This window comes from Malus sylvestris, chromosome 17 (genome assembly GCF_916048215.2).
Source record: "Malus sylvestris chromosome 17, drMalSylv7.2, whole genome shotgun sequence".
Classification (NCBI taxonomy): Eukaryota; Viridiplantae; Streptophyta; class Magnoliopsida; order Rosales; family Rosaceae; genus Malus; species Malus sylvestris.
The window spans coordinates 13,578,684-13,722,862 of record NC_062276.1 but is presented as its reverse complement, the minus strand read 5'-3'; the positions used below and the strand labels follow the sequence as shown (position 1 = coordinate 13,722,862).

Here is a 144,179-nt window from a genome sequence, read left to right as displayed (position 1 = left end):
TATCCATTTTTTTTTTGAACAAACGATATTATCTACACTAAGGGGAAGTGGTGGACATAGCCTCATAATGATCTAGCAATAATGTGGTTCAAATTCATCTTTGGTGAGAATCGGATCTACAACATCTCACTTACAAGTGAAGAATAATATCACTTGACCGTAGTACTAAGTGACAACCCCTCCTAGAAATTGAACTCGGGGTAGAATGTGGAGGTGGACATTGCTGATTTGTTGGACGAGGCCCATGGAGTTGGCATGTCACCTTGAGTTCTGTTTGGAATTTCAACAATAGGTGCACTGAACTAAAAAGTTAGATAAATTTCGATTTTACTAAATTTCGACTTTGTTTCGCTAATTTTCTGTTCGGTTTCGGTATTTGGTGCAGAAAATGCCAGCTCCAATGGAGAGTGATATTTAGGATGAAAGAAAAGATCTTCAATACAAGAAAGTAAAGGAAGAAGGGATTTGGGGTAGAAAAACTATGTTTCCTCTTTTTGTAGTCAACACTATTGTGGATGTTGAATCAAAATGCTTTTGTAGTTTGTAATTTGTAATTTGATATGACTACAGTCGTATCTATTGATTTATAATCGTTGATGTATGAAAGAATCATAATATAGTAACATTCAAGTCATTAGAATATTGATCATAAAAAGTACCCAAAAGAGGACATGGCTAAGATGAGAACTAGGATATCTCAGATGGTGTCAAATGTGGTTGAACATCAACATCTTAACCTAATTGTGTGGTAAATTCTGCTTTAATATCAAATGGTAGTCCATGCTCCAAAAATATATATAGCTTGTCCATGCAAAATCAATTTGTAAGGGAAGAATATATATCAAAGAGTTCACATACCTTTCAAATATTGTATTTTCTTTCATGTGGGGTATTTGGAAACATTACAACAATTTTGTTGTAGATGTTTTCGAGACCAAAATGAAAACTTATATAATAAGTGTGAGAATGTGAAGGTAAAGTCTCACACATATGTGAGAGATCAAACTATGTAAACACTTATAAGAGGTTGGGGTACTCTCTATATTTCCAATTGATTTTATGATGGAACTGATAGGAGCATATTTATGCGACTTAGTGAGCTTGTTCTTGTGCATTTATGTTGTGTTTTCTTAGTTAAATTAGTCTTTTAAGCTAGTTTCATGTATTTTCAGGTTCTAAGGACAAAGTATGCAAAAAGGTGCATTTTGGAGCCTTTGGAGCAGTTTTGAGCATAAAATGGATATCACATGCTTGGAGCCAAATGGATGGACGAAATTGGAGATCAAAGGAGGCAAAAAATGAAGAAATGAACATGAAGAACAAAGAGTTCAGAATTGGAAGCCAAAGTTTCTAAAGTTGGAGGTTTCCATTCTTGAAAGTTTCTATTCTTGGATTGGAAGTTTCCTAATCCTTTTTCACCTTGGTTCCAACCCTTGCCACACCTTTCAAGCCTCTTCCCTCTTGGATTCTGATTTGTTAGGCCCTTTTCCTTGTGGATTTGGGTTCTACACATCATTTTCAGAAACTAAGTGGGCCAAAACCCTTTTCTTTGTTGATTTAAACCCTAAACCAAATCTTTAGGCTCTAAGCCTTAAAATCTGCTAAGTTTAAACCCTAATCTGATTTCCCTAGGGTTGTGCCGCACCTAATGTTCTAGAAGCCTAAAAATCTGCATAAAACCCTAGTTCTTTTCTCCCTTAGATGGGCCAAGCCTTTTAACTTCAAAACCCTAACCTCTTCCCATCAGATTTGTGAAAACCCTAGCTTTGCTGTGCCTATATATATGTGTTTTAAAGCCTAAATTCGTCACCACCTCCCTCCCATTCAGAAATACATCCAGCCGCATCCTCTCCACCATTCTACACCATTCTACATCCCTTTCCACCACCATACATCCTTGCCGCAACCCCCATTCAACCTAAACCTATTTCTGACTCTTTCATACGTCCATAACCATCCATAGACTCTTGTGCCGCAGCAAGGTGGGGAAGAAGAAGGCCCTTGGTGTTTCATGCTTGCAGATTGGAGCGTTTTAGGTGTACTTCGTTCTTGTTTTCAATGTTTATTTTGTTATTACTTTCTGATTTTGCTGTAATCATGAGTGGCTAAAACCCTAATTAGTTAGGGGGAAGTTTGAAGCCATGAACATGCTTGAGATATGAATTGATTTCGTCCAATTGTGATTTGTTAAGTTGTGATTGCAATTCAATTATCTATTTCATTCATAACTGATTCTTGTATGTTTATTGAGGATGCATACTTAGTTTTCATACATGAATTAGATGCTAGAATATAAATGAGTTTCACCTAATCATTACAAGTTTATATTCATTAGTAGTGAAGGTTGCTTATCACAATCGCGTTAATTGAATTCTTGGCAAACGTATCATGCATTCATAGTTACAATTGCCTTGTCAACACTTATGATTTTCATGAAACGTAATGATCTCTTATTGTATCTCTATTATGCATTCATGTAGGGAACTTTTATAGAATGATTTAGGTTGTTGCATGCATTCATCCAATCCAATGAGTAAAGGAAAATCTGAGGGTTAATTTGTGCATCACGGTTAATCTGGGGTGTTGAGCATCATAATCTATTGAAATGCAATTGGAAATCGATTCATGTTCAAGTGTGTCATGTGTGGAGAACGGACCTCTAACTAATCCATCCATCATCTTATTCATCAAATTTCGTTTTATAATCTACCTAACTTTATAACTTGTTTGTTTGTTTCAAATTCGTCCAATTCAAAAACCCCCTTTTATTTTCTTGTTTCAAAGTGCTCAATTTAGGTTTTGTTTGTGTTTTTGAGTGTTTTGGTTCAAACCAAAACACTAAATTCGTCCAAAATTGTGTTAAGGTCAGAATCTGCCCAGATTGTGTTTTTAGGCAGTTTTGAGTGTTTTTAAGCTGTTTTGAGTCTTTTGAACCTGTTTTGAGTCCCTTGAATCTATTCAAACGTTTTTAACTTTGTTTTTATGTTTTTGAGTCAGTTTAGAGGTTTTAGCAAGCCCTCCTAATCCCCGGTTTAGAACGATCCCTACTTGCATTTATACTACGATTTGACAGCAAGAGGGTTTAATTTGTGTGCTTAACTTTTATCACATTAGGAACCCCAACTTTTTTCATGGTATTTGAGCAAGTTGGCCTACGTGTGAAGCACAACGGCAACACGTGCTCCTTGTCATTATGTTTATGTTGTCTGTGGATGAAAATTTCTTCCTTCTTATTCTTGGACAAAATTGCACCTACAAAACAAATAACACCTTAGGTCAAGGTCAAGAGCCTCACGCGCCTACGATGAATTGGGGGGGGGGCTTTTGGCTGAAGAACCTCTGATGCCAAAGTTAAAATTTTGAGAGAAAAGTGTTTGGGGAATTCAGAAAGAGGATTCAACTTGAATTTTTGGAGAAAATGGGGTGATATTTATAGGGGTGTGGCCGGCCCCTTTGGGATAGATGGGAACCGGCCACTTGGGTGGTTTTTTGGGTTTGATTCACAATTTATTAGCTAATTAATAAATTAATTGAGTAATAAATCAATTAATTAGCTAATTAATATAATTTGAAAGGAATGATTTGGGGGTTACCTTGTCGAGAAGATTTGATGAGGATGGATGAAATAGGTTTTGAATAATTACCTATTTTGAGCACTTTTAACCTTGATTAAGTCATGATTGTCCACTGCTCGCGTGTAGGAGTTCAGGTATTCCTCGAGGGTAATTTTGTCCTTTTTACCCTACAATCCACGTGTCGCCACTATATTTTTCTCGATTATTTTTGGCTCCACAAATACCCCCACAATTGTTGAGCTGCTCGCAGGAAAGGGTAGTAGGTGTAGAGATTTTCATGCGTAAGGAAACATAGGATGGTTTCCTATTTTGATGTAGATTCCCTCTTTAATTGGAAATTAGATCCTTCTAGGAAAAGGAAATAAATTTTTCTCAAAGCCTATTTAAGTCCACCTTAAGTGGATTATTAAATCAACTTTGGAGAACGATTTATTTTTCCTACAAGAGAGAGAAAGCTTAGAGGATATTTGTTCCCTCTCCTCTAGCAATCTTCTACATCTTGCCCGTGCAAAGGATTATCTTTCATTGCTTGCTTCGACTTTACATTGCTTCAAGGTAAGAAAAAAAAATAATTTTCCTTGTCTTCTCAAATTTTGGGAGCCTTGAGGCTTGAAATTTGGCTCGACAGAGGTCGAGAATGTGTGAAAAGAGTTTGGAGAGGTTGCGGCACAAGGGCTGCCATGGGGTAGCTTTGTGGTTTGGCTCAGCTCCTATCTCGGCTTGGGCAAAAAGTTGACATGGATGGGGTGCTGCGGTCTGGGTTTGGCGCGGGCCAAGCTGGTGTCGGGCTAAGGAGTAAGGCGTGGGCCTTTTTTTTTTTGAAACAAAAAAAAAAAAAGACTGGGCTCGTGCCTGTGCTTGAGGGAGAAGATGAGAGCAGTGGGCTGCAAGGCTTGGCCCGCCTGGTTGGGCTGAAGGCTGCCCTTTTTTTTTCTGGGCTTGAGCCTATGTTCAAGAGGGGAGAGAGAGAAAGACCAAGAGCTTGGGCCGTAGGCCTATTTGTGTCGAGCTCACTTCCTTCCTTTATTTTATTTTATTTTATTGTGCAGCCATCTAACGAATCTTCCTTGCATCTTTGTAGAATTTATTCAAGCATGTCTTTCTCGAGCCACAAGAATGATGATGGTGTGCTGTCATTGTTTCGTCAAGGTGGGTCTTTAAGCAAGGTTGGTTACTTCAAGGCCACTCACTTTTCCTATTATTTTGTGTTAGGGTTCACTTTTCCTATGCCGCGTTTCTTCCAAGAAGTGCTTTGCTCCATGAGATGTGCCCCCGCTCAATGTTCTCTGAATGTGGTTTGTGTGATGGTAAGATTCCACAATCTAAGCCAATTCTTTGACTTAGATCTGATTGTCAATGAATTTTGGTACTTTTTTTACATAGGCCACATCGAGGAAGTCGGGCAGCTGCAATCTCGCCATAGGCTCTTTGATCATTCAAGCAAGGGAGATCATGACTAGGCCAAGAAGACTTTGGAGATAAGTGGAGAATGGGAGTCTAATTATTCCCTCGAGCTGCGTGTTCCAATGGTCTTCATATCCGATAAGTAGGCTGCTTTGTATCTTTGCTAAGCTGCTCTTTAATTTTCTAATTGTCTTCCTCTGCTTTTGTAGATTCGGAGTTTGGCTCAACTCCCAAGGCTTCTCCAGACATGAAGAAAATGCATGTCACTCTGGGTATCCCTTCCAAGTACCGTGAGTGACATTGGCTGTTCAGTCCTCTTCGTAGGGAGAAAGGTGGGCCACCCCCGACAGAAGAGGTAAAAAGAATCAAGGTAAAAGTGTTAGCTCACCTGATCATCGTTGTGGAGCCTGCTGCAAATGAAGGTAGGAAAAAGAGATCTTCCCCGCTTGCCCAAAAGATGTCGGCTGAGAAGAAGCCTATGACTTCTTCTATTGCTTGTGAATGTTCGTCGGCTGCCCCCAAGCTCTTGATTGTCTTGACTTCCTCCAAGGGCGAGAAAGATGAGGCTACTAAATTTTTGTCAGTGATGTCTGCCATTCCGAATGCGACTAGTTCTATTGTTGACAGGATTGCTCAGTGTAGAAGCTCATCCTTACGTCCAGTGTCGACATTTGTGCCAAAATGCCCATCTGGGGTTAAGTCTGGTTTACCTTTGGAGAGGTTTTCTACTATGAAGGGTGACAAGGTGCCTTTGCTTGCTAAAATGGCACCAAAACCCGTTCCATTTGCTGCCGAGACCGACTCATCTGCTGAGAAGAAGGAGATTGCTTATGTAGGCAGTTGTGAGAAATTCACCAAGTCTGTTTCCGAGGAAGCTGCTGAGATTTTCATACTTTTAAGACCAAATCTGCTCGAGGACATGGATATGTGTGCCGAATTTATCGATGGCATCAAAGGGGTTGTTCGTCTAAGTTCATTCGGGAAGCATATGATCGAGTATAGGAGGACTGCTCTGCTGGCCATGATGTAGAAAATGACGATTCTGGTAGCCGAGTTTATGTTCCTTGTTCAAAAGGATACCAAGGTTGCCAAGGATGTGGCAAGAACTGTGGCAGCCGAAGTTTACTCTTCGGCTGAGAAAGTTAAGAAGTTGGAATATGAGTTTGCTGCTTTGAAGGGGTCTAACATTTCTACCCCTTCTTCTCTACAGCTTGAGATCGCTTGCCAAGATATAGTGGATTTGAAGACTAGGTTTGACTCGATCCAAGTAAAGTATGAAGGTGCATAAAAGGAGATTGGGTGCTACATACCTCAAATTTAAGACCTTGAGTGTGCCGTCTCTGAGCTCAACTCCGCTGCTTACGCAAAGGATGAAGAATTGATCACTGCTTATAACCAAGTGATCCACTTCAAGAAAGTTGTTGATAGGCTTGAGCCTTAAGTGTTGTAACTCCAAGGTGCTTTAAAGATTAACGATAGTCTGAAGAAAGAAGCGGATGAGCTGCAGCGGGTCTGTGCTTGTCTGCTTGAGGAGAATGAGCAGTTGAAAGGTAAGAATGCAAGGTTCGAGGCTTCACTTACTCAGAGTCAAGATGATTTCTACAAGTTGGGTTATATGGACCATCTATTTGGGTGACCGTCTGACTTTGAATTTTTTGGTAAAGAGTTTAAGAAACCATCTCTATTTCTCCGGAAGACTTGCTCGCCTTTACTTTTAAGTCTTCCATTAGTGAAGTAGTTGGAGAGGTTGGTGCCTAGGCTGGGGCAGCTGAGGGTGAAGCGCCAGATGGTGCCACTGCTGAAGGGTAGCCTTCTAGGTTGTCTTTAGGATTTTTTTGTTTTCCTTGTTGCTTTTACTTAAACTCCTTCGGTTTTTGCTAGTTGTTCATCAATTTTCCTAGAAAATTTAAAAAAGTTGTTTCCTTCACTTTTCTCCATCTTTGTTTCTTTTGTTCTTGCCCTAGCCTTTAGACTTTATAGACCAGTGGCAGGTGTGTTACTTTTCTATAAGCAGATAAGCCCACGTAACCTATGCAGCCGTAGGTGTTGGTGTAGAACTTTGCAAAGCTGTTAGCCATAGGGTTGGCAGCCAGACGCCTTACTTACATAAGCAAACAAGTTCGCATAACCACTAGGCTATTAAACTTGGCTTTCTCCAATTTCGTAGGTTGCGTAGCAAGTATCACAACACTTTAGGACTTGGTGTAAGTAGTTCCGCGCTTAGCAGAGGTTAAGCTTATCGACTACGTAGCATGTCGGTAGTGGATAAAGCTTCGTATATGCACGTTAGCTTGTCTAATCTTTCACAAGAATGTGCGGTTGTATAAGTCTAGCACGACTTTACTACTTGAAGGGCAAGGCGTATGCAGTCTTCCGAAAATCGTAGGCTACCTTAGTGCACTTGGTAGCAGCTTTAGGGTTCTAGGGTAGCTGTCCATATAGCATACTACATTATGTGCCCCCTCTGTCTCTAGAGCCCGATTCCACGCAGATTAGGCAAAGAGACCCAAAATCCTTCAATTAGCTAAGCATTGAAAAAGACCATTGTGGCTACTTCTAGGAATCCTGGCACAAGCCATTGTGCATCTATTTATACTAGGGCAGTATGGCTCATCCACGTCTGGATATTTGGAGTGTTTCTACTTTGGAGAACAGCCCCATGTGGATGTCAGGCAATTAGTTTACCCTCTCGCACTGAAGAGCATGGTTGGTCCTTCGGGGGGGGGGTGCAATTCATGCGATAAGTCCCTAAGAAGGGCGCAATCTTCTTTTGAAGTGCAGGTGAGATAAGTTATTATAAGCATGTAGTCGAGCCAAGTTGTAAATTACTTCTGAATTCCTCATTGAAAAATGAGTGAAACAAATGAAACACTTAGTTGTAAAGTATAGACTCCATAACAACTGGTTAATCTTCAGCTCGTGGGGTGGTGCCCGTTTAGCTGCTTGAGTTCTTTGGACCTTGATATAGTGGGAGGTCGCACATGGTACTTCCTCAGATTGTAGGCGTTTTACTGCTTTTTTATCTCTTTTTCGTTCATGGTGACGAGGGTGTAATTACCCTTGCCGCATACTCTGTTAATCTTGTACAGACCTTCCCAGATGGGATCCAAATTTTTGGAGCCTTCTCTGCTGGATGTGATGAAGGCTTTTCTTAGGACTAGATCTCCGGGTTGGAACTGCCGGATCTTGACCTTTTTGTTGTAACTGGATATGAGCTGCTACTGGTAGGCTGCAATACAGGTGATGGTCTGCTCACACTTCTCCTCTACTAGATCTAAGCTTATGGCTATCTTCTTACTATTCTGCTCAATGCTTGGCAATATAGTGCTAATGTTTGGCACGATAATGTTGGGAGGAATGATTATTTTCAAACCAAATGCCAAAGAGAAATGAGTCTCATTGATTGCTCATCTTTTGGTGGTGAAATATCCCCATAGACATCCGGGGAGTTTGTTTAGCCATTTTCCATTCTTGTTAGAAAGGGATTTCTTAAGGCAGTCGATGATCGTCTTGTTGGATGTTTCAGCCTGCCCATTGCCTTGAGGATATCTTGGTGTGGACATGTGCTGCTTGATGTCATACTTTTGGAAGAACTTCACCAAATCTTTGCCCATGAATTGCGGGCCGTTGTTGGTGACGATGGACTAAGGGATGCCAAATCGACAAATGATGTTCCTTCATATAAAGCGCTCTATGTCCGTTTGAGTCGTAGTTGTCATGGGCTCTACTTCTACCCATTTGGTGAAGTAATCGGTTGCCACGATCATTATGCCTCTGCCCCTAGTACTACTAGATCGATTGTCCATTGTATGAATGGCCAAGAACTCATCTGCGGGTGTAGTTTGCTGGCAGACAGTGCTGGTACTGGCTTGTAATGTTGACAGCGGTCGCACTTTTATACTAACTCCTTAGCATCTTGGTGCATGGTAGACCAGTAGTAGTCTGCACCTTCTGTGTTAAGGATTGACCTCCAAAGTGAGTTCCATAAACGTCTTCATAGATTAAGCTTAGAACCTTTAAGTTGTCGGGAGGCGTTAGGCAGAGGAGATGTGGTCTGGTGTTGGATCTTCGGATGAGAATGTCGTTCCACATGTAGTAACGTGCTGCTTTTATTTGGAGCTTTCTAGACTCCAACCTTTCCGTGGGGAGTGTGTCATTGACCAGGTAGTCTATAACGTGCTGCCTTTATTCTGCTGCCGGTTTCGTCTTTATGCTTGGTTTGTCTAGATATTCCATGGAAATAGAGCATTTGAGTTGGTGGTCGAGGGCGGAGCCTAGGCCGGCTAGAGAGTATACATGGGCGTTGTCTGCCCGCAGAACTTGAGTGAAAATGTTAGTATGAAATGCCTCAAGTTGCTTGCGTACCTTCTCTGGGTATTACACCATCCTCATATGTTTTGTTGTGTACTCCCCAGTAGTCTGGTTGGTGATTAGCTGGGAATCAGAATGAATTGCTAGCTTTTTCTCCGCCAAGTCTTTTGCCATTTGGAGGCCTGCTAATAGGGCCTTGTACTCTGCTTTGTTGTTGGATGCTTTGAATCCTAAAGTGATCGCCTGCTCGAGCATTGAACCTTCTGGGGTGACAAAGACCACGCCTGCTCCTGAGCCTTTGTAATTGGATGCACCGTCGACATGCAAATGCCAGAAGTCTCTATTGGCAAAAGCAGGCGCAACTAAGGTGTGCTTGGCTGCTTTTGGGGAGTTGTTAGGCCGTTTTGTTACGTCGCCTAGGCTAGGCATGAATTGTGTTGTGAAGTCAGCCAAGGCTTGGGCCTTTATTACCTTGCGCAGTCGAAAAACTAAACCATATTGGCCAAGTTCCAACGCCCATTTCATTAATCGTTGAGAAGCATTCGGATCATGTAGGATTGATTGTAGTGGATATTGAGTCATAACGATGACTGTATGAGCTTGAAAGTATGGTCTGAGCTTCCGAGCCGTAACAACTAGTGCCAAAATTAATTTTTCGATCTTCGGGTATCTAGTTTCAGCATCCAGAAGAGTTTTAGAAGTGTAGAATACCGACTGTTGGGCCCCCAGCTTTTCTCTTATGAAGGCAGAACTCACTGCTACTTCTGAGACTGCCAAATAGATGTATAAGTCATCCACTGCTTCCGGCTTGGATAGTAAGAGAAGTGCTGTGAGATATTTGTTTAGGTCTTGGAAAGCTCTTTTGCACTTACCATTCCATTTGTCTCGTTATGCCCTCTTGATAGCCTTGAAAAGGGCTTGCATCAATCGGTAGACCACGAAATGAAGCGGTTAAGGGCAGCTGTTCGTCCGATCAAGCTTTGGATCTCCTTCAAGGTAATTGGAGATTTCATCTCTAGGATCTCTCGGATTTGCTTGGGATGTGCTTCGATTCCTCGTTGGGTTACTAGGTACCTTAAGAATCTACCTGAAGATACTTCGAATGTGCATTTGGTGGGGTTGAGCTTCATCTTGTACTTTTTGAGGATGTTGAAAGTTTCCGCCAGGTTGCCAATGTGGTCTGACTGCTGCTTGGCTTTTACCATGATGTCGTAGACATAGACCTCCATGGTTACCCCAGTTTGTTTCTTGAACATCATGTTTACTAATTTTTGGTAAGTGGCTCCCGAGTTCTTGAGGCCAAAGGACATGACTTTGTAGCAGCAGGTGCCTCGCTCGATCACAAAAACGATTTTCTTTTTGTTAGGCTTGTACATGGTTATTTAGTTGTAGCCAAAGTATGTGTCCAAGAAATTGAGTAACTGGCTCCCAGAAGTTGAATCTACTAGTAGATCAATTCAGGGAAGTGGATAAGGATGATTCGGGCATGTTTTGTTGAGGTCGGTATAGTCTACACAAACCCTTCATTTTCCCTTCTCTTTCTTCACAACTAGCACGATGTTGGCAAGCCATGATAAGTGTGCTACATCTTCTATGAAACTAGCCTCTAGTAGCTTGTCAATTTTTGTTTTGATGATCGCTACTTGCTTGGGTGCGAAATGTTTTCTCTTTTTGGATCACCGGTTTAGCAGCGAGGTCAACATGCAGTTTATTGCAAGCTATCTTGAGGTTGATGACGGGCATGTCGGAAGGTGACCATGCAAAGACATCATAATTTTCCCTAAGGAAAGTTGTGAGCTCTTCCTTCTAGGCTGGGCTTAGACGTGAGCTGATTCTAGCCGTCTTTTGCGGCTACTGGGGATAAAAATGATGTCCTCCGCGTCCTCTTCTGGTTTCCATCCTATCTCGTCTTCTTGGGCACCATTTTCTTGATCTGCTTACTGTAATTGGTATTTGGTAACTTCTTCGTTCCTTTGGACCTCAATAGCCTCTACGGGGGTAAATGTTTTCTTCTTTGATTCTTTCAATACTTGCACAATGCATTGTCAAAATGTGGCTTGGTCAGACTTGATTTCTCCGACTCCTCCTCCAGGATGTGGAATCAGATTTTTTGGTACTTAACGGAAGTGAAAGCATCTAGCTTGATCAACCAAAGTCTCCCAAGAATCCTATTGTAGAGAGATGGGTCGCTTACGATCATGAAAGTCTGCTTTGAGACAACTGGCGGTGTTTTCACGTCAAGTATGATGTGACCGATGGCAGTCGAGGTGTGCCTGTTGAATCCAGTGAGTACCTCTATGCGGTGTACGGTGTACGTTGAAGTAGGTTGACTGCACTTCCATTGTCAACCATCATTCTGCCTACTATAGCATAGGCTAGTTGGACAGATACTACTAATGGGTCGCCATATGGGAAATCAACACCTTCTACATCCTGCTCGATGAAGCCAATGATGGGTCCAAGTTGGGTGTCGACTGCTTGGACCTGTGAGACTAGTAGAGCCTGTTGGATCTTTCTCTTTTTGGAGTTATTGGTGGCCCCCAAGTGCTCGGATTCAGCGAAGATGCCATTGATCTGAATCGTCTTGGTTAGTGGCTATTCATCATCGTCTGTGTTCCTTCTAGGCTACACAGCTGGCTTGTCCAAGTATCTGTCGACCTTGCCTTTTTTCACGAGCTTCTCTAGGTAGTTCTTCTAAGTGTAACAGTCGTCTGTTGTGTGACCGGGTCCTCGGTGGAATGGGCAATACTTGGTGTGATCCATCTTGGAAGTATCTATCTTTAATTGTTTCAGCAGCTTGAACCATGGTTGATTCTTGATGTCGCGAATGATTTGGCTGATCGGGATTGAGAACTTAGAGTAGTTCCTGATTGTCGTGCTTTCTTTGGTCGTGGGTCGGTCCCTACGCTTGGCCTCCTGCCTGCTTTTGCTGAACTGTTTCTCGTCCTTCTTTTTTTGAGCCACTGCTGACTTTTTCCGAGGTTGCTTGGGTGTCTTGTTTACTCGTCGAGCCTCGTCCCAAAGTGCATGCTTTTTTGCCAGAGTAAAATAATCTGCCAGAGTTAGATATTCTTTCATGATCAATTCTTTGAATAGTGGGTGGTCCGCTGGGAGTTCTTTTTGGAAGACTGCACTTGGTATCGAGTCGTCGCATTCGACTATCTTCGCCTTTTCTGCTTTGAACCTCTTCACGTAGTCGCGGAGCGACTCTTTTGGGTTCTTCTTCACATTCAATAAATGGTCGAACTTTTTCTTGATTGAGCAGTAAGATGAATATTCTTTGGTGAAAACCAAGGAAAGATCACAAAACTCCTGATGGATCATGGCGGCAAGTGTGGAACCAATCTTGCACCTCGCCTTGCAAAGTGATGGCGAATATCTTGCACATAAAAGCATCGTTGTTCTAGTAAAGGACCATTGTGCTTTGGTAATGCTTTAAGTGCCTATCTGGATCTCCATCTCTTTTGAAAGATGTGAAATGTGGCATGCTCATGTTGGTATTGTCTCGTCGTAAAGCTTCATCGGCCACTTCGTTGCCTTGGAAATTACGCAATCGCTCGTTTAAAAGCTTCTTTACCTCTTCCTGAATTTGCCTTTGTTAGGGGTAGCGAAGCTTTCTGTTGCCCCCAGTCTTGACCTGCTGGTCTAGGCTGCTCTTCTACGTACTCGACTCATTTATGCCGCAATAGCAGTGCATGTGGTCCATTCCTTGAAGGCTGCCAATTGAACTTGAGCTGGATTGAGTGACTGTTTCTCTCCGTCCGTCGTGCTGCATGCTCCGATGTGATGTGAATGATGCTTCTTGCAGGCCTAACCGCGAATGAACGATTTGCTTGGAAGACTACTCATGTTGATTATTGGAGTGTGACCTTAACTGTGAGTGTATGCTCGTCCGCGAGCCTAGTAAAGAGTGCACACTCATTCGCGCGCTAAGGCAGAAGTATACGCTATCTCAAGGTCTCAATCGGGAGTGTACACTGCCTGAACGCTCGATTCGTGGCTAGTTGAGTGACTGCTTACCAGGACGTTGCCAGAGAGGTTCCTCGTCTGCCTTTGTCCTACTTCGGGACACCTCGTCTAGGGCTCGTTGGATCTCAGTGCGTTGCAAGAATTGATTCACCAAGGTCGTCTGCTGTGCAAGGACGCTCGTCAACTCTATGACTTGTCAAGAAAAGTGTTGTTTGCCATTTGGATTAAAAGAGCTTGGAAGGAATGCATTTCCTTGAGCAGTGGAAGTGTGGTAGATTCCAGGCGCAAGATTTGAATTGGGGAACGTCAGATCAGCGGAGAAATATGGTGAAAATGCCTCCGGTTTGATCGTAGGTCTTGAAATTTGAAGTTAGGACGGTTGAACTAATCTTGGGCCGACTTGGGTTGCTTGGGAAACCACGGAAATATGCTGGGCCACGGGAGTGGGTTGCTCAGCGTGTGGCACACGCGGGTGTGAGGCTTGGGCTCGGCTTGGCAACACATCGGGTTTGAGCGGCACGGGTCGGCTCGGCTAGGGCTTGGGCCCTTGAAGGTTGAAGTGGCACAACTTGGGCCGTGGCCTTGGTGCCGTGGGTTTTTTTCGAAGGTGGCCACCGTGGTAGTTGCCACGATGGTGCCTCGTGGGGTTGGTGCCACTCCACTCACCGTTATGTTGAGCCTTGTAGATCTCCACGATCCTAATTCTTGAACTTTGGAATTTCCATTCGTCAAGGTTTCCAAATCTCTTGTCATTGTACTTTTCTTTTACTTTTTACCAAAGAATTTTTAGAAGTAAAAATTCTAAGAATAAGAATGTACGAAAAATCTACAAATGAAAAAGAAAACGAAAAACCTTGAATGCAAGAGTCTTCTACGAGCGTTTGATCAAGACTTTCAATGAAAGATTGTGGATGCAAATTTCTTACTTCTTATTCTTGGACAAAATTGCACTTACAAAAAAAATAACACCTTAGATCAAGGCTAAGAGCCTCACGCGCCCACGATGAATTGTTGGGGCGGCGGCTTTGGCCGAAGAACTTCCGATGCCGAAGTTAGAATTTTGAGAGAAAAATGTTTGGAGAATTTAGCAAGAGGATTCAACTTGGGTTTTTGGAGAAAATGGGATGATATTTATAGGGGTGTGGCCAGCCCCTTTGGAAGAGATGGGAACTGGCCACTTGGGTGGTTTTTTGGGTGTGATTCACAATTTATTAGCTAATTAATAAATTAATTGTGTAATAAATCAATTAATCAGCTAATTAATATAATTTGAAAGGAATGATTCGGGGGTTACCTTGTGGAAAAGATTTGATGAAGATGGATGAAATAGGTTTTGAATAATTACCTATTTTGAGCACTTTTGAGCTTGATTAAGTCATGATTGTTCACTGCTCGCGTGTAGGAGTTCGGGTATTCCTCGAGGGTAATTTTGTCCTTTTAATCCTAGAATCCACGTGTCGCTTTTATATTTTTCTCGATTATTTTTTGCTTCACATTATCCACGTGTTAAACTTATAAGAGATTAAACTATTCTTCGTATTACAATGAAAGTTTAACTTTCGTCAACAAGGCTGAGAAAGCTAGGAGATAATCTTGGCTTGCTTTTTCAATAACAGAAAAAAAAAAGTGCAAGTTGATGTTAGGAGTGATAAATTATTGTACTTGGTGCAATTTTAAAAACATTATCATGTTTCCTTTGACTATTCTAACACTACCTAACTAACCCTACTGAATTATTGGAAACAGACATCTAATTGTCTTCAAGTCTTTGTGGAGGGGCCAACATCTAATTTTCTAATTCAAGGCTGTGACAAAAGTTAGAGGGATCGAAGTCACTGGGGCCATGTTTATACTGATAAATCTATGGTGGAATCACAAGACAAGAAGTCCATTTTTATCTCCCAGAAGAGAGGAAAAAGACGTTTTAATTAATTTATCTACCGGAAGAACCTAATCGGGGTGATTAAGTATTCAAATCATCGATTGACTTTAGACTAATAAAAGGAATAATTAGAGTGTTTTAAGGTCGGTTGCCCGTAAATGTGTGGGAAGTTTCTGAATACTGATAGATGTAGGAAGTGTAACAACGGTCAAAATTTATTCACATACACATCAAAGTAACGGCAGCTGTTTAAAAAGAAAACAAAAATAATAGGTCATTTATGGTGTGCGATGAATTGAGAGGTAAATTCATCAATTCAATCGAGAACTTTATCATGTAAAAATTCAGAAGGTGCTGGTTGAGGTGTTGTACAAAGACTCTAAAAAATATTGGATTATAAAGTGGAAGCCATATTTTATGCTGTAAGAGTCTGGTAACATATATAATTCAACTGAATTTCTATGATAGTGGATTTTACATTGGAGCACTGTCCTTAGAGTTGGTTGGTCGAAGATTTGGAGGCAGATACATATTATTAGTACTTTAACTGTTTGATATGTAGCTAGGGTTGTGTTACTGGCTTGTTTTTCAGTGGGTTAAGCTTCTTTTGTACTTCAAAATGTTTCAATATTCATGACAATTCATGATTAATATATGAGTCTAATCTGTCCCAGGTTCTACAAGTTAACGAGAAACATAATTCTTAAGGGATACTTTGGATGCGGTCCCTAATCCTTAACATTCTTTGACTAAAACCTTAATGATATTCAAAGTTTGATCAAAGTCCATTGACTTTGTACACCTCATTATATTACAATTAATATTTATATTTTTATAGTTTTGACATTAATTGTTTAATATTTTATGAGATTTATAATCCTATAAATTTAAAATCCCTCATAATACTATCAGAAACGATTACGATAAAAAAATTCAAACATTTTAATTGAATAAATGGATAAAAACTATGTAAAAATAAGAAATAATAAATGGCAAAAGAATGTATCCATAGTGTTAAAAAAATTGGTACATTTCACATATAACAAAGTGGTACATTAATAAAAAAGAATGGGTACATTATAAATAAATTAGGGTACAGATAAAAGATTAAAAAATTATGAGTACAAATGAATTTTTAAAAAATATAGGCGCTAAAAGAAATTAATACTTGGGTACGAAATAAAACTAAAAAGAAAATACTACAAATTTAAAAAAAAATGTTGCAAATTAAAAATGGGTACAAACTAAAAATATAAATATATGATACAAAGTTTAGGCATAAAACATAAATATACCATATGTAATTTTTCTATCATTGATTAAATATACAATATCACGTGACAGTATACACATAGGTACAAACACAAAAAAAAACTTTAAAAAATATGGGCACAAAAATAAACTAATATATGGGTATAAATTAAAAATGGAAAAAAAAATTGGTACAAACTAAAAATAAAAATATATGATAAAAAATTTAGCCATAAATATAAATATACTAATTGTAACATTTTTAACACTAAAGGAATATATTTAAAAATAAAAATATTTTATTATTCAAATAATTAATGATGTTATTAATATCCAAGGACCTTGATCAAAAATAAAAAATGAATAGGTTTTTAATCAATGGAGTAGCAAAAAGAAGGATGTGAATCTAATTTCTCCAATTCTTAATTTCTTACCCAATTAACAATAAACACAATTATTAAACAAACCTTCGATTTAATAATGTCATACTCTCTGAAAATTGAAGATCAAATTTGTATTCTTGTACTCTGCAGTGACGGAATATAATTATACTTATGCCCACAATTAATAATTTAACCTAATTACTGTCATTTGTCGAAAAAAGAAATTGTCTTCAAGCTTATCCCGTGACGTGTAAAACTATGTTTAAAAATGGTGGGACACTTGTCGACCCACTTGACCCAGTCATCCTGTTTCCTGTATTACGATTTCCAAGCTTTTTCTATGTAGCTTGCTTGGCTTCCCAGAATTTGGCTCGCTGCATATAAGTTTATCATCTTTTCTTATCTTCGTGGGTTAAACTCTTATCACAAAATAATTTATTTGTATGATGCATATAAACGGTTAAACACGATTTTTATTCAGTGTTTTACTTTTTTGCAAAGTTAATTTTTAAATAAGGTAAAAAAGAAAATAAGCAGTACCAATTATTATGTTTATATGATTAAGACATATTAATCATAAGTGAAGGAACAAATATTAAATTAAGCGCTGTAAGTCTATATTGAAGTGAATCATATTTGGCCATTGTAAGCCAAAATTATGGGCAAATATGTGTAAATACAATTAAAAAAAAAAGAAGATAAGATTTAAGTAATGAATGAGTTAAGGAAATTATCCTTACAATCAAGAAATTAAAAGAATGAGAAACAGGTGAGTGAGACTGAGAGTGAGATGAAGTGAAAATAGCATCACTTAAAATTAAAGGAAAACTAATAAAAATGGCTTGAAAACTTTGAGTTTTAAAAATAAGGACAAAATAAAGGGTAAAGTGAATAGTATCAGGATTGATTTTTTAATAAAAAAAATATGGTTTTTCGTTAAAGTGAACAGTACTGAAAACTTTTCATTAAAATTCTCTAAAATTAATGGATATCCTTACATGCATGCAAGCTCCTTAACCCCAAACAATATAGTAGTTACTCAAAATACGTTATCAAAAACGAGAAGCAAATTGGATGGCTCCAATGTAATCAAGCCATTTAGCCGTTCGCTCGTTTACTGAATTTGGCTTAGCCATCACCACCTCTCTCTCTCTCTCAAAGCCTGTGTCTTCTTATAAGAACCCTGAAACACCTTGTGTTCATAGAAAGAATCTTCCTTTATACGTATTAATTTTCTCATCTTCTCTCTTATTTGCTTTGTTTTCCCAATCTCTTTGTAACAGTCGTATAGCTTGGGTCACGAACCTACGCATAACAACTTCCATTGTTACATCGCACAGCCAGCTTCGTCGGTTGTTACAGAGAGACACTTAGTATTAGACAAAATAAAAAATAAGTCATCATGGGTTTCCTTCACAAGCTTTGGGATGAAACACTCGCTGGACCGGCACCCGAATCCGGCCTCGGCAAGCTCCGGAAGTACGACTCTATGTCTATCCCGTCCTCTCCGCCAATGGCTGCGGATGAGGTGCCGGTCACTCGCTCCATTACTATTCTCAGGACTAGTTCGTCCACTCTTGGAAACGTTTCACCTGATTCCGGCTCCCCCTCGGAGTCCCCGACCACACCAGGAACTCCGAGAACCCGTAAGTTATCTATTTTATATTCTAAACTACAATAAAACGAGTGTACATATACTATACTTCTCCTGTTACGATCAACTTGCTCGGTTATAGTTGTTATTGTTAAATGTATAATTTATTTTTTGTGAGAAATTTAAATGTTTAATTTTGTTTATGTTTATTTTCTTTTGGTTTTACTTGCAGCTGGAACACCAGGTGCATTGAACTTCAAGAAATTAACAAGGAGGAAATCGTCTACTGATGCTTTGACACGCGCCGAACCCAGAAGTCCGACTGGTTACGATTGGTTGTTAGCTATGTTTAGAATTATATATGCATATATGTCCTTGCTTCTCTAGCTAACGCCCAATAGATATCAGAGTCAACTTGAAGAAGCATGCATATATCATTTGGTTTAGATAATCTCTCACTTTTGATAAAAAAAAAATGATAATCTCTCACTAGATTAAGAACTGACCAAGTTAACCTTGAAACCAAGATTGAGAATTTGGAACCATATATCTTGGATCGATCATTAATATATTTGGTATACTAATATATTCCCTTGGACTACATATGCATAGGATATCTCATTAGATAATTAGTACAGTATATTGTTAGGCTGTCAATCGTTGATAGAATATATGTAGATTGAGTCACTAACATAACATGAATACTCTAATGGTCTCGCAAAATCCTGTATAACATATAGGAGTTCTGAGGTTATTTGGTAGATTAGTTGATCGATGTGATTATTCGAGGGAAAAATTGTTTAGCAAATACTAATTGTACTTCAACATCCCTTATTATTTCTTATTTATTGTTGTAAATGTGTATTGCAGGATGGTAATTACTGCTTTGGATCGTTGAGTGAGGAAGTGATGAAGATTTTACTAAAGTATCGGCCGACGACTCCACTCCATTGTACATAGAGAACCCTACCTTTATGGGAACTTGATGCATATACAAGTGCATAGATGTAATTATCTAAGTACGTACTATATATAATAAGACGGTTCAACTGACAAGAAACAGCAGAGGAACCAATGCTCCTTGGAGATTATGAGGGAGGAGTTAAAGTAGGGTTAGCTATTTCACCTATTTTGATGTTTCCATGTGATCTTCGAGTTTCATTTTGTATTTTGATCTTTGTAAATATGGATTTGTGTATTGAATCCTCCCCTTCAATGAAACTCCTAATTTTGGAGCTTAAGAATTAACTTAAAGATCACTTTCAAATTTTGATCTCTTATCTATTTTTTTGGTGGCGGTGGTGGCTTCAGGCGGAGAAATCACGGGCTCTAACGGTCAAAGAGGGGTGGGCGAGGCAATCACCGGCCTTGCTAGAGTGGAGCCTCATTCTTTAATCGGAGTTGGATTGATTTATATCTTCTTCTTTTTTTCCGTATAGGCGCATTCGTATTAAACAAGTAGTTTCATCATATTTCAAGCACAAAAAAAAAAAAAAAAATTAAAACTAATCAAACGGACCTTTAAAACCTAATTCGTTATGTGTATAGAAGTGTGAGAATTAGCTATTTTCAAAGTTCAATATCGTTTTCATGCAATGTATCTCTCTCTCTCTCTCTCTCTCTCTCTCTCTCTCTCTCTCTCTCTCTCTCTCTCTATATATATATATATATATATATGTGTGTGTGTGTGTGAGGATATAAAGGTAAAAGAGTTTCGCATCGGTTAAAGGAGAAACCTTACAAAGAGCTTATAAGAGGCTGAGCTATCCCTCCGTATTACCAATTGGTTTTTGGTGGAACTTCAACTTTCTTCATAGTATTAGAGTATGTTGGCCACGGATAAAGCCCAAAGGCCATATGTGCTTCACGTCAACCTGTTTCTGTTATCCACTTCTTTGGCTTAAAATTCGCCACACGGGTGTGTGATGATGTGATGGTAAAAGAGTCTCACACTGGTGAAAAGAGAAACCTTGCAAATGACTTATAAGAGGTTGAGTTACTCTCTGTATTGTTAATTGGTTCTATAATGGAATCTCAACTTTCTTCACCCGATACTCTAAAATGATGAAGCTTTCAATATACCAAGAATGTCCTTCCCTTCTTAAAACTCTTGAAAAGGACAATTAAATTAAAAAGGGAACAATAGTAAAAATGCCCTATCCTCGAGCCTTTCTTTATCTCGACGCATGGAAGTAGTTTTGTTGACCTTTTTCTTTTGAATTTTTTTAATCATATATTTTAAATTTAATGGTAAATTACATAAAACTATCTTAATTATTGGGTCATTAACAGTTTCATACCTCGTCTTTAAAAAGTTTCAATGTCATATCGTATCTTTCGAATTTGTTGCAATGTCATACCTTCTGCAGTTGTCTATCAATTCCTCTGTTAAATGATGACGTGACGTGTGACATGGCCCACTTTCTATTAAAAAACTAATAAAATATTATTATAAACTGAAAAAAAAAAATATTTTTTAAATAGTTCGTCTTCCCCCACCCCCTGCAACCCAGAAAGAAGAAGAAGAAGAAGAAGAAGAAGAAGAAGAAGAAGAAGAAGAAAACTAATAAAATATTATTATAAACTGAAAAAAAAAATATTTTTTAAATAGTTCGTCTTCCCCCACCCCCTGCAACCCAGAAAGAAAGAAGAAGAAGAAGAAGAAGAAGAAGAAGAAGAAGAAGAAGAAGGCTTACTACCTTCCCTCTTGATCCGCACCTACTACCTGCAACCCAAAAAAAAAAAAAAACCATCTTCATCTTCCCCAACCTCCCTTTCCCTGCAACTCAGATCCCGTCTTTCGTCGATTTCGCAGGTGGGGAAATTGCGCACGGAGAAAATGGGGGGAGTGGGGTGTGTAGAGAAGTGAAGAAGGTGGGTGCGAGGGTGGGTGTGGAGGAGGAGGGAAGGGGAAGATGGGAGGGGGAAGAAAGGGATGGGTTGCAAGGAGGGGGTCAGGGAAGATGAAGATGGTTTGTTTTTATTTTAATTAATTATTATTTTAATATTTGAAAATATTAAATGATTTTTTTTTAGTTTTTAATAATATTTTTTTAGTTTTTAATAGAAAGTGTGCCACGTCACACGCCACGTCAGTATTTAATAGAGGAATTGACAGACAACTGACAGAATGTATGACATTGCAACAAATTCGAAACATACGGTATGACATTGAAACTTTTTAAAGACGAGGTATGAAACTGTTAATGACCCAATAATTGAGGTAGTTATATGTAATTTACCATAAATTTAAATTTAAAAAAAAAAAATTAAAGAGCAAATTGTCTCCTGATCGAGAGTGTCACGAGAGGCTAATAATATAATAATATTGAAAATGAATATAATATACATTCAGTGTTAGAATTCTAGTGTTGAGTAAACTTGTTGTGTGGTTTACACACAATTATGCATTAGTTGATGAAACTTGACATGTTGAATATTCAAGAGTGTTGCTGTCCGAGCCCTGCATTATCATGCAGAGAGATATAACCTAAGACTAATTTTTTTATTTAAAAGGAAAAGTACAATTTTTCTTATATTTATTTGTCAATAAAAATGCATTTCATTCCAAATGGAAATTACATGTCACGACCTCATTGGAGCTTTGACATAATCTAAAGGGAAAATATGTAGGGAAAAGAAAAAGAAACAAAACTTGACTGATACAAGGAATTAATTTTCTTAATATCAACTTTGGAGGACCTTAAGTTGAAGCGGATTTCACTTTCTCAATCAGATCAGCAGCGTCTTGAACGGTTGCAATGTTCTCAGCTCCTCCTTCTCCGACGGACACGCCGAACTTCTCCTCCAAAGCCATTAGGATTTCAACCTGTTCCATATTTTTTTCATTGATCAGATATTTATGTGCAGAGAATGAACTTAATAATTAAATACAAAAAAAAAAAAAAAATATTGAACAAAGGTGAGATTAGTCAAGCATATGAACAAGGGGTGTGATATCCACACACCCCATTTTACTTCTCACACACCTTTTTAATTTTTGGCCATCGGATCAGATGAATTGAAGAAGATCAACGGACAGAAATTATCAAGGGGTGTATGAGAAGTAAAATGGGGTGTGTGGATAGCACACCCCATGAATAATTGGTCTTGTACGTCACATTAATAGGGGATTAATCTTATTCATTACCTTCATTTAGAGAGGGTTCCAACTTAAGTCAATACCTTATATTAGTTGAAGATGTCCTAATTAAATATTGATATTAAAAAATTATATTACTTGATGATGTGGTTTGTTATGACTTAATTGAGCATATAATTTTCCTGAATTATCAATTATTATAATTTTTACAGGGACCCTCTGTTTGTAGTGGTTGGATCAAAATACAACGGCCCGTGTTAGTGGGTCAGGAGGATCTCGAGAGTTTGCCTCGGAGAGGATCCAATTTCATTCAGGAAAACTATAATATTTTAATTAACTCATTTTATCAGCTCCTGTCACAGTCTCATTACGTGGCTAACCCTAATCCCCAAAGGCCCCATTTTATAGGAAAGGGATCCTCTCCGGATCCCTTTCTCCTAATCCACAAAATCAAGAGATCTGTATCGTTGAAATTTGATCAAACGGCTACAAACAGAGGCTTACTTTAAAGTTATAATAACTTCAGTTGTTGGATCAATTTTCAACGGCACGAATCCCCTGGTTTAATAGATTAGGAGGAAGGGATCCGGAGAGGATCCCTTTCCCATTTTATATACATTGGATAAACCATAGGTTACATGATAAAAGTCAAAATTAATAATTAAGGGATACAGTTTTTGAAGGTTGGAATAGCAGACGGAAAGAAAACAATTATATTTCATGCGGAAATTATATGAACACCGTAATTATTAATTAGTATAGCATTTTTATAAGTCCCAGCTAACTAATCGATTTAACATGTTGCCACTTAGTACTACGATCTAGTGGTATTCCTCTTCATTTGTAAGTGAGAGATCTTAAGTTCGATTCTCGCCAAAGGCAAGTTTGAACGACATTATTGCTAGCCTATTGTGAGGCTAAGCTCATCCTTCTCATTTAGTGTAGATAATATCATTTGTTCAAAAAATAAAAAATAAAAATCGATTTAACATGTTATTATGTATTGTGCAAAACTGCCAAAACATCACTCATCATTAATTAAAGCTGAAGAAAAAACTATAAAGTAATTAGAGAAAGCATGAAGATCGATCATCATACTGTGTCGAGAGAATCCGCCCCCAAATCGACAAACTTGGTTTCGGGAAGCACAGTGCTTTCATCAATGGAGAGTTGCTTCGCAATTGTGCTTTGCACAGTTAGCAGGGTCTCTGGTTGAGCCTGCACAAGGTAATCAAACTAGATAAGTGCTTATTCTAGTTAAGCACCGATTAGAAATATGATTAAAAGAACGTACATAGAATATGCACGGATTAAGTGTGCCGAAAAATGTTTCAAGTAACTACATACATTTCTGATGGCATTCGATAGAGCTTATAACTAGTAACTCTGATGCATGTGCTAATGGAAGTTATTGCTTGAGAAATTACAAAAAAAGGAAGAGAAAAAATAGGATGCAAGAAAAAGTAAGTGGAAAATTACTATGTCCCCGGCCGTTAATTATTTATATAAAAAAGAGGGTATATAATGGTCATTTTCCCCTCTTGATCCATAAAGAAAGTTTGCTTAAATAATAGTATAGATAGCCAAGTAAAAAAAGGATATTTGCAAAAATATATGTAAATATATTTACAATGGAGCATGAGATTGTAGTCTTAGTGCAACTAGGGAGTGCAAATGATCTTCCTGCTGCCTTAGTGATTTTGATCTTTGGTACAAGTCTTAGCCCTTTAACCACTGGCCCTCCCTGCATTGAAAACAATCAAATCATACAATTAGTGAAAAAAATCCACTCTTTTTATTATCTATTCTTACTCAGAAACTCTGGAATACGCGCGGCTTGTTGCAGTCTCTCACAATAGATGGATCATACATGTGAGTTATACACACATTATGATACACGACAGCCTATACCCAATAATCTATTATTCCAGAAAAATTCGGGGCACTTACAATGCTGGATAATCCATTGAGTTGGCAAGTTGTGCTTCTGCCCTTGGCGGTGTAAGGTAGAGTAGCCACAGAGATTGGGGAAATTGAAGCAAGAGAAGCCATGATCGAGATTGGAAGAATGAATAATTATGTAACAGAAGAAGAATAATAACAGCTTGTTCTTGTAACGCGTAGATGCATATAGGTTTTGTAATTTGTTTCATTTATAGTGCAGAGATTGCATGGAAAGGCCTAGGATTTGGTCGATGATTACAATAAATCTTATGGTAATGACCATGTAATTGGCGGATTATACCATAAACTGTGTCTCTTGTGCTTGTAAAGCTGGCTTAAAGTGGATTCAGCAGAGTCCTTCGTCAAAGACAAACATGTAAGCTTAAGCTACACATTTTTAATGATTCACACTCAATCTGCCTTTGCATCAAGTTTGACTCTAGACTAATTGGGTTTAGGTTTTGGGCTCAAACCAAGAAAAGTGGGTAGTTTTAGGCTTCAGTAATAGTCTTTCTCTTTTTTTGGAAACTGTAATAGTCTTTCTTTTCTTCAATCCAAAAGGAGAAATTCAAGGCTGGTTTGCTATGTTGGATTAAATTGGAATGGACATATAACTCCATACTTTCATAGCACATTGAAGTTTCATAGCACATTGAAGTGTAGAAGTGAATGATTCTTCATTTGAGGGGATTAGAAGAGAACTAGACGTGAAGAAAATTTTGGGTTTTTTGGCTCAAAATTAGGATGATTCAAAATTTAGGTTTGTGTTACCTATTTGCTTGGTATCCTATTTGGGTTTGGATTTGACTTCTTGGTTGGATTCCTTGGCGGTTTTTTTTTGTTAATTACCTATTTGATTAGGTTTTGGATTTTACTTGCAATTAGGATTAGAATTCTCATTGTAATCTAAGTCATATGCACTATAAATAGGACTTTAGGGTTAGTTTATTTTGTGTGGCTCATTCGTGTGGCAATTTGTGAGCTTGTGAGTTAGTGAGCAATTTGGAAGAATCTTCTCCATTAGTTTTGGGTTGTATACTCATTTGGTTTAGGGTTTGTAATTTGTGAGATTTGGGTTGTGAGAGTTTAAACACTCTTTTGTAATCTCTGTTTGTTTAGTGAAATTCCTCGCCGTGCTTCGCCCATAGACTTAGGCTATGCGCCGAACCACGTTAAATCTCTCGTGTTCTTATGAGATTGTTTGTTTTAGCTTTCGCCTACGACGTTGATATTTGGTATTTTGTTATAATTCACTTCTGTTTGCGCATAAAAGTCCAACAAGTGGTATCAGTGAAGGAAAAATTTTGTCCTAGCTAAGAACATGTGAGAACATTTGAACACATATGCAAACTAATAACACATTAAAGTAGGCATGCATTCAAAAACAATTCTAAAACCCATGACTTTCAAAGCCTAGTGAATGGTGAACCACAAGACTCTTTAACAATATTAAAGAGATGGAAGGATTTAGAGATTCATTACCCTTGAAGCTCATCCTTGTTTACACAAGGGATTCACCCCAGTGGAGGGCCTTCAAGTCACCTCCTAGCTCCTTGGATCTTCCTTGTGTTTTTCTTCCTTTTGATGCTCATTTGCTCCTTGAGGATGTGAGGAAAGGATCTCCAAGAACACCAAAGATTTGGTGTCTCTAAGTCTCCACACCAAGGATAAGGTGTGAAGATGAAATGGATGACTTAGAGAAGAAAAGATTGCTAGCTAATTCTTCCCTAAGTGGCCGGCCTCCTTTTAGAGAAAAAAGAGAGAAAATGTTTCTCTTCTTTTCTTCAAGAAAACCCTAATGAGAAAAAGCTATAAAGTTGACTTTATACTACATCACATGTGAGTGGTAAACTTGTAATTAATTCAAGTTTGCATCCAATCACCCTTATGCCCGGCCTTGTCTTTGTTATTGGGCTAATTGCCCATTTTGTTTAGTTGTCATACAATTTAAACATAATGGGCCTTGCCATTTAATCGCTTATCCATCTCATTTATATTTCTTCACTTTCATCCTTACTCGGTGTACGATCCATTAGGTTCCAATTAGCGAGGCAGTGGGCAATTGTTACTCTTAACGATCGATTGTGAATTGAAACAACATTTCAATTCTCCCTTTGTTGAAGATTAGTGTTTGCTAATCTTTAGGGCTTCCACAAACCATGAGTGACACCTAGCAGAATGTCATGGCTACCCAAGCTAAGTAGAAGTGGTTAGAGAACCTATCTAGTTACAATTACAATGCAATACAGTCATTCTCTAATACAATACTCTTAATCACATTGTTTGAGTGATAGTTTGTTTCATGTCTATTATCCAATGTGATACTTCTTTATACGATTCAATGGAATATGATTTGGAACAAACTTCCTAAGTCATATTCATATGTTTTGGCCAAAGACTCCCGAATCATATCTTAGAGTATTCTCCTTCCACCATGGAAGGTTAGAGATCCCTTGTTGTGCATTCATATGCCTACATGACTAGATATTTTGACCCCAACAATGCCGTGGACAATCTCGATGGAATGCATTTGACATGATCAAAGATCAAGGACCTAACCATTAGACATCTATGATGCCTCAGGTCAAATGACTACTTTGCATATTGCAATTAACAAGTTCTTACATGACATGTATGTTTGAACTCTCTTTTGATCGTTGTTCAGTGTACTCGATCATCCTTTCAAGCACCTACGTGTTTGTTTTAGTGTCCAACACTAAATGACTTGAGACTAGTTATACTCACGCTTGAGTTGACATAACACATACTAACCTTAGCGGATTGTCAATGCCCAATTGGCAATCCTATGGCTAGGAACGTTTTAGGAATGAACATAAGAGAAAGGTCTCGTTAATCTAACTTACTTAGATTACTTCTCTCAGATTAAATACTTTCCTTGGATTCCCTTATTACTTAAACACATGATACAATAAATAGTGATTAACAATAAGCTTTGCCCTTCATTAAACATATAATAGTTTAATACAATAAGTATTTCAAAAGCTATTACATCAAATGAGTGGCTTTGTGGGCATACTTCCAACAATCAGAGCCCAAGTTTTGACTTAGGCTTTGCTTGTCCAGTCACTATGAAGCCTTCTATATCGTCGGTGAAAGTTGATATCGAAAAGTTCAACAACAATGACTTTGGTATTTGGCAATTGAAGATGCGTGCTTTGTTAGTTTAGTAAGGGCTTTTGAAAACACTAAAGGGTGTGAAGGCTTTGCCGAATTCTTGGACTAATGAGGAAAATGAAGACGTTATGGAGCGGACACTTGGAGCAATTCTACTGAATTTATCTAATGAAGTCTTGCGTGAAGTTGGTAACGTCAAATCTGCACCAGAGTTGTGGCTCAAATTGGAGAGCTTGTATATGACCAAATCCCTTACTAAACAGTTGTATTTGAAGAAAAGTTTGCATACTCTTTGTATGGATAAAGGTACGTCAATTCATAAGCATGTTGAATTCAATAAACTTATGATGGATTTGAAAAGTGTGGACGGCCAAATTAGTGATGAGGATTATGCGATAACTTTGTTGTGTTCTTTATCTCCTTCATATGAACACTTTGTCGATACTATGTTATTTGGTAGAGAATGTCTTAGTTTGGAAGATGTTAAAGCTGCTTTGAATTCTAAAGAGCTAAAGAACACTTATAGTTATTGTTATAAGGATGGTCATTGGAAAGTAGATTGCCCTAAACTCAAGGGCAAAAAGAAGCCGTTTGATAAGACTTTTGCTAGTGTTGAGGTAAACATTGCAGAAGAAGGTTGTTCTGAACTCCTCTAAAGGTTATGTGAGGAGGTAGAGCTTGGTACTCAAGCTTTTTTGGTGGAGTTCAATTCACACTTTTGGTTCGTATGTTCAAACTTTTGCTTAGATTTTGTTTCGTATTTGTTAGTTTTCGTAATGGAAATTGTTGGAGAAGCCGTTGGAGGAAAGTTCAAGTTTTGAAGACTCTTGGATTTTTTGAGCCATGGTGGAGATCAGTTTTCAAAAGAATTTGGTGCATGTTTGCGTTTGTATTTTGGTATCCCAAATTTGAAGTTTGTATTAGATTTAGAAGTTTGCTATTTTCTTGCTGAGGTGGAGATTGTTGGATTTTTTGGCTCAAAATTAGGATGATGCAGAAATTAGGTTTGTGTGACATATTTTTCCTTGGTGTCCTTTTTGGGTTTGGATTTGACTTCTTGGTTGGATACCTTGCTTGGTGGAGAGATTTTTGTTTACCTGTTTGATTAGGTTTTGGATTTTACTTCCAATTAGGATTATAATTCTCATTGTAATCTAAGTCCTATGCACTATAAATAGGACCTTACGGTTAGTTTATTTTGTGTATTTTGTGTGGCTCATTCGTGTGGCAATTTCTTGAGAGTCAATTTGTGAGTTTGTGAGTTAGGGTTTATAATTTGTGGGATTTGGGTTGTGAGAGTTTAAACACTCTTTTGTAATCTCCATTTGTTTAGTGAAATTCCTCATCGTGCTTCACCCATGGACGTAGGCTTTGTTCCTAACCACATTAAATCTCTCGTGTTCTTATTTTGAGATTGTTTATTTTAGTTTTCGCCTATGACGTTGATATTTGGTACTTTGTTATAATTCGCTTCCATTTGCGCATAAAAGTTCAGCAGAATACTTATCCACTCGGGGATTAGAAGAGCACTAGACATGAAGAAAACTCATCTACTCTAATTGTACATTTTAAAGAGAATTAGAATAAGTAAGTTTTCTTCATAAGTAATCCATCTTGTACCCCAGTGGCCGATTCAGGAAAAATCATTCGAAGGGTCATGTGCAAAAGTTCACAAACATGTTTTTAGACAAATAATGGCCTTAAAATTAAAGTATAATACTACTATTCATAATTTCATTGGGGTTGAGTGCAATTGGAATTTTATTAGTTTTGGGGTCTCTATCATTGTATATGGGTACGTTTCTCTTGTGTATAATCAATTTTCTTTTTAAGTGACCTAGATCATGTTAAACCAAGTCAAACTTGGTTTAACAGAATAAAGGTCCAAAGTCAAGCCTTATTAGAGGAAAAAAATAAAAAATAAAAAAATAAAACTGACTTGGGGGTATTGTGAAGCAGTAGCAAAACATTAGCACACTAAAACCAGCATGCTCACAAGCATAGCCTGCCCTACCCATTTTCATTGAGGCAATTTATCAAGCATTTGGTAGGCAATTTGAAAGGGTAGCTAAAACTTTCAAAGGGCCAGAACTAGGTCTTCCATGGAGGTTTGCCAGAATTGGGAAGGTCAACTAACTACCTCTACCCCTACATGGATCCGCCCAATGTTCTAAAAATCGCCTTATGCGCTCGGCGGCAGAGCCCCGCTTCGATTCTAGCCAGGACATTTACAAAAAGTGGAGACGATTGGGCGGCCGCCTAGGCGCTTTAGCAGTCTGGGCGGCCATAGGCGGTAGTATGGGCGACCCTAGGCTGTAGTCTAGGCGGGTTCTACAACTTCCAATTCATTAGCATCTACATACGATTCACCATCTGCAACTTGCATCTGTAATTTCTGACAGCCTCAAACTTATATTTCATGCTTTACTAAGTGAAGATGGGTTATGCAGAAGGTGGTTTTGAAGGTGGGTTCTGCAAAAACCCCAGAAGAAGAGGATGAGAGTGAAGGTGGGTTCTGCAGAGACAAAATGAGAGAGAATGAGGATAAGAGTAAATTGCAGAGAGTGAGAGATGAGAGAGACCTCGCAATCTACATAGAAGATCTATTATATTAAAGCTATTAGATAAACAAGGATTAAGGAGTAGGTGGGTGAGTCCCAGTCTCCCATGCTGAATAAAAGCAAAAATATTTAAAAACTTATTAATTAACAATTTCTTTGGCACAATTATCCAGAAAATTTAATCATTTGAGAGAAAAGTGGGGTGGGTGGGTGACGACTATTAGTTTGTGGTTAGGGTTTCTTTTATTAAAAGTCTTGTGAGGCCCAATAATAATTTAAAACTTATGATCTTAGAAAATTTCTAAAATTTTACACAATACACAAATTTTATCATAAATATTTATTTATGTATTCTATTATTTTTCATTTTACTACTAAATTAAACAGTTTGTGCGACTAGGGACATTTTATCTTGCAAAGAATTGTTTGGTCGCGCATAAACTATGGCGACCAGAAAATCATCGTGCATATTTTGTTGCGCAAAACTCGTGAAAAAAGACATTGCGCAATGAACATTTTCAAATTTGTCTCGCGTCTTAACAATTACGCGACGCTTTACTAGTCGTCGCTCGAAAGTTATACGGACAAAGGCTTTCGTCGTACGATATAAATGAGTACAAGTGCGTTTGTGGGTAATTTGTCTCAAAACTTTTTGCGCGACGAATAGTAAGACATGCTTAATTTTGCGCGACGACATTTCGTCGTCGCGCACGTGTAATTTTTAATAAAACAAATAGAATAGAAGGAAAAAAAAAACAGATTTCATACTAATGAGAAAGAAAAAAAAATCAAATTTATAATATAAATAAAAATATACGTACAAATATAAAGTTTTTTTTTAAAAAATGGAACAAAACTATGAAAATAAAGAGGCAAAATCTATAGGCATGTCATTCGGAGGTGCTTGGTAATCTTGCTGCTGGTTGGAGATAGGGTCGGAGGTCGATGGGCCTGATTGCTGTGCTTGCTCGGTGTGGAAGGGCTGTGAGGACGATGGTGTAGAAAAACTGGGGAGATGTATTCCAGAGGAACTGAGGGCTTGTACAAGCATTGACATTTAAGACTTGTACGATGCTAGCTCACTCCTCAGCCCAGCGACTTCCTGCATCAAAGCCGCAACCTTGGTCTTTGACTGCGAGGATGACGAGGCTCCAGTCTCCCAACAATATATCCCTGGCCTCCAACCGAAAGTTTTGTCCAACATCTCTGTGACGATGTGAAACCCTGCATCCTAAAGGGGATCCACAGACTCGATCGGCGTGTCCGAGGGAAGGTGGGAGGCGGACTCCTGAAGCATCACCTGTCGCTTCTCCACCATAGTTGCCTGTGAAAAAAAACATGGATTATTAATAGAAAACAATTTGAAAGAATTAGTATAAATGTTTAATGCATAAGAAATTACTTACATGAAGGGACTTGGTTAGCTCATTCCCAGGCCGAACAAAAACGTCAACAAAGACGTCGATCTCCGGAAATTTTGAACCCTCCTAAAATCGGAAAAGATAAGGAAAATGTTAGTATGAAAAACAAAAATTATTAGCAACGTTTTAAAATTGGAAATGAAAGTTGTATTATATACCTTCCGTCATGCCTTCATTCTATAAGAGAAAGGCCTCGAACCCAAATGGTGGAGAAGAGTCTTCTTCTCTCAATTGATCTTGTTCGCCTTCGCCTTCTTCTGTTATACAAAAAATAAACGTATTAGTTGTAATAGTTAAAGAAAATTAAAAAATTAATAATAAACATTATTAAAAAATAAAAAAAAAGTAAAATGAAAGAAGTCGTCATTAAAAACGCACCACATGTGTCGGGTCCTTAAAATGACCGCAAAGCCAAACCCTACTATCTTGTCGGTCCTCCAACTCCTTCGGACATCCCTCCTCAAGAGCGACCTGCAGATCATCAAACTCCTGGAACCATTAGTGCAGGTCACTCTTCCACTGCTTGTAGCGTTCGGAGAAGAGTCGATTGACATACGCGAACTTGTCCTCGTCCATGTGCTCCAAATTGTAGTTTGTCTGCAATATAACAAATATTTTGAAAGCATTAGTAATAAAAGACAGTAATACATATAAATATATAAATTTTACATGAAAAGCATGACAAAGGCAATGCTACTTACGCACAATTGATTGTGCACCGTAATCTTCGTCTCATCCGGCATCGCCTTCCAAGACTTCCACAGCATAGGGCAAAAGGTCCGCACGACATGCCCAATGTCGTGGGCCAATACACTATGCTGCTCCGCCGTTGGTGCTGCTTAATGTCGCTCATCGTATCCGATTGGGATACAACCATTGGTCACTCGGGTGACCTTCCTCGTCTTCAATTGCCGACAAGGTCCCCGGGTGTTTTTCTTCGCTGCAAAGAGATGAAAAAAAATCATTAACCTATAACTAATAACAAATCCTACTAAAATTTCGGCATAACCTCCCCTATAATTAAAACATTTCCCAAAACCCTGAAAATAACATAAACAATATACATATCCAACACAATGATCACAACAGTTTAATAAAAGGTTCGGAACGATGAAAACTTTTTAATCCTTACATGACATAACAAATTGAACCTAAAATAAAAAAAAACTTAGTAAATAAGGGAATGAGGGAGTGAATTAGGATTGTATACCTGGCCGTGTACCGGAGGCATCGGTTGTGGATCCCGATGGCGACATCTGGTCCACAGTGCGGGGGCGTCGGTGAGTTCGTCTGGCGCTAGGTAACGCCATCGAAAAAGTCGACAATGCCTGGGCCTGTGGGACTGGAGGACCATCTGAGTGAACCGGATTGACCGGCTTATGGTCCATCTCTGCCAAAGCAGTGGCGGCAGTAGTAGGTATAGTCGTCGGACTAGGTGTAGCCGTCGGACTAGGTGTAGCCGTCGGACTAGGTGTAGAAGTCGTCAGCTTCTGGGTTCTAATGAGGTGAGACATCTACAAAATTGGCAATCAATTTGTTTAGTACACAAAGATTTTGATTCTGTTTTCACATGCTTACAATTTCTATGGCTACAAAAGGATTGCTAATTGTTGATTTGATTTCAAATTAACTTGTTTACTAAAATAAACATATGGGAATTCCAGTCCATTGGCTGGTCAAAAGCATTTTCTGAATGCATATGGGCAGATTCAATGATTTTGGAGATGTAGAAATATGAAAATAATTGAAACATTCCCATCATAACAAAGTTCATGTGCTCTGCGATTTGCAGCAAAAGAAGTTTGCTAATACCTCTCATGAAAATCTAATATATATATATATATATATATATATATATATATATATATATATATATATATATATAATCTAAACTATAATGGAGGAATTCAAATTATTGTGCAAAAAAGAAAGATTAATATCAAAACGTAAATGTAACTTCAAAATTGGGAGGCCGAATTCAATAACCAACACAATCGAGTCTATCATATTAATAAGGCAACAACAAAGGGTAATACCCCATTATTTATCAACAAATCGTGGCAGTCAACAATGCAAATCCTTAATTTAAGAACCCTGTACTTAAATTAGAAAACCCCTAATTCGAACCCTGTACTTGAAATTAAAAAACCCCTAATTTAATAACCCTAATCTAACCCCCAGTGAAGCACCCTAAATATAACCCCCAATTTAAGAAAACTTAATCTAACCTCACTGCCCAAAATCGTTCCCCTAAGTTAAGACCTCAATCTAACCCCAATTAATAACCCTAAAAACTCTAATTTAAGAACCTAAATGTAACCTCCAATTTACGAACCCAAAATCTAACCCCACCGCCCCCAATTTGAAAAAATAAAAACCCTAATTCTAACCCCCAGTCAATAAACAAAATTGAAACTAAAAACTGAAAAGGAAATTACCTGTTGGAGAAAAAGAGGCGATGGACTGAGAGAGGGATAGAGAGACGAGGTGAGTGAAGGAGAGATGGACGAAGATAGAGAGGAAGGAAAGAGAGGGTATCGCGTGGGGAAAAAGGAAGAAGAGGGAAGTAAGGGAGGAACGAGACACACGGGGGTTAATAATATAGAATATTACGAGACGGAGTGTTTGTCTCGCAAGGCTAAACAATCGACGCGCAAGTTTTTTAAAATTTCCACCAAAAAAAAGTGCTTTATTTGAATTTTCAGACAGTTGCGTGACGAATCAATACATTTCTTCGTGCAAATATACTTTGCGCGATGAAATATATTGATTCGTCAAGCAAGTTTTTTAAAATTTCCGCGAAAAAAAGCGCTTTAATTGAATTTTCAGACACGTGGGCGACGAATACATATATTTCGTCGCGCAAAGTATATTTGCGCGACCAAAAAAATTTTATGCGTTGCGCAATTGTGTTTTAAATTGGTTTTTTTTTATTTTTTATTTTGTTTACAATTTATTATAAAATACAAACAAAACAACTTTATTTACAAAGTAATTCACATATAAAATGGGAATCATTCATACCATTTTTTCCATCACTCTATATAATGCATTAAACATTTCATGTGTTTTTAAAAAAAATTACAAATAAATTGCCTAAATTTTAATCCGAACTATAATAACTTTCACTTTCGTCTCTATCATCATTTTCAGTGTCCCATTCCTTATCATAGATAGGTACGTCACCATCGTCATTCATGCGTACTGGACCATCGTATCGTGGAATATTACCGAGGTCAATCATGATGGACTGAATCGGTATTACGATTGAAGATACTCCATCTATCTGAAATGGTTCTTGGATAAGATTAGTATCTCGGAGTGTTTCCGCACCACTTTCCATGAAAGATTCAAGAGGTTGGTCAACAACATTGTTGATGTCGTCGTCAGTATGGTCTTGTTCTGGTATAGCATACAGGTTCCTATGATCCATCTTCTGAACAACTTTCCAACCTCTCTTGGATTTAGGGTCATCTAGATACACAATTTGTTTTCCCATGGTTGCTAATATGTAAGGGTCGTCATCGTACTAAGTTTTGGTAGTGTTCACGGATAGTAATCCAAGATCTGTTTTCACACTTCCATGCCTATTTGGGTGTGTATCAAACCATCGACACTTAAATAGGATCACTTGACACCGGTCTTTATAAAGTAATTGCACGACACTTGTTAGTTTGCCATAGAATTCAATGTATGTACTTTCGCCTCCTCCGGGGACATGAACACCGCTGTTTTGTGTACACAACTTGTCATCTCGTGCACCCGCTAAGAACTTGACGCCATTGACATGGTAGCCCGAGTACAATTCAACGCGAATTGGTCCGAACACTAAGTTATATAACTCTTCACTGTACACGGGAGAATTCGATGCTTTCAGTTGATTCACCTAATATTAGACAAACATTTAAATTTGTTAGTTCGAGCAACTTAATTGGTACAATATATATGTCCAATACAAAACACTTCAAACTTACATATTCGAGAAACCACTGCGGAAACAATTCACGGTGTTTCTTGGCATACAAATGTGAAGGATGTGCCTGCTTCATCATATTTTCATGCTCATCTAGGTGTGACAGTGTCTCGTCACAATTGTTGAGTACGAACCAATGTGCCACATCCATGTGCTTCTTGGAAAACGACTCACCATAAATCGAATCTTCGAATGGTCGAGCGACCTGGGCAAAAACCACCCCCGTCATTATTGCAAGGAGGACGATTGAAAGTTGTCTCAACATCTTTTAAATACATTCCACAAAATGTAAGTGCCTCATATGACACCCAAGCTTGTATAATGGATCATTCGGGCTTCGCTTTGTTTCGTACACTTTTCTTCAAGTCTCCGACAAGCCTGCCAAAAGAAAATGATACGATACATATATTACTAATCTTAATATATTTAATATCGATTAATAAAAAAGACGAGGAATATATACCTTTCTATTGGATACATCCATCGAAAGTTGACTAGTCCAGCAAGCAATGCCTCATCTGGTAAGTGAACCATCATGTGTATCATACTTGTGAAGAAGGCTGGAGGAAATATCATCTCAAACTTGCATAAAACTTGCACAATGTCATGGCGCAACTACTTAATGTTCGTTCTTCGTAACGTTCTTGACGTCAATTGCGAAAAAAAACTGGACAACAACATGATTGATTTCACTACATCGGGTGGCAAGAGATGTCGAATACCCACAGGAAGTAGGCGTTGCATAACCACATGGCAGTCATGACTCTTTAAGCCAGCTAATTTACCCTCGTCAATGTTCACGCAATGCGCGATATTTGAAACATACCCATCGGGAAACTTTACAAACAATAAAAACTTTCAAAATTCTTTCTTGTCATTTGGTTTCATTGAAAAAAATGCAAGATCCCTTCTGGCTTTATCATTATCCCTATTCATCCATAAACCCCATTGTATTCTCATTCGTTTCAAATCAAGATGAGCTTTGATCGTGTCCTTTGTCTTGCCTTCAATATCTAGAATTGTGCCGACCAATGTGTCAAATACATTTTTCTCAACATGCATAACATCGAGGTTGTGTCTCAATTGTAGTTTGGACCAATACGGGAGCTTAAAATTCATAGACTTATGCGTCCAGTTCATATGTGTAGCAGGTCTTATCCTAGTGACATTGGTCCCGAAATGAGCAAAATCCAAATGGTTAAGCTGTTCCAAAATTTGAGCACCGGACCATTCTCTGGTTCTGAGGCGATGCTCTTTCTCCCCGTCAAACTCTTTATCCTTTTCTCGCCACTTATGGTCCCAAGGCAACCATATTCGATGACCAAGGTAACAAACTTTTCCAGCGTGCCAACTAGATGTTACGTCTTCCTTGCATATAGGGCATGCCATATAACCCCTAGTGCTCCACCCGGAAACCATTGCATATGCAGGGAAATCGTTCACAGTCCACATCACTGCAGCCCATAAAGTGAACATCTTGCCAGTACATTTATCGTATGTGCGCACATCGTGTGTCCATAAATCTTTTAACTTATCCACCGACGGCCGTAAATATACATCAATTGACCTACCAGGATCCTCAGCTATCAATAGAGTCATCATCATGTATTCTTTTGTCATACATTTCCATGGTGGCAAATTATACGGAAATACGAAAATCGGCCAAGTACTGTGGTGTTGGTTTAAAACCCCAAACGGATTAAATCCGTCAGTGGCAAGTCCCAATCTAACGTTACGAGAATCAGCAGTAAACTCGGGGAATGTTCGATCGAACTCTTTCCATGCCTCCCCATCTACATGATGTCGCATCACATCGTCGTCTACCCGTTTTTCCTTATGCCATCTCATGTCTGTGGTAGTATGCGACGACATATACAATCGCTGCAACCTAGGTTTCAAGGGCAGATAACGCATGACTTTTTGTGGGATCTTAGTGGTTCTATTATGAGATGTCATTTTTAACCTCGACTCATTGCATACAAGGCATTTATCCAATGTTTTATACTCTTTGTAGAATAAAATACAATTGTTTTTGCAAGCATGAATTTTTTCATAACCCAACCCAGGACCTTTCAAAACCTTTTGCGCTTCTCTATGGTCTTTCGGCAAACAATTGTCCTTTGGAAGCATTCTCTTGAAAACCCCCAAAAAGTAATCGAAACACTGGTTCGGCATACGATGTTTATTTTTCCATGCATTAGTTCCACAATGGCTGTGAGAACGGAAAAGTTTTCGCACCCCAAGTATAACTCTTGGTTGGCATTTTTTAATAGTTTTTCATATTGTTCGAACTCTGCACTGTCCATTGGTGTAGGCACGTCATCTTCCCCTTCGTGATTGGTGTTTGTTGATGCAAATGGAAAAGCATCATTTATAATATCCATGACTTGTTCATTAGGATCGACAATAGGTTCAACATTATCCACTCTTGTGGCATTTGAAGAAGAAGCATTGTCTAATTGTTCCCCATGATGGTTCCAAGTATTATATGTCTCTATCATTCCATTTCTTACTAAATGAAATTGAACATTTTCTATTGTCTCCCTTAACGTCTTGTTACACCTCCTACAAGTAGGCCTGGCAATTCCTGACACGACCCGATAACCCGACACGACACGACACGAAATTAACAGGTGTTCGGGTCGACACGATAACGAAACGGGTCGTTATCGGGTAACCCGATAAGCACCTGTTAAGATAACGGGTTGGTTCGGGTATACACGTGGGTAACATGATACACGATAAGCAGAATATTAACTATAATAATTATATATACTATAATAATTATACCCCCAAAATATTAACTATAATAATTATATTTATATATATATTAAATTTTAAATTAAATTTAATACCCCTAAAAACTATAATAATTATACATACAAAATAAATAGATTTAAATCTACTTAATAAATAAATATATATACACACACACACACACACACACACCATTGAACTTCATGGGATATGAATTATACGAAACTAATTTCAACGATCCAACCGTCAAACTTGTTTGTTTATGCTTCGAGATTGCATCAGCAAAAAATTACAAAAAACAAACATTCACAGATCAAGTAACGGGACAAAAAATTTCGACGGTTATAAAAGAAAAATCACGATTTAACGGTTATTTTAACTCCGATTTTGATGATTTTTTACAGCTACACTCCTTGACCCTATATGAATACAATGAATGAATTCGATCTTCAATTTAAAATATTTACACTAGTGGATACCACAAAATCTTATGTTATACTTGATGAAAGTATGAATAAACTCTTAAATGTTAGTGAATCTATTGTTTTGATGGGATACGCATTCTACGAAATTAGTTTCAATGATCCAACCGTCAAACATGTTTGTATATACTTCGAGATCGCATACGCCAAAAATTGCAAAAAACAAACATTCAAAGATCAAGTAACGAGACAAAACGTTTCGACGGTTATAAACGAAAAATCACGATTTAACGGTTATTTTAACTCTGATTTTGATGATGTTTTACAGCTACACTCCTTGACCCTATATGAATACAATGAATGAATTCGATCTTCAATTTAAAATATTACACTAGTGAATGAATAAACTCTTAAGTGTTAGTGAATCTATTGTTTTGATGGGATACGCATTCTACGAAACTAGTTTCAACGATCTAACCGTCAAACTTGTTTGTATATGCTTCAAGATCGCATACGCCAAAAATTGCAAAAAAAAACATTTAAAGATTAAGTAACGGGACAAAATTTTTCGACGGTTATAAACAAAAAATCACAATTTAACGGTTATTTTAACTCCGATTTTGATGATTTTTTTACAACTACACTCCTTGACCCTATATGAATACAATGAATGAATTCGATCTTCAATTTAAAATACTTACACTAGTGGGTACCACAAAATCTTATGTTATACTTAATGAAAGTAGGAATAAACACACTAGTGGGTCACTTTCATTATGCTTTGAGTTCCATTGGCAAGGTTTAAACTTTTGAGAAAGGCTTCACAACCTTGAAAACAAAAACGCTTTCATTTTGCATATCCTTGGACATTTAATATTTGTAATAGATTAGTAGTGTATGGATGTATTTTTTATGAGGCTCTTATTTTCGAGTGTAGATGTAGTACTTAAACGACAAATGTGTTTTAATATTTTGAAGTAATATTTATGTGACAATGTGTGGTATGTGCAAATTTAAGAAATTTTTTTTTTTCTTAACAGGTCATAACGGGTTGGGTCATTTTACCCGTTAGGTAAAGTGACCCGACCTGTTAAGGACCCGTTAAGATAACAGGTGTGACACGACACGACCCGTTAAGATAACAGGTGTGACATGACACGACCCGTTGAGATAACTGGTGTTACACGAAAACGACACGAACACGACTGACACGACCCGTTTGCCAGGCCTACCTACAAGGACACCGGATTCTAGTTGCACCCGGGTTATGTGTATTTGCAAAGTCAATAAAATCCTCGATTCCATCCAAGTATTCGTTCGCGCATCTATTCGGGTTATGTATCCACGTCCTATCCATAATTCCTGGAACCACAATAACAATACAACAATCATAATACAACAATCACAACAACTTCATACAAACTGATAGTGTCACCTTATGCCTCCGGTACGGGCCCTATCCCATTCGGGAATGCATAGATATGTCACGTAATTTACGGTTACATCATATTAGATTTCGACGTGGATAAATTTCGACAGCGTCTCGATACAGTTCTTCAGGTGTATGATCCAAAGAACGTACAGAGATGATACCGAAATCTCCACAACCGAAACCTAATTCTTCAACCATAAACTACGCGTCATAACTGTGCATTCCCAAACTGTCCAAATAATTGGACAATTCAAGAATTAATTAGACCGCAGTCATGCTTTCGCATCCATGCGCGAAATCCAACTAATCCTTAAATGGGAAACTAAGTTTTACTAAAAATAAAAAACAAGTACGAAGTTAATTTCAATTAACTCCGTACATCACAACACATATTTGTACGTCAAGTACAAATTTAACAACATAATATAAATATAATTTCATAGCACAATATAAACATAACAAACTAAGTTCAAAATAATTTAATTAATGGTGTATGTTTAAAAAATAAAACGAAGAAATTACCTTCTCAATCGTCATCCAACAATCACTAATCACACACAATATCCCTATAGAGAACGAAATTAATGGCGTTAGTATGAATTTCATTAATACTTTTACCGTAACGACAAAAAACGCTTACCAGACACATTGAGATAGCTCGATCAACCTAGAGAAGATGGAGGGAGTAGTTTAGATGATGAAATTGAGAGAAAATGAAAATGACGGATACCAGATTCAGCAAAATCGCAGGGATGAGTGCAAAGGCACAATCTGCAAATTTTTTGCAGTTTGCCTCTGCACAAGGCTGATTTCAAATAAAAAAGGACGAACGATTTTGCGTGACAAATGATATGTTAGTCACGTAAAGAACCTTTGAGCGACGAAGAAAACTTTTTCATCGCGCAAATATTTCTTATGCGACAAATGCCTATATTCGTCACTCAAATGTTATTTGCGCGACGAAAGAAGACGTTCGTCGAGCTAGAAATATATATTTTTTATTTTTTACGTTTTCCTTCTTTATTTGTATGTACTGTAAAATTTTATTTTATTATAAATCAAAAACTCAAACCTAATTAAACATTAAATTAATTAACAAAACTAATTTACGATCCCAAATGAAAATTATAATTACTGCAAATATTAATACTCATCCACTTAACATATATTTATTCATTAAATTCAACATAAAGTCCACAAAATCTTATTTAAAAAATAAAAAATAAAAATAAACAACCCTCATCAACTTCAATCCTCCCTTGCCTGCAACACATCAAACTTCCAATTCCGGAATCTCTGCTTGAAAAACCCATCCACATAAATCCGTTGCTTCTCATCGGTTTCATCAATATCCCAATGAATCTACATTAATGCCAATAACAATATGTTGATGCACAAAATCAGTGAGGATTTTGGTACAACAGAAAGTGTTAAGTTTGTGACCTTCGCTAGATTGCTCCGATCACTAGTGTGGATAAGTATGTAAATGGATAGAGACATGGAACCAAACACAAGATGTACGTGGTTCACCCAGATTAGCTACGTCCACGGAGTAGATGAGTTCTCATTAATTGTGAAGAGTTTACACAAGTACATAGGTTCAAGCTCTCCTTTAGTGAGTACTAGTGAATGATTTAGTACAAATGACATTAGAAAATATTGTGAGAGAATGATCTCTATTTATAGAAGAGAGTTTCTAGTTTTATTTTGACATTGACACGTGTCTTGTTGTGATTGGCTTCTGATGTTGACACGTGTTGGGCTATGATTGGCTTCTGATAACGACACGTGTCGCGTTGTGATTGGCCTTCTGGTTGGAGGGAAACTTTTCTGGGTCCTTGACGGTATAACGTTGACCGGTGCTCAGTAGTTTCAGGATTGGTCAATTATGGTACAAATAGTGCTCCCCTAAGTTCCCGAGTGAGGGAAGCTCATCGGTTGAGGATTTGCAAGGTCCAAGCCATTGAGTAATCACAAAACTTCTAAGTACCAAAGTGTGGTATCATTTTCACTTGCCTTATATGTCTCATATGTAGATGTGGCATCTTCTCTGGAAGTACTTTTCCTCCATCCATGGGTGGTATCTTTAACCGATGAAGATGCACAAGGTAATGTATCAATTTCACTTGAAGCTTACTTGTAGTTTCGGGCTTGGTCAAGTGCAATACAAACCCTATAGTAGGAGTCCCCCAAGTCGCCGAGCTAGGAGATTTGCCGAATGAGGTAACAGACAAAGTAAGCAATCAGACTTCTAAGCAAGCAACCTGGATTGGATGTTCGACTTCAGCTTCCGATTGATTGTTCTTCTTCTTCTTGTGTCGTAAATAGCAACAAGGATAAGGAGAAGCAAATGGAGAAAAGATGATATGAGATACTTTTGCTTTTGAAAAAGTAACTTTCCACAAGCTTATTCTTGAACTGGGTTGGAGGGTTTTCTGGTTTCCTCCAGAGTATAAGGCCGACTCAAGAATTGAGGGTCAAAACAAGTCCATTAAATCTAGAGTACGTTCGACCCTAATGATATGGGATACTTTTGTTGTTGACAAAGTAGTGGATGTAGCGTTCTGTTACGCTTGTCTCCACATGCTTCCTTGTATCCTTCTTACTTGCCTTATTTGTTCCTCAGGCATATGTGGTATCTTCTCTGGAAGCATAAGATGTTGAAGATGAGTACTCGAGAGCAATGCCAGGTAAGTAATCAGGCAAGGGGTTCCAGGCAGTCAATTCCTGATTGGAAGCTTGATTCCAAGTGCTGACTGATTGCTCTCTTTCTCCTTGTCATGTAGGTAAGAACAAGGCCAAAGGAAAAGACAGGGAAAAAGAATGATATAGGATACTCTTGCTTTTAACCCTGATGATATGAGATACTCTTGCTCTTGTGTGGCTTGTTTGCAGAGGTTTTATCGGGAGAAAAAGAAGCTGAGTATTTCGAGAGACTCTACTGAGAGTGCCCTCTCGGATCTGAAGAAAAGTTGAGCATTTCTTTTATTTGTAGGTCTGCCTGGCTGTGGAGGATGGAGGTCGACATATATAGGAGTCTCCCTAACAACAAGTAGTAGTGCTATTCATTTACCCTTCTTGGTCATAGCAATGTAGTGGGAGCTGCAAGCTTCACGTGTTTTAACTTTGTCAGAGCACTTTGAAAAAGTGGTATGTGGTATCTGGAAAGCTGATGTTGCGTGTGAAGATTGCAGACAAGCTTTATCCAAGGACATCTGGCTTTCGAAGTTCAGAGAGCGGTGCCTCTTCGGTTTTCAAACAAGCAATCATGTCGGGGATCTAGCTCTCGAGATTCAGAGAACGGTGCCTCTTCGATTTTTTAGAAAGCAATCCTGTTGGGAGTCTGACTCTTGAGATTTGAAAAGCAGTGTCCCTTCGATTTTTGAGAAAGTAATCCTGTTGGGAGTCTGGCTCTCGAGATTTGGAGGGCGGTGCCTCTTCGATTTTTGAGGATGTAATCCTGTTAGGAGTCTAACTCTTGAGATTTGGAGATCGGTGCTTCTTCGATTTTTGAGAAAGCAATCCTGTTGGGAGTTTGACTCTTGAGATTTGGAAAGTAATGTCTCTTTGATTTTTGAGAAAGTAATCTTGTTGGGAGTCTGGCTCTCGAGATTTGAAGGGCGGTGCCTTTTCGATTTTTGAGCACGTAATCCTATTAGGAGTCTGGCTCTCGAGATTCAGAAAGCGGTGCCTCTTCAATTTTTGAGAAAGCAATCTTGTTGGGAGTGTTTTCTTGAATATGAGTAAAGGTTGGGCATTTTTGCCAATCTGCCTTGCCACAGAGCACGGAGGTTGACACACATTGGGACTTTCTAGTTATCAAGCAGTGGTGATGTTCCTTTACCCTTGTGCGTAATAGTAGGGTAGCTGGACTTTCAAAATTTATGTGTCTAAACTTTGTCAGAGATCTTTAGCAAAGTTATCTGTGGTACCCGATGAGCTAATGTTGTGTGTGGAAAGTGGCGCCTCTTCGATTTTTGAACCAACGGCCCTATTGCCCTTTCTTTTATAAAGGCACCAATTGTGTGCAATGAGTACATTCAGAGAGTTATTGCTTGTAGGAATTTTCCCCTTTACTTCAGAGATTTATTGCACCTTATTTTTCCTTCATCATTTCTGAGAATGTCTGGCCCATCCGACTGTCGTTTTGACTTGAACTTTGGTGAAGAGACAGCCATGCCTTCTCAAGACAACATATGGCGCCCATCCTTCTTATCCCTTACTGGTCTTCTTACCGTTGGGGACACTGTGATGAAGAACGATATGACCGTTGTGATGGTGGCCAGGAACCTTCTCACTCCCAAAGATAACAGACTACTTTCCAAACGATCTGATGAGTTAGCTGTTAAGGATTCTCTGGCTCTCAGTGTTCAGTGTGCAGATTCTGTGTCTAATATGGCCCAACGCCTATTTGCTCGAACCCGCCAAGTTGAATCATTGGACGTTGAAGTGATAAGTCTCAAACAGGAGATCAGAGGGCTCAAGCATAAGAATAAACAGTTGCACAGGCTCGCACATGACTATGCTACAAACATGAAGAGGAAGCTCGACTAGCTGCAGGAATCTGATGGTCAGATTTTACTTGATCATCAGAGGTTTGTGGGTTTGTTCCAAAGGCATTTATTACCTTCGTTTTCTGGGGCTGTACCGCGTAATGAAGCTCCAAATAATCAACCTTCAGTGCCTCCTCCTTCTGGGGTTCTGCCTAGTACTGAGGCTCCGAATAATCACCCTCTTGTTTGTTTATTTTGATTCATGTATATGTACATATTTGTAACTTATCGGAGATATCAATAAACAAGCTTTGCTTCATTTCAACGTATTGTGTTAAATACACCAAGGCCTTCTTCACTAAGTTCTTTGAATTTTTCCTTTTGTTGAAGCTTGTATGTTGAAGCTTTGTGAATGAAGCACGTAGGTTGAGGTAGTGCTCCCTTAATTTCCCAAGTGAGGAAAACTTCTCGTTTGGAGACTTGAAAAATCCAAGTCACTGAGTGGTCGTGAGACTTTCGAGTATCAAGGTGCAGTAGCATATGGTAGAAGTCCCCCAAGTCTCCGGTCGAGGGAGTTGACGAATGAGGCATTTCCTTTCTAAGTGGTAGCCCAAAACTCCTTCTTCATATATATTTGTTATGAAAGTTGTTAGGCCCAAAGAATAGGAGGCCTAGGCAATTTTATTTTTTTTTTCGAATTTTTGAATTTTTGAATTTCCGAATTTTTGAATTTTCGAATTTTCGAAAAAAAAAAATATATATATATATATATATATATATTTTAAAGCTTTGTAGGTGAAGCTTTGGTGTTGAAACTTTGTAGGTGAAGCTTTGAGGTTGAAGCTTTGTTGGGCACCATGAATTGAATTTGCTTCACACTATCTTGATCAAGATAGTGTGAAGCTTTTGTAGGTGAAGCTTTTGTGTTAAAGCATTTGTGGGTGAAGCTTTTGTGGGGTCAAGCTTTTGTGGGTCAAGCTTTTGTGGGTCAAGCTTTTGTGGGTCAAGCTTTTGTGAGTCAAGCTTTTGTGAGTCAAGCTTTTGTGGGTCAAGCTTTTGTGGGTCAAGCTTTTGTAGGTCAAGCTTTTGTGGGTCAAGCTTTTGTAGGTGAAGCTTTTGTGGGTGAAGCTTTTGTGTTGAAGCTTTTGTGGGTCAAGCTTTTGTGTTGAAGCTTTTGTGTTAAAGCATTTGTGGGTGAAGCTTTTGTGGGGTCAAGCTTTTGTGGGTCAAGCTTTTGTGGGTCAAGCTTTTGTGAGTCAAGCTTTTGTACGTCAAGCTTTTGTAGGTCAAGCTTTTGTAGGTCAAGCTTTTGTGGGTCAAGCTTTTGTAGGTGAAGCTTTTGTGGGTGAAGCTTTTGTGTTGAAGCTTTTGTGGGTCAAGCTTTTGTGTTGAAGCTTTTGTAGGTGAAGCTTTGGAGTTGAAGCTTTGTAGGTGAAGCTTTGGAGTTGAAGCTTTTGTTGGGTACCATGAATTGATTTGCTTCACACTATCTTGATCAAGATAGTGTGAAGCTTTTGAGAATTTGTAGTTGTCCTCCATTGATGAAGCTTTTGTTGGTGAAGCTTTTGTGTTGAAGCTTTATAGGTAAAGCTTTGGAGTTGAAGCTTTTGTTAGGTACCATGAATTGATTTGCTTCACATTATCTTGATTAAGATATTGTGAAGTTTTTGAGAATTTGTAGTTGTCCTCCATTGATGAAGCTTTTGTTGGGTACCATGAATTGATTTTGCTTCACACTATCTTGATCAAGATAGTGTAAAGCTTTTGAGAATTTGTAGTTGTCTTTCATTGATGAAGCGTTGTTGAATTTCCCTTTTTTTTTTTTTTGGGAAACTAGAAATTTGAAAATGTGGGAGAGACAACATATACAAATTTTGCTTCCACACTGTTGAGCAAGAGATCTTGATGCAAGTCACACCTTGTAGTAGTCGAAGGTTTGGATGAACTATATAAATTGAATTTGCTTCAAAAGTTTGAGAATTGTAGTTGCCCTCCATTGATGAAGCTTTTGTTGGCACCATAAATTGGTTTTGCTTCACACTATCTTGATCAAGAGTGTGTGAAGCTTTTAAGAATTGTGGTTGCCCTCCATTGATGAAGCTTTTGTTGGCACCACAAATTGGTTTTGCTTCACACTATCTAGATCAAGAGTGTGTGAACTTTTGATCAAGAGTGTGTGAAGCTTTTGAGAATTGTGGTTGCCCTCCATTGATGAAGCTCTTGTTGGCACCATAAATTGGTTTTGCTTCATACTATCTTGATCAAGAGCGTGTGAAGCTTTTGAGAATTGTGATTGAACTCCTTTGATGAAGCTCTTGTTGGCACCATAAATTGGTTTTGCTTCACACTGTCTTGATCAATAGTGAGTGAAGCTTTTGAGAATTATGGTTGCCCTCCATTGATGAAGCTCTTGTTGGCACCATAAATTGGTTTTGCTTCACACTGTCTTGATCAATAGTGTGTAAAGCTTTTGAGAATTATGGTTGAACTCCTTTGATGAAACTCTTGTTGGCACCATAAATTGGTTTTGCTTCACACTGTCTTGATCAAGAGTGTGTGAAGTTTTCTACGAGTTGTAGTGTTTGCATTGTTACATAGGGGAAATGTTTGAAACAGATGCAAGAGGGTTGAATAGCTTGATCTTCGTATGCCATGCACTGAAGTTGTTGGTGGCTTGCAATAAAACTTTGTTGGTGACTATAACTCTTGTTGGGCATAAGTGCTCCCCTAGTTGAGTTGTCAAGCTTGAGGGTTTTTTATTATTTGTGAATGCTAGGAGTTCACATGTACAAGTTGTACCACTCGTCTTCTGGTAAGTGGAATGAATGGTGAGTTGCGTTCATCACTTGGTTGGTTGTATGAAGGTGAGTTCCTTCATAACCTTCATCACATTTCATCACCTGGTTGGTGGCACGAGGATGAGTTCTTTCTTTCCCTGGTTGGTGGTATGAATGGCAAGTTGCCAAATGATATTGGAGTACGGGTTGTACATTTCATCACCTGGTTGGTGGCATGAAGGAGAGTACAGGTTGTACATTTCATCACCTAGTTGGTGGCATGAAGATGAGTTCCTTCTTCACCTGGTTGGTGTCATGAGTGGCAAGTTGCCAAATGATATTAGAGTACGGTTTGTACATTTCATCACCTGGTTGGTGGCATGAATGAGAGTACGGGTTGTACATTTCATCACCTGGTTGGTGGCATGAAGGATAGTACGGGTTGTACATTTCATCACCTAGTTGGTGGCATGAAGATGAGTTCCTTCTTCACCTGGTTGGTGGCATGAGTGGCAAGTTGCCAAATGATATTAGAGTAGGGGTTGTACATTTCATCACCTGGTTGGTGGCATGAAAAAGAGTATGGGTTGTACATTTCATCACCTGGTTAGTGGCATGAAAATGAGTTCCTTCTTCACATTTCATCACCTGGTTGGTGAGAATAAGGGCAAAGTGTCTAGGCACGTTGTAGCAAGTGTCGAATGACACAAAGTATGTTGAACCCTTTCAAAGCACAGTTGGCTTATGTATGAATATGTTGGAATGTATGATTGAACGAATATACTGTGAAGCTGTTCGTTTATTTGTATAGTCTTGTTGACATATACTTAGACTTTGTTTCATGTTGGAAGCATTCATGTTGAAGCTTTGAATCCGAGTGTTTCATTGCTAGGAATGTAAGAGGATTAGGACCGAGTTGTCTAAATCACCTCTTTATTGAATTCATGCCAAATAGTTTTCATTACATAGGATGCCGAATGGTTGAAGCTTAACACTTGTACAATGTGAGTTTACTTGTAATAGTACTTCAAGTGATCAGCGTTCCATGGATGGCTAAGGGTCTTGCCATCGGAGCTTCTAAGCTTGTAGGAGCCAGGGCGACTGATGCCAACAACTTCAAACGGTCTATCCCAGTTTGGACTAAGTGTTCATTCACTCGGGACTCTGTCGCAGAGTAATCTTTTCTTCAATACCCAGTCCCTCACTTTGAAAAAACGAGGTTTGACCCTTGAGTCATAGTAGTTGGAGATGCGCTGCTTATAGGCGACATTCCTCAAGTGAGCTTGGTTTCTGTGTTCCTCGACTAGATCTAAGTTGAAGGTAAGTTGTTTGTTATTTTCGCTTTGCACGTAGTTCTGGACTCAGAACGTTGCTTGCTCAAGTTCAACTAGGACAACTGTTGAACTTAGAGCAGAATATCCTGAACTTATTGTTGTCGAACTGTCGCCCATTGTCAGTGATTATCGCATTGGGAATGTCGAATTTGCAAAGGATGTTCTTCCATACGAAGTCTTCTATTTTTGCCTCAGTATTGGTTGCTAAGGGTTATATTTCGGCCCACTTTGTGAAATAGTCAACTGCAACGATTGCATAACGAACCTTGCCCTTCCCTGCGGGTATTAGGCCGATCAAATCGTCCTCATTGGGCGAAGGGCTAAGGGCTGATCATAGGAGTGAGCGGCTCGGGAGGGGAGTGAGGAATAGTTACGTAGCGTTGACACTTATCACATGAGCGGGATATTCTGATGGCATCTTGGTGGAGTGTTGGCCAGTAATATCCTTGGCGAAAAGCCTTGTGTGCTAGGGATCGAGATCCAGCATGATCTCCGCAGACTCCTTCATGTATTTCCCGAAGGATAGTTTCCGCCTCTGCGGGCGTAAGGCATCTTAGGTATGGTAGGTTAAAACCCCGCTTGTAGAGCTGGTCATTAATGATCAAGTAACGGGTAGCCTTGTATCGAATCTGCTTAGCTTGGACTTTGTCATTTGGAAGGGTGCCATGAGCAAGGAATCTATAAATTTGGGTAATCCAACTATCCTCCTGTTGTAAGTTGCACACTTCCGCAGCCATGGTGCTTGGTGCTGCCAACAATTTGACTTGAATTTTTCTTCCAATCTTATCTTCCACCGCTGAGGCGAGGCGAGCCAAAGCATCTGCATGACTGTTTGCCGCTCAAGAAATTTGGGTGATCTGGTAGTGGAAGTGCTTTAGCAACAATTGTATTTGTGCCAGATATGCTGCCATGGAGTTATCCTTAGCGTCAAAGTTGTTGGTGACTTGGTTAACCACCAATTGGGAGTCACTGAATATATCAATTTGTTTAACCCTAAGGTGTTTGGCCAAACGTAAGCTTGCCAGGAGGGCTTCATATTCGGCCTCATTGTTCGACGCCTTGAATTTGAAACGGAGAGCATACTCCATCGCCACTTTGTCAAGGGTCGTAAGGACTAGTCCTGCTCCATAACCCTGTTGGTTGGACGAGCCATCAACATATAGACTCCATGCTGGGGCTGTTGGTTCTATTTTCTAAGCTTCCAAGGGTAATGAAACCACTTCTTTAGGCGTAGAAACAATGTCAACAGGATATGTGAAGTCGGCGATGAAGTCTGCTACTGCTTGGCCCTTCTCAACTGGCTTTGGTTGGTAGGAGATATCAAACTCACCCAATGCCATCGCCCATTTGATCATTTGCCCAGAAGTGTCAGGACTTTGAAGTATCTGTCGAAAATGATGATTGGTAAGCACGATGATAGAGTGTGCTTGGAAGTAAGGGTGAAGTTTTCGAGCAGACATGACCAATGCTAGAGCCAATTTCTCAATGTTGGAGTATCGTGTCTCCGCATCTTGTAAGGCCTTGCTAGCGTAGGAGACAGGCCGTTCGACATTACCATCCTTTCGAATGAGAACGGAACTTACTGCTGAAGCCGATACCGACAGATAGATAATGAGAATGTCACCAACCTCAGGTTTGGAGAGCAAATGGGCTTTACTCATGTAGTCTTTGAGGTTCTTGAATGCCTCAGCACATTCATCAATCCATGTAATGTACTTCTTACTTCCCTTAAGTGCTTTGAAGAAATGAGCACATCTGTCTATGGCCTTAGAGATGAACCTAGTTAAGGCTGCCACCTTGCCAGTAAAGCTCTGGATGTCTTTTGAAGTTACCGGTTCCTTCATGTCGAAGATTGCTTTTATCTTCTCGGGTTTAGCCTCAATGCCTAATTGGTTTATCATGAAGCCTAAGAATTTGCTAGAGCCTACGCTGAAGGTACATTTATTGGGGTTCAACCTCATTCGATACCTCTTCAAAATGGTGAAAGTTTCAGATAGGTTGGTGATGTGTTGGTCAGCATGTTTGCTCTTGACTAGCATATGATCAACGTAAACTTCCATGCTCTTCCCAATCTGTTCGGTGAACATTGAAATGACCGGTCTCTGATAAGTCACTCCTGCATTCGTTAGGCCGAAGGGCATGACTTTATAGCAATATAGTCCCCTGTCAGTAGTGAAGGCTGTGTGTTCTTGGTCCGGAGGGTTCATGAGGATTTGGTTGTATCCTGAGTAAACATCCATGAAGCTCAGGAGTTCACACCCTGCCGTAGAGTCTATAAGTATGTCTATGAGATGAAGAGAAAAGCTATCATCCAGGCATCCTTTGTTTAGATCAGTGTAATCGACACATATTCTCCACAAGACCTTTTGGAGCATGAGACTTTCCTTGGTCGGATTCTTCTTAAAAAGGATAACATTTGCTACCCACGTTGGATAATTGACTTCGCGGACGAAGCCTATGCATTTAAGTTTTTCAACTTCTACCTTCATTGCCTCATACCGTTCAGCGTCATAAGATCTTCGCTTCTGTCTCATTGGCTTGGTTTTGGGGTCAATACTTAAGCGATGACAGATTATATCGGGAGAGATGTCTGGCATGTCCTCGTATGACCAGGCAAAGACCTCAGTGTTCTCTTGCAAAAAAAGATATCAATGTTAACCGAATGGGTAGTGACAAGGTGGTACCAATCTTCACCATACGATTCGGATAATCTTTTGAGATAGAGACCTTCTCCAACTTTTCAGCGGGTTGTGCTTGCTGGGTGAAAGAGTCATCTCGAGGATCATCGGGTTGACTGTTGCCACCATGAAGATCCAAGTTGGCTTCATCTGGGCTGGTTTTTATGACTTGGCCATGTATAGAAAGGGTTTCCTTGGGCACAGGCAAGTGCTGTTGCTTGACCGAAGTGTTGTAACATGATTGTGCACTAAGTTGATCTCCTCTAATGTAACCATTGCCATAAAGGGTTGGAAATTTCATCAATAACATATGTGTGGATATCATGGCCTTAAGATCATTTATGCCTGTGCGTCTGAAGATGACATTATATGTCGTTGGGCAATCAACCACCAGGAAGTTAATAGTAATGGTAGCTGTGTAAAGGCATGTACCAATGGTGAAAGGTAAGTGTATGCTCCCCAAAGGTTACACGATATCACCGGAGAAGCTTATCAGAGGGGAAATCGAGCGATCGAGCAAGTGTTCAGCTACATTAAGTGCCCTGAAAGCTTCAGCAAACATGATATTGATCGAAGCCCCCGTGTCTATCAGGATTCGTCGTACTTCAAAGTTGGCTATGTGAGCTTCCACGATCAGTGGGTCGTTGTGAAGGTAGATGATACCTCTTTCTTCCTCAGGGTAGAAACATATTGGATCCCAGTTAGGCTTTTGATACTTACCTCCCCTGATGTCTTCCACGTGAAACACTTGATGGCCAGACCTTAAAGCTCGTTCACTATTTTTCATGGCCCTGTTGGAAGATTTAGATATGGGTATGCCACCACTTATGGAATATATCACATTCACCTGGCGTTGGTTACGGTTACCCCTTGGAGGGTGAAAGAGGAATTGATCAATTTTTCCTTCACGTGCCAAAGCTTCAATATGATCACGAATGGTGATACACTTCTCGCCGTCATGGCCGTTATGCTAGTGGTAGCAACAAAACGTGCCCGTGTTCTTCATGGGCTTGTAATCCGGGTGCCTCGGCTTTAGCTTCAGTATCAAGTGTGTTATGCTGGGGTAAATGGCCATGCATATGGCGTTCAAATGAGTGTATGCCTCATACCTCGAGGTATGGGCTATCCTGACACATGCTTGACCCACTGTATTGACTGCCTGGGGTCGGGGATTATCATGGTGATACCCTTGGTTATCGCGGTAGTGTCCCTTACTGTTTTTACTAAAATGAAACTGGTGAGGATGAAAATCTTTCCTTTTGCCCTGAGATTGATATGTCTGTTGACTTGGCAAAGTATTAAGTAAGGCAGGAGGAGGCACCGCTGCCGTTTGGAGGGTCGAAGTCTTCTCATTTGGTTGGATTTGGTTTCCACTCCCTACTTGCTGATAAGTGGTGGCTGTGGGGGGTTTCCCTTGATATGTCCTTGCCTCGGCAGAGGCATGGTTGTAAGCATGTGTCATTACCTCAGAGTAAGTCTTCCAAGTGTTGGCATTGATCATGTACTTAAAGAAACAGTCACGTAGGCCTGCCGTGAAAGCTTTGAGGGCAGTCTTGTCGTCTGCCTCGGCACAACGGGAATACTCATGGCTGAAGCGACCAGTATACATACGTAATGACTCGTTTGGCTTCTGGTGAATAGTGTACAAGTCGTCCGCAGAGTTCAAGCGATCGGTCTGGAAAATGTGTTAAGAAACAAATAGTTTCCTCAATTCCTCAAATGAGTCTACCGTCTCATGTGGAAGACGGCAATACCAGTTTAGAGCTCCACCAGAGAGGGTAGAGGGGAAGAGAAGACATCGCTCTTCGTCGGTGTGCATCTGGTATGCCATGGTAGACTTAAAAAGGTTAAGGTGTTCAATCGGGTCCTCCTTTCCAGTATAGAGTTGCAAGCCAAGCTTCTGCTTTGTCTTTGCTTTGAGGGGGGTGTCGAGGATCCTCCTTATAAGAGGGCCAGGCCTAGGTTGGTTCTAATCAGGTATCTCAGCTTGTCGTTCGGCCTTCAACTTGTTTACTTCCTTAAGAAGTTGTAGGACAAGAGGGTCCTGAGTGGAGTCATGTACCATTGGAGCTTTCTTTCGTAAATCTCCATCTCTTCTTGGAAGTATGAAGGTTTGATCAAGAGCATGTGATTTTTCCCTAGACTCACCGTACTGACTTCCAAGGTACGTCTGTCGGAACATCTCTGAGTCCTCTATACCTTCGTGTTTCTCTAGGACTTGTTGCCCCTTCCCCAAATTGGTAGTCGGTCTGAGACATGGGAGGGGACCGAGTCTTTCAGAGACCCTTGGGTCATTGATTTTCGAGCTTACATGGATGGGATTGTCTCAACGTTGCTTTAGGAAATCTTGACAGTCGTGAAAGACGGCTTTCGATCCTTCCACTCCTTCTGTAAGGATGTGTCTTCCTCCACTTCTCCTACTTCGGGTAAAAGCAGCTGGGTTGAGAGAAGTCTTATGTTGATCAATATTTTGATGATTAGTTCGCTCTTCATCAGGGATACCCATGTCAAAGGAATACGACCCTCCGTGTTGAGGGGCACCCAGTTGATGGTTGATGTCCATAGGGCTAACGAGCTCGCATGTTTGAGTACGCCTAGTTTCGTGGAACGTCTCAAAGAGCTTCTCATACTGCTCCTGGAGGACCTCATTCTTCATTGCTATCTTGTTGTTCTAAGCTTCTAGCTCATCAACTTTAGCTTGAAGAGCAACCCTCTTTCCTTTCTTCTTTCGTTGCCTCGCACCAAGTGCAAGAGGGGTGTCATTCTGCGTGCTGTGGCTTCCTTTGCTCCCCATGTTGGAGAGGGATACCTAGTCAAAATAGAGTGTACGAATGGTGGAAACCAGCTTAATAAAGCTGAAGAGAGTGGGAATAAGTGTCGTTCCCCCAGACGGTGCCAAATATTGATGCACAAAATCAGTGAGGACTTTGGTACAACAGAAAGTGTTAAGTTTGCGACCTTCGCTAGATTGCTCCGGTCACTAGTGTGGATAAGTATGTAAATGGATAGAGACAGGGAAGCAAACACAAGATGTACGTGGTTCACTCAGATTGGCTACGTCCACGGAATAGATGAGTTCTCATTAATTGTGAAGGGTTTACACAAGTACATAGGTTCAAGCTCTCCTTTAGTGAGTACTAGTAAATGATTTAGTACAAATGACATTAGGAAATATTGTGAGAGAAAATGATTTAGTACAAATGACATTAGGAAATATTGTGAGAGAATGATCTCTATTTATAGAAGAGAGTTTCTAGTTTCATTCTAACATTGACACGTGTCGTGTTGTGATTGGCTTCTGATGTTGACACATGTCGCGCTATGATTGGCTTCTGATGTTGACACGTGTCGCGCTGTGATTGGCCTCCTGGTTGTAGGGAAACTCTTCTGGGTCCTTGACGGTATAACGTTGACCGATGCTCAGTAGTTTCGAGATTGGTCAAGTATTTTACAAACACAATAAATTAGTAATTTAAAAAATATTACGTTTTATCAAAAATAATTTTTCATTATTTACCATAAACTTACCAATAACTCTCCCAGCATGGACTTCTTCAGCTCCTCAATGACCTTTTTCCAAGACTCAAACTTAGCAGAACAATCCCTTCACACCAAATTTCCAATGTCATAAATGAATTCGGCGTACACCTCAGCCAAGTTTTTGCCTTCAAAGTACAGCACTTGCTTCCGTCGATACCTCTCTACTCGCACTACAACTTTCTTTTTTCCAGAAGCTTCCCCAGAATCGGCCATTCTTTTTTAAACAAAAAAAATTTGAAAACTTTGACTCTGAAACTGTGTTTATATAGCACTAGGACAACTTTGCGCGATGAAATAGTCGTCGCGCAAAATGCGTCATTAATGAGCAATAAATTGGAAGGTTTGAACGCATTTAGACAGCGCACTGCGCGACAAACACATGTATTCGTCGTGCAAGGTGTATTTGTGAGACGAATTATCGTCGCGCAATATATTGAGCGACGAATAGAATAAAATAGTTGTAATTACAAAGTTTACGTAAACATAGATATGTATGTTTACGTAAACTTTATAATTACAAACAAATATTCACAAACGATTTAATACCTTAAATATTTATTCTTAAATTAATTAATACTTTAAATATTTATTCTATAAATAATTAATACCTAATATATTATTCTAAAAATAGTTAATACCTTAAATATTTATTCTACAAATAATTTATGTCTTCATCCATACAATTATTTTCAACATAAGTACGATATTCATTAAAAATTAAAAACACATATAAACCATAGCCAGGGTGCTTACATTAGGTCTCAAAAAAAAAAAAAAAAACCGAACAAGAATTCAAAACTAATTACATAAATTAGAAAGAAAAAAAAAACCTTAAATTTAAAATTGTCGTACAAAACATAAACTTTAAACTACTATTTGGATGATCCTACTCCATTCCGCAAGACTTCATAACGCCACATATTGTAACCTTCCTCCAACGCATCCTCCAGCAACTTCATCAATTGTTCTTTCGGTTCATCATCAAAAACATACTTACGGTATTACACAAATATACATATAATTAATTCCAACATATAACTAAAAATTTCGCAAACTAAATTATTGATCCATCAACAATATACTTACTAATAGTTCATCCATCACAAGCTTTTTCACATTTCCCGGCACATCTTTCCAAGAACGCCACTCAACACTGGGGCAATTATTCCTCATAGCTGCAGTAATTGCACGAGCAAACGCAAAATGTTCTCTCATATCATGCGCGTCGGCCTTGCGCACACTCTCATTGTTGTTTTTATCTGCCATCTCAGCATGAACATAATTGTGAAGAAAAGGACAGTAGAAGCACCTATTTATAGCAAAGTTAGGATCTTTGCGCAACGAACTCTTTGTCGCGCAAACATCTGCATTAAATAGCCTCAGATTTACCTGATTCAGATGTATTGGAAGGTGAAAAGTTGGTGGAGCTTGCGTCGCGCAAAAGTAACATTTCGCCGCGCAAGTTTTTCCACCAAATTAAATTACCCGCGTTTTCTTGCTGACTTTAAGCGACGACAAAAAATATTCGTCGCGCAAGAACACTTAGTGCGACGAAATTTTCATCGCACAAGTTTAATTTATTTATTTTCTCTATTTTTTTTCTATTTTGCGCAACGAAGTTTTTTTTTTTGTCGCTCAAGTGCGTCTTGTCGCGCAACCTATTTTTTTTACTAGTCTTTCTCAAATTTCCTATACAAGTATGTTTTCTATTTGTTGTAAACATGTGCTTATTCATATATTATATAATAAATTTACTTTAAAAATAAAAATCCACCTAGCCCGCCTAGGCGCTAGGCCCCACCTCGCCGCCCGACTAGTGTCTAGCGTCTTTTAGAACCTTGGATCCGTCCATGTTCTATTCTCTACTTCAACATGAATTTTCATTTCTCCTTTCATGATACCTTTAAATTAGAATTATCCATTTTATTCAATCTTATATGCCAAATGAGGCCTTATTGAGTCTTGGCATAAGGAAAACATAAGTGTTAAATGTAAGTAAGATGAGCGCGAACCAGTTACTATGAATTAATTTGATTCAATTATGCTACTAATTGAATTTTAAACCTAACCAGATCATATCAAATAGTCATGTACTAGTATAATTGCAGCTTGAGATCTAAACTGTACAAAACCAAGCTATCCACTCCTAATTTAGCTACCACAACCATCAAATTTGAGAGCAACCCCCTTGTTATCTTCCAATGTCTTGCAAATAGGTTGAGAAAATAAAGAAAAAGAAAATCGTTCATGACTATATTGCTATTAAAACAACCAACCACATCTGATTACGTATAAAAGGCGGAAGAATAGAAGTAAAAATTATACGGCTTAAATAGTAGAAGTTTGGTTTTTATTTTTTTAGTACGCAAGTTTTCTACATAATCCGTTTCAAAAAAAAAAAAGTTTTCTACATAAGTTAAAAGCGATTTTAGGTTAAAATCTCTATATATAGAGGTATGCTTGTATCATATATTCAATACAAAAAGATGAAAAGCAAAAAGTAATGCTTTTACTTTCTCAAAACTCTCATTTGTACGTTTATTTCTCTTGTCTAACACTAGTAAATAGCATAAATAATAAACATCTCTCATTTATACGTTTATTTCTCTTGTCTAACACTAGTAAATAGCATAAATAATAAACATAGTGATACATGGCTCTCGTTACACTTCAACCTCTTGCATAACTTCTCTCTCATTTTGTTTCAAGTTCAAATCCTCATGCCTCATTTAAATTAGTACAGAATATCGTTTGTAATTAAAAAATATATATAAATAAAATAAAATAAAATAAAATAAAAAATAAAGGCTAAGATTGAAAAAGTTCACCTAATAGCGAGGTGTCTTGGGTTGGACACTTACATCTGCTTTGGTGACTTTCTTGTGTAGGTACAGACGCTCGACTTCGGCCTGAAAAAATATCATAGAGGTCCGGCGTCCATGCAGCATGCTTCGTTTCTTTCTTCATAAAAAATATAAAAAATAAAAAAAAGCTTTGCGTTGGAATGATTCATGCAGTCTATGGTTGATATTGTATTGAGGCTTTTTAAGATAAACGTATATGTAGTGGAATGATTCATGCAGTCTATGATTCACATTGTCTTCTTCTTTTGGGTGCCAGCCATCTCTTGGCGTTAATGCCGCTGAAGTCTCATTCTCAATCTTGATACCGAATTTCCTCCATATTCGTACTAACTTCATTTTCTCGTTCAATCACATAAACCAAGTTCTTTGCTTTACAGAGTTACTTTGCATGAAAGACAAACAGAACAGAAACCGTTTCAGTTTTTATTCTTTTTGGTTCATTTGTAATACTTCGTTTGTTCATTTTTCGCAGGTGCTTCTGAGTGGTTCCTGTCGACATGCTTGTTTCTAGACTATCCGCGGTCAGAACTCAGATGATCAAGCATCTCGCAAAGGGTTTTTGTTTTGTACCTTTTTTTTGTTCCTATCTTTAGTCTGCTTTTTCCAGTAGTCTCAGATGATCAAGCATCTCAGATGATCAGCCCCATATTAAATTTAACATTAACTTCTTCCGTGCTTGTTCCTGTCGACATGTGGCTAGATACGTGTGACAGGAGACTAATGATGGGTTGTTTAATGTTTCAAGTTTTATACAAAAGCATAGAGTTTTAGTCTATTTGTGTCTTTTTAAATCGATTAAGGTGAAACTGTATTGAAAGACCTATGGTTACTTAGGGTTCCTCATGATTAGGTTTCTTGGTATTATCTGGGTAATAGGGTTTGTGTCAACTCTATTAGTGTTTTACCTAGTTAATAGCCGTTTATTTTCTTCTTGCTCTTATCAACTTGTATAAGGGTCTTATCTTGTTGTTAACTCCTTAATCCAAGGAGTTTAGTTATGTTCCCTATACCAGCTGTTCAACGTGATTCAAGGAGATTTAAGATAGGTAACTTGAGTGTTGAATGTAGTTTGCAACTCACTCAAACTCTCCTATATATTTGTAACCTAGGTATGCTCTCATTACGATTTCTATAATACAAAATCAGAAACTTGAAAGGTCAACAAACTGTACAATTAGTCTACTGCTTAGGTAGAGGTTATCTCATGATTCCAGTAAGGCAGTGGAGGTTCTCTTGTGATTTTAAATTGTAGTTTAAGTTGGTATCTTTAAAAATAGGAGAAATTAGGTTCTCATCCTCCCTTTTGCTACTCCATTGATTAAAATTCTATTCATTTTCAATTTTTGATCAAGGTCCTTGGGTATTAATAACATCATTAATTATTTAAATAATAAAATATTTTTTTATTTCTAAATATATTCATTTAATGTTAAAAATGTTACAATTAGTATATTTATATTTATGACTAAATTTTTTTATCATATATTTTTAGTTTTAGTTTGTACCCATTTTTAATTTGTAATTCTTTTTTAATTTGTACCAATTTTCTTTTCAGTTTTAATTTGTACCCATATATTAATTTCTTTTTGTGCCCATATTTTTTACAGTTTATTTGTATTTGTACTTTTTATTTTGCTAAATGTACCCATGCTAATTATATGTACCAATTTATGTAAAACTTTTTAATCTTAAAATGTACTCATTCTTAAATATACCAATTTGTTATATGTAAAATGTACCTTTTTTATATAAAATCTATTCAATTTTTTTCTAATCCATTTTAAAACTTATATGGGTACATTAATTCTTTATTCTTTGATTTTAAAATGTATCCATGTCAAGTTTAATCGAAGAAATTTACTAATGTTATTAAGCCTAATATCTTCATTTTTTTCTTCTTTTTTTTTTTTTTTTTTTGTGATTTTGAAGAATGTACCCATGTTTTGATACAATAATATTTTTGGTTAATTTTGATGAATGTACCCATGTTTATATATATACACACACACAATAGTATATTTATATTTTAATATTTTTAATTCCACAAATTATGGTTTTTTATTTAAAATCTCATTTATATAAACAACTAAAAATTTTAATTTTTAATTTAAAAAATATAGTAACTACATAGAAATAAATTATTGCATTAATTTTAGGGACCTTGATCAAAAATTAAAACCAACAAGGTTTCAATCAAAGAATATTCATAGCTAAGGACCGCATCCAAAGTCTCTCTTAAAAATAATTCATAACTAATTTGTATGCTTTTCCAGCTCCATTGACGTCTGCAGCGAAGACAGGAAACTTCGGTGGACGTTACAGTTATATTTTCCACAATCCGGTTAGCTTCCTAACGAATTTCTTATATATGGAACTTTGTCTCGTTTTCAATTTCTCGCACTGACCCCTCAAATCTCACTCATCTTTTTTTCCAGAAGCATCAAACTTACTCTACAACAACCCCTCATGAAGAGGGGGATAAAAAAGTAGAAGAGTAAGTTCTTGTTTCATATAAAAGAACCGTATTGGATTGTAGCCACAAATCCTTACATATTGTTTCAATCGCCAGTGAACAATTTGGAGAGAATTCCCTTATTTGGCTTATTTCATTAAAGATGAGCTCTCATCCTTAGCGCTATCCTGCAAGTAAATATGTGTTACCGGAACCCTTATATCTTATTCATTGATTTCTGCAACCTTCTTTTCGAATGTGCAGAATTTCTGTCACATTTGTGGACAAGGATGAGATGGCGAAGCATATTAAGATTCCCTTTGGAATGTCCACACTAGAAGCTGCTCATGAAAATGACATAGAACTTGAAGGTACTCTGGCATGTCATTTGATGTTGTACCACAGAGCATTCCACTTTGATTCCTCTTGTTTTAATATGATTCTAACTTTTATTACGTACTTTTCTGGGCTCTATGTAGATTATAGACGCCGATAAGTTTTGTTTTAGTGGTGTTGATGCGTGAGCTTGCCCTTCAAGGTTGTTTATAATGAGACTATTAAAATGCTTGTTAGGATTGAATGGATAAGATGACTTGGAAATTGAACTTATGTGATTAGAACCAAGTTATTGGCTGAATTGAATCGAGTTGGTCAACTAAGAAACAGCTTGGCTATCTCTATAGTCTACCTCGTAACTAGTTGGTTTTAATGTGATCTTAGGAGCATGTGAAGGATCGTGCGCTTGCTCAAGATGTCAAGTGATTGTGAGAGTATGTACTATTGTACATTGAAACCTGATGTTTGGAGATGAAGAATCATACTAGGAAGGCAATATTCACTGGATACAAGGAGAGGAGACATGAAAAATGAACTGATTTCCGTTCGTTAGTATCCGGTGGAAGTTGCCTTCTAGACTTCCATTCCTCCCACCAAAATCTCCATCCGAAGCTAACTTCTAGAACTCTTGGTTAGGATATGGAATACTACAATAAACTCGAAGATCCAAACTGATGAGGAAAACGACATGCTGGATCTTGCTTTCGGGCTCACAGAGACGTAAGCCCCCTATATCTTGGAATTATCTGCAGGGAAAATTTTGTCAGAGCTATAGTTGAAATTGATATGAATTCTAAAAGACGGTATTTGTTTGCAGCAGGTCCCGTCTGGGTTGTCAAATGGTTGCAAAACCCGAACTTGACGGAATATGCCTTGAACTGCCGAGTGCAACGCGCAACTTTGCTGTTGATAGGTATGCCAAGGCCACATAGAATAGAATTCTTTTGATAGGAAGGAGAGAGTAGGACATTTTTGGTTAGGAAGCAAACGAAAGCTATGCCATTCTTGTAGCATGTCCTATTTTGCTAGTTTTACGCTTCAAACACTAATTAAAGAAGTGACTTTATGAAATTTGTTTGTGCCAGGAATTTGGTTGAATAATTTATGCGTAGTGATTCATGTTTCGGTTTTCTTTTTCTGCAAACCTTACTTTGTTTTTATTCCTAAATTTTATCTGATTTATTCAATCGTAAATGAAGAGCATCAAAAGAAAAACGAGAGTAAAAAAATCGTATTTCTAATTTATTTTTTTATTTTTTTGCTAAAGGGAAGTGCACCCCATCACTTTTTCCGATGTGATTTTCATAGATTAGAATGGAATGAGGGCTTCGTCCTCCTCATTCACATATGTTGATCTAGTTTTTGTTTTCTCTAGTGTTTATTCTTTTTTAAAATAGAATCGAAATTTTATTGATCAATAAGACTAGGATACATCGAAGTCCTCATACAAAAAAGGATTTATTCTTCGAAGTTGAAACTTAAACCTTACCTTCAATCAGATTATACACATTATCTTTTTTACTTACACATTATTTGATGTCACATCTTATATCTCGTCACATGTGAAAAAATGTGAAAACATACCCGTTGCAAAAAAAGTGTTAAGAGTGTAGTTAGCCGTGCCAACGGGACCAAAAAAATTATCCCATCGTAGGAAAGTCTTTTTGGTTCCGAAATCTAAATCTAGGGGTTTTTAAGTCGATACTTGCTAGATTATGAGCTACCTTATTGCGTTATCGATTCTCAAATAAGTCATTGAGCTTCCGAAACCTAAATCTAGAAGTTTCCAACTCGATAGCAAACCTTACTAATTGTGAGCTACTTTATTACACTTTCGACTCTTAAGTCTTAAAGTCAACCTCAATGGTCAATCTGCTCAAATAAACATAATCCATGCTACCATAATATAGTTACTTTAAAATTACTTGAAAGTAAAAGAGATTTTATAACTCTTATATTCCTACACACTAAGTTTTTTAGGTTTGATTTTTCCTTCCCCATTACTACTTTATCAAGAGGCGTTTAAAGAAAGAGATTCTTATTTTTATTGGGACCTATATTATGTTGAACTTTAACAATCTGAACCATCTATTTTTCAAGTTGCACCTCATAGATTATCCTTGCAAAGTATTAACTAAATCATAAATATTTGAAGCATCTAATTGAGTTCAAAAAATTTGACAAACATTTTGTTCTAAGAAAACACTAAAATATTGTCGTGATAATTAAATAGGCAAATGATTTCCAATTGAATTCAATTTTTGCAATAATCATAAATAGAGAAGTTCGATGTGAAGTGAGTTCCACAACTAATTTTAATTTAAAAAAAATGGAAATCTTTTCTCTTAAAGGACCTGTATTTTATCCAAAGTAAGCTCTCAAACAGGTTAAAAAATAGAATTCTTTTCCCTTAAAGGCCATGTGCTTTATCAAAGTAAGCTCTCAAATGGGTTCAAAGGGAAAGGGATCCTCCCCCCAAATCAAGGGATCCAAACTTCTTGAAATTTGATCAAACGGCTAAAGTTATTATAACTTTTAAAGGAGGCCTCTGTTTGTAGTATTTGGATCAAATTTCAAGGGCCCAGATCCCTTCATTTGGTGGATTTTGTGGAAGGGATCCAGAGAGGATCCATTTCCGGTTCAAAGGGTAGCATACTGATTAGAGTGCAGTCCCCCCTTCCATATACTTTGATGCCACAAAAGTCGTTAGGTATTACGAATGACGATCCTCTTCGGATTTTCTTTGTGAGGATTCAAGGATCCTCCAATCATATATGTTCATCATATATTGTACGGTCAGTTTTTGTCAGATGCTATTTATATTTAATTTTAAATAAAAAGATTTTTAATGATTTTTAACCGTACGATATACAATGAACTGATGTAATTGGAGGATTTATAGAATCAAGATCCGAAGAAGATCCGCATTCAATATTACCAGCACTTCAACATCCACGTCAGATGTAGCCAATCAGGAAGTATGATTCTCTCCCCTTTTTTTTCCCTCCCTTCGCTTTTATTTGAACGGTCACGGTTAAGCCACGTCAATATCTTATATTAATTCTTTTATAGAAAAAGAAAGACAAAATAAAGAATATAAGAGAAGAAGAAGGTTATAAATGAAAAAAAGAAGAGAAGAGAATCCTACCTGCCAATCAAAGCCGGCCTTGACCATGCAGCCCTGTGGACAGGCTGACTGACATCGTCCTAGCTCCCAACCACCTTTATCTTTGACCTACGTGAGCCCGTTTCCCTTTTGTGGCGTGACCAGCGGTCACCGACAACTGTCGGTCATGGTCGATAACGTTAAACAGTGACCGACTTCTTTAGCATCCTAGAGCCTATTTTAGTATGTTGTGCGGAAATGGAAATGGTAGGCGGTAAACGGTGACAGAAGAAAGCTGCCGTGAAGTCTGAAGAACGCAATTCCAATTCCCAACCCAACCGGAATGCGGGGCCTTGCTTTGCTCGCTTGACGTTTTGAACTACCTCAGCTAAAATTACTTTATTAGCCTTAGCAAATTGGTTTTATTTTATTTTTCTTTTCATCTCATCTTTGGTTGTAATTTGTGTGAACTGTTTGGACAAATGATGCCTTTCCTTCCTTAGGATCAATTTGGGTGAATTGATTTTTCCACTGACGCGAAAACGAGTTAATGTTAAGAGAAATTTAAGTATGATAATATGACCAAGTGAATGATACGACACTCACATGAAAACGAGCTTTATTGTATTTGAGTAATCTAACTTTCACACATGTAACTCTCAATATATTGTGATGTTTTATCTTATCCGAATAATAACTAGTCAAACTATTATGAAAAAAAAAAATTCTAATTCGCAATATATATACATATTTGTATACGCTTGATGACATTACTCAAATATATGTCGTATCCCCATTAAATTAAAGGAAAACTAATGAAAATAGCTTAAAAACTTTGAGTTTTAATGATAAGGACAAAATAAAGGGTAAAGTAAATAGTACCAGGATTGACTTTTTAGTGTAAAAATGTGGTTTTTCGTTAAAGTGAACAGTACCGGGTGCTTTTCGTTAAAGTTCTCTTAAATTAATGATAGAAAGACTAAAATTTGTAGACGAAATTTTGAAACCTAAAGGATATAGAAATTGATGATTGACCTGAAGATGATTGGTTTATTACTTAAACTTTTGATAAACGTATTTATTCATATTAGTAACACATTATTTAATTTGTAAATTTTATCTTCAGATTTAGTCTAAAATGACATTAGAGAAAACACAAGCAAACAAATATTGAGTTAGTACTATGATGTCACCTCTCTCATAACAAAAAGATTGTCCTTAATCTTTGAGTTTGTACTAATAAATAACTTTTAACAAAAAGATTATTTTCTCCATTAGGAATTAATAATTTCGGAAACACCAGAATTCAGACCAGGGAAGCCACAGCCGAGTAAATGTCAGGTGAGGTAATGACGGCACCGGTAATTGCAGCAAAACACCATGGAGTTTTACGTCAATTACTCCTAAGCCGGCTGTTTCCTGACGCCGGTGACGGGGACTCTACCTCTTCCCCAATTAAATCCCGCCATATCGACTGCCGGGTCCCCTACCCAACCACGTGTCCTCACCTTATGTACCCCTCGACGGACGCCGTCAAACCCCAACGCCCCTCTCTTTGAGTCCCTTGACTCCCTCAGGTTTTTCCGTCAACCGAGAATACGCAACCCAACAAAAAACACCAAATTAACGTTTTCCGTAAACGCGAGAAGCCGGTCAACCCAAACCCTCTCTCTCTCTTCGAACTAAAAGCATTCCAACCCCCCAAAACCTAAAATTCACATCGCCGATATCTCATATCCTACGACCTCCGGCGCACGATAGCACCCGATACAAAACCCTTACTCTCCTCAATCCCTCTGAACCAGTGCCAGCTCTCAGATCGGTGATAGTCTACGCACCGGCGCAGTTTACTACCGAATTTTGGATCTAGACCCGACCGATCCAGATCCGCGCACGATTGCAGTCGTATCGATGGAAGAGGACGACGAGATCCAGTCACCGGCATCGGGAGGAAGCCGATCGCCGGCGTCGACGAGGCAGAACGGTCGGATTACGGTGACGGTGGCGGTGCCGCCGGCGCAGGTTCCAGCGCCGACGCCGACTCAGAACAAAATCCTAACCCTAGCTCTGCCGTCGTCGGCTCAGCAACAGGGACGGAGCAGCGGCGGAGGAAGGGAAGATTGCTGGAGCGAAGGGGCGACGGCGGTGCTGATCGAGGCGTGGGGGGAGAGGTACTTGGAGCTGAGCAGGGGGAATTTGAAGCAGAAGCACTGGAAGGAGGTGGCGGACGTCGTGAGCAGCAGGGAGAACTACGGTAAGATTCCAAAGACTGACATACAGTGTAAAAATAGGATTGATACTGTGAAGAAGAAGTATAAACTCGAAAAATCGAAGATTGGGGCCGGAGGAGGACCCAGCAAGTGGCCTTTTTACGAGAGGCTCGATCATTTGATTGGCCCCTCTGGTGCTAAGGTGGGTCCTGGGTCTGCTGGCGGCGGTGGTAGTGGTGGGTTTTCGGGGCATAGCAAAAAAATGCCGGTCGGGCTTCGACATAGCCAATTTATCGGGCGTAGGGCGAAACGGGAGGGAAAGATTAGACAAAGGGATTTGGTAGAATCGGACTCAGACGAGTCTCGGGAGCCTTCGCCTATTTCGATTGATAATGAGATTTTCGAGCAGAAGAGGAGGACTGCCAATGCCAAGGTCAATGCCAATGCGAGCGTGAGGAAAAGGGTAGGGGGTGGATTAAGACCTTGTGCGGTGGGTAGGGAGAAAGGAGAAGGAGAAGGAGGAGGAGGAGGAGGAGGAGGAGGAGGAGGGTGTGGGAGCTCGGTGAGGGAACTGACTCGAGCGATATTGAAGTTTGGGGAGGCTTATGAGCATGCGGAGTCAGCGAAGCTGCAGCAGGTGGTGGAGATGGAGAAGCAGAGGATGAAGTTTGCCAAGGAGTTGGAGTTGCAGAGGCTGCAGTTTTTCATGAAGACACAGGTGGAGATTTCTCAGCTGAAGAGTGGAAGTGGGAGAAAAAGCAGGGTTAACGGGGTTGGGAATGCTAGTAACCATCGTAGCAACAACAACAACAACAGTGATTGTAGCAGCTAAGGTAATAAAGAAAACAACCCATGTTGGCAAAATTGTGTTAAAAATGGTAGATTGGAGCGAATTATCTGTTTCTTGTGGTGTTTGTGACATAGTAGTTGAGTCAGTTTGTGAAATCATGATGTTAGGAGAGAGTAGCGGTTATCGGTAAATGGTTGATTAGGATTTAGAGTCGGATTATTGCCGGAAATATTGTCGGATTATGAAGTGAGCATCAATCTTAGCAAATGGAGTAATGAAAGATTGAATATTATTGCTTGCTGCTTATCAAGTGTATGATCTTCATGTATTTTTAAGCTCACTTATAATGAAATGTCGTAACCATGCAAATCTGGAATTGTCAATGCTGGTTGTATTAATGTGCTCCTGTAAGAAATGCTCATGCTCATAAACACTTTTTTTAGAAGCGCTTTTAATATGAAAATATAAATCCAAGTGCTTCTTGGAAAAGAGTTGGAAGTGCTTCCGCAAGAAGCAGCTAGGCTTCTTTAAAAAGAGTTTTCTGTTTTTGTGAATCAAAAACGCCTATAAGTTTTTTTCCTTGAGCATGGTCAGAATTGCTTTTGATCCGGAAAAAAATCTTTTGGCAGATGTGGTGCAATAGAAATTCAAAGTTATTTGCTGGGCCACAAATTATGTATAATATTGGGCATGTTGTGTTGTCTTTCTGATCTTTTTTGTAATTGGGCTCTGCTCAGGTTCCAATATTAGTTCATGTGTTTTTATCTCGCCAATTTAGCCTAGTTTTTTTGGACATGAATCATGATAGGTTTATCATTGTTTAATATAGAACTCGCTATCTACAAGATTCGGTTTTAAGATCTCACTATATTTGACTTTAAGATCTCATATGTACAAGTGGAGTACAATACTACCAGACCCTTATATTCTAATACAAAGTGACTCCAATTTAGTTTGTGACATTAGTTTGAGCAACACTCGTAAAAAATCTCTATGAGACAAGTAACCCGTTCATCTCTAATAAAATTGAAGGTATAACATCGTTTGATAAAAAATAAAATATTAAAGGTGTGTCCGGAATATTATTTAGCGAAATAGTTAATTATCGGATTAGCTTATGATTTATGAATAGCCCGAATTTCACTAAATTTAGTATTCACTCATGTCTCACGTTAACCGTAACCGTCAATTCCGTTAACTTTTTAGTTAAACTCAACAACTCATAATCGTGTGATCCTATTAAATTACCAAGAAAATACAAGGGAAAGAAAGAGGTAATAATTGAAGTTGTAATCTTTTTGGTTTGATTATCATATTGTCACGTAGTATCATTGCTCATTTTCTAATATAATATGTGATTATTAAACTCACAACTCTTACCAATGGCGGATGGATTAAGGGACTCGACCACCCAGCAACCCCGATCAGTGGCTGTGAGACCTCTGAGGACCACCCAAGTTTAGGCATGTCACATGTGGTATAGGAGAAGAGTGCACCAACGGATTTGTGGGTGCATGTTTTGCAAATGATTAACGAATGAGAAGAATACTATTTAGTTTTTTAAAAGACTTGGCCAAAATTACATCGTTTTGAGCCAAGTCATTTAAACCAAAATAATTAAAATTAAGTCTTCTTATTAAGTCACGTGAGGAAAACCTTTTTTAAATAAAAAAAATAAAGAGAGTATTCTATTTTCTCCTACCTGAGATCTCCACCCAATCCCATTTTGCATTCATTTTCTCCAATTGAGTAATTTCAATTCCCTTTTTCTTCTAACCATACCCAACCGGTCGCCAAGCCATCATCAATGAAAATCATCATTGATTAGTTATGACAATCATAATAGTCATAACGTTTTACATGGCATTGGTGCACCTTCACACGGCTTTCCGTGCTACATAAAATAATAAATCCTAAAAAAATAGTTTTTAATGGTTAATCCACATGATATATATAATTACGTTAATGAGATCTACATGGTGCCACATCAGCATACTAATAAAATAATGGATGAAATATAAATGAAATGATCAAATTGATGTGCAATCATAAAATTCAAGGACAACATTGATCACTTTTGAAAGTAAATAAATAGAAAAGAGTGAAGTGGGTAATCCTGATTTTTGGAGGGCGATTTATGAATTTACGCCATTGGTCTCGCTACCCTACGAATCAGGCCAATATCCCTCCCTCTCTAAACCTTGATTTTGCTTGTAATTGATTTGGGGTTTATTTTAGGGTAGGAAATTTGGGATTTATAGTTAGGGTTAGGCAATTTGGGGATTGATTTTCGTAGTTTAAATTGTGTGTGAAGTTGTTTTGGGCTGTAGTGAAAGTACATTTTGTAGTAAATTTGACTGATATTCTTGTAGTTATGCGCACACTCTGTGTATTTTGTAGTAAATTACCAAGAAAATACAAGGGAAAGAAAGAGGTAATAATTGAAGTTGTAATTTTTTTGGTTTGATTGTCATACTGTCACGTAGTATTATTACTCATTTTCTGATATAATATGTGATTATTGAACTCACAACTCTTACCAATGGCAGATGCATTAAGGGACTCGACCACCCGGCAACTCCGATCAGTGGTTGTGAGGCCTTCGAGGACCACCCAAGTTTAGGCATATGGTATAGGAGAAAAGTGCAGAAACGGATTTGCGGGTGCATGTTTTGCAAATGATTAACGAAGGAGAATAATACTATTTAGTTTTTTAAAAAACTTGGCCAAAATTACATTGTTTTGAGCCAAGTCATTTAAAACAAAATAATTAAAAGTAAGTCTTCTTATTAAGTCACGTGAGGAAAACCTTTTTTAAATAAAAAAAATAAAGAGAGTATTTTATTTTCTCCTACCCGAGATCTCCACCCAATCCCATTTTGCATTCATTTTCTCCAATTGGGTAATTCAAATTCCTTTTTTCTTCTAACCATACCCAACCGATCGCCAAGCCATCACCAATGAAAATCATCATTGATTAGTTATGACAATTATAATAGTCATAACTTTTTACATGGCATTGGTGCACCTTCACACGGCTTTCCGTGCTACATAAAATAATAAATCCTAAACAAATAGTTTTTAATGGTTAATCCACATGATATATATAATTACGTTAATGAGATCTACATGGTGCCACATCAGCATACTAATAAAATAATGGATGAAATATAAATGAAATGATCAAATTGATGTGCAATCATAAAATTCAAGGACAACATTGATCACTTTTGAAAGTAAATAAATAGAAAAGAGTGAAGTGGGTAATCCTGATTTTTGGAGGGCGATTTATGAATTTACGCCATTGGTCTCGCTACCCTACGAATCAGGCCAATATCCCTCCCTCTCTAAACCTTGATTTTGCTTGTAATTGATTTGGGGTTTATTTTAGGGTAGGAAATTTGGGATTTATAGTTAGGGTTAGGCAATTTGGGGATTGATTTTCGTAGTTTAAATTGTGTGTGAAGTTGTTTTGGGCTGTAGTGAAAGTACATTTTGTAGTAAATTTGACTGATATTCTTGTAGTTATGCGCACACTCTGTGTATTTTGTAGTAAATTACCAAGAAAATACAAGGGAAAGAAAGAGGTAATAATTGAAGTCGTAATTTTTTTGGTTTGATTGTCATACTGTCACGTAGTATTATTACTCATTTTCTGATATAATATGTGATTATTGAACTCACAACTCTTACCAATGGCAGATGCATTAAGGGACTCGACCACCCGGCAACCCCGATCAGTGGTTGTGAGGCCTTCGAGGACCACCCAAGTTTAGGCATATGGTATAGGAGAAAAGTGCAGAAACGGATTTGCGGGTGCATGTTTTGCAAATGATTAACGAAGGAGAATAATACTATTTAGTTTTTTAAAAAACTTGGCCAAAATTACATTGTTTTGAGCCAAGTCATTTAAAACAAAATAATTAAAAGTAAGTCTTCTTATTAAGTCAGGTGAGGAAAACCTTTTTTAAATAAAAAAAATAAAGAGAGTATTTTATTTTCTCCTACCCGAGATCTCCACCCAATCCCATTTTGCATTCATTTTCTCCAATTGGGTAATTCAAATTCCTTTTTTCTTCTAACCATACCCAACCGATCGCCAAGCCATCACCAATGAAAATCATCATTGATTAGTTATGACAATCATAATAGTCATAACTTTTTACATGGCATTGGTGCACCTTCACACGGCTTTCCGTGCTACATAAAATAATAAATCCTAAACAAATAGTTTTTAATGGTTAATCCACATGATATATATAATTACGTTAATGAGATCTACATGGTGCCACATCAGCATACTAATAAAATAATGGCTGAAATATAAATGAAATGATCAAATTGATGTGCAATCATAAAATTCAAGGACAACATTGATCACTTTTGAAAGTAAATAAATAGAAAAGAGTGGAGTGGGTAATCCCGATTTTCAGAGGGCGATTTATGAATTTACGCCCTTGGTCTCACTACCCTACGAATCAGGTCAATATCCCTCCCTCTCTAAACCTTGATTTTGCTTGTAATTGATTTGGGGTTTATTTTAGGGTAGGAAATTTGGGATTTATAGTTAGGGTTAGGCAATTTGGGGATTGATTTTCGTAGTTTCAATTGTGTGTGAAGTTGTTTTAGGCTGTAGTGAAAGCACATTTTGTAGTAAATTGGACTGGATATTCTTGTAGTTATGCGCACACTCTGTGTATTTTGTAGTAAATTACCAAGAAAATACAAGGGAAAGAAAGAGGTAATAATTGAAGTTGTAATTTTTTTGGTTTGATTGTCATACTGTCACGTAGTATTATTACTCATTTTCTGATATAATATGTGATTATTGAACTCACAACTCTTACCAATGGCGGATGCATTAAGGGACTCGACCACCCGGCAACCCCGATCAGTGGTTGTGAGGCCTTCGAGGACCACCCAAGTTTAGGCATGTGGTATAGGAGAAAAGTGCAGAAACGGATTTGCGGGTGCATGTTTTGCAAATGATTAACGAAGGAGAATAATACTATTTAGTTTTTAAAAAAACTTGGCCAAAATTACATCGTTTTGAGCCAAGTCATTTAAAACAAAATAATTAAAAGTAAGTCTTCTTATTAAGTCACGTGAGGAAAACCGTTTTTAAATAAAAAAAATAAAGAGAGTATTCTATTTTCTCCTACCCGAGATCTCCACCCAATCCCATTTTGCATTCATTTTCTCCAATTGGGTAATTCCAATTCCCTTTTTCTTCTAACCATACCCAACCGGTCGCCAAGCCATCACCAATGAAAATCATCATTGATTAGTTATGACAATCCTAATAGTATATCTTTTTACATGGCATTGGTGCACCTTCACACGGCTTTCCGTGCTACATAAAATAATAAATCCTAAAAAAATAGTTTTTAATGGTTAATCCACATGATATATATAATTACGTTAATGAGATCTACATGGTGCCACATCAGCATACTAATAAAATAATGGATGAAATATAAATCAAATGATCAAATTGATGTGCAATCATAAAATTCAAGAACAACATTGATCACTTTTGAAAGTAAATAAATAGAAAAGAGTGGAGTGGGTAATCCCGATTTTCGGAGGGCGATTTATGAATTTACGCCCTTGGTCTCGCTACCCTACGAATCAGGTCAATATCCCTCCCTCTCTAAACCTTGATTTTGCTTGTAATTGATTTGGGGTTTATTTTAGGGTAGGAAATTTGGGATTTATAGTTAGGGTTAGGCAATTTGGGGATTGATTTTCGTAGTTTCAATTGTGTGTGAAGTTGTTTTGGGCTGTAGTGAAAGTTCATTTTGTAGTAAATTTGACTGATATTCTTGTAGTTATGCGCACACTCTGTGTATTTTGTAGTAAATTACCAAGAAAATACAAGGGAAAGAAAGAGGTAATAATTGAAGTTGTAATTTTTTTGGTTTGATTGTCATACTGTCACGTAGTATTATTACTCATTTTCTGATATAATATGTGATTATTGAACTCACAACTCTTACCAATGGCAGATGCATTAAGGGACTCGATCACCCGGCAACCCCGATCAGTGGTTGTGAGGCCTTCGAGGACCACCCAAGTTTAGGCATATGGTATAGGAGAAAAGTGCAGAAACGGATTTGCGGGTGCATGTTTTGCAAATGATTAACGAAGGAGAATAATACTATTTAGTTTTTTAAAAAACTTGGCCAAAATTACATTGTTTTGAGCCAAGTCATTTAAAACAAAATAATTAAAAGTAAGTCTTCTTATTAAGTCACGTGAGGAAAACCTTTTTTAAATAAAAAAAATAAAGAGAGTATTTTATTTTCTCCTACCCGAGATCTCCACCCAATCCCATTTTGCATTCATTTTCTCCAATTGGGTAATTCAAATTCCTTTTTTCTTCTAACCATACCCAACCGATCGCCAAGCCATCACCAATGAAAATCATCATTGATTAGTTATGACAATCATAATAGTCATAACTTTTTATATGGCATTGGTGCACCTTCACACGGCTTTCCGTGCTACATAAAATAATAAATCCTAAACAAATAGTTTTTAATGGTTAATCCACATGATATATATAATTACGTTAATGAGATCTACATGTTGCCACATCAGCATACTAATAAAATAATGGATGAAATATAAATGAAATGATCAAATTGATGTGCAATCATAAAATTCAAGGACAACATTGATCACTTTTGAAAGTAAATAAATAGAAAAGAGTGGAGTGGGTAATCCCGATTTTTAGAGGGCGATTTATGAATTTACGCCCTTGGTCTCGCTACCCTACGAATCAGGTCAATATCCCTCCCTCTCTAAACCTTGATTTTGCTTGTAATTGATTTGGGGTTTATTTTAGGGTAGGAAATTTGGGATTTATAGTTAGGGTTAGGCAATTTGGGGATTGATTTTCGTAGTTTCAATTGTGTGTGAAGTTGTTTTAGGCTGTAGTGAAAGCACATTTTGTAGTAAATTGGACTGATATTCTTGTAGTTATGCGCACACTCTGTGTATTTTGTAGTAAATTACCGAGAAAATACAAGGGAAAGAAAGAGGTAATAATTGAAGTTGTAATTTTTTTGGTTTGATTGTCATATTGTCACGTAGTATTATTACTCATTTTCTGATATAATATGTGATTATTGAACTCACAACTCTTACCAATGGCAGATGCATTAAGGGACTTGACCACCCGGCAACCCCGATCAGTGGTTGTGAGGCCTTCGAGGACCACCCAAGTTTAGGCATGTGGTATAGGAGAAAAGTGCAGAAACGGATTTGCGGGTGCATGTTTTGCAAATGATTAACGAAGGAGAATAATACTATTTAGTTTTTTAAAAAACTTGGCCAAAATTACATCGTTTTGAGCCAAGTCATTTAAAACAAAATAATTAAAAGTAAGTCTTCTTATTAAGTCACGTGAGGAAAACCGTTTTTAAATAAAAAAAATAAAGAGAGTATTCTATTTTCTCCTACCCGAGATCTCCACCCAATCCCATTTTGCATTCATTTTCTCCAATTGGGTAATTCCAATTCCCTTTTTCTTCTAACCATACCCAACCGGTCGCCAAGCCATCACCAATGAAAATCATCATTGATTAGTTATGACAATCCTAATAGTATATCTTTTTACATGGCATTGGTGCACCTTCACACGGCTTTCCGTGCTACATAAAATAATAAATCCTAAAAAAATAGTTTTTAATGGTTAATCCACATGATATATATAATTACGTTAATGAGATCTACATGGTGCCACATCAGCATACTAATAAAATAATGGATGAAATATAAATCAAATGATCAAATTGATGTGCAATCATAAAATTCAAGAACAACATTGATCACTTTTGAAAGTAAATAAATAGAAAAGAGTGGAGTGGGTAATCCCGATTTTCGGAGGGCGATTTATGAATTTACGCCCTTGGTCTCGCTACCCTACGAATCAGGTCAATATCCCTCCCTCTCTAAACCTTGATTTTGCTTGTAATTGATTTGGGGTTTATTTTAGGGTAGGAAATTTGGGATTTATAGTTAGGGTTAGGCAATTTGGGGATTGATTTTCGTAGTTTCAATTATGTGTGAAGTTGTTTTGGGCTGTAGTGAAAGCACATTTTGTAGTAAATTTGACTGATATTCTTGTAGTTATGCGCACACTCTGTGTATTTTGTAGTAAATTACCAAGAAAATACAAGGGAAAGAAAGAGGTAATAATTGAAGTTGTAATTTTTTTGGTTTGATTGTCATACTGTCACGTAGTATTATTACTCATTTTCTGATATAATATGTGATTATTGAACTCACAACTCTTACCAATGGCGGATGCATTAAGGGACTCGACCACCCGGCAACCCCGATCAGTGGTTGTGAGGCTTTCGAGGACCACCCAAGTTTAGGCATGTGGTATATGAAAAGAGTGCAGAAACGGATTTGCGGGTGCATGTTTTGCAAATGATTAACGAAGGAGAAGAATACTATTTAGTTTTTTAAAAGACTTGGCCAAAATTACATCGTTTTGAGCCAAGTCATTTAAAACAAATAATTAAAAGTAACTCTTCTTATTAAGTCACGTGAGGAAAACCTTTTTAAATAAAAAAAATAAAGAGAGTATTCTATTTTCTCCTACCCGAGATCTCCACCCAATCCCATTTTGCATTCACTTTCTCAAATTGGGTAATTCCAATTCCCCTTTTCTTCTAACCATACCCAACCGGCCGCCAAGCCATCACCAATGAAAATCATCATTGATTAGTTCTGACAATCCTAATAGTCATAACTTTTTACATGGCATTGGTGCACCTTCACACGGCTTTCTGTGCTACATAAAATAATAAATCCTAAAAAAAATAGTTTTTGTTGTGAACATTCCTAGTTTAAGTATGATTGTGTAATTCCTAGATTATATTTGATTCTAGTTATCCTTTCCTATTACAACTTGTATTACTTGGAGAAGAATGAATATCTTCTCTCCCTTTACTACTATAAATAAAGGCACAATGTAGGAGGGATAACAACACGCATTCCCCTACAATTCTACAAACACACATCTCTCTTCCCTCTCTCCTATGCCGCCGGCCCCTCTCCCTTTGTCAGATAAAAATAGACCACAACACGTTATCAGCATGCTCCTACCGTTGTGTTTAGGAATCTAACGTTGGAGAATTTTTTTTCTGCATCAAAACAGTTCATCCATATCATCACGCAATTAGATTCTTTCAAAACAACGGCTTTTAACTCGATATTTTGCAAGCCCTGATAGCATGAACATTCACCATGATGCATGACCCAACTTTATGTTTAACGTATTTTAGATTCTACATAAATTGTGTATGCCTCATAACCAAAATTGCTACAATTATGTGAATTTGATATTTTTCATGAATTAAATCTTACATATGTACATGCATTGAAACTATTATTTGCATATGCATCAAAGTAAATATGTGATTCATTGAATTATATATGCATCTAATTGAATTAATAAAAAATAAAAAAATTTTGCGATTGGGACTTAGGGTTATTTCGAACCCGTGACCACCATCCTGCGGATGGGGACTCCACGCCAAACCGAGAGCCTACAGCTCTCCTATTCTCCAAAAAACCCACAGAGCAGAAGCTCCAAAACCCCACACCCAGAAATTCAACACCTTTCTTGGTGTCCCCGACCATGGCATGGTCTGCAGCCACAACCTTGAACCTTTGGTTCATATTCCCGACGACTTGAAGTCGTCCCATGTCGGCAATTGAACATAGATTCACCGGAATCTCGTCAGAATATTCTTGAAAATTCGATTTCAATTTTTAGGGTTTTATAGTTGTTGAAACGTTGTGATTCTCTTGTCTCTGTGGTTGTTCATGACAACCGTGACTCACTCCGAGCCCCAACAACCCCGACACAACCACCTGCAGTGGCGTCGTCAATCAAAACTGATGTTCTTCCCCAGTGATACACACCCAGCACACGCTAGGGTGTTTTTGGTTCAGACCTGAGCCCATTAGGGCTTAAATGGACACGGTCACAAACACCAGCCCTCCGGGCTTTGGTGTTCTGCTTGAAGCCTTGCCATTTGGGTTCCCAGATTGCAGCCGATCCATTTAGCCCATTTTCTTCTCAGCCTGATGAAAAAAAAAACACAAAGAATTTTTTTTTTTGCTGCCTACAGTAGCCCATTTCTCTTGCCATGTCTCCCCGTGAGCCTGCAGCTCACCCATGAGCCACCCGTGGGCTTTGCCCATACTTTAGGCCCCCGAGATTTTATTATTTAATATCTTTAAATAATTTAGGTTTTTATATTTTTTTCACCCACATTTTTAATTTGGCCCAAAATCCAAATAAATAATTAATTCCATTATAATTATACAATACTTTTGCATATACTTGTTGCATATTTGTTTGCATATATATTTGCGTTTGCCTGCAGGAATATATGAACCTGAAGTTCATAATTACTTTGAAACCTGAAGTTTCTTATAAACATGCCTTGTTTGAAAACCTGAAGTTTTCACTTAAACATATCACCCATGAAAACCCGAAGTTTTTCATGCAAAATTAAACCAATACATATATATTAGAACATGTATGTTCTACTCCTATGTGAATGTATTGATTTTTCTCCATTACACTAACCACATCTTGTCCATCTATTTTGTGATAGGAACATGTCGAATTTGAACAAACTCGACTTCACCGCTTTAGAGGTCTCTGGAAGGAACTACCTCAAGTCGGTTCAAGATGTAAAGCTCCACCTCATTGCAAAGAACTTGCTTCCTGTTATTAAAGAAGCAAGAGATGAACCTGTTTGCGAAGCTGAAAAAGCCACTGCTATGATCTTCATCCGAAGACATATCCATGACGCTCTGCAAACCGAGTACCTTGCTGAGGAGGATCCACGTGCATTATGGGTTTCTTTGGCTGATCATTTCGATCACCAAAAGGACATATTCTTGCCTGAAGCAAGACACGACTGGCAACTTTTGCGCTTCCAAGACTTTAAGTCTGTGAATGAATATAATTTTGAAGTTTGTCGAATCCGGTCACTTCTCAAGTTTTGCAATGAAACTTTGACTGAAGAGGATGTCCTGGAGAAGACCTACTCGACCTTTTCTGCTTTTAATATTGTCCTGCAGCAATAATATAGAGCTCAGAAGTTCACCAAGTTCTTGGATTTGATCTCTGTTTTACTTCTTGTTGAAAAGCGGAACCAGCTGTTGATGAAGAATCATCAAGCTCGACTTACTGGGCTATTGTTGTGCCTGAAGCACATTATAGCACTAATCAACACCTAGCGCCAAAAGAGGTGTGGTAGGGGCAGCCAGAAATCATCCCACAAAGGTCAAAGGCCCATCCAAGGGAGGAAACAAAGCCCATAAGCGCCCAAACCTCGCTCTCAAGGCCCCAAACTTCAAGAATAAGGGCAAAGCACCCAAAACCATAGATGACGTTGTGGTTCAAATGACCATTGGTCCCATGTTTGCCGAGCCCCCAAGAAGGTTGTAGATGAATATCATTCTCGTCGTAAGAAGTTTGAATCAAACTTCATGCAAGTAAATGAACCGAAGACTACAAAAATGGAGGTTTCTGACTTTCAGGAGGATACCACTCCTATGAACCATACAAAAGCATGGCAGACCCCTTGGTTCAAAGGATTCACACCCCCGGAAGAGGAAAACCACAGCAAAAGGTCCTAAAGAGTCTACCATGAATCCGACTATCGCTTACTCATTCTACCCAACTCATGAGGAAATTCTAGATTATGGAAGCGTCCTTGAAGAGACGAATCCTCCTCCCGAGAATCGTGAGATTTCGGTCTATTATGTTAGCTTAGATGATGTGTGGCATAGAAATGAGATGATTGTCGACGATGCATTAGCATTTGCAGTAGCTATTGAGATCATGTTGAGCGATGACATTGAACCGTGTTCCGTTGATGAATGTCGACGTAGAGCTGATTGGTCAAACTAGAAACAAGCAATCCAAGTCGAACTCGATTCACTTGCAAAACGTAAGGTGTTTGAACCTGTAGTTCCTACTTTTCCACATGTGAAGCCCGTTGGCTACAAGTGGGTTTTCGTTTGGAAGCGTAATGAGAAGAACGAGATTGTGCGTTATAAAGCTCGTCTTGTAGCACAAGGTTTTTCGCAACGCCCCGGGATTGACTATGACGAAACTTACTCACCCGTTATAAATGTGATTACTTTTCGCTACCTTATCAGTTTGGTAGTTTTCGAAAAACTGGATATGCAGCTGATGGACGTAGTAACCGCGTATCTCTATGGGGATCTTGATACGGAAATTTATATGAAAGTTCCCGAAAGACTTACATTGACTGGTTCAAATATTTCCAAACCCCGGAACACCCTCTCAATTCGACTGAGGTGTTCACTCTACGGTTTGAAATAATCCGGAAGAATGTGGTATAACCGTCTGAGTGAGTATTTGACTAGTCAGGGATATGTGAATAACGAATTATGTCCTTGTGTGTTCATTAAGAAGTCACATTCTGGATTTGCGATTGTTGCAGTATATGTCGATGACATGAATCTCATCGGAACTCCTGAAGAGCTCGCGAGAACTGCTTCGCACCTGAAGTCGGAATTTGAGATGAAAGATCTAGGTAAGACTCGATACTGTCTCGGTCTCAAGATAGAGCATTGTTCGGATGTAATCTTAGTACATCAATCGAACTACACCCAAAATGTGTTGCGTCGTTTTAATGAGGATAAAGCGAAGTATTCGAGTACTCCTATGATCGTTCGTATGCTAGATGCAAAACGAAATCCCTTCTGTCCAAAGGAAGATGATAAAGAGATTTTGGAGCCTGAAGTTCCTTATCTAAGTGCGATAGGCGCTTTATTGTACTTAGCTCAATGCACTAGACCTGACATATCCTTCGTTGTTAATCTTTTGGCAAGATACAACAATGCACCAACATGCAGACACTGGACTGGCGTGAAAAACATCTTCTGTTAAACATCTTCTGTTACCTTAAGGGTACTACGGATTTAGGCTTGTTCTATCCCTACGAATCCTCGAATGATGTCGCACCCTATGCTCATCGGGTTAATTCTCGCCTTGTTGGTTATGCCGACGCTGGATACTTATCCGATCCGCACAAGGCGCGTTTTCAAACGGGTTATGTCTTTACCATTGGAGGCACAACAATTTCTTGGAGGTCAACTAAACAGACCTTAGTTGCCACTTCGTCCAACCATGCTGAAATTCTCGCCTTACATGAAGCGACTCGGGAATGCTTTTGGTTGAGAGCAGTAGTGGGCTATATTCGAAGCTCCTACGATCTTCATCCCGCCGTTAATGCCCTGATGACGATTTTTTAGGACAACGCAGGTTGCATCGAACAACTCAAGAAGGGTTACATCAAATGAGACAACACCAAGCACATTGCGCCAAAGTTTTTCTTTACACATCAACAACAAGAGCATCAGAAGATTAAAGTCACGCAAATCCGTTCACAAGACAATCTGGCCGACCTCTTCACCAAATCACTGCCTAAGGCGACGGTTCAGAAGCTTGTTCAGGGAATTGGTATGCATAAACTTTCTGAGTTGTAACTTTGCTATTTCTCTTTGGAATTATGTCAAACTCAGGGGGAGTATCCTGTAGATACTTGCTTGATCTTAATGTACTCTTTTTTATTACAATTAGGAGCATTTTTCCTAATGGGTTTTTGCTACCTAACTAGGTTTTAACGAGGCACCCACCTTGGGTTGGTCATATCCCTGATGACGTCCTATAGACGTTTCTTTTGACTTTGCATTTCTCATACATTTTTCCTTAAACTATGGATTTTGTCCCTACTCGAGTTTTTGCCATAGCCTTAGGGTTTTTTTAGTGAGACTTACTACTTATGCAAGTTCCTACCTTGTTGAGAATAAGCATTATTCATTGGAATCAGTGCCGACGAGTTGACTTCCTCAACTTTTGCATGATGCTGAATCTACCTTGAGTATTTACACACTCAAGGGGGAGTGTTGTGAACATTCCTAGTTTAAGTATGATTGTGTAAATCCTAGATTAGATTTGATTCTAGTTATCATTTCCTATTACAACTTGTATTACTTGGAGAATAAGGAATATCTTCTCTCATTTTACTACTATAAATAAAGGCACAATGTAGGAGGGATAACAACACACATTTCCCTATAATTCTTGATAGCGATTTTACCACTTGTAAAACAAAGGGTTAAACCATAGAAAATTCTTGTAAGAGAACAAGTGTTTGTAGTATAGAATGGCTCAAGCAAGGTCGATCTCCTCAGGGACTGATATAAACAATTTACGAGTTTTTGTGTATTTAACTTATTTAACTCTAAGAATTACACTAATTTGACGAAACTAAATATTACTGGATGTGACTTAAACAAATATCTAAAATGGGAATTGGTTTATAGGAACAGTGATCCAACTTAAACAAAACAAGTAAATGAGGAAATTTAAGATAAAATAACTGATTGAAGAAAAATAGATTGTCAATATGCTAGAATTCAACTTTTACCAACAACACTCCTACGTAGCTATTCCAATTGCTTAAATAATTGAAAACACATATGCTTTGAAGGTTGGATTTTCCTTGTGTATGTTTTACTTGTGACATTCAAGCTAAAACGCATACCACTACATGAAACTTATCCATGACATTTGGATTAAATATAAACATGAGTGATTCATTAATCTTGGTGAAAATCCTTTTGTTAAACCATATAATCCCTAAGAGCATGATAATTACCTTAGGAGAGTACAATCCTCAATCACAAGAAGCACAACCAATTTTAACGTGACATTCGTTCAAAATTGCATCCGATAACTTTTCTAAGCATCCTAATGGTGATCAATCATCAAGACACATAGATAGTTTAATTTAGAGATTGAAAATATCAAAGCAAGCATGTAACAACACTTAAGCAATTGAAAAATAAATCTACGTATTCATGTTGCGGCTCATGGCCTCACTCTAGCAAAAGGAAATTAGTTACACATAATTATTTGAATACATAAGAAATTATCCATGAAGAATCAAAGAAAGAAAACACCCGTGTTTGGTTCCTCCTCTGCTCCTGACTTCTTTTCCTCTGCCGCGCCCTGTATTTTTTTGTTTTTCTTTTTCTCTTCTTGCCTGTCCGTGTCTCTCTGCCTTTGTTTCTTTTATTTTCTTTCTCAATCCGCCCTCTCTCTCTGCGCAATAGCTTCTTTATGCCGTGTCTCCCATCAACCCACTTTTCAGCCTTTGTTTATTCATGCCGTGCTCTCCCACTCCTCATTCTTTTATTCTGTCAGTGTCTCCTCCACACCCTGCTTATTATTCTTGCTTTCCTTTTCTTATTCCTTCCACTCTTCTTTGTCTGTGTCCCCCATTTCCACTAATCAGCTATAATCTTTTCTTTTTCCCCACCACAAAAGCTTAATGGAAGACAAGTCCACTCTCCACTTGCCGTGTCTTTTATTTGTTTTTACAATTTCCTTTTCTCCATTTTGCTTGAAATTGATCCTAAAACAAATTTAACTGCACATTAACACAAGGTAAAATAAAATGCCACAATTTTAACACAAAAACATCACAAAGACTTTAGAAATGGATGGTATAAATGCATGAAATATATGAGTGATCAAATACCCCCAAACTTGCATTTTTGCTAGTCCTCTAGCAAAACAAAACACAAAACAAAACCACTCAACTAAGACTAGATTCAACAACTTAGTAGCCAACTTCTCAATTTCGATTTCAGAGATAAGTGCTAATCATGAAACAAACAACCAAAAACTAAGCAAGAGCTCAAAACATCATCCAATAGTTAACCAAATTTCCTTCAAACAAAACGTTGAAAAGCCATGTGTGAGCTAGCCATGTCAATGAAATTCCAAACTCCTTTAAATCATCATATGCAAACATGTGAGTTTCTCACAAGACATACGCTCATTCACTCATAAGTTTTGGTTAATGTGTTTCACTCAAGTGATCTCATTGTACATGCCGCCATATGCTTGCTTGTCCACCTAACTCGCTTATCAATATTTAAGTAATACCTTGGATCAATAGGACTTTATTACGGTTGTAATGGGGCTAAAGGTGATAGGCTAATGAAAGAAAGGATATGGAAATCAAAAATTTTGAGAAAGTACACTTTATTAGTTTTCCAACACCTCAATATCACATCACCTCAAATTGAAAGCAAAATAATAAAACTTTGAACACCTGTTACTCCCCAAATTCAACTTCAAAAGGAAATTTATACTATGCAGACACATTTTCAACAAATCAACACTCTCCAATTTTCATATATTTCGTTTTTTTTTTTTTTTCAATTGAAAGAAACAAATCTGCAAAAGCTACATCACCCATCAAATTCACATTTCATTGTAATACACATGCTCCATCCATCTTTCTACATAAATGAAACCCCCAAGAGCACAACCCATGTAATACTTTCTCAAAACAATAAGGAATCGATTTCTGTGTATGGGCTCAACTCCAATATTGGAGCAAGGTAAAGAGATGTGGCTAACAAAGAAATGGCTTAGTTAAAGGCTCAATGGGCTACTACGGATAAACATAGCATATAAGGTAGGCATGAAAGGCTCAAACGATCCAAAGATGGCCTATATCACTTCCAAGTTATTACATGAATTGATTAATGAATCGAGTAGTATAAAGCAAGTTCTAGAGATACATGTACAGTGAGATCATACGCACAAGAAGGAATGAGATTGATGCATAATGGTTCAATCATGTATAGGTTCAAAAACTCACAAGGTTTACATAATCTCACATGATTCACATATGAAACGCTAAATCATGCTCAAGTTTCACATTGACAAGACTAGGCACATTTATTTTTCAAGTTGATTTCTGGAAATCACAGTTAACATAAAGACAACGAAAGAACTTAGACTTTCTTGAAAGTAAGAAAGAAATTAAGATCAAATCTCATCATTGAATTGAGAAGTAGCTACAAACAACAATAAAAATGCAAAAACTTTTTTTTTTTTAATTTAATAAATAAACTAACGAAATATATTTCCACCCCCAAACTTAATTATAGCATTGTCCCCAATGATAATGAAAGGAATTTTTGAACAATAAGACATAAAAATGGAAGGAAAGAAATATAAAATGAAATAAAGATACATAAAGAAAAGGAAAGAACACACCAATTTGTGTAGGCGAGGAGAGCAAATGTGTGAGTCATTATTCTCTGCTTGTTTCTTCTGCACCGCGGGCTGGCACAAGGTAGCTGTGTTGGTCTGTTTCTTTCTTCAATCTTTCCAAGTGTCCACCTCTTGCTTTCTTTCTCCTTGTCCCTAGCTGAGGATGAATTGGTAAATTGTCTCCACATGCTTCGAGGTATCATTTTCACTTCCCTTATCTGTTCCCCAGGCAGATGTGGTAGACGAAGAGGAAGCATAAGATGATGAAGATGAGTACTCGAGAGCAACGCTAGGTAAGCAATCAGGAAGGGGTTCTAGGCAGTTGGCTCCAGATCAGAAGATTGATACCAAGTGCTGGCTGATTGCTCTCTTTCTCCTTGTCGTAAAACAAAGACAAGGAGAAGGACATGGAGAAAGCATGATATGAGATACTCTTGCTTTCAACCTTCATGATATGAAATACTTTTGCTTTGGATGAGTTGTTTGCAGAGGTACCCCAAGGAATTAGGAACACTGAGTGACTCGAGAGGGTGTGTTGGAAAGGCATTCTCTGAGAAGAATGAGGTTATGTATGTCTGCCTTGCCATGAAGTGTGAAGGTCGACATTTATAGGAAATAATAACCGGTACTGCTCTTTCACTCTTGTCGGCAACCGTTGGATGATTGAACAGTAAACTTCACGTGCTTTCTACTTTACCAGAAATCGTCGACAGATTGCCCGTGGTTTCTGAGCAAGCTCAGCTTTTGAGAAAGCTAGCGCATCTTTGATTTTTTTAGTTGGCTTCTTCGATTTCTGAGCTCGCCTCTTCGATCTCTGAAATCCCATCGCGTGCTGATTTTTATAGAGGTATGCAGGACGTTCAAAGCACACTTGAATTTCTGCATGTAAAAACTCCCTCTTTGCATTTCTACGATCTTGACTTGTCCGACCTCTGCTTTCTTTAACACTTCTGAAAAATGTCTGGCCCTTCCGACCGTCGTTTTGACTTGAACCTTGGTGAAGAGGCAGTCCCGCCTTCTCCAGACAACATATGGCGCCCATCCTTCATATCCCCTACTGGCCCCCTTACCGTTCGGGATTCGGTGATGAAGAATGATATGACAGATGCGGTGGTGGCCCAGAACCTTGTCACTCCTAAAGATAACAGACTGCTTTCAAAACGGTCTGATGAATTGGCTGTTAAGGAGTCTCTGGCTCTTAGTGTACAGTGTGCAGGTTCCGTGTCCAATATGGCCCAACGCCTATTTGCTCGAACCCGTCAAGTTGAATCGTTGGCGGCTGAAGTGATGAGTCTCAAATAGGAGATTAGAGGGCTCAAGCATGAGAATAAACAGTTGCACAAGCTCGCACACAACTATGCCACAAACATGAAGAGGAAAATTGACCAGATGCAGGAATCTGATGGTCAGATTTTACTTGATCATCAAAGGTTTGTGGGTTTATTCCAACAGCATTTGCCTTCGTCTTCTGGGGCTGTACCGCGTAGTGAAGCTCCAAATGATCAACCTCTGATGCCTCCTCCTTCTAGGGCTCCGCCGACTGCTGAAGCTCTACCGACTACTGAGACTTCTCCTAAGCAGCCTTTGTGAAAGCTCCCTCTTGTATTTATCTACTTAATGTTCCTTTCGTTTTTATGAATGTAAAAATACATTGCAAGAAGTTGTGGTAGAGATTGCAAAATCATTACCTGCATAAAGGAACAAAAGTAGGACTTAAACACATAAACCAGAAAACAAGAGAAAAACAGAACAAGAACATTTAAAATTATTTAAAATAAAGATGAAAGATAGCAAGCTTGGGTTGCCTCCCAAGAAGCGCTTTAGTTACTGTCTAGAGCTAGACATTCTGTTGGCAGTTTGATTCAAATAACAGGTTCCTTCAAAGTGATGGAATCCTTAGCAAGATCATATGGAGACTCCTTGTATAACTTCAAGCGATGTCCATTAACTTTGAAGACAAAACCAGTTTGCATGTTTTGGATATCCACAGCCCCATGAAGATGGACCTGTACAACACGATATGGACCATTCCAACGTGATTTGAGCTTTCCTGGGAATAGTTTCAATCTTGAATTAAAAAGCAAAACCTTCTGACCCGGTTGAAACTCTTTACGAAGGATGTGAGCATCATGAAATTTCTTGGTCTTATCCTTGTAAATCTTTGCATTCTCATAAGCATCATTCCTTATTTCTTCCAGTTCATTCAACTGCAGCTTCCGCTTCTCTCCCGCTGCTTGGTAGTCAAAATTGAGGTGCTTAATAGCCCAATATGCCTTGTGCTCAAGTTCCATAGGCAGATGGCAAGCTTTCCTATACACCAAACGAAAAGGAGACATCCTAATTGGTGTCTTATAAGTTGTCCTATATGCCCACAAAGCATCAGTAAGCTTTAAACTCCAATCCTTTCGAGATGAACTGACAGTTTTCTCAAGAATCCTCTTGAGCTCACGATTAGATACTTCAACTTGTCCAGATGTCTGTGGATGGTATGGGGTGGCTATGCGATGATGAATATGATACTTGGCACAAAGGGAAGCCATGGTGCTGTTTAAGAAATGCGTACCTTCGTCACTGATGATAGCACGAGGTACTCCAAATTGGGGAAAAATAGTATTCTGCAAGAAACCTAACACCACAGAACTTTTGCATGTTGGAGAAGTTATTGCCTCCACCCACTTAGAGACATAATCAACCGCCACCAAGATGTAGAGATTGCCATGTGAAGAAGGGAAAGGTCCCATGAAGTCTATACCCCAAACATCAAATAGTTCAATCACCAAAATACTTTGTTGGGGCATCTCATTTCTCTGAGAAAGATTTCCAACTCTTTGACACTTATCACAAGCCTGGCAGCATAGGTATGCATCTTTGAATAAAGATGGCTAAAAGAAACCACTCTGTAAGATCTTGGCCGCTGTCCTTCTTGGTCCAAAATGACCACCACATGCATAGTGGTGAGCAAACTTCAAAATGTTTTCTTGTTCTTCTAAGGGGACACACCGACGAATGATTTGATCTTGGCAATGCTTGAAAAGGTATGGCTCATCCCAAAAGTAGTGTTTTACAGTGGAGAGGAACTTCTTCCTTTGTTGGTAATTGAACTCTGATGGTATTTCTCCAGATGCCAAATAATTTGCGATGTCAGCATACCATGGTACTTGATGAGTAACCGCTAAAAGTTGCTCATTTGGAAAGCTCTCTTGCAGGGGCAATGAATCTGCCTCATCAGTGCTTGCATTTACTAATCTTAAGAGATGATCCGCCACAACATTCTCACGTCCCTTTTTATCTAGGATCTCCAAATCAAACTCTTGCAAGAGAATGACCCATCGAATCAATCGTGGTTTGGCCTCTTTTTTAGACAATAAGTACTTGAGAGCAGAATGATCAGAATACACAATGACTTTAGCACCAATTAAGTACGATCGAAACTTTTCAAGAGCAAATACCACTGCAAGTAATTCTTTTTCCGTAGTGGCATAATTCAGCTGAGCATCATTCAAAGTGCGGCTGGCATAATATATAACATGGGGGAGCATGTCACGTCGCTGACCAAGGACAACACCCACAACGTAATCGGAAGCATCGCACATGAGCTCAAAATGAAGGGTCCAATCTGGAGCTGTTATAATTGGGGCTGATGTGAGAAGATCCTTCAATTTGTTGAAAGCATCATGACAATCTGCATTAAAATCAAAACAAGCATCTTTAGCAAGTAAATTACAAAGAGGACGACTAATTTTGGAAAAATCCTTGATGAATCTTCGATAAAAACCAGCATGTCCCAAGAAAGATCTCACATTCTTCATAGAAGTTGGTGGTGGTAATTTGACGATCACCTCAATCTTTGCCTTGTCGACCTCTATTCCTTTGCTTGAAATTAGATGTCCTAGCACAATGCCATATTTAACCATAAAATGGCATTTCTCCCAATTTAACACAAGATTAGTCTCCCTGCATCTTTCCAAAACCAAAGACAAGTTATCCAAACATATATCGAAAGAATTACCAAAAACAGAAAAGTCATCCATAAAAACCTCAACAATATTTTCAACCATTCCAGAAAAAATACTCATCATGCATCGTTGGAAAGTGGCAGGGGCATTGCACAATCCAAATGGCATTCGTCTGTATGCAAATGTACCAAAAGGGCATGTAAACGTTGTCTTCTCTTGATCCTCAAGGGCAATTGGAATTTGGTTGTACCCTGAATAACCATCTAAGAAACAATAGAAAGAATGACCAGCTAGTCTCTCGAGCATCTGATCAATGAATGGCAGCGGAAAATGATCATTTCTAGTGCTGTTATTGGGCTTTCTATAGTCAACACACATTCGCCATCCGGTGGTCATCCTTGTAGGCACAAGCTCATTGTTATCATTCTTCACCACAGTAATACCAGTTTTCTTTGGAACCACCTGAGTCGGGCTCACCCATTTGCTATCCGAGATTGGGTAAATGATACCTGCATCGAGTAACTTCATCACCTCAACTCGTACAACTTCCTTCATGATCGGATTTAGACGTCTTTGAGCTTCAACAGTTGGTTTAGTCCCAGCCTCCATAAAAATCCTATGCATGCACAAAGCTGGACTAATGCATTTTATGTTAGCAAGTGTCCACCCCAGAGCATCTTGATACTTGCGAAGAACTCTTAGTAATTTGTCTTCCTCCGTGTCATTAAGATCAGCAGCAATAATAACAAGCAAGGTCTCATTCACCCCGAGATGAGCATACTTGAGGTGGCTCGGCAGTAGCTTGAGCTCTAACTTCGGAGCTTGCTCACTTGAAGGAAGAAGGGGCTGCTTAGGCACTCCAAGGCTTTCATAAACATGTCGCCACTTTGGATTATGAATTGGTGCACTATCCAGTGCAGCAATGACGTCCACCACATTTTCTTCCATAGATAAAGTACCATCATGGTTGGTGAGGCAAGTTAACAGCTCATCATTAGATGATCGTGAGGCAAAGTTTGCATGCACAATCCCATCCAAAACATCAACACGAAAACACTCTTCAAGTTCGAAAGGACGCTTAATAGCTTTAAAGAGTTTGAATACAATTGATTGTCCTTGCACTCTTAGGGTTAAAGTACCTGCTTCCACATCAATAAGTGTCTGGGCGGTGGCCATGAACGGTCGGCCTAAAATGAGAGGCATTTCCTTGTCTTCCTCCATGTCAAGTACAATGAAATCAGCTAGGAGATAGAATTTATCCACTTTAATAATCACATCTTCCAGAATACCCAAAGGATATGTCATGGACCTGTCTGCCAATTGAAGACTCACAGATGTGGGCTTGAGTTCTCCTTCACCTAATTTTTGAAAAACAAAATAAGGCATAAGGTTAACACTTGCTCCTAAATCAATCAATACTTTATGAAAATCAAGACTACCAATAATACAAGAGATAGTGAAACTCCCCGGATCTTTCTTCTTGGGTGGTAGCTTATGTAAGAGGACAACACTGCATTGCTCAGTTAAAATCACCTTCTCATATTCCAAGAACTTTTTCTTTTTAGAACATAGCTCCTTCAGAAATTTGGCATATGATGGGATCTGTTTAATAGCATCTAATAGAGGCAAATTAATTTGAACCTTAGCCAACATCTTCATGAATTCAATGCATTGTTGATCCTTGGAACGTTGTTGCTGCCTTTGTGGAAATGGCAAAGGTGGCTTATATGGTGGCTTGTCAGAAGGTGCAAATAAACTACCAAGGCCTTTTTCCTTGTTTGAATCAGAGTTGGGTCGAGATTGCACTTTGTCACTTGTACTAGGATCTGGAATACCTACTTCAGAAATAGCCTCTGACCGAGACTTTGCAGCTAATGGCGCACTTTCAGTAAGCTCTTTTTCTTCCACTTCGGCTTCATGGTGCACCACTTCTCTGTTGTCATAGCTCTTGCCACTTTTCAATGTCCGTATTACTTTGCAATGCTCCATCCCTCTTGGATTTTGCTCAGATTGGCTCGGGAACTTTCCTTTCTCTCTTTCATTAAACATGGTAGCAAGCTGTCCAACTTGAGTCTCCAAATTTCCCACTGATGCCGTGAGATTCTGAATGCTAGTTTGTGTGGATTGGACAAAACTGTTGGTGCTATTAGAGAGAGCAGACATATGTTGAGCTAGCTGTGACATTTGGTCTTCAAGAGATGGTTTTTTAGTCTCACTAGTTGATTGGTAAGACTGTTGGTATTGACGTGGCTGTTGGTTGCCACCCCAACTGAGATTGGGGTGGTTCTTCCACCCAGGATTATATGTATTGGAATAAGGGTCACTTCTGGGTCTAATGAAATTATTCACCATATTCACATGATCTTGCACAAGCTCAGGGTAGTTATCCTTGTTGGGGCATTGAGTGATGTCATGAGTTGTCTCACTACAAATGATGCACGCTTCTTGGGCATTGGGCATGGAAGAGACCTGCATTAATGCAGCAAACTTGGCATTAAAATTCTTTTCCATTTTAGCAATTTGAGCAGAAACATTAGGAGAACTCTGAGAAATCTCAAAAACTCCCATCTTTTGTGTTTGTTCTTCTGTCCATTATTGGGATTCAGAAGCCATCATATCAAACAACTCAAATGCTTCCCTTGCAGATTTCGACATTAATGACCTCCAGCAGATGCATTCACTTGACTCTTAGTGGTGGCATTGAGACCATCATAAAATATGTTCATTTGAAGGTTAGAATCAAACCCAGCATGAGGACATTTTGTGTACATCTCATTATACCGTTCCCAAGCTTCATGGAAAGACTCGTTTGGCTTTTGAGCGAAAGCCAATATCTCTTTCTTGAGTGCAAGCGTCTTGGAAGAAGGAAAAAACTTATTGAGAAATTTTTCTTGCAATTATGTCTATGTTGTAATGCTATTGGCAGGCAGAGAATGCAGCCACGCCTTGGCTTTGTCCTTCAAAGAGAACGGGAACAAACGTAACTTGATAGCTTCAGAAGAGAAACCTCTGATTATGGTGTTGCCACATGCCTCAATAAAATCAGCCAAATGCATGTTGGGATCACTGTTTGGCAACCCATGAAAGGATGGCAATATGTTGAGGATGTGAGGTTTGATTTCAAAGGTTGTCCCATCTTCCACATCTGGATATATAATGCACCTTGGCACTGCATTGATTCTTGTTGCCAATGAATTCCTTAAAGGTTGACCTGCTGCAGGTAAGGCTAGGGCCATGTGTGCAACTGGTGCCAAAGGTTGGAAAATAGATATGCTGCTCTCAGGATCACGGAACAAATCCTTAAGAAAAGTATCACCAAGGTTGGAATCTTGTGCTAAATATTTTTCTCTAGCTAACTTCCTTGCACTTCTCTCTGGTTCAGGGTCGTAAGGAATAAGCACTTGATTCTTGGACCTTGTTCCAATCACCATATACTACACCTGAACAAACAACAGAAATATTAAGCCACAATAAAAATAAAAGTAAAATAAAATAAAACTTAACAGAAATTAACTAAACAACAAAAAGAAAAAGAAAGTAAGTAAACCTAGATGAATTAAAAACACAATTTATGCAAATTGGCAACCACTAGTTAATTAAACGAAGACAAAAATCTCACACCACACATCCACTACACTTAATCAAAGATCAAAACTCAACTAAATTAATTGCTGTTTTTTTTAATTTTCAATAATAATTTTTTTTTAATTTTAATAATACGTGATTTAGAACAGAAATTTGTGAAAGGGATACATAAACAGATTTCTAACGCAAATATACAGCATTATTACGGTACCAAAGTTAAATTCACCATCAATGGGCTTAATCAAAGAGGATTCTTGAGAACTTTTTTTTTTAATTTAATGATTAATAAAAATAAGACATAAACATAAGCATAAGAAAAATAAACACAAAAACTTGGGAACTGTTGGCACAGTCCCCAGCAACGGCGCCAATTTCTTGATAGCGATTTTACCACTTGTAAAACAAAGGGTTAAACCATAGAAAATTCTTGCAAGAGAACAAGTGTTTGTAGTATAGAATGGCTCAAGCAAGGTCGATCTCCTCAGGGACTGATATAAACAATTTACGAGTTTTTGTGTATTTAACTTATTTAACTCTAAGAATTACACTAATTTGACGAAACTAAATATTATTGGATGTGACTTAAACAAATATCTAAAATGGGAATTGGTTTATAGGAACAGTGATTCAACTTAAACAAAACAAGTAAATGAGGAAATTTAAGATAAAATAACTGATTGAAGAAAAATAGATTGTCAATATGCTAGAATTCAACTTTTACCAACAACACTCCTACGTAGCTATTCCAATTGCTTAAATAATTGAAAACACATATGCTTTGAAGGTTGGATTTTCCTTGTGTATGTTTTACTTGTGACATTCAAGCTAAAACGCATACCACTACATGCAACTTATCCATGACATTTGGATTAAATATAAACATGAGTGATTCATTAATCTTGGTGAAAATCATTTTGTTAAACCATATAATCCCTAAGAGCATGATATTTACCTTAGGAGAGTACAATCCTCAATCACAAGAAGCACAACCAATTTTAACGTGACATTCGTTCAAAATTGCATCCGATAACTTTTCTAAGCATCCTAATGGTGATCAATCATCAAGACACATAGATAGTTTAATTTAGAGATTGAAAATATCAAAGCAAGCATGTAACAACACTTAAGCAATTGAAAAATAGATCTACGTATTCATGTTGCGGCTCATGGCCTCACTCTAGCAAAAGGAAATTAGTTACACATAATTATTTGAATACATAAGAAATTATCCATGAAGAATCAAAGAAAGAAAACACCGTGTTTGGTTCCTCCTCTGCTCCTGACTTCTTTTCCTCTGCCGCGCCCTGTATTTTCTGTTTTTCTTTTTCTCTTCTTGCCTGTCCGTGTCTCTCTGCCTTTGTTTCTTTTATTTTCTTTCTCAATCCGCCCTCTCTCTCTGCGCAATAGCTTCTTTATGCCGTGTCTCCCATCAACCCACTTTTCAGCCTTTGTTTATTCATGCCGTGCTCTCCCACTCCTCATTCTTTTATTCTGTCAGTGTCTCCCCCACTCCCTGCTTATTATTCTTGCTTTCCTTTTCTTATTCCTTCCACTCTTCTTTGTCTGTGTCCCCCATTTCCACTAATCAGCTATAATCTTTTCTTTTTCCCCACCACAAAAGCTTAATGGAAGACAAGTCCACTCTCCACTTGCCGTGTCTTTTATTTGTTTTTACAATTTTCTTTTCTCCATTTTGCTTGAAATTGATCCTAAAACAAATTTAACTGCATATTAACACAAGGTAAAATAAAATACCACAATTTTAACACAAAAACATCACAAAGACTTTAGAAATGGATGGTATAAATGCATGAAATATATGAGTGATCAATTCTACAAACACACGTCTCTCTTCCCTCTCTCCTATGCCACCGGCCCCTCTCCCTTTGTCAGATAAAAATAGACCACAACAGTTTTTAATGGTTAATCCACATGATATATATAATTACGTTAATGAGATTCACATAATGCCACGTCAACATACTAATAAAATAATTGATGAAATACAAACGAAATGACCAAATTGATGTGCAATCGTAAAATTAAGGACAATATTGATCACTTTTGAAAGTAAATAAATAGAAAAAACTGGAGTGGGTAATAGCGATTTTCGGAGGGCTGATTTATGAATTTACTGTATATTCCGGGGTGGCAGATATCGGACATTCCTATTTCTCACCTCTTCACTCCTCTCACTCGTCCCTGGTGCCCTTGGTCTCGCTACCCTACGAATCAGGTCAATATCCCTCCCTCTCTAAACCTTGATTTTGCTTGTAATTGATTTGGGGTTTATTTTAGGGTAGGAAATTTGGGATTTATAGTTAGGGTTAGGCAATTTGGGGATTGATTTTCGTAGTTTCAATTGTGTGTGAAGTTGTTTTGGGCTGTAGTGAAAGCTGACTGATATTCTTGTAGTTATGCGCACACTCTGTGTATTTGTTAATGCGATAACAATGTGTAATGCTGACAGACTGGGAAGCAAGGATGGTGATTATGTCTCTTCGTTCTGTGCTCCGAAAGCTGGGTACTAATCGATCCACTTACAGTAACATTAGAAGCGCCGTGCTTGGGGCTTCTCAGAGCGCGGCTGTCAACAACAATTTCAGAAATCCCGAGGCCAAGCCCGTGTCTTCAGTAGAGTCTAGTGCTGGTTATTGTTGTCACCATGTTTCTGATGATGGATACCTCGCAATGCAATCGAGGACGACGGCCCCTCGCTTTCCCTGTTCTGGGCAGGTATATGAAACTCTCAATTCTCAACTAGGCTGCTTAGTCATTACTTAAGCATCACTTGCATACAGATTAAGATCACCATTTGTTTCTTGTAACCCTTTATGTTGAATTTGGGATACGTTTGTAAGAAACACACTACAAAACAGTAGGTAGCTGGATTTTCCTGCTTATGTGTCTGTAGCAAAAGATGGAGTGCACTTAGAGGATTTTGTAAATGACTACTTGAAACGAGTCATTTGAAAATCCTTTATTTAGTGGTTTTGTAATGCTTGTACAATGCATTCTTAATCACTCCGCGTAATGGTTCTGAGTGCATTTCTAACTAATTTAGCTTAAATCCCCTGATACTTGGAAATCCCCCATCCAAACTAATCTTTTTTTCAAGAGAATTTGACTCAGTGTCAGGGTCTGGATACTTATTTTACATTTTTTGTTAATTGTGTCCCCTCTCCACTATGATTCACAAAATTCTTGAAGGGTAATCGTTTTTCAATTCACTCTTTTGTTACCTCCACCTTTGGTAACTTTGCCATCACTTTGGGTGCTTAAACTCGCATAGGTATACCTACAAAACTCTAGCAGCGAACGAGGGTCTGGAACCTAGGCCTCCCTGCTGCTGTAGTTTTCAAATAATATTTCTTACCAATTTGCACTTCTCCCCCCTTGTTTTGAACAGGAATTTGATTATTATATCAATTTAAAAGGACGGGGATTAGAGGCTGCCCGTTTTGCCACACAAGAGTTCAACAAGCAAAAGGTTTGTATTGATTTTAATTTTCTGAATTGGCAAAAGCTGCTCTTCTGGGTGTGTAGTTCTTCCATTAGCCCCTATTTATTTATTTTTAGCAGTAACTTGTGAAGACAAAATGTTTTTTCTTCTCTTTGATTTCACATGTTTTATCTCTTCATACTGCCATGATGTTTTATTCACGAAGAAATAGTTTCTTTTTATCAACAACTGTTGTGAATATTTAGATGCTCGTGTCTAATATTTTGCCTCGTCTTTCAGAATGCCCAACTGCAGTTTGTTAGAATGCTGTGTGCTAACAGGCGGAGGCTTAACAATGGTCCTCATTACATGTATTTTATATTGCTTGAGGCAATGGATGGTGGTGAGCTGAAAGTCTACCAGGCACATGTTTCGCCAGATTTCACCGGCGGCATGTCTTTGCAATTCCTTGGTCGTGTCGTGGAGAAGGGGTCTCCTGTAAAATTATTTGATCCCCTGGGTAAGTGTGGCAAGCTACTTCCATTAATTTTGTCTTGGATTTATTTCTTAGCGCGGAAGAATGTAAGCGTACATTGATCAATCTATGGGTTTCTTGAAACAGATAACTTTTGGGACTGAAGGTGGTTCGCTGTGGCTGCTGAAAGAAGCATCAATTAGAAATCGGTTTTTATTTAATTAAACTAGATTAGTGAAGGTGGATGACTCTTACCTGCTATGGAACGTCGTAACTCTAACCCTAGCTTGCAGACTTTCCTATTATTTCAACTTTGTTGTGGGATTAGAAGTATGAAACTTTGGCTGGCATGCCATTCTCATCACTTTGAACTTAATGCAGCAAATTTTATTGCTATCTGCTATCTTCACCGGGTCTCTCCCACAGAAGGCCCCCAGCCGGCCGGGATTGCGAGTGTAATAGACGTCACATGTTATAACATGAATGGAGTAATGACACTATATGGTAGTGAGAGCGTTTTTAGTTAAATATCAAATATAATCAAACCTCTATAAATTAATAGTTTTGGGATCAAAGGAAATTTATTAAGGCTTATTTTATCAACACCTCACATATTGTTGAATGCACCCCACAATCTTAATACACCTCACATTTGCTTTTTTAATTAAAATTTATCTTAATATACCCTACTTACTTTTCTATAATACCATCACGCTCCACATCTCAACATACATCTCACATTTTCTACACATACCCCACAGTCTTCATATCTTAAAAAAGCAAAAAAAAATTTAGCCTTCCCCTTTCTCCAGCAAGAACCAGCCACAATTATTCTTCTTCTACCACGCCACGCCAAATGTTGATTAAAGAGTAACATTGCTTTGATAAAAACTTGAGGTCACAACATTTAAAGGAAAGGCCAGTGCTTCAGTTCCTCCATTTCTTTTTGTTCGGACTTCAACCCAAGATAAGTAGGACAATGTTGCGAAACCTAAAAGATGTGTACGCAAAAGAAAGGGACAACATTTCTGAGCTCTCCTCGAAAATTTGTGGAAACCATATATCCTTAAAACAAGACTTGCAAATGAGGGCCTTTGTATTGCTTCTCTGAGCCAAACTGCCAACTAATAAGACTAATTAAGGGGTTACTTGATTTGGTATGGAAGATTGATTTGATTGAAGGAATCAGGTTCAGAAAGATGGAAACTGCCCAAGTAGGAATATGAAAATGGGGACAAAAGTTGGGATTAATTGATTGAATATCAATTATCAATGTGAAGTGTATTTGGTTTTGGATTAAGATTCTCTTATGAATAATTTTTTTAGTCAACGTCTTTGTAGTTTTATTGATTAGAATTTTGTTCTATGTCCAATGGAGAGGGAATGGTTTTGAGAGTTGAAGAAAATAAATAATATTGGGATGTGTTATTTGAGGTGTATTTAGAATTATTTTAATTATTTTAATAATCTTATGAGGTCGAAATAGTCATTGCATATTAAGACTGTGAACACGGAAAATTCCTGAAACGAAAGAGACAAGAACAACGCGCACAAACAAATATTTGTATTTAGATGATTTTGGGTTACAATCTCTCTCTATTTTGATCTTCTGATTCGATCTCCGTAAGGTGTTGATTTGTGGATGTTTCGTTGATCTAAGGGCCGTCAAGGCTTGATCTTGGATGAACTGTTGGAAGTTTCTTCAAGGGGCCGTGGGCTTGATCTTTGAAGGTGGATTTGAGCGGATCTTCAAGGAGCCGTTGGGGCTTGATGTTAAGGATGAGTGTTTCTTCAAGGGCTGTTAAGGCTTGATCTTAAATAACGGTGATGAACGGGTCTTCAAGGGCTTTTGGGCTTGATCTTGAAGAACAGTGATGAATGGATCTTCAAGGGTTTTTGGGCTTAATCTTGAAGAACGGTTGGATGTGTGGATTTGTCGACGTTGTTGATCCAAAGGGCCGTTGGGGCTTGATCTTAGATGAACGGATGATGAACGATGAACACTTTCTTCAAGGGCCGTCGGGGCTTGATCTTGAATTGGTGGATGATTGTTGATCCAAATGGCCGTTGGGGCTTGATCTTGGAAGAACGAAGAACGCTTTCTTGATTCTTCGGGAACCTGGATGCTTGAGAGCTTCGGAGTTTCAGAGCTTCAGAGCTTCAAGAATTTTGCCTAATGATTTTGGTTCCCCAAATGAATGAAATGGGCTTGTATTTATAGAATTTTCCAAGGCCTAATTTTGAATATAATATCCCAGATGAAATAAGTTGTTTCTGCCAGGTGTTGACACGTGTCCTATTTGATGACTTTTCCAACTCATTTCAATTTTCGTTGAGTCGCGCGCTACGTGTAAAATTTATGTAATACATGAGTGTTGACACTTTAATTTATCGGTCAACATTTATTTACCGAAATTTCGATGTCTACAAAGACATACAAGTCATTTAACATTAAATTTTAATGTACGGAGTATTCAGTATTATGTGGGGTGCTAATAAAAAGAGCCTTTATAAATTTGAGAATATTAAATTATCGATAAATTATTAAGTTTTAATTAAGAAATTAATAATTTAATTAAGGTTTTCGATATTTTCTTTGTAGGCATTGTATCCAGTTTCTTATTTTACAAATTAATAATTTTATGTATTTGTTTAACAAAGTGAAATTTATGAATTTATTTATTCTTTTTCCAAATAGCTTGCACATTGTTCGATATTCAATATTATTCCTTTTTATGAAACATTTAACTAAGCAAAAAAACTCAACTTTTTAGCAAAAGCACTATATGTTAGAAGTTATTAATTTATACATTGTGTGGGATCTATATAAAAATTTTGTAATACTATTTTATAAATTTTGCGAACTATTAATTTAGCACACTAATTGCATGTTGGGACCGGCCAAAAGTATTATTTAACCCAAGTTGTTAATTTGTTGGGTATTAAATTATCGAAGTTCCATTATATAGGAAAAGATTAGTTAATGTATGATATATTTAGTTTGAGTACCGACTGAAAAAATGAATCAAGATAATTCTATTAATGCTATTGTAATTTTATATAATTACATAATTGCCACTTAGTTCTATCACGTTTTTTATACCAGCCAACTTTTCCCATTGGCCGACCGATCAAATTTTCTTTCAAAAGCGCATTCTCACCATGGTAGCTTGATACTAAGGTCACATTTTAACCATGGTTTATGACTAGGAAGTAGAAAATTGTGAAAAATAAAATTTCACTAGAAAATATGAAATATTTTTCTGTGGATGTGACTGTGATAAATGACAAAAAATATAAGAAAATTTAGATGAAACATCTTCACCCACATATAATTCTTTAACAGAAACAATGCATGAAGCGCGCAAAAAAAAAGAAGAAGAAATTATCCACTTATTTATTTCGTTGAACATTTGATGGCTTTGTTGTCGTTAGAAGAATCATGTTGAGTACATGTCAACTGATATCGACATATTCTAAAACAATATGATGAGTGTTATCAATTGTCAAGTGCTATCGACATAACCTACAGAGTGTTGTAGAAAGGCATTATATCAAACATTTGATAAGAACAAAAGAGACTACAAAACATTCAGTTGATATTCGAAAGACATTCACATTGTATTTTCAAACTTTAAGTAATCATGGGACCACCTTAATTCCAATATGCATCCGCATCTATGTAATGATAAACTCACTCAAATAGAAATTTCCCATTTAGTGGAGAAAAATGGTGAATGGGTAATATTGTCAAAGAAGAAAGAAATCCTAATAAAACATTTATAGTACTGTTTACTTTTAATGTTAAAAAATATTTTTACCTTGAAAAATTATTTATTTGTACACCTTTATTTTGCCATTTTAATTTAAACTAAATTTTTTAAGAATTTTCCCAAGTTTTTCTAAGGAAAAAAAAGTTAAAAGCGTCAGACACTAATCGCTTCCTCTTCCCCGACCGAAAAAATCGTTTCCTCATCCCTCTGGCTCTCATCGGTTTGCCCTAGACAACAAAGCCAAGTCAGTTTCTCTCTCTCTCTCTCTCTCCCCCTCCCTCTTTCTCTGTCCAGGTGAAAGATTTGTTTGGTTTGGTTGTTGTTTACTTGGGAGTTCAAATACGATTCAGTAATTTGGGTTTTTTAATTAGGGTTTTCGCAAGTTGCTTGCTTTTTTATTATTAGGATTTCGTTGTTTCAAATTTACAGGAACAATGGATTTCTTTCATTTATTTATTTAATAGTTTATTAATTTGGGTATGATGTATATTTTCTGGAACTTATTTTGTTTAATTTCTGCGGAGTTTTGGTGTGAATTTAATTTTATAACGTTCAATTTGTTGCTTCGTATCTGTTTCTGCTGTTGCTGTGAAGGAAGGAAGGAAGGAAGGAAGGAAGGATGGCAATTGTGGCTCTTCGCTCCGTGGTCGGGAAGTTGGGGAATAAATCTGTTTACAACAATATTAACAGAAGAAGAGTCATGCTTGGGGCTTTCCGGAGCTTGGATATCACCAACAACGGAAGTCAGGAGGTCCAGCCGGCGTTACAAGGGCATCGAAGTCCCGCTTTTTTTTCTCCTCGTGCTTTTCCTAATGGGGGCCTTGCAAACAAAGCTGAGGAGAGGAAGGATACCATTCCCTACTATGGAGTTGGACGGGTACCCAATAAAATTTGCAATTCTTAACTTGACTCATCAATTATTACTTTCGCATCACTTGTATGGAAGATTATGACAACCATCCACTACTCGTAGCTTTTTTTCTTGTTTCATGTAGCCCTTTACGTCACCATTTGTCTCTAGGATTGCATAGATTGGATAATTCTCTAGATTAGCTATCTTTGAGTAAGAAATGAATGACAAATCCGAGTTCAAGGAATCCCACAAAATGGTAGGATAACTAGGGATTCTGATTAATTCATCCTCTACCTTCAACATAGAAAAAAAATGTCAAATTGGTCTCTCGTTCTTCATTCAGCATACCTTCAGTTTAGTGAGATGTCCAATCCAATCCAATCTTAGGCATCACACATGATCTTATAGCCTTTCTTCAAGAGGTGTCTGCATATTTACTTTGTCGTACCCACAAGGCCAAGAAAGGTAGTTGCTTTGTGGTTCATACTTTTCTTTTTTGCTACTTTTCACATTTGATAACTTTGCTGATACAACTCTAGCACTGGAGTAGCGTCTGGATACCAGGCTTGCCTGCTGTAGTTTGTTGATGATGTTTTATGAATTTGCTCTTCTCTCTCTCTCTCTCTCTCTCTCTCACTCACTCACTCGGACCTTTCTTTGAGCAGAGGTATGAAGCTGCAGCAGGAATGCTTCAACCTATTCCTGTGGATGATCCCAATGTTGTAACTCTTGCCCAGTTCGCAGTGACAAGCTTCAACCAGCAAAAGGTTAAAACTGATGACTTAATTTCTAAAGCCGCTGTTCTACTTCTTGCATTAGCTGTATGTCTATGTTCGTGTAATTTATCATAGCGAAAGGTTCTTCGTGGTTTTCATACTGTCTAACTATATGCATGCCTAATTTTCTTGACTGATGCTGTTGGCTCACTTGGCATTAATGATTTGTTGCTAGAACGGTGTAGTTGTGCTGCAAAATGACGGCCCAAGTTTCTTTTGAATGGATTTCCATACTGTTTCAGTTGTGCTTAAACCTAGTATTCGTTTTCTGGGAGGCCAAAAACTAATGTTTTGGGTTCTTTTTTAGAATGCCCAACTGCAGTTTCTGAGAGTGGTGATGGCAAGCGATCAGGGGGCACTTCCTTGTTGCCTTTACTATCTGACACTGGAGGCTGTTGACGCTGGTGCCGTGAAAGTTTATCGAGCACAAGTTTCTGTAAATTTGCTTGATGACAGCCGGGAGACAACAGTTTTTGGTCTCGTTAGTGATAATGGTGGTTTGCTAAAGCTAATTGATAACAGAGACAGATGCGAGTCAAGATTAACAAATAACAGAGGTAAGCATATATGCCATGTTACTTTAATTATTATTGTTACAAACTTAGTTCAGTACGTTCTCATTGGCAGTTTAAGTAACTATTGTTGTAGAACTGACGTCTATCTTGCTGTCTGGTAACTGTACCAAGTGTCTTAAGCCAGTATTACTGGGATTAGAACAGTTCTAAGATCCTAGCGTTGATTACGTAAATTACTAGTCATGGAAGAGACTTGAAAGCTCACTTGACCGTCAGATAAATACTTAAAAGATAAACTAGGAACCAACCAATCATTTATCCGAAAAAGACAGTAAAATACAAGTAAAAAACTACTACCGGAAGCTTAGTATAACTCAAGGGAAGTTGGTCATTGTCTCATTTAGTCTTACAATACCTCATAAATGCTCTTTCATTAGATAAGTTGGAATGTTATGCGCAATTACGAATCTTGGTCTCACTGGAGCACCGTCAGAAAGTTGATGTTTTGTCAGTGTATTTGAATGGAGTCAACTGCTTTACGAAATAAAGTGCAAGTATATACTGACACTTTACGGATGTTTATTATTTTTTAGTACATATCGATTGGGCAGTGAAAATTGTGCTTTATAGTGTCTTCTTTGTAGTTGTTTATTATTTGCGAGTGTATACGGATTCTGATTGGTTAATGTTGCCATTCTTTCCATCACAGATTATGTCCGTCGGTACATTTGGGACAAGTTGATAAAAGGTGATCATGAAAGGATTCCAGTAGATGTAGAGGGACCTCCCTTGGAGGAAGTAACGCTGAGCAACTTGCACAAGTGGACTCTCCATTAAGTTGTTTGAAGAGGGAGATTTCTTCTATAATTTATGCGATTAGAAAGCACTCGAAAATTTACTAGGTGTAAAAAGATGAGTATTACTTATGGCGAGAGCAAACTAACAATGTGATGTTGTAGTTGATCAACTCGTGCTTGAAACAGGAATGGTAAGTTGTACCGTCTTAACCTTTCATTGCGGTGGTTCTCGCAATCTGATTATTGGCTGGCTCTTTTTGTATCTAGGTCCTGGTTTTTTGGTTGATCGAAAAGTTATCTGCTTTCTTGTTTCCACTTAAGTCATTTTACCTAATTTCTTGTTTCCACTTTCATTTTACCTACAACTAACAATGGTGTCCGCGCGGTCTTGCAGGTTTTAAAATCATATAAAACATGTCCAAAGTTCAAGTATATATATGACATGCAATATTTTCAAACATTTGATTCATGTCTTCTTACCCGTTAACATAACACGAACTTGAAAAATGAAAAGCAAATGTGAATGTGCATTATAGGATAGAGTTATTCATTCATTTTTATATTTCACACATTGTCGTTAGTTTTTTACCACTTATTTCTTCAATTCATCTGCAACCGAAAATTGAGAAGGGGTGTGAGAAGTAAAAATTGGTGTGTTGAAAGCACTCTCACATTATAGTGTTTGATCCAAAAACAACGTTGTATTGTGTTCGATCCAAAAACTTTATGACTCATTAATTTAATACCCTTATAGTTCATGCAATTTTGTATGTCGTCCTTATTCTTGAACATAGACACCAAAGTGCTATTTTGCCATTTACTTGACATCTTCGTTTCCAAAATCTTATTGAAAATGTTTGTTAGTCATGTTATATTTGTTTCTCTCAAGACCTTCCATACTTCGATCGGTATACTGTTTGTACCCACTGCTTTTCTATGCTTTTATCTTTTTCAAGGCTACTACTAGTTCATCTTTCCTGATTTGACGGTAGAAGGACTAATTTCTACACTTCCGAGTTACTCAATTCATCCAAAGAAGTAATCATGTTGTGTCCTTTATTGAAAAGTGTTGTGATTTACGGCTCAAAATTAGGATGAAGCAGAAATTATGTTGCAAAATCGAAGAGGCACCGCCCTCCGAATCTCGAGAGCCAGACTCCTAACGTGATTACTTTCTCAAAATCGAAGAGACACTGCTCCCCGAATCTTCGAGAGCTAGACCCCCAGCATGATTGCTTTCTCAAAAATCGATGAGGCATCGTTCTCCGAATCAATCGAAGAGGCGCTCGCTTTCTCAAAAGCTGGGCTGCTCAGAGACCACGAGGGCCGATCTCAGAAATCGAAGAGGCACCTACTTTTCTAGCCTTGTCAGCACCTGTCACACGCACACTCAGCTTTGCAGAAATTATGGGCATTCTGTCGAAGACTTCTGGTGAAGTAGAAAGCACATGAATCTTACTGTTCAATCACCCACTTCCCACACGCAACAATAGCTCATGGGTACCACAGATAACTTTGCCAAAGTTCTCTGCCAAAGTTGAGCACGTGAAGCTTGCAGCTCCTACTACATCGCTCTGACCAAGAAAGGTAAAAGAATAGCAAAGAAACATCACTAACAAAGTTTAGACACATAAATTTTGAAGGTCTAGCTACCATATTATTACCCACAAGGGTAAAGGAACAGTACCACTGCTGGATAATTGGAAAGTCCCTGTGTGTCAACCTCTGTGCTTCGTGGCAAGGTAGACTAGCAAACATGCCCAACCTTTACTCACTTTCGAGAAAACACTCCCAACAAGATTGCTTGCTCCAAAATCGAAGAGGCACCGTCCTCCGAATCTCGAGAGCCAGACTCCCAACATTACTACTTTCTCAAAAGCGAAGAGAGGGTAAAGGAACAGTACCATTGCTGGATAATTGGAAAGTCTCTGTGTGTCAACCTTTGTGCTTCGTGGCAAGGTAGACTAGCAAACATGCCCAACCTTTACTCACATTCGAGACAACACTCCCAACAGGATTGCTTGCTCCAAAATCGAAGAGGCACCGCCCTCCGAATCTCGAGAGCCAGACTCCTAACATGATTACTTCCTCAAAAATCGAAGAGACACTGCTCTACGAATCTCGAGAGCCAGACCCCCAGCATGATTGCTTTCTCAAAAATCGAAGAGGCATCGTTCTCCGAATCTCGAGAGCCAGATACCACAGACCACTTTTTCAAAGTGCTCTGACAGAGTTAAAACATGTGAAACTGGCAGCTCACACTACCGTGCTATGACCAAGCAGGGTAAAGGAATAGCATTACTACCTGTTGTTAGGGAGACTCCTATATATGTCGACCTCCATCCCCAACGGACAGGCAGACCTGCAAAAATGCTCAACCCTTCATCATATCTGAGAGGGCACTCCCAACGAAGCCTTTCGAAATATTCAGCTTTCTTTCCCCCCGATAATACCTCTGCAAACAAGCTATACTAGAGCAAGAATATCTCATATCATCAGGGTTAAAAGCAAGAGTATCCCATATCATGCTTTTTTCCTGTCTTTTCCTTTGGCCTTGTTTTTACCTGCAAGACAAGGAGAAAGAGAGCAATCAGTCAGCACTTGGATCAAGCTTCCAGCCAGGAACTGACTGCCTGGAACCCCTTACCTGATTACTTACCTGGCATTGCTCTCGAGTACTCATCTTCAACATCTTATGTTTCCAGGGAAGATTCCGCATCTGCTTGAGGAACAGATAGGGCAAGTGCGAAGGATACAAGGAAGCATGTGGAGACAAGCGTAACAGCACACGTGCCGATACACCCATTACTCTGTCAAAAGCAAAAGTATCCCATATCAGCAGGGTGGAACGTACTCTAGATTTGATGGACTTGTTTTGACCCTCAAATTCTTCAGTCGGCCTTATACTCTGGAGGAAACCAGAAAACCCTCCAGCTCAGTTCAAGAATAAGCCTGTGGAAAGTTACTTCTTCAAAAGCAAAAGTATCTCATATCATCTCTTCTCATTTTTCTTCTCTTTATCCTTCATGCTGCTGCAAGATGGGGAGAAGGTGAACAATCAGTCGGAGCTCTGATTGCTTACCTTGTCTGTCACCTCTTTCAGCAGACCCCCTAGCTCGGCGACTTGGGGGACTCCTACTACATGGTTTGTATCGCGCTTGACCAAGCCTGAGACTACAAGTAAGCTTCAAGTGAAATTGATACATTACCTTGTGCATCTCCACCAGTTAAAGATACCACCCCTGGATGGAGGAAGAGTACTTCCAGAGAAGATGCCACATCTACCTATGAGACAGATAAGGCAAGTCAAGACGACACCACACTCCGATACTTAGAAGTTTCGTGATTACGAGATCATTCTCCCACAATATTTCCTAATGTCATTTGTACTAAATCATTCACTTGTACTCACTAAAGGAGAGCTTGAACCTATGTACTTGTGTAAACCCTTCACAATTAATGAGAACTCTTCTATTCCGTGGACGTAGCCAATCTGGGTGAACCACGTATATCTTGTGTTTGCTTTCCTATCTCTATCCATTTATATACTTATCCACACTAATGACCGGAGCAATCTAGCGAAGATCACAAAAAGCGACCGTTTTCGCTACCTAGGATCTATCTTGCAAGAGAACGGAGAATTAGATGGAGATCTCAACCATAGAATACGAGCTGGATGGATGAAGTGTAAGAGTGCATCCGGCGTGTTTGTGTGACCGTCGTAGGCCACTGAAGCTCAAGGGAAAATTTTATAGGACGGCAATAAGGCCAGCGATGTTGTATGGCACAGAATGTTGGGCGGTGAAGTATTAACACGTACACAAAATGGGTGTAGCAGAGATGAGGATGCTTCGTGGGATGTGTGGGCACACGAGAAAGGATAAGATTGGGAATGAGGATATCCGAGGTAAAGTAGGAGTAGCCGAAATTGTAGGAAAGATGAGAGAAAATCGGCTCCGATGATTTGGACATGTGCAAAGAAGGCCGACTGACGCTCCGGTTCGAAGATGTGACTACGGGACAGAGGTTCAGGGCCAAAGGGGTAGAGGAAGACCTAGGAAAACTTTGGAAGAGACTCTAAGAAAAGACTTAGAGTACTTGGATCTAACGGAGGACATGACACAAAACCGAGCGCAATGGCGTTCTAGGATTCATATAGCCGACCCCACTTAGTGGGAAAAGGCTTTGTTGTTGTTGTTGTTGTTGTTGTTGGTAGGATTTTTAACTTGATGGAGGGATTTTGTTAATTACCTATTTCATTGTAATTTGGATTTACTTCCAATTCGGATTATGATTCTCATTGTAATCTAGTTCATATGCACTATAAATAGAACCTTAGGGTTCAATTTATTTTGTGTGTCTCACCATTAGTTTAGAACGTTCTCTTTTGGGTTTTGGGTGGAGGTCACCGTTTGGGGTTATGAGTGCGTGACAAATTCATGACTCATTCGTTTGGCAAATTTGTGAGAGTCAATTTGTGAGTTTGAGAGTTAGAGCAATTTGAGAGAGACTACTTTGATTGTTTTGGGTGCTCTACTCATTTGGTTTGGGTTTATAATTTGTGAGATTTAGTTGTAAGATTTTTAAAAACTCTTTTGTAATCTCCATTTGCTTAGTGAAATTCCTCGTTGTGCTTCGTCTGTGGACGTAGGCTTTTACGTTGAACCACGTTAATCTCTTGTGTTCTTATTTTCATTTTCACTTACGATGTTGATATTTGATACTTTGTTAGGATTTGTTTCTACAAGCGCATGAAAGTATAAAAGTGGTATAAGAGCTGTATTACGAATTGGGCTTTGTTTGCCGTTCATGATGAACCCTTGTGTTGTAGGCGGAATTTGATATTTGAATAATTCGATGGGAGGAATGATTTTGAGAGTTACCAAGTCCTTTGGTTGTCCTTGAGGTAACGTTTGGTCATTCTGCATTGTTATAAGGTGGAGTTTGATGTTCGAGACTTTGGTGAAGTACAAAATTTGCATTTTTGGTTTGTATGTTGAAGCTTTTGCTTGAATTTCATTTCGTATTTGTTAGTTTTCATGATAGAATATGTTGGAGGAAATTCTAAATTTTAAAGACTTGAATTTTCTGGGTTGGGGTGGAGATGAGTTTTCGAAAGAAAAATATAACCAAATTGAATAAAGAGAGGGAGAGAGACTCAGAGTTTAAAACAGAACTCCAATTCGCATCCAAGTTGAGCATACCCAACTCTGAAAAAAGAAGAAGTCCAAATTCATTAGGTCAAGAACGCATGACAGCCACACGTGTCTTACAGGGATAAATCCATCATTTGTTAGCTTTGCATGTGATGGATAATTGATAAAAGACAGCGAATTGAACAAATTCAGTTATGGTATTTGTTACTTTGTACAAAGTAACGTAAGCAAAACATTCGTAATTTTACTTTAATTCTTTCTTTCTACCCAACCCATCACATCCAAAGTTATAAAACGAAGAAAAACCTTCATTTCAAAATAGGGAACTTTAACCAAAAGTACCTGCTACTGTTCACTTTAACGAAAAACCATATTTTTACACTAAAAAGTCAATCCTGGTACTATTCACTTTACCCTTTATTTTGTCCTTATCATTAAAACTCAAAGTTTTCAAACCCTTTTCATTAGTTTTCCTTTCAAAATATGCCTGAGACTATTTGTTGGAAAAAACAAAAAAAAAACAAAAAAGCCTACTGTTTTTGTACGTTGGTTTGACAATTAGAGTGAGTGTGAGCGAGTCTAAGTCAAGTGAAGTAGCCAAGTGCATATCGTATCATGGTGGTCAATCTGCAAGCCTTCCCTGTGTGAAGTCTGAAGATGACTGGGAAGTACACAATCTGGTTAATCCCCGCCACCCCATGTTCATCTGCGTCTTCCTTAAGTATGCGAATGTCCCCACGAGTTCTTCACGATCCAGTACTCTCCCTCTTCACAAACCCCCCACCCCACTAGCAGCATATAGTGTACTCCGCGAGTTTTGCCCGATACCCTTCTGTATATACCCTGCGATCAAACCACAGGGAAGAAGCAATCAATGGAGGAAGCAGCAAGGCAAGTAGATGAATCAGTGGAAGAAGCAGCAAGACAAGTAGATGAATCAGTGGAAGAAGCAGCGAGACAAGTAGATCAATCACTAGAATGCCTGCATATCAATGAAATTGAGGTATGATTCATGTCATGAAATATTGTCAATCTTTGGTTTCTAGGGTTGGGGTTATCTGAAATTTATTTCAATTAATTGATTTCTGTGTTTTTGTTATTGGAAAATCAACCCAAATCTCCATCTCTGAAACATCTGCTTTCAGGACAAGAAGATTTCAGTGCTGAATTGAAAAAAAAAAAAAAAACTAGACTCTCCTAGATCCAGTTAGTGTTTGAACTAGAAAAAGGTTGCTAAATCATCATCTCAGGCTCAGTTGGACACCTTATATTTTGTATTACTGCTATTTCTAGTTTTTCAGGTTCTAATGCAGCTTAAACTTCGCACGAGAGAAAGGAGAGCCATCACATCCATATAGCAATTTTTATATTTTAAAGGTAAGAGGAAGAATGTGTAAAAATAAAGGTCAGAAAACATAAAACATAAGAACAAAATAGTATGTCACACACCCCTGCATATTTACTCAGGGACTCTTCGCCAGATACAATGCATACCACCGGATGGCGCTCAAGCACTTCCAAAATATCTTTTGCACCCTTCACCACTCGCTGCCCATGAATATACACCCTATGTCCAATTTGCTACAAAAATAAAAAAATGAAACCATTTGTTATTCAGTGTTTAATTCTTTTTGAAAACGTTTAAAGGAAACCATTTCCTACTACTTACCGTAGGAGAACGAGGAGCGCCATATGGGATGTCAACCTCCAGTCCCACACCCGCAACCTTGATAAACCTGTAGATATTTGGAATGTAATAGCCATTTTCATCCCCAGGCACGTGATTAATCACATCCTGAGGAGAAAGTATGACCTTCTCTCCTGTCCGAATCTGGTGCAATGATGCAACGCAGCTCACTGCAGCCATCGGTCCACAAGAATCTGTGACAAATAACAGAGTGCGTCAATATTTTCCTCCTATATTATTTCATTGTATGACTAGATGTTTTGAGAGTAAGGTTTTCAATTCAGGGATTTAGGATTTAGGGTATTCTAGATTTTGGGATTTTGGTCTTGAGTCTTCACCTAATAATGTTGTGGATTTTGTAGATTGGGTTTGCTCTGGAGAAGCTTTATGCTGATGGTATGGTGAAGCAGTAGATAGTACCCTGCAACACTATCTGGTATGTTAATCTGATGATTCTCTGGATCTCTGAAACTTATTGTTTTGTTTCCTTTTAATTTGTTAGAAGAAGTATGTAACAATAATAATCGGTGTTCATGGAAAGCCTCAGAGGCTATGGAATTGGAATATATGATGGATGGATGGATGGGTGGATGATTTGTTTTTATATATTTTATGTTTTCTCTGATTAATTTAGCAATTCAATCTGAATTCTCATGTTCCTAATTGATTTGTTCACAGGCTGACCAAGAATCTGGTCAACGAAATTAAGTTGCATGAGCAACTGAAATTAAGTTGCATGAGCAACTGAATTTAAGTTGCCTGCAATCTGTATGAATGTATGAATGTGAGAGAACATATGTATGAGGCAATTAGCAACTGAAATTAAGTTGCCTTTTAATTTCTTGATTCTAAATTTTGTAGGAATTACAAAAGCAAACAAGTACGCCACTACGCCCTATTAAGTTTCCTTGGTTTGCTTCTCTCAAATCTAATCTAGATGATTGAATGAAAAATTTATAAATGTTTGTTAGTATTAATTTTTCAATATTGTTTTTCACCAGTTAGTGTTTTTCTTTTGGATGTGGAAATAGCCAGTTCTTTGTGTTTATTTGACTTTATAGGTTGTAAAGAATCAGTAACCCCTTGTCAATCTGAAAAGACTCCATCAAGACTCCTTCTTCAGGTTATTGGTATGATTTATCATTTAGATGAACTACTTGTGAAAATTTATATGAGTTCTGTTCTTCTTGTTTCTTTATCACGTGAGATTTGGTATCATTCGTAGATTGTGTTAGGAAGAGAGGTGTGGACCTATGTTAGACTTGGATCTTAACTAATTCAGTCCATTTGTGGTTTTAATAGTATTTTATAGACTCTTGGATTTGTTTGCTAAACTGTTTAGAAATCCTCAAGGCTGCTTGTTGCACTAACATGGTTATCTCACATACTGCTGCTAAATATTGATGGCTTTTTACTGCTGCTAAATATTGATAATCGGTATGAATGTATGAAATGTGTGATACTCGAATTAGCCTTACAAAGCAATCTGCACGACTGTATGAATGTATGAATGTTTCTCGATTTGCCAAATCAATGCACTATGATTCATTCAATGATGCCTTGGAAACAAGTGAGATGAAAATAATATGGTTTATTTCTTTTTCTTGCAGATTCATTGAGGATTGCAGAATGATGCTGCAGATTCAAACTTGGTATTTTGATGTTTACAGTTGGGATGTGATTACTTAATTTGTATGTTATTTTGATGTTTGGACTTGGGAATTTGGATGCCTTCTTCTATATATTGGGTGTAGCACCACCTAGGAATACATTAGATTGAAGATGCAGTACAAAAAGTTATATTCAATCTATTGACTTTCTACTACCAGCTCAAAACTATTGCTGCTCTAGATTTGTACTGCTTACTCTTGTTACTGATCAAAATTTGTTCTGCTATACTGATTAAAATTTGTTTCATTTTCAAACGGATCCGGTCCGATCTCCGGTTTTGGGCCCGGCTTGGCCCATGCCCCACCCCAACCTCTACTCTCCGTATCATGTAATGTGAAACAATAGATTTAATTAAAGAAAAACTGTGAAAATTAAAAGAAGTGACTTACTCAGCTTGCCTTGGGTTCGAACTGGGGTGTCATAACCAAGAGCGGCCAAGTTAAATGGCTCACCTGGCTTGATGACTTTGTATGGGTCTGGATGAGCAGTATGGAAAAGACCTGAAAGTTAAGAGTCAGAGAACATCAACTTAAGCAAATTAATTCGGAATCATAAGAAAATCCACTTAAACAGCAAGTTAATTGTGACACTTGAAAACCACTATATGCTGCTTGTGGGATGGGGGATTTGTGTGAGTTGATACATTTAATTTGATCTGCACACTCCAAACCCATTTATCTGTTCTTCTTCAAATGAAGAGGGGATTTGATCTTTGGTTTTTATGTTTTCTGTTTCATATATTATTCAAACTTCCTTTGTTTCAGATTCAAATGAAGTTCCCTGCCCTTTTTGGAATTAAATAGTTAAACAAACAAACCCATTTGGCCATGGTTAAATTTTAGTTTTTTTTTAATTAGATGTAAGGATACATTAACATAATGGATTTAGATTGTGGGGGTAATTTAGGTAATAAACGACAGTTTAAAAATATATTAATAGATAAATTAAATACAATATGGGTGTGGACAATAAGTTGAGTGTACATAATGAGAAATAATATGAATTTAAATAAAATTTCTCAACAAATTAATAAGGGGCTGGAATTAAACCTTTAGCGACCTCCAGTTGCTTGGTCATTTGAGCTCTAACCCCAGAGAATCTGGAAAGAAGCATGGTCGCTCACAAATCAAATCACCTGGATAACATGGAAACTGAAGCATCACACAATGAACCAAATAAAAAATAATAATAAAAACCGGATTTGGCAACGCAAATGGTGTTATATGTTCATGCAAAGTAGGAACTTTGTTCGTGGGATTGACAAGAAAAGAAGAATTAAAAAATGAGGGTTTCGATTGGGGAGAAGAAAACACCAAAAATTTGAATCCATAAAAAAGTCTAAGAGTCAAAACCCACTTGCATTTGTTTTTGGGGGGAATGTGCCAATGCCATTTGAGAATAGAAACTAAATATGTGAAAGTTGAACAAGAAAAAAATCTGGTCTCATTGTGCAAGTTACCTTGTGTAGTCTGGACTCTGCAACGAGAGTGCCAGAGGGAGAGAGCAGTATCGACGAGCAGTCGGAAAGGGGCGGGCAGGCGCAATTTATGTAATGTGTTTCTTTTCTTTGCTTTTTATTCTTTTTTTCCTTTTAATAAATACACACCCATATACATATAGAGGATTGATAACAACTATTAAGTGAATTTTTCTTGTTGATATTAATTCCTAACTTTGCTTATTCACTTGAATGAGTTAATTAGGGGATTAGGTGGTGGCAAGTTTTGCCTGTCGGACAGAGATTCTTTTTAATTATGTTATCTGATCACTGTATGTTCGACCAACGTTATAAAACAATGATCCTCTTATATTTTGATCTTATTTGGATGAGGGAGACTCTCAGTTGCAATTAGAGAAACACTCCTAATTACAAGTCAGATTTTCCTTCGTATGATAGAGATGCTCCAAATGAGGTAGACTCTCAATTTTAATTAGAGAAACACCCATAATTACAAGTCAGATATTCTTCCGTTTGATAGAGATAAAGCATTTCTGTAGTAATGTTAATCAAAATTTTTGTTAATGATTGAATTCTTATTTAAATGTTGATTAATATGCTTATTTTTTATCGGTGACACATCATTTGGTTGCAAATTTAATTTAAAATTTTGGTCTACCTAGCATTACCCCTCAGATTCTTCAACTCTATTCTCTGACCTTTCCTTCCGTGACACGGTCGATTATTCCGACTATGCCCTCCTTGACCTGATATTACCAAATACCAATGCATGGAAAGAACGACGGCAATATAAAAAGAGGAGTAATGTTAGGGAGACAAAATTTGGAGACTAAATTATGTGTCACTAATAGAAATAAGCACGTCTATCAACGCTTAAGTAATAAACTAATCATCAACTTACATGTCATTTAGTTTTCAAAATTTAGTCTTCCTAACATTACTCTAAAAAGAGTAGTGTTTATTAGAGATCATTCTCTTATTTTTGTTATTATTATTAGAAAAAAGTATCACTACGGTAAAAAACAGATGCTAACATTTTTGAAACTGAAAGCCCAAATATTTCTGCCCCTCGTTCTATATACGTGTCTTAGACCAATATTCATTCACATGCATGCACGACCAGCTATGACTCCCTGCATACTTGGATTTTGCTTCTGGGTGTTAGAATTCTTCTGTCCCACATCGGCTTGAGAACAAGCCTCATAAATAGAATTACTCCACTCTAACTAATACCGAGATCTTTTGTATTAAAACCCCACACATGACAGATTGAGCAGGTGGCCAAGTGGGGACAGTATCAGTGTTGTTGGAGTAGGCCCATGGCCCCTCTACCTGAAATTTAAGATGGTATCATAGTCAGGGGACGAGCCCGTACTACCTTGTGAACGGGTGGGTCCCCTTTGACCCCTCGCGAATGGGTGAGCCCCGACTTAGCTCCACGTAGGCCAAGAGATGCCACGTGAATGAGTGGGTCCCCATTGGCCCCGTGCGAACAGGTGAGCCCCGGCTTGGCTCCACGCGGTTGCCGATGTGTGGAACTTCACGTGTGATCCATAAAATAGGGTCTCACGTGCGGGGGAGTGTTAGAATTCATCTGTCCCACATCTGTCAAAAGGCTTGAGAACAAGCCATTTAAATAGAATTACCCCACTCTAACTAACACAACATGGTTGCCAATGTGTGGAACTTCACGTGTGACCCATAAAATGGGGTTACATGTGCGGGGGAGTGTTATAATTCATTTGTCCCACATCGGCCAAAAGGCTTAAGAACAAGCCTTTTAAATAGCATTACCCCACTCTAACTAAAACCGAGGCATTTTGTATTAAAATCTCACACTTGACGGATTGAGCAGGTGGCTAAGTGGGGACAGTATCAGTGTTGTTGGAGTGGGCCCATGGCCCGTTTACCTAAAATTTAAGATGGGGTGGGGTGGGGGTGGCTCCTGCGTACTGATATTAGCGGCAAGATTATGAATTGATTTAGGGTTAGCAAGTCTAACAATTTTATATTGATCCCTGCATGCATGGCTCTCCTACGTACGGTCCTATACGTCCCCTTCTTGTTGAATGTTGAGCTGCCATTTGATAGAGTTATAGCTCCTGCATGCATAGCTCCCCACCAAGTTGCAGGTTGCCGAGTTCCACCACTGGCATCATCCACATTGCAGCTCCCTGCATGGTTTGGAGGATATAAGGGGGACGTAATGAAGTTGCTTGTAATTCCTTTTAAAACATGTCATTGTCATGTCTTTTTACTAATTTGTCTTCGGGTTTTAATTTTTTACTAATTTATCTTCGGGTTTTAACTTTTGGAATTAAAATCGCAACACGACACTATAGAATCCCAAATATCTTCTTCTGTAAGAAAACTGAATTGGTATTGCATTTGTGCTATGGTGGACATTTACAGAATTGTCTCTAACACTTGAATTGGATGAGACTTGGATTGGTGTCCGTTGCTTGGTACTCACTAAGCCAATAGGACTGGACTAGCTTTGGTGTAGAGGTGGTATGTTGGGATTGAAAAGCTAATTAGGCTTGTACAGTACACCCAAAGGAATTCTCTCTCCCGACTTCTCACTCTCTCCTCTACACTTAAATTCCGACGACCCACTCACCCGCTACCACCCGACATCCCACGACCACGCACCCACCTGCGACTCTGCAATAGCAACATCCCGACGACAACCCACCCAATCGCTGCTCACAACTCGCAACGACTCGCTAACCACCGAAGACCCACCCAGCCGCTGCTCCCAACGATCCAACAAAATCTTCTACGCGAAGTCGTGAGAGATCCACCACAAAAGTCCGACGACCAGATGATCCCAATCTAGAGAGAGATGGTGAGGACGAGAGATGGTATCAATGGAGAAGAAGATGAAGCGAGAGAAAAAACGGAAAAAGACGTCTCGCGCAGTGGCCTCGCACAAACGGACTTGTAACCCGTGTGTTAGCTGTGCTGCAAAATGAAGGCCTATGTCTCATGTGAATGGTTTTTCGTACTGTCAATTGTGCATAAACCTAATGTTCGTTTTCTGGGAGTCCAAAAACTAACGCATTGGCTTCTCTTTTAGAATGCAGGGCTGCAGTTTCTGAGACCGGTGATGGCAAGCATGCAGGGGGCTATATCCGATTAGATGAAACATTAAGGGTTATAAAATACAAGTAAAAAACTACTACCCGAAGCTTAGTAGAACTCAAGGGAAGTTCTTGACTATCTCATAGTCTTAGGAGACCTCATAAGTGCTCCTTCATTGGATAAGTTGCAACGTTACGCGTGATTAGTCTTGATCTCACTGGGCCAAAATTTGATGTTTTGTCAGTTTACTAGAATGAAGTCGACTGCCTTAGGAAATGAAGTGCGAGTATATACTGACACTTAACGGATGTTTATTAGTTTTTAGGGAATTGGATCCATCCGAATCCATTGTTAGTCATTCATAGTATATCGTGCGATCATAAATTATTTGATTTTTTTATTTAAAATTAAACACAAATAGTATCTGACAAAAAATGACTGCATGATATACGATGAAAGACTAGGATGTGGGGATCTCTAAGATCCCTACAGATCCTCACAAAGTGGATCCAGAGAGCATCCTCTTCCAATTTTTAGTATACACGGGCAATGAAAATTGTGCTTTTGCTTTTGTTTCTTCCTACGAAATTTTTTATTGTGACTGAAACACATGTAGTACTCCACGTGTTTTAATATAAGTGGTGAGAAATTTTATTTTTTAAGTTATTAACTTTTTAAAGTACATATCCTAATATTTATATGGTGACACATAGTGTATTATCCTATGTACCTGACACAATGAAAAATCTCTCATTCCTTACCGGTGTTTATTATTTGTGGGTACATACTGATTGGTTAATGTTGCCATGCTTTTCGTCGTAGATTATGTCCGTCGTTACATTTGGGACAAGTTGATACAAGCTGATTATTCCAACAGATGTAGAGAGAGCTCCCCTGGAGCAAGTAACACTGGGCACCTTGCACAAGTGGACTCTCCCATAAGTTTGAAGAGGGAGACTTCTTGTATAATTTATGCGCAAGATTAGAGAAAGCACTTGATAATTTACTAGGTTTAAAAAGATGTATCTTCGAGTACTTCTTAGATCACTTCCATCCCTAACAAATGTGCTAGCTCAAAGTCTATTTTTAAGGCCAGCTCCCCTAAAACCCCACTCCACCCCACCCAATAGGCTGGCCCAAAGTGGAGGCTAGCTTTGAGCCTAGCACATAATGAATTGAGCAAGAGACCGGTCTATATGATGCCAAATTGACGTCATACATGTGAATTTCCCTTTTTTTTTATTGCCGCTAGTGAGTGGGATACATGCACGTGTGGGCGTGCGTTCCAGCATTAACAAAAAAAAAATGTCAGAATCTTACCGTGGGCCACATGTTCACTTTTGGGCTGTTGGATTTCATTTTTTTTGAAATCCAACGATCCAGATTAATACAAATTGACTAGACTCTTACTCAGCTCATTTTTTAGGGATGGAGATGCACTTAGCCAATTATTGTTCATTGGAGTCTATTACTATTCATTTTGGTGGATTAAATAGACTTTGGGCCAGCTCATTTTTTAGAGGTGAAGTTGCTCTTATGGCGATGTTGTTTTCGCAATCTAACTATGTAAGGATTGTATATGATCAACTTATGTGCTTGAAAGTGCTTGAAACATGAATGGTAAGTTGATTCATGGTACGGATTGTCTTTGCATTTCAGTGGGGTGTTTATCAGCGCAATCTAATTATTAATGGCTGGCTCTGTATATATCTAGATCTATTTTTGGATGATTAAAAATCATATCCTTTCTTGTTTCCCCTCGAGTCATTTTAGATACTAGCGATAGTATGTGCGCAATACTACGAGTTTGAAAACCATATAAAACAGTTCAATGTTCCCAAGTACATATGTGATTTGCAATACATACATGTGATTTATGTCTTTTTGTCCATTAACGGAACACAATTGAAAAATGAAAAGCAAAAATATAAAAGGTAATACTAAAAAGATTAAATTTGTAGACAAAACTTTAGATACTAAGGGAGCGTTTGTTTGCCTTCGTTAAGTCTCACTAAACTAAATTGGATTAAAAGCTAGTGAAATCCCGTGTTTGTTATTAGAAGGGACTAGTTTTAATGGGCTTAGCTTTCACTTGCTTTGACTTCCACTTCGCTAAACCGTCTTAGCGAGTCCTCTCGCAAACCATGAGATTGCTAAGACCACATCTCTCGCGTCCTCGTCCTCTCTCTCGCATCCTTCATCTCCGACTGACCACTCCTGTCACGTCCTCGTCATCTTCGGCTCCTCGATTTGGAGATGGCCAAGTTGATCATCAGCCACAGCAGCTGCAAAACAAAAACCAAATTGCAGCTGTAGAGAGCTTCGACTGTGCTGAGAACCTTCGAGGAAGATCTTGCCCTCGCCGCGTTCGTTTCAATTGGGATATTGATTTCCACCATTGTTTTGTTGAGGGAGAGAGAGTTGTGGAGGATTTTGAGATTTGGAGGGGGTGTGATTAATTCTTCTGAAACTAGAATGATCCATGAGCTGGTCACTTGGAAAAGACAACAACCATGGCAAGCAATCGGTGAGATGATGAATGTGGCTAGGAATTGTTTTTTATTTTTAGGGTGAATTAGAAAATGACAAAACAAATTTGGATGTTGAATTAGCGGTCCCATTTTTTACTGGTACCATGCATGTAGAGTCACAGAACTAGGCGGAATGGCATTTTAGAATTCATATAGCCGACCCCATTTAATGAGAAAATGCTGTGTTGTTGTTGTTGTTGTACCATGCATGCAGAGTCTTGCCTATTGGTAATGTAGATAGGAAATGGTATGCTATGCTGAGGTTGGGGTTCTTGTGTTGCAGAATTTTGATTGGAAGATGAACTGTGACACCACTTGTTAAGCTTCATAATTTTGTGCACCCAGATGACCATTTGATTCTAATTTTGGAAGATGAAAGTGGAAGAGTTAAGTTTTCTGGACATGTGCTTTCACCTCCTATGTATGTAACAGGAACTATTGTTGGCTTTCATGGAAATGAGACTCATTAGCATTCCTAAATTCTTTGAGACCAGAGTTGCTGTTGTGTTAAATTTGGGGAATCTTGAATGCCATACACCACTACAAAAAAAACTTGTTAAATACGATGCTAAAAACTCGTCGTGTAAAGTCATGAAAGCGTCGTTTATGCGTTTTAACGACAATCATGCGACGCTTGTGATAGTGTTGCAACAAACCCATGTCGCAAAAGTTTTCACAACTTATTGCGACACTTGTGTTTATTTACGACAGCTTTACGACACAATAGTTAGCGTTGCAACTGATTTGATTGTGGAATTAAACAAAATATTTGGAACATGTTTGACACGTCGTAAATGCTTTTATCCTTGCAGTTTTTTTGTTGTAAATACAAAGTTGGAAATCATATTTGTTCAGTGAAAGATTGGGTTGCAATTTATAATCTTATTCACAATCATTCTAAGTTCAAAAGTAAAATGATATATGAATCAAAGAACTGTGCTTTTAGAATTCCGAATAACATTGAAAGTACATCATCAACATATCCCAATACACAATCCTACTAGAGTCAAATATAAATAATCTCATCCCAAAAGTTATGAACATATTTTTTTTCTTTCAAATATGCTCCAACATAGTTCAAGAGTTTAATTATGATCAAGACTCTTCATCACAATCTCCATGCAAACCTGAAAAATAAGAATTACCATCAATAACATGTGTCAATTAAAAGTTTAATCTTTAGTATAATGTTTTCTTTACAAACCTTTTATGAAAGCAATTGTTTCTATGCTTCTGGGTCTAACTGAGGTTGCTGTTCATTACTCTCATATGTTTCTTGTAGATGGCTTGATGTATTTAGAGCCTATATTTAACACCAAAATGACAAATAGAAATCAAAATTGCTCAAATTTTCACACTAATTTATTCTAATAAATTGAAAAGAGAACAAAATCACATTCGAATTTATATACTTGTCCACTTCTGCTTGGTGATGTGTTAACATGGAAACCAATATGAGTCATCATGTGATGGTGTTTCAAACTGACTTCACTATACTTGGATCTGAGATCTTCAATTTCATATTCATGCTTAGCCTTAAGATCATCTATCTTAGTCTTATATTGTCTTTCTACCTCTTCTTGTATGGTGTCCTCATTAACATTGGAAGATCGTGAACTTTGACCAAACACATGAGATGGAGTTATACCTGTTCCATACATGCGAACACGTCCATGTGCATCAGGTCCCATAACTCTAGTAAACACCTCCTCTCGATAATCCTCATCTTGCTCATGCTCTTCCCTTTCTCCCAAGCATTGATTAAATTGATTCTACAAAACATGATCCAACCAGTTCAAATGACCAAAAGATAAAAATAATGCACAACCCAACTAATCAAAAGGATGTGAATATGCAAAGTTTTTACTTTGAAAAATAAATAAATAACTGATACTTACAATAATGCCGCCACTTTCCTCATCGAAAAGGTCTATGTCATCATTCTTTGTTTTCTTTGTTCTTGTTTTTATAAACATGCTCAACCGATCCGTTTTCTCTCCCTTCTCTCTCATCTTAAGAGCACACAATGTTTAATCGAGTTAGTAATGAAAACCGTTAAATGGAGAAAATAAAAACTTTCCATTGAGCAAATGAAACCATATGTTTGAAATCACCAGTTCATTGAGATGAGGTTACTAAGTTCTCTAAGAATCTTACAAAGACAAAATAACAATTCATCGAGGAAACGTTAATAACATATGCACCTAAAACATAACATAGAGTTTGGTTTACACGGAAGCGGTTTTGAGAAGCAATGACTATAAACCATAGAGTTTGATTTGTTTGGAAGCAACTTTAAGAAGGAACGGGTTTCCGAAACCATCTGAATTTTATGCACGGTGGTTCATCAGTGTGAATTTCTAGTTTATCTGTAACTATTTGTTCCACATTTTAAATAAAGTCTTATGAGCATAAAACTCATACACAAACAGCCACAAGACCGACCCTAAGCAAATCCCAGAGATCCGGGCAACAAATTCGTAAGGCTTTCGAACTGATTTATGAAAATTAAGCAATACTTAGCCATCAAACACTCCCAATTAATCACATCAGAAGCCACATGGGTCACATAAAATTAAGGTTGAATGATTGTATGACAGTGCCATTGTTATTGTTAAAAAGGTGCATTCAAGGTGTAAAAGAACTAAAAAGTTATGAATTTTAAGCCGCAAATTGATCAAAAAATTATTAGAAAATAAAATGTGACAATTTTCCAGTGACCCAGCTCCAGTTTTTGCATAATATCAACAACTCTCAATGAACTTATTACTCATTGCAAATGCAAAACTAGTGTTCTGACCTCATGTTTCAATTGAGCAAACGAAGTACGACCAATCCAATAAGGAGCACTTCCATGTGCATGATTAGCCTTATTTGCCTCGGAATATTCCTACACATGTTTAAAGCAACCATAATTCATCACTATTATAAACTTAAAATGTAATTTTTCCTAATTTACCTTTACATTAGGGAGGCCCCAATACTTTGCTAGTGTCTTCCATTGATTTGTAGTGACTTGAGGAGGAGTGAAGGATAAACGTTGTTCATCGGTCCAGTATGCGTCATACTATCTTTGCTTAACCCGACACTTCCCATCCCTCCATTTATTGCCAATAACCTTCAAGCAATGATGTTTATATGCATCAGGGATATCTATGGTATCCTGCAATTATTAGATGATAATTATTAATGAAATGAAGACTTATGCATCTGAGTAAAATTAGTAAATTTTGTAAATGCATGTTGTTTACTGTGACTTCTTTCCAAATATCATCTAATACATGATCATGCATTTCAGTCCATGAAACATATGTTAGAGGAATCTTTTGACCATTTCTTGCTATAATTCCAAGTTGTCCACTAAACCTAGTTGCATTTTCTTTGATTGGCTTCCATTTAGAATCAAAATCAATATGAACTTTTGTTCTAGTTCCCCACTATGAGATAGAAAGAGTAGCACCCCGACCTTTCCTAATACCTTCAGACTGATTTTCACCTATAAATTATTCATTATAAGCAACATATAATTTGAATGATAGAATAAAAAACTAGAAAAATTAATGGTCCTTTAGCATTGCAAACCTGTTTGGTCTAATGGAGTCACCAAAGGCTCACCCTCATGACTAGACGCATATGGATTTTATTGTAGTTGTGTCTCTAATTGAGACTGTGTACGCCTTGTAATCGGTGGCTGCTGTTGAGTTTGATTCAATGTGGTATGTTGAGATGACCTAGATAACTGAAGCTAATTCGAACTTTGTCCACGTTGTTGAGATGGTCGTGCTTGTGGCCTACCCTTTTTAGCTCTCATTGGAGATGGGGGAATCAATTCCTCCATTGATTTGCCTCTTCCCCTCTTTGGTGCCATTTTCTGTCGCACTAAAAAATTAGTATATACACATGATGAACCATCATAAAAGATTGATGTAAATAATTCATAATATGTAACCGAGTACCTACCAAGTACCTTATTAAATGTTACTCCCTGTGCACGATTATTAATCTAACATATATACATGCATTGATAAACATAATCATAATTATAGTGATAGAAAACATATAGTCAATTAGAAGTAATAAAGTAACTAATAGAATCAGAATTTACAAAATAATGTCACACGATAACAAGAATTTCCAATATGATCTACTAATACACTATATGGCCAATCATTCTTTCAGGGCCGGCCCTGAGAAATTGGGGGCCCTAGGCGAGCCTTCGAGTGGGGGCCCTAAAGTTCTTTGATACCCAACTCATTGTACATTTATATGTATAAGAAAAGATTTCGCTAAATACATGAAAAAGTTCGTTTCTACATCAAAAATCATTAGAACTTATATCCAAAGAAGAAATATATGCAAACATTACTTAAATATTATACGTCTCGCGTTTTTAGACGCAAATGTATTAATTAAGTTTACATAATCTAACTTTTCAACCAATTCTTTTTCAATTGACAAAATAGCTAACCCATTCAATCTTTCTTGTGACATAGTTGATCGAAGATACAATTTGATCAACTTTAATTTTGAGAAACTTCTTTCTGCAGAGGCAACTGTAACTGGTATGGTTAACAAAATACGATAAGCAACCCATGCATTTGGGAAACAACCATCCTTTTGTCTTATATATTTTAGCACTTCCATTGCTCGATTTATTTCCTTCGGCAAAGTTTCTCTTAAGATTTTTAGCTCTATAAATAAGTATTTTCCATCAATATCAGAATGCTCACCATGTTTCAGAAATTCTTTAAGATTGATACAAAAACTCTTCAAGCTATCATTGTCTACATCTTTTAACTTCTTCAAAGTAAACAAAAGCCCAAAAGTTTCTTCATATTTATGACATTGTTCAAACCTGATATGAAGTGAAGTACGAGCTTAATCAACTATATAAATGAAGTAATCAACTCTAAAAGCTTCAATTGCTGATTGTGTTGCCACTTCACTAGCACTCTCATCAAACTGTTTCTTTCTTCGAATGATGCATTTCTCACGAAAAACAGGCTCAATCTCCATCTCACTTGCTATTTTCTTAGCTTCATTCATTGCCTCTTCAAATCCAGTTTCTCTATACTGATCAAGAACAGATATAAACCCTTTCAATTGATCAATAGCAACATCAATATGCATATCTTCTTTTTGAAGAGTTTTGCTAATAGTATTAATAGCAAACAACAATTCATGCCAAATAACCCTACCTAACAAGAACTCAAAATTCTCCAACTCATGGATTGCTAGGGATTCGGCTTCACTCTTTGACTTAGGATCTTCACTAGTATTTGCCAAGTGAATCAAAGCATCTCTTATCTGTTGAGCGCTTTCTCTTATGGGTTTAACACTTTCAATATGACTTTCCCAACAAGTTTGTGACAACGGTTTGAGAGTGTGACTTCCTTGCACATGATCTGTAAAAACTTTCCATCACTTTGTTGAGGATGAGAATAATGTATATATACATTGTACCACTCCAAAAAAAGACATAGTTTTAGGACAACAATTGACCATATCACAAAGTGCAAGATTAAGGCTATGACAGCCACATGGAGTGTAGAATGCTCTAGGATTTATTTCAAGTACTCTGCTTTTCACGCATTTATTTTTGCCTTTCATATTTGAACCGTTGTCATAACCTTGTCCCCTTATGTCATCAACATCAAGTTTAAGATTGCTCAATGCACCGAAAAGCACATCAAACAGTGCACACCCTATTGAGTCATGTACATTCAGAAATTCTAAAAAGAATTCTTCAACCTTTATTGGAGTTTTTGTAACATCCACACAGCTTATTATAAGAGACATTTGATCTTCGTGACTAGCATCCGGAGTGCAATCAAGTATCACTGAAAAAGACTTTGCTTCTCGAATTCTTGCTATGATTTCACTTTTGACCTTACTTGCCAACAGTTGTGTCAATTCATTTTGAATCTTGTGACCAAGATAATGGTAATAAGTCTTATGTGTATCAATAAGCCGAATGTGCTCTTGCATTGTAGGATCAAATTCAGCAATCATTTCAATCACATTTAAAAAAATTCCATTATTCTCTTCATACAGCTTCTCATTGTCTCCACGAAATGCCAAAGTAACTTTTGCAAGTCTTTTCACATACAATCTTCTCATTGCCTCCATAACACTTGTCTCCAATGCTCTTTCTCTTTGCTGATTTGTTGTTGCACACTTTCATCAATTGTTTTACATTTTTGCAATCTTCTTTCCAATTCAATCCATTTACTCATGTAGTGAATGTGTTCCTTGCTAGTTTCATGAGTTGTAAGCCTGTGACCAATATTCTTCCAATCTTTCAAACCCTCATTATCCAGGTAAGTCTTGATTCCAATTTGCTTGAATAACTTGCAACAAAAACAAAATACTATAAAGAACATGAGTACACTAGCCATTTCCTATCTTGCGTCTCCCCATTAGGCAATTTTCTAATGTAATGTACAAAAGAAAAATGCCTACCTGAATTATCTTTCGGAAATGCAACATCATCAATTCTTTTAGGACCTTTTTTCACTAACATGTCCCTAAGATTTTGATCAATCTTATCCCAATTCCCTGGATCATCAATATTCAAAGGAAAGACAATTTCAATATCCTTACCATTCTCATTAGTTTGATCATGTTCTTCAATGTCAGTCTCAATCAGAGGTTCATCTTCTTGCTCTTTACTACCATCGTCAGATAGAGGCTCATATTGCTCATCTTGCTCTTCGTTATCAATCTCAATTGTGAAATCATCTTTCTCCCCATTACTGTCATGATTCCCTTATTCCTCATTCACTGAAATATCATCTTGTTTCTTGAAAAACTTACTAAGAGATCCAGCCTGAGACTTTATTAATGCTTCTTCCTTTTCCTTGTTTCTTCTTTTTTGAGACCCATAGAGATACTTTCTATTTCTGTTAGTAGGCTTACTATTTCTAATAGGAGGCATGATAACCAACTCTTTTTCAATTAGGAAATCACAACCCCACAATCAACAATCAACTCAATATTTTGTAAACAACAAATTGACAAAGAAACAAACTAAAATTCAAATTTTACCCACTACCCAACACAACAGTTTGATAAAAATGACACAACACAAAATGAGGCGCATAAAAAATATGGTAAAATTCAACATCAAAACTTTGAATTATCTTGAACCAAAACTAGTTAGGAAGTAAAAGTAACCAACCTTGTTAAGTGCACCCATAATCCATGTATCTTCTTGAAGGGATTTAACCACTTTATTAAGTGCATCCACAAGTTCGAATTTTATAATTGCAATATAGACACTTGACAAGCAAATTCTTTGATTTCGCATAAAAAATACACATTAAAATAAACAAATCATAAACCCTAGAATCGAAAATAACTACAATTTTTCAACTTCTATTTTAGTAGATATTTTAGAATTTCACATGGTATGTTTTCATGCAAGTATACAAATTGGAAATGTGTGAATGTCCTTGTAAATTTAGTATCAGCACAATATTCGGGACGTTATCTTCCTAAGCATGTCTGACACAGGTACGCCACAATTGATCCATGAAAGAAAATGACACTTTCATATAGATTTAGGGATTATACAATGGCAGTAACTAACGGTAGTAGGTAACATATGGAGGCCTTTCCTATACATCACACCGTGACCTCAAATGATTTTACCGAAGCAATACAAGCTGTTCGCAATTTTTAGACCAATCTCTTTCATTAATAAATATTCCAAATGTTAGTATTCCATGGCTAGAGTTGGATAACAATTTATAAAATCACCAACTGCCATATTCTCATGATTCCATGAAAGCCATTTGCAGAACTTATAAGAAGATGAAAACAAATAACTTACAATACAGTAATGACAGCATAACCAGCAATGGATTCCAGACCACCCTTCCCAAACTTCACTCTCTTGGTTACTCTTCAACAACTCATTTTTCACCTCCAAAATCACTTCCATTGTAAAAAAAAAATTGCCAGTGATTAGAACACCCAGTTAATTACAACAAACACCCAATTGGAAGCTACAAAATCCAGTGAAAAAAACCCAACTTACCATCACTTTTATTAGTCTCTGAACGCCACGGAAGCACCTTCAAGATCTCATAAGCATTGCAAATGGGTCCATCGCAAACTTGCTCAATGCTCAGTTTGCTCTGTGCGTTAAATTCCCAAAAAAAAAGGTGAAATGTTGCTGAAGTTTCCGTTTCACCCCAACCAAGACATTTTGCAGCCAAGTTTCAACTTTCAAGACAACTATATAATTTTATATTTAAATATTTTATTAAATTCAAACTCTAAAAATATATTTATATATATTATATATATACACACATATTTAAAAAGATATATTTTGGGCCCCCCTCCCCACCCAAAACACACGGCTAGTTCCATTTTTTTTTTATAATTTCATATTTAGATATTTTACTCAAACTACAAAATTATATATATATATATATATATATATATATAGAAAGTTATGATTGGCACTCTAAAATTCTCATTCTACATTTCAAACTTTCTATATTTGGAAAGAAAAATACACTTGTGAAGAGTGTAGGATGAGATTTTTGGAGTGTTAATAACACTTCCCTATATAAAAAATAAAATTAAAAAATTTGGGGGCCCTAGGTGGCCGCCTACTCGGGCTACCCTCAGGGCCGGCCCTGCATTCTTTCATCTCATTTTCAGGAGGATCATCAACTTCTTCAACATTTATGTCTACGGTTGCTCCATCCACTCCTTCCCTGACCTAACCAACATCTTCATCATTCATAAATACAGTTTCATCCAATTGTTGGGGTGCATAGAGCTCTACTTGAGGCATAATTGTTGGGGGTGTGGGAAGAATCCTTTGAACGCATACCGAATAGATCTCTTACAGTCATATTAACAACAACATGCCAATCTGAATCAATTGGATCCTATATATAACAAACTTGCTTTGCATCTCGTGCTAAAATGAAAGGCTCGTCCCCTACAACATTATCTTTGTATAATAGATGATTAAAATTCACTAATGTGAATCTAAACTCATCTTCTTTCATTCCACCAACTGCATCAACCCAATCACACTTGAACAAAACAAATTTCAAGGCATTGGTATATCGGATTTCAACCACATCTTTCAACACTCCATAATAGGTGACATCACCTAAGCAAGGCCTTTTGTCCTTAACAGTAACATAGCTCATAATGTCTGCTTTCAATACAACACCAGAATTTTGAGTGGTTCTACATTTTTTTCGCTTTCTTTGGTACGAAATTTGGAGCCAGTAATGACATAACCTTTATATCTTCGTGCAAATTGGTCAGGACCATTAGCCAAACTAATGATGTCTTTAGAAAATACTTCATTATTAGTTAGCCCCTGTGTATCAACTTATATAATATGAGATTTGTTCAGAAAGAAGTGAATTAAGAAGCATTCAAAGTAATAAATATAATTGTGCTTTCACTTACTTTCAAAATGGTGTAATAGCATCTGTGTTGACTAGCATGTGCCTATGTACTTATGTCCATGTAACTTCATTTAGACGTATTTTCACTCCTTTGTTAAGAGGACGACCATAGTCACTACCACCATCATCATTACGAGTTGGACGAGTAAGCTTTGTTTCTACTTCATTCAAATATCGGGTGTAAAAAGTCATGCATTCTTCCATTAAGCGACCATTGGCAATTGAAGCCTCAGGATGCGCACGATTACGCACATAACACTTAAGTGTTAATAAGTACCTGTGTGTAATATAATTAAAATATAATCTAATGAAAATAGTTAATATAATAAAAATTACAACTACAACTTTACTAACCTCTCTATAGGATACATCTATCTAAATTGGACAGCCCCAGCAACCAATGCTTCCTCAGCTAGATGGATAAGCATATATTTCATTACGTCAAAGAAAGACATTGGAAAAATCTTCTCAAAATGGCAAAGTGTATGCACAATTCGCTCTTGAATATGTTCCTATTTAGACTACACGTTCACTTTCGAGCAAAGTTGTCTGAAGAAATTAGTGAACTCAATCAATGCTTCAACAACATTCTTAGTCAAGGCTCTGTGTGCTGCTATAGGAAGTAATTGTTGCATTAATATATTATGATCATGACTCTTAAGACCCCAAATACTCCGCTCCTTCATGTGTACATGCCGAGAAATATTAGAAGCATAACCATCTGGAACCTTTACTTGCATAAAGACTTTTAAGAACACATCTTTATTGTCTTTAGTAATAGTAAAATAAGCAGGAGCTAAGTATGCCTTATTAGAACCTCGTTCCTGAGGGTGCAATGGTTTCCTAATGCCCATTTCTTCTAAGTTACGTCGAGCCTTTAAATTGTCCTTGGTTTTTTTAGCAACACCCAATATTGTCCAAAGGATATTTTCACAACAATTCTTCTCAATGTGCATGACATCGAGATTGTGACGAATCAAATTATGCTCCCAATACAGTAACTCAAAAAATATGATTTTTTTTCTTCGAAAATGATTGACCATTATTACTCCCATCTTCAGCTCTTTTCCTCTTTCTAAAGTCTTCTTTCTTATACTCTGTAAGTACTCCTCGCAACTGTCTTTTCACATCAATACTTGAAATTTTTTGTGAAGCACGTCCCCATTCTCGTGTGCCATCAAAAGACACTTTATCTCTTTTTAATTTATGACTTGTAGGTAAAAATCAACGGTGACATGTGTAACAATACTTTCTTCCATAAGTTAACCAACGAGATCGAGTGTTCGTATTGCAACAAGGACATGTTTTTTCACCTCTAGTGCTCCACCCTGATAAGTTCCCATATGCAGGATTGATAGTCTAAAGTAATGTAGCATGTAGTTTAAACATTTGATTCGTCGAGGCATCATAAGTACACCTTGCCATAATTCCTTTAACTTGTCAATCAATGGTTGTAAATATACATCAATCTTATTACCAGGTCCGTGCGGGCCATCTATCAGAACAAACAAGATATAGAATGGTTGCTTCATGCACATCCAAGGTGGCAAATTATATGGCATTAGAATAACAGGCCATGTACTGCGAGGTTTGAACATTGTTCTAAATGGGCTAAAACCATCTGATGCTAGACCAAGTCTGACATTATGAATTCCATTAGCAAAATCTGGATACTAAGCATCAAAAGCTTTCTATGGAAGTGTATAAGCAAGGTGCCTTGGCACACCATCATTAATACGCTTCTTGGCATGCCATTTCATAAGTGAAGCAGTTTTGGAAGACATAAAAAGTCTTTGCAATCTTGGCTTCAATGGAAAATATCTTACTTGTTGAGCTAATATTTTTCTATCCCTACTCACACCATTGTTAGTTTGGCCTTCAAATTTCTTGTATCTGGATGTGTGGCAGATGTCACATGATTCAAGCTTCTCATCCTTATTTTTAAACAACATACAATGATTAGGACATGCATCCCATGTCTCCTATGTGAAGCCCAGGTCCTGTGTAATCTTTTGAGCATCATTATAAGAATCTGGTACGTCTATATTGGGAAAAACTTCTTTCAAAAAATTTAACAAGATTGTCATTGAATTGTATGTCCATCCACCAAGTACCTTTATGTGTAATAGCCGAACAATGAATGACAATTTAGTAAACTTTTCACACCCTGGATACAAAGGACATTCTGCATCTTGTAGCAATTTAAAGTACTTTCTAGTTTCATCATTTGACCCCTCACTGTGTTCATTTTCTGTTGACTAATCATTCTCCATATTAGGTTCCACATTTGAATGGCCAAATGCCTCTTGTACCATTCCAAACATATCATCAACAAAGGCTGATGGAGTATTATTCCTAATACCTTGTTCTGAATATAATGGTTGGTTTGTTTCTCCATGATGAATCCAATTTCTATAATTTGGCATAAACCCATCAACTATTATATGAGCTCTTACTACTTCCCTTGTAACAAAGTACCGATCGTAACATTTTTTGTAAGGACAATAAATCCTTGTATGACCCTTGTTGTTATCAAATGCAAACTCCAAAAAATGTTCAAGCCCATGTTTAAATTGATCAAACGACCTGTCATTTAAATCTATCCAACTCTTGTCCATACCTAATGTCATCCAAAAAATAAAGAAACAATACCTTATATTATCCATTAAAAAAGGGTAGTTATTTTTAACAAGAAAAACAACAAGATGTAGAAAAGCATACAAAGAAAGTATGTAAAATTAATCAAATTTTTATTTAAAAGGTGGATAGAAAACGCACCAAGCTAAGAATTAAGCACCCTTGATTTGATCTCTATAGTTAATCCAAAATATATGAACTACAAAAGAAACAATCTATTAATCTTCAGTCATGAAGGTAACCCAAAAAGGTTGACAATCCAAACCAAGTTTTCAAGCTATACCTACTCTTGGTCTGCCATCAATTTAAAAGAATACTATGGTTTGTGGATAAGTTTGGATTGGAGGGAAGGGAAGCAAGCTGGTCTACTATCTTAAATGAGCTCACATGTTTGGTAGTCGGTAGGGCGGTGGTGGAGCTGGTGGTTTGACTGAGTTGCCATTGGTCTTGGCGGCAATGACCGTGGAGATATTATGTAAGAGTCTAGAACTACTGGGAGTTCAATGAAATTACAATATGTAGTAATTCAAAGTCAAATACTACTAATTTAAAATAAATTGCAGAAAGCAAATATCCCTATTTGAGCCATCTCCAGGCTCTAAACCTACTCTTGGTCTGCCATCAATTATCACTTAAAAATTGGATAAACTCACTTAAAAATTAGCTAGGAATGGGTAATTAACCAGCTTCTGCTGAAAGAGAGAGGTTTTGCAGGAGTAGTTGGTTGATTTGTTGGGGTGTATCTGCAGAGAAAGAGAGCGACAAACAATATATATATTCTCTCTCTCTCTTTCTCTCTCTCTCTCTAACTGAGAACATGAAACTCATTCCCACACGCATCTACAAGAGAAAATCATGGCAAGAGACGGCAAGCAACTATTGGTTCGTGATGGAGGGTCCAATCACAGGTGATTTCTTGGGTAGCAAATATGATATACATATCCAATTAGAAAATAAATTTGAAAGCAGAGGATTCACTCGACAATCAACTTGAAAGCAGGGGATTTCTTTAACCCCTCAAGTATATAATCAATTCATGTAAACATATTAACAACAATACATTCACTCGACAGAAACCCTAGAAATCACTTAGCAAGACTTATAGAATCAGAAAAGAGAGAAGATGGAGATGGTTGTAGTGGCTTACAAGAACTCCGATTGTGCTCCGGAATCTCCGATATAACTCTAGAAATTTCGATTGAGTCTCTGATTGCCCCAAGTAGAGTCGAAAGTGAGGGAAAAGGAAACGGTTGTGGGAGAGAATGGAGGCTGTGTTGGTAAAAAGAAAAAAGGAGTGCGCTTTATTTCATCTAAAACATTGAGCGCCCAATTTGTTCGCGCTCAAACTCTCTCCGTTGTGGGGGCCGTCACAAACAATTTGTTTAAGATAACATATGTAACTATTTGCAACACTATTTATGACATTACTTATAGCAGTGTCGCAAATATTTTCACGCTAACAAATGCCGCACAAATTTCCTTTTATTTGCAACGGCAGTGTAATCTAAGGCAAAAAAACTGTCGCAAAAAGGCATTTTTCTTGTAGTGCACTCAGTTTTTGGACTAGTGACAGAGCCAGAAATTCAAACTTAAGCCATACAAAAGAAATTATTCAAAATAAAGGCATTTTTCTTATACTATCCTGTTTCTTAGTCTGACATTACACCAAATACTTCACTACGTCAGTCCACCTTAGTCTATCCTAAGCCAGTCCAGCTTAGTCTATGAAGTTAGTCCAGTCCGAGGTAGACTGGTGCAACAAACGCACCTTAAAGGTTATGGAAGTTGATGATTGATTTATTATTTAAGCGTTGATAAACGTCCTCATTCTTATTGGTGACACATCATTTAGTTTGCAAATTTAATTTTTCTAGCATTACCCAAATATAAATTATACATGGAATTATGTTTGATGCAAAAACTACACTTATGAAGTATAAATATACATGGGCTCTGGAATTTCATTTCTCTGTTCTACAACTGCCATGTATTTTATTCTAAAAGCGGTGAACTTGGACTGTTCCCACTTTATCAGTGCTTATTATATCTCTTACCTGAAGATTAATTGCAAACCTTAGCCCATGTTCAATTTCTTTGGCTCATACAAAATTATTTAGTTATGTAACGATTATCCAATAAACAGGCAAAGTACGACGTTCATTCAACAGTCAAATGAATTTTGATGTGATTAAATTTTGAAGAGTTTATCTTTAAAGGGTAACATAAATGGTTTCAATTGACTAATAAAAATGAAAAACTGATAAGGTAAAATGAAAAATCCCAACTTAAAAGATGGGAAGTGTTTTTTACACCATTTTTGTCTTCTCGCACACCTTTTTTATTTCTAAATCTTTAACTATCAGATTGCATAAATCAAGCGAAATCAACAAACATAATCAAATAAAAATTATGTGAAAAATTAAAAATAATGTGTGTTTTTTATTTTTCTAGAGTATTTGTAATGTTCCCTGACAAAAGATGTGAAGCCAAATCCCACGTCTATAATGACAAGGGATTGAGACACGTGTCGTACCAAGATTGGGGTGCTAAATTTGTGCCACAAATTGGAATTTGGAGTAGAACTACAAATGCTAATTTTATTAGCCAATCAAAAGACGGGGGCACATTTAGGATTTAACCTTAGAAAGGCACACACGTTGAAAATGTGGAAAACTAACCAAAAACCCCTTAAAAGCTTCCTTTTGATCATAAGGACAAAAGTTTTCAAAAGTACCGAGGTTACCCTTTAAACATTTGTACAAAATTGGCCAAGCATGCAATAGAGTTAGTAGAGTTCACGTGGTCTTCACCAAAGAATACATCCAAAAGAAGAAAAAGAAGGACTGACACTTTCAGAAAACATTTGAATGCAAAAGGTAAGGTGGTAAACACTGCAGGAGCCAAGACAACATGGATTCACATGACCTTCATTCAAGCAAAGAAAAGACAGCCAGCTTATAGAAACAGTGCTGACAGTTTTCAGAAACAGTGTGCTGTCACTATCTAAAAAGTTGTAAATAAATGAAAAGTTATTTTGTTGTTTAGGAATTAGGTTTTGTATATAAGGGAGCTTTTTCTCCCATGCAGAAGATACGGAACAACACAGCAAAGGCACACCATCTTTCAATTCTCATACACTCAAGCATCCAAAACCTTCCTAGCATCCTTTGTAAACATTTCTTTGTAAACATTCTATATATTAAGAAAAGTTAAAGTGTACATATTCAAGCAATATCCAAGTCTTAAGTAAGTTTTCTTTCTTTCTTTAGTGTGTTTGTTTAATTAAGACTTCTAGTCCAAAACAGGGAAACACTATTATAGTTATATTATTAACCTGCTAAACTGACGATCATACTTTGTTCGAGCACTCTGTTATAGTTGAATGCTTGCCATACAAATAATTGGACATTAACCAGGGTACCTCTGAGTTCTTCGTACCTCTAAGTTCAGCCGTTAAGGCCTTATACTTGTACTATTAGTGGCCGGCATGCTGAAACATGTCGAGTTTCATGTGCAAGGTTTTATGTCTAGTTGTTATAATGGTCATCCAACTATTTAACCGGGCCTGCTTCACCAATCTGGTATCAGGGCCAAGTTTAGCATTTTAATAGTATAATTATAAAAGTGAAGTACCTTGAGGACGGAAGTCATGAACACAACTAATATCACACTTGTTTATTTTGTATAAACAACAAATATTATTATCCTTGTAGACCTTGTCAACCATAACCACTAGGTATTTATTATCCCAGACACCCAACTATAATTAGCTTAAAGAGAAGATTAGCATATATATTCAAAAGAATTAGCAGGATCTTGAAGAAGCAGAAGTTTTATCTTAGTTATCTTGAACATCCTTCATTTATTCGTAAATATAATAACACAGAAGTACAACATAAAGTTTTAGAAGCAAAAAGAGCAACAGATCAAGTTTTAGAAACCTTGAGAGAAGAAAGAGAGTTTCTTAGAAACCAGTTAGTCGTAACTCTATAGAAAGGTAGACTGTAGTTTATGATACATTATCTTAATTTAGAAATTAGTGAAATACAAAAACAAAAAATAACCTTAGACCAAAATAGTTTAGTTTGTTATTTTCCATTGAGAAAGCATAATCATATTTTGCATAGTAAAGAAAATCCACAAACTAATAGTATTGTAGATCTTATTATTAGTCAAGCAGAAAATATGAAATTAGAAAATAATAAGCATAATCATTTGTTAAACCAGTTGTTAGAGCATTTTCAGAAAAATTCCATAAAAACAATTAGACAAAATATAGACTATATTACATCTCAGTAAATATTCAAAGGTTTCCTAGCAAAAGAGAGATAAAAGAGCTTGTTGACCTCATAAATAGTAAGCCGAAGCAAGTAGAACTTAGATCATTAGAAATAGTTGAGCAGCTAAAATTAGAAGTTCAAAAAAATCAATTAGTGCAGAAGGAAATGAGTAAACAAGTACATAAACTGCATAATAAAATAGATAAATTATTAGTTTAATGACTAATTCTAGAACTAGTAGAAAATGTATCCAAGCTTTGAAAGAAATTAGTAAGCTAGATAAAGAACCAGTAGGTTTAACATAATTTTCAACACAAGTAGTCAGTAGTAATATTCTCATTAGGCAAAATAATTTAATTATTCAATTACTTTTAAGTTTGGCTGAAAAATTAGATCAAGTTGAAGAACAAATAGCATAAATAAACAAAGTTTTAGATAACGCATACTCATTACTTCCACCATCTTTGTTAGATAAATTAGAAAATTCAACTTTAAGTGCAAATAATAATATTAGAAGACCTAAGCTAAATCCTTTTAATAATAGAAAATGGAACTTTTTAGGAGAAAAGGAAAAGAAGTAGTTAGAGCTGAAAATATTTATCCAAATGAAGAAGCACAAGAATTTATTAGAAGAGGTTTTGAGATGACACAAAAAATAAAATATAATTTATATCAATTAGGTTTATCTGAAAACAGAAGCAGAATTGTAAGTAGCATTAGTCAACATGAAATTAGTTGTATTGATAAAGAAGTCACACTTAATTTAATTAGTAAAGAAGCAGTTACTCATTTGAAAAATTCACATTTTAGTCATATTCATGTAGGAACAACATTAATTGGAATAGCAGGGTTAACCAGAGCATAAGCAAGCACAAAAACTTTAGTATATATATATATGATGATAGATAGGATAATCACCAACAAGCAGCAATATCAACAACTGAAGTAGATTTAAGTTCAAACTTAGCAGTTATAGGATGTCTTCCAAATTATGTTATGACAATAAATGAATTTAGTAAATATATTAAAGTAAGCATAAGAAAAAAAAAATTATAATATGAAAGGAGAGTATAAAAATTTGTGTATTAGCATAATTTATATTGGTAAAGTGTCTCATAGATATAATCATAAGTTTAATTTAGAATTTCAAAACTTAGCTCAAACATTTGATAGTAAACATGTAAATACGATAGAAGCAAAACCTATAGATAATAACTTTTTAGAAGGAACTTAGTGGACATTACCTAATTTACAAGTAGCAAGAAATAGACAGCCAGATAAAGTACAAATATATGAAACTAGTACAGGTCAAGCAACAATTAGGTTTAGTAATTACAAGCAACTGTAAAAAAATATAAGAGGATGAAAGTGAGATAAAAAAATGAGAGTATTCATATGACTTTTAATAATTTAGATATTAGTTTAGTTGAGCAAAATTTTGATCATACTGTAGATAAGCTTATAGAAGATATTGATCATTTAGATGAAGAACAATACTTATGAAAATATTAATTTTAGAAATAGGAGTAGAACATATTTTAAGATCAAAAGAATATAATAATTTAGAATTAAAAGCAGAATGTAATCCAACAAAAGAAAGTAGCACATCAGGAGTAGAAAATCCAAATCCAGGATACACAGGTAGAACTGATCAACAATTTTTTAGACAAATAAATGAACAATATAATTGTAACAGCCCGTCCTGAAATATTTAGTATCGACAGTGTGAACTGACTATTTTGCCTTTGGACATTTTGTGTGTTTGTGTGGTTTAAGTTAGGAGTGAACTAATTCCTTAAGTCCCTATAATTTGGAACTAATTAAGACTAAAAGTTGTTATGTTTTTGTGGTTGTTAGAAGTCAAAAACTTTGGACCACACACACACACACTCTAACTCTCTCTCTCTCTCCTTCCTGTGAACTCTATCTCCCTTCTCCCTCTCGATTTTCTCCTGTTTCCATTAACTTTGTACGGACGAACTCCAAGCATTCCATTTTAGGCACGGATCGAGGTTTAAAAGGTAACATTCAAACTCTTTGCATGTCTAGAAGTTGATTTATACCTTTATTTTGACTTAAAACCTTCGAAAACCCGAGAAACTGAAATCCCAGTCTTAGGTAATGTTCATGCACTAATTATTGTGAGGTTTTTAGGAGTTTTTAAGGGCATAGGAAGCTTGGAATCATCCTCACGAAGCTCGGAGAAGAAAAATGAAGTGATTTGGACGTCGGAAAGTTGAGTTTCGACGAGTTGCAGGTTTAGTCGGATTATCAAGGGATTTTCCGGCGAGTTCCGTGGATTTTACGGCTCTTGAAAGGTATGGTATTATTCTATTTTTTTCAAGCTTCAAATTGGTTTAAGTTTCATGAAATTTGACTGAGAAATAGACGAGAAATGAAGGTTTGAAAAATTCCCAGTTTTCCGGTGACGGCGACAATTGCCGGAGTTCTGAGGTAGATGATGACGGAATATTCTGTCAACTTTGACGGAATATTCCTAACGGGGTTAGGGGATTCCGTTAGGAACCCTGCGCGTGGCGCCGCGTGTTACCGTGCCTTTGCCGGCGTGTGGCGACATGTGGGACGTCGGAGAATTATTTTTAAAATATGAGGATGTTCGTGAGGTTGTGTAGATCACGTTGGTATATTCAAACACCTCATTTAAGCAATGTATGAGAAGTTATTAGCTAGTATTGATTATGTGCTTTAAATTAACCTTTTTATAGTTGTTTCGCATATAGGGGAGACTTATCCCGAGGACGAGCGCAGTCAAGGGTGACTCGGGGGCTCTGACCCTTCGACATACCAGTGAGTGGGCTTTTGGTTTTCAGTATATACTTATATACTTGATATTTTCCCAGAAAATACGTTTAAATGAAAGTATGCCTTGAAATGCCATGTGTTGATGCATAAAACCGAAGGTCTTGGAACAACGTAAATCCGACCGTGAATCTGTAAGAAAGTAAATAACACAAGATGTATCATGGTTCACCCCAATGTTTGGGCTACGTCCACACTGATATTGTATTTCTCTGAGAGGATTGTGAGGGAGGGAGAGATAGCTTCTGTATGTGAGAGGCTCTTCTGAATCTGAGAGGCCTTGCTCTGAATATGAGAGGCTTTGCTCTGAATATGAGAGGCTTGAGGGTTGTGAGGGTGAGGAGGCCATTTTATAGAATAAGGGCTCCTCACTTATTACATATTTTCCCCTCCATTTATTACATAATTACACTTGAGTCCCTTGAGTATTTATACGAGGTCTAAATACGGAGGCCATAAGTATGGTACAAATAGTAGTCCCCCAAGTCTTCAGTCAAGAAAGTCTTTTGGTTGGAGACTTGAAATTCAGTCCATGTGTGGGCCGAAGTAACTAGATGTCGTCTAGGACTGATACTCGATATGAGGCGGTGCCCAATCTAAAATGATTCTCAACTAAAAGTAGCACATGTTGCGAGGCTGCTCTGCTTGTGGCTTATGTTGCCTTGGTTGGCTCGGTTTGTGGCGTTGAAGGTGAGGGGGTCCCTTTTATAGAATAAGGGCTCGCTCCTCAATACATAAATGATGGGCTAAAGTTGATGCTCGCGGCGAGGCAGTTGCTCAGCAGGCGGCGATGCTCTCTAATGATGGTGAGGGAATCCCTTTTATAGAATAAGGGATCGCTCCTCAATACATAAGTGATAGGCTAAAAGTAGATGCTCACTGTAAGGCGGTTGCTCAGCTGGCGGCGATACTCTCTAATGATGGTGAAGGGGTCCCTTTTATAAAATAAGGGCTCGCTCCTCAATACATGAATAATGGGCTAGAGTTGATGCTCATGGCGAAGCGGTTGTTCAGCTGGCGGCGATGCTCTTTAATGATGGTGAGGGGGTCCATTTTATAGAATAAGGGATCGCTCCTTAATACATGAATAATAGGTGCTCTCTAATGAAAGTGAGGGAGTCCCTTTTATAAAATAAGGGTTCACTCTTCAATACATAAATAATGGGCTAAGTCCCCCAAGTCTTTTTCATGAGGCCCAGTTGAGGCCCAATAAATGGTACATAATGTAGTCCCCCAAGTCTTCGGTCAATAGAGTTTGTTGGCTGAAGACTTCAAATTGAATCCATGTATGGGCCGAAGTGGCTGTTGTTCGGAGGTGGTATTTGTATACCTTGCACTGAAGCTTTGTAGGTGAAGCTTTGCAAGTGAAGCTTTTGAAGCTAGGGCTTTGTAAATGAAGCTTTTGAAGCTAGAGCTCTGTAAATGAAGCTTTCGAAGCTGATTGACATAAGTGATGCTCATGAATGTTTATGTTGATTGACATGAGTGATGCTCATGGATGTTGACATGATGCTCATGAGTGTTGACATGAATGATGGTCATGAATGTTCATATATGATTGACATGAGTGATGCTCATGAATGTTTATGTATGATTGACATGAGTGATGCTCATGTATAATTTTGGAGTACTGGACGTACTTTTGATCACTTGGTTGGTGATAATAGTGGCAGGCTGCCGAATAATTTGGGAGTACTGGGCGTACTTTTGATCACCTGGTTGGTGATAATAGCGGCAGACTGCCGAATAATTTTGGAGTACTGGGCGTACTTTTGATCACCTGGTTGGTGGTAATAGTGGCAGTCTACCGAATAATTTTTTGTAGTACAGGGCGTACTTTTGATCACCTGGTTGTGGTAATAGTGGCAGGCTGCCGAATAATTTTTTGTAGTACTAGGCGTACTTTTGATCACTTGGTTGGTGGTAATAGCGGCAGACTGCCGAATAATTTTTTGTAGTACTGGACATACTTTTGATTACCTGGTTTGTGATAATATAGGGCTTGGCTCTTTTGGGCATATGGGCCTTCGCCCTTCACATAACATTCCAACCCATTATTTTGGGCTTGCCGTTTTTTATTTTTATTTTTATTTTTTATTTTTACCCTCTGATAGGGTTATACCTGCGTACTGGGTTGTTGCAGATATTTTTCCATGTGCGTATTGCGCCTACTGAACGTTTTACCTTTTCCTTTCTTTTTATTTTTCTTTCTTTTGGCAGATGACAGACAAGGGAATAATGCCATTTCCCTTTTTTTTGTTTTTGCTTTCGTTTTCTGCTTTGCTTTTGCTTTCGTTTTTCTCAGCTCACCTCTGCACCTTTGTTGCTTTTGTTTTTTTTTTTTTTTTTGTTTCTGGATCTTGAGGTTTGGAAAAATATGAACCAGAGTTACCCAGTTTCCAAACCTAACCAGGTTGTGGAGTGCCCATCGAAGAGTTGTGCTTGCTGCATCCACCAAATGCGGCACGAATCCTGATCGTACGATCTTCACCTTGTTAGGCTTCTCCAGAGACAAGTTCACTAGCGAAGTGAGGACGTTTTGCTGTATGGTGCTGTATCGCGAGATAACTCACCGATTCGACGGCAGCGATTCTCCCTCTTGTAGCTGGAGTAAAAGCTACCGTTAACATGCTGTATAATGAGACATTGCAACCACATAAATTTGCAACTCTACCACTGCCATGGTCGACTTCCCCAAATCTCTCTCTTCGAAGCGAGTCCTGAAGCTCCTTAAAGTCGAGAAGAATCCTCATGCCGCATTGGCACCACTCGACTCAGTGAGGCTCTCCTGATTTACCCCATCGAAAAATCTGGCCGTTGGACCCTGATCTGACGAGTCCTCAACTAGAGCTCGCTGTCGCCCTGATATCGTCGGGTGGCGTCGATGCCGTGCTCGGCGTAGATGACTTCCCAGACCACAAGACCACCTGTGCTTGTTCCTGCAATCATATCAAAATAGTCGGCGATTCTTGCATCTACTTCCCAGACCACAATACCACATGTGCTTGTTCCTGCAATCATATCAAAATAGTCGGCGATTCTTGCATCTTCTTTCTCTGATTTTTCTGTCGACAAGATCCAATTTGTGGAAGGCACTTTAGCCAAATCGAGTGGCGCTGCCTCTGCCACCTCATCGTCAAGTGGAAGCGGGAAGGTCTGCACTTGCTGTGCTCGTCCCCGAGAAGAGGTCATTTTGGGCTCCGATTCGGGGGCCGTAAGCGCGCGGCACTTGAACGGTAGGACGGATGGGAAGTCGACCGCAGTGAGTTATCTCAAAAAATCGATGATCTCTTTCCGTACATAGTGGCAGACATGTTTTGCCTTCTTTCACACTCTCTCTTCTTCCTCCGCCCTTTCCCCCACTGTCGCATTCCTTCTCATGCAGCGCACTGTTTTGATCTGGAATGGAACCCCCTTCAATAGCAACCCCTAATTTCCCCAAATTTGGCAACAATTACAATTTCTAGGTTCTATGGGGTTTGTTTTAGTAGATCTGAAAGTGCTTGAGTCAAGTCAAAGAATATATGCTCAAAATTTTCTAGGTTTGTTTTTGTTTTTGTAGCTGTTGGATGGAAGAATATCACGAAAAATAAGAATAATGCGAAGAGTTGTAAGGCAGCCATTTGATCGTACTGGAAGTTGTTTGCAGATTCACGGTGGAGGTGAAAAAATGAAAGAGAACCAACAGTTTTTCCTGTCGATTCCCACAGACGACGCCAAATGTTGATGCATAAAACCGAAGGTCTTGGAACAATGTAAATCCGACCGTGAATCTGCAAGAAAGTAAATAACACAATATGTATCGTGGTTCACCCCAATGTTTGGGCTACGTCCACACTGATATTGTATTTCTCTGAGAGGATTGTGAGGGAGAGAGAGAGCTTCTGTATGTGATAGGCTCTTCTAAATCTGAGAGGCCTTGCTCTGAATATGAGAGGTTTTGCTCTGAATATGAGAGGCTTGAGAGTTGTGAGGGTGAGGATGCCCTTTTATAGAATAAAGGCTCCTCACTTATTACATATTTGCCCTTCCATTTATTACATAATTACACTTGAGTCCCCCGAGTATTTATACGAGGTCTAAATACGGAGGCCCTAAGTATGGTACAAACACCATGCATATAAATTTATATTCTGTATATAAATTGGTATATGATGCATATTATATAATTATGGTGCTGTGGACGCTCAGGTAAGCCCAGGTGAGTTATGAATTGTGAATGTGATTAAAGTTGTGATTGAAAAACATTGAGCTCTTAAACCTGCACCTAGGGTGATTGTGATTTAGCCAGAGATATAACAGAAGCTTGTTTATAATGTCACCTCCCGCACCATATGCTCACATTGGATCCAATTTAAGTGCACAGTCTTGCCGTATAGACCATCATAGGTGGTTCCGACTCGTAGGTGAGTAGCGATTTATCGCCCAACTATCATGAGAGCGTAGTATTGAGCATAATTATATTACACCCAGTCTTGTCATACAGACCCTTTTAGTGGTTCCGACTTATGTGCAGTGTAGTGCCGTATAGGTCATTGTAGTGACTCCGTCTAGATTGAATAATGGGCTATGAATTCAGCCGTACAGACTTATGCAAGGGTTCGGGGTAATATGTTATTTTCCATGAATTTATTCTCACCTGAGTTACTTATTCTATTTTATGTTTTGGCATGGCATACTTATGAATATAATTATGTGAAGCATGATTTGAATTGAGATATTTACATATATATATTTATGCATATGTTTATATTCCAATTTTGGGAAAATTATACATGTTTTACAGCGAAGGGTTAGAACTTTTGAGAAATGAAATGAATTTGAAAACATTTGTTTTTGCCCACTCACATTTTCTGTTTTGTGCCCTTCTAGGTTTTAGGTAAACTTGTGGTTGGTGGTGTACGAGGATTTCGGTGGTTCTGACATAATAAAATAATTGTAAGACATTTTCTTGTACTGTATAATTAGTACTTGTCCTACTGGACTGCACCTAGACTTTCTATGCTCTGATTAAGAGTATTTACACTTGTATCTCACTCCTAGCACTTCCTGTTTATTAGTGCACTATAGTAGTTTTTGTTTTTATTTATTAGTATATTTATTAGTGCACTTTAGTAGCTTTTGGTTTTTATTTATTCGTATATTTCTTATCTTTATTGTTTCCACACTGTGCACATGGCTATGTCACCCTCACGTGACGGCCAGCATACCTCGATCTCGGTCGGGGTGTGTCAATAATGAAAAAAACAAAAGTAGATTATGTTGAAGAAAGTATGATAAAACCATCTAGTAAACATAGGATTCCATATTTATGAAGGTTAAAACAAATTAATATAGTTGGTAATATATTAAATTTAGATAATGTAGATCCACAAGATTGGGAAAAAACGATTGAGGGATGGGAAAAGGGTTGCGTACATGCAGCATTAATGTTAGATTTTAGTAATTCACAAAATATGCTAGATTACTTTGAGCATACTTTAGATGGTTTAGTTTTTTATTATTTTCAATCATGGAAAGTTCAAAATCCAGAACAGCATCAGGCAGCTAAAACACATTTTAATATTGATGGTTTTGTTACTTTAATTAAACAAGAATTTTTAGATCACAATAGGTTAGATGGCAGAAGTGAACAAGAACAAATAAAAGCAATTAGAAATTTAGAACAATTACAAATTTGTGATTTACAGTATATAGGTATACCACAAATTTCTTTAAATATTTAGGAAGAACATGTAGAATTAGTGATATTAATTTATTAGATACTTATATGACAAAAATAAAAGGACCAATAAGTGAAAAGATTTGGAATGAATGACAAAAACATCCAAAGAAAAATGATATTGCAATAAGACCGAGAATTCAACATGTATATGATATACTTAGACAAGAATGTAGTCAAATGAAAGCTAAAAGACAAATTAGGAAGCAATTTTACGTGAGTTGTAAAAATATAGATTTACCACAACAATATGGTTGTCATAAGAAAAATAAGCATAAGAAAATATACAAAAAGAAATATAGGTCATATAAACCCTACAAACAGCATAAGACCTTCGAGAACATATAGGAAGAGAAAATATAATCCAAAGCAATTTAGGAAAAGAAGTGGTAGACCTTGGATTAGAAAATATAAAGCACCAAAAGATAAGAGTAGCTGTAAGTGTTATTCATGTGGAGAAGTTAAACATATTAGACCTAAATGTCCGAAATTAGGAAAATAACCCAAAGCAAAAGTACATTTAATGGAGTTGTTTAAGTTAGAAGAAGATAAAGATATACAGTCAATATATAGCTTAGATGATTTAAGTGATAATAAGAGTGTTTATAGTATAGAAAGTATAAATATGATAGATTCAGACTCAGAAGATTCAAGTAGCACAAGTAGTGATTTAGAAGAGTATACGTGTGCATTCATAGAAGAACAACATGAAGAAGAATATAATACATTAATTTAGGTTGGCCAGAAAAATGTCATAAGTGTAGCAAGTTAGTTGCAAATAAATACTATAATACATATTCAATATTGTGCGAAAAGTGTTATAATAATAAGTTATTAATTCAGCAGAATCACAAGAAAATACTGAAATATTAGGAAATATTGTTTATAGTATAGAAAAGCCAAAAAATAGTTATTTAATTACCATAAATTGTGAAATAGAATTAGCAAAAGAACATAAGATACAAACAACAACTATGATAGATACAGGGAGTACAATGAGTGTCATAAGAAAAGAGTTAGTACCAGAAAAATATAGACAAAAATCAGCAAAACCAATGAGAATAACACAGTTTGATGAGAGATTAGTTTATTTAACACATTGTATTAATAATGAGTCTATTAAAGTAGAAAACAACAATTTAATTTGCCATTAACATTTGTTTCACCAGTAGAATTATACCCATTCATTTTAGGTTAACTTTTTGAAAAGTTTACAAGGTTTTTTATTTATGAATCCTAACATAACATTTTTCAAAATAGGCATTACAATAACTGACCAAAGTAATACTGTAGAAGCATACAAAAGCATAAGTATAGAAGAATCTAATAGTCAAGATAGTTATTATTTGGAAAACTCAAAAGAAAATGATAAGCATAATAACATAGAAGATTTTGATGAAGAAATATTAATATCCAATTTTAGAAGAAAGAACCCGTATAGAAATATTACAATTAAATAAGAGTTTAGAAGAATTGTTACAATTAACCGAATAAACTAGGATTATAGGAGAAGACCCATAATTACATTGGAGTAAAAATAAAATACTAGCAAAATTAAATATAATTAATCCAGATTTAACCATAAAGACAGCTGATATGCCTTGTACTTTAATAGATAAACAAGAGTTTGAGCAGCAAATTAAAGAGTTGTTAAATTTAACATTAA

The 144,179-nt window shown here is 37.7% G+C and overlaps 5 protein-coding genes, 2 long non-coding RNA genes and 3 pseudogenes across 14 annotated transcripts; 7 read left to right on the top strand and 3 right to left on the bottom strand.

Annotated features, from left to right (window-relative positions):
- The first annotated feature begins 17,968 nt into the window (after positions 1-17,968).
- On the top strand, positions 17,969-19,617 carry LOC126610695 (dormancy-associated protein homolog 4-like). 3 transcript variants are annotated; one of them, XM_050278809.1, is made up of 3 exons: positions 17,969-18,421; positions 18,602-18,694; positions 19,240-19,617. In XM_050278809.1, exons 1-3 carry the CDS (start codon positions 18,178-18,180, stop codon positions 19,245-19,247), a joined length of 345 nt encoding a protein of 114 aa, XP_050134766.1. In that variant the 5' UTR covers positions 17,969-18,177; the 3' UTR covers positions 19,248-19,617. The 3 variants fall into 3 exon arrangements, with proteins under 3 accessions (XP_050134766.1, XP_050134765.1, XP_050134767.1); XM_050278808.1 differs by having other exon boundaries at positions 18,602-18,704; XM_050278810.1 differs by having other exon boundaries at positions 18,602-18,685; positions 19,240-19,429.
- Positions 19,618-22,072: 2,455 nt separating this feature from the next.
- Positions 22,073-24,523, bottom strand: LOC126610694 (acyl carrier protein 1, chloroplastic-like). Its single transcript, XM_050278807.1, has 4 exons — positions 24,422-24,523; positions 24,102-24,215; positions 23,570-23,689; positions 22,073-22,198 (listed from the first exon to the last, which is right to left on the bottom strand). Exons 1-4 carry the CDS (start codon positions 24,521-24,523, stop codon positions 22,073-22,075), a joined length of 462 nt encoding a protein of 153 aa, XP_050134764.1.
- Positions 24,524-30,935: 6,412 nt separating this feature from the next.
- LOC126610693 (uncharacterized) lies at positions 30,936-32,838 on the bottom strand (annotated as a pseudogene).
- Positions 32,839-57,942: 25,104 nt separating this feature from the next.
- LOC126610692 (adrenodoxin-like protein 2, mitochondrial) lies at positions 57,943-61,566 on the top strand (annotated as a pseudogene).
- Positions 61,567-65,005: 3,439 nt separating this feature from the next.
- Positions 65,006-67,065, top strand: LOC126610685 (trihelix transcription factor ASIL2-like). The gene has a single exon (XM_050278792.1). The coding sequence runs from the start codon at positions 65,608-65,610 to the stop codon at positions 66,736-66,738; it is 1,131 nt and encodes a 376-aa protein (XP_050134749.1). The 5' UTR covers positions 65,006-65,607; the 3' UTR covers positions 66,739-67,065.
- A 5,218-nt stretch (positions 67,066-72,283) lies between these two features.
- Positions 72,284-95,702, top strand: LOC126610691 (uncharacterized). 4 transcript variants are annotated; one of them, XM_050278803.1, is made up of 5 exons: positions 72,284-72,331; positions 93,860-94,125; positions 94,799-94,879; positions 95,132-95,351; positions 95,454-95,702. In XM_050278803.1, exons 2-5 carry the CDS (start codon positions 93,874-93,876, stop codon positions 95,468-95,470), a joined length of 570 nt encoding a protein of 189 aa, XP_050134760.1. In that variant the 5' UTR covers positions 72,284-72,331; positions 93,860-93,873; the 3' UTR covers positions 95,471-95,702. The 4 variants fall into 4 exon arrangements, with proteins under 4 accessions (XP_050134760.1, XP_050134762.1, XP_050134761.1 ...); XM_050278805.1 differs by lacking the exon at positions 72,284-72,331 and adding an exon at positions 73,445-73,484; XM_050278804.1 differs by lacking the exon at positions 72,284-72,331 and adding an exon at positions 74,597-74,636.
- On the top strand, positions 90,547-90,653 carry LOC126612706 (small nucleolar RNA R71; annotated as a pseudogene).
- Positions 95,703-99,170: 3,468 nt separating the features above from the next.
- On the top strand, positions 99,171-102,286 carry LOC126610689 (uncharacterized). Of its 3 annotated transcripts, none has more exons than XM_050278795.1 (5): positions 99,171-99,323; positions 99,674-99,956; positions 100,598-100,699; positions 101,016-101,265; positions 101,933-102,286. In XM_050278795.1, the coding sequence occupies exons 2-5, from the start codon at positions 99,699-99,701 to the stop codon at positions 102,058-102,060; spliced, it is 738 nt and encodes a 245-aa protein (XP_050134752.1). In that variant the 5' UTR covers positions 99,171-99,323; positions 99,674-99,698; the 3' UTR covers positions 102,061-102,286. The 3 variants fall into 3 exon arrangements, with proteins under 3 accessions (XP_050134752.1, XP_050134753.1, XP_050134754.1); XM_050278796.1 differs by having other exon boundaries at positions 99,177-99,323; positions 99,678-99,956; XM_050278797.1 differs by having other exon boundaries at positions 99,213-99,373.
- A 5,253-nt stretch (positions 102,287-107,539) lies between these two features.
- On the top strand, positions 107,540-110,771 carry LOC126610696 (uncharacterized). Its single transcript, XR_007618607.1, has 3 exons — positions 107,540-108,179; positions 109,226-109,299; positions 110,474-110,771. It is a non-coding gene; the product is annotated as an uncharacterized LOC126610696 (long non-coding RNA).
- A 14,138-nt stretch (positions 110,772-124,909) lies between these two features.
- Positions 124,910-131,045, bottom strand: LOC126610698 (uncharacterized). Its single transcript, XR_007618609.1, has 3 exons — positions 130,839-131,045; positions 125,650-125,749; positions 124,910-125,546 (listed from the first exon to the last, which is right to left on the bottom strand). It is a non-coding gene; the product is annotated as an uncharacterized LOC126610698 (long non-coding RNA).
- Positions 131,046-144,179: the final 13,134 nt, after the last annotated feature.

Bases quoted from the DNA above. Each gene is read 5' to 3' on its own strand.
- LOC126610694 (XM_050278807.1), bottom strand. From the start codon at position 24,523: ATGGCTTCTCTTGCTTCAATTTCCCCAATCTCTGTGGCTACTCTACCT. The intron at 24,216-24,421 runs GTAAGTGCCCCG...TTTTCAATGCAG, and splicing joins TCAATGGATTATCCAGCATT to GGAGGGCCAGTGGTTAAAGG. The intron at 22,199-23,569 runs GTATGATGATCG...AATATGGAACAG, and splicing joins GGGCGGATTCTCTCGACACA to GTTGAAATCCTAATGGCTTT.
- LOC126610691 (XM_050278803.1), top strand. From the start codon at position 93,874: ATGGTGATTATGTCTCTTCGTTCTGTGCTCCGAAAGCTGGGTACTAAT. The intron at 94,126-94,798 runs GTATATGAAACT...TGTTTTGAACAG, and splicing joins GCTTTCCCTGTTCTGGGCAG to GAATTTGATTATTATATCAA. The intron at 94,880-95,131 runs GTTTGTATTGAT...CTCGTCTTTCAG, and splicing joins AAGAGTTCAACAAGCAAAAG to AATGCCCAACTGCAGTTTGT.
- LOC126610685 (XM_050278792.1), top strand. From the start codon at position 65,608: ATGGAAGAGGACGACGAGATCCAGTCACCGGCATCGGGAGGAAGCCGA.
- LOC126610695 (XM_050278808.1), top strand. From the start codon at position 18,178: ATGGGTTTCCTTCACAAGCTTTGGGATGAAACACTCGCTGGACCGGCA. The intron at 18,422-18,601 runs GTAAGTTATCTA...TTTTACTTGCAG, and splicing joins ACCAGGAACTCCGAGAACCC to CTGGAACACCAGGTGCATTG. The intron at 18,705-19,239 runs GTTGTTAGCTAT...TGTGTATTGCAG, and splicing joins AGTCCGACTGGTTACGATTG to GATGGTAATTACTGCTTTGG.
- LOC126610689 (XM_050278795.1), top strand. From the start codon at position 99,699: ATGGCAATTGTGGCTCTTCGCTCCGTGGTCGGGAAGTTGGGGAATAAA. The intron at 100,700-101,015 runs GTTAAAACTGAT...GTTCTTTTTTAG, and splicing joins CAAGCTTCAACCAGCAAAAG to AATGCCCAACTGCAGTTTCT. The intron at 101,266-101,932 runs GTAAGCATATAT...TTTCCATCACAG, and splicing joins AAGATTAACAAATAACAGAG to ATTATGTCCGTCGGTACATT.